The sequence below is a fragment of the Rhinolophus sinicus genome, chromosome 5, assembly GCF_057876585.1.
Source record: "Rhinolophus sinicus isolate RSI-liver-muscle chromosome 5, RSI-T2T, whole genome shotgun sequence".
In the NCBI taxonomy this organism is placed as follows: Eukaryota; Metazoa; Chordata; class Mammalia; order Chiroptera; family Rhinolophidae; genus Rhinolophus; species Rhinolophus sinicus.
Window position 1 is genome coordinate 90,394,847 of NC_142505.1, and position 139,026 is coordinate 90,533,872.

Genomic DNA, 139,026 nt, shown 5'->3' on the forward strand with positions numbered 1-139,026 from the left:
TAAAAAAAGATAAACGTTGTGAATCCAGAGGAAACTGAGAGTGATGGTCCCCCAGGGGGTTTATAAAGACTTCCTGGAGGAGGTAATGTTGCAACGAAGGTCAGTAGTACCTCCTATCCATTGCCCCCGTAGAAATTCTGCTTTGGTAAAAAGATGGAAAGATGGCAACCCTGGGCTGTCCCTCAGCTGCTGAGTCTCCCTGGGCAAGACGCTTAACTGCTCTGATTATCAATTTGCTCATCTGAAATATAAGGATAACCAAAGCTTTTTGCAAGGGTTGTCTTCAGTCTGTCCCTGAAGCCTCCTTTAAACCTCCTACAAGGAGACCTGGCTGGAAAGTATGTCCTTTCATCTCTTCATTTCCCGACAAACATTTATTGAGCCCTTGTTGCATGCCAGGCACTGAACTGGGAGACTGAAGTGAGCAAATGGGAAGAGGGACCCTGACCTGCCCTCATGGAACTTCCGCTCTCATGGATGACAGATGGTTAGTTAGGTCATTGTTACACTAAAGTTCAGCCAGGTGTAATTTGGGAACTGTAAAGTGCTGTCATGCCCCACAGCAGGTGGACCTGGCCTAACCCAGGCTTCTGAATGAGAGAGGTGTTAAGTTGTGAGCAGAAAGATGACTAGAATCTAGTAAGAGACTAAGAAGAAATTAAAATAATTACCTTAAGATGCGATCTGCTGTCAGTGAAAGGAACACCTCCTGAGATAGACTATAAAGGGCTGGCCCCAGTGAGGATGGAGGTGGGCTCTCCTCAGGCATCATAATCGTAGCTGCTATTTATCAAGCATGTTCTATGTGCCAGGCACCGTTGTAAGCACTTTCCTAGCAATGTCACATTTAATCCTCACAATTCATTTATAAATATGTATTCAGCACCTACTATGTGCCAGGTACTGCTTTCAGGAGCTTTATCTGCAAACAACATGAAGATCTCTGCCCTTGTGGAGTCTGCATTCCAGCAGAGGGGAGATAGACACACAATAAGGAAACACGACAACATGTTATTAGGTGACAATTGTTGTGAATTAAAAGAAGAAAAAGCAGATGAAGAGCCCAGGATGACAGGGAAGTTGCAGTGTTATTTAGGGTGTTTTGCAGAGGTTTCAATGAGGAGGTGAGATTAGAAAAAAGATGTGGAGGTGAGAAAGGAAGAACGCTGAACAAGGATTTATGGGAAGAACTTTCCAGGAAGAGGAAACAGCTGGAAGAAATACTCCGTAGCAGGAGCAGGTCTGGAATGTTCGAGGAACAGCAAGGAGACTGTGGCTGGAGTGGAGTGAGTAAGGGGGAGAGTAAGTAACAGGGGAGCAGAAATAAGGAGGGACCAAATCATGGGGGTGGGGGTGGGGGCTTGTGGCCTGGGTAAGACTTTGGCTCTTACTCTGAGGTATTTGGGGAGCTGTTGCAGTGTTGAACAGAGGAGGGACATGACATTTTTTGTCTCCTTTTTTGGGGTAAAATTCACATAACATAAAATCGAGCATTGTACAGTGAACAATTCAGAGGCATTTAGTACACTTATATTGTTGTGCTACCACCACCTCTATCTAGTTCCAATTTTTTTTTTTTTTTAAAGATTTTATTGGGGAAGGGGAACAGGACTTTATTGGGGAACAGTATGTACTTCCAGGACTTTTTTTCCAAGTCAAGTTGTTGTCCCTTCAGACTTAGTTGCAGGGAGCGCAGCCCACCATTCCTTGTGGGAGTTGAACAGGCAACCTTGTGGTTGAGAGGATGCGCTCCAACCAACTGAGCCATCCGGGAGCTCAGCGGCAGCTCAGCTCAAGGTGCCATGTTCAATCTTAGTTGCAGGGGATGCAGCCCACCATCCCTTGCGGGAGTTGAACCAGCAACCTTGTGGTTGAGAGCCCACTGGCCCATGTGGGAATCGAACCGGCAGCCTTCGGAGTTAGGAGCACAGAGCTCCAACCGCCTGAGCCACCAGGCCGGCCCACAAAATATTTTAATCACCCTAAAAGAAAATCCTATACCCATTAAGTCACTTTCCATTCTTCCCTCCCCCTCAGGCCCTGGCAACGACTAGTCTGCGTTCGTCCTCAAATGGATTCACCTATTCTGAATATGTCATATAAATGGAATCGTAGGATATGTGGTCTTTTGTGTCCGGCTGTGCTCGTTTAGCATTTTATATCAGTCAGGGTTCTCCAGAGAGACAGAACCAATAGGACATATAGAAACAGGTATATATAAAAGGAGAGTTGTTATAAGAATTGGTTCACGCAGTTATGGAGGCTGAGAAGTCCTACAATCTGCTGTCTGCAAGCTGGACAATCAGGAAAGCCTGTGGTGTAATTCAGTCCAAGTCTGAAGGCTGGAGAACCAGGAGTATGTGGGGGTGGTTGGGAGGGGGGTGTAAGTCCCAGAGTTTGAGGCCTGAGAACCTGGAGCTCCGAGGTCTAAAGTGCAGGAAAAGGTGGCTGTCCCAGTTCAAGAAGAGAAAGAGAGAGGATTTGCCCTTCCTTCTCCTTTTGCTTCATTTGGGCCCTCAGTGAATTAGGTGATGAGGGCAGGTGTCTTTACTCAGTCTGCTGAATCAAATGCTGATCTCTTAGCTAACAGAGACACCCAGAAATAATGTTTTACTAGCTCCCTGAGCATCCTTTTGCCAAGTCAAGTTGACACATAAAATTAACCATCACAATAACATTTTTCAAGTTCATCCATGTTGTAGCATGTGTCAGTACTTCATTCCTTTCATGGCTGAATAATATGCCATTGTATGGATGGACCACATTTTCCTTATCCGTTCTTCAGCTGATGGACATTTGGGTTGTTTCTTCTTTTCAGCCATTGTGGACAGTGCTGCTAGAAACACATGTGTACAAATATTTGTTCGAGTCCTCGTTTTCCAGTTCTTTTGTGTATTTACTGACGAGTGGAGTTGCTAGTTCATATGCTAATTCTGTATTTCACTTTTCGAGGAGCTGTTGGACTGTTTTCCACAACAGCTGCATCATTATCCCCTCATTTTAAAAAATTTATTAATTTTTTTTCAGTTCCTCTAGTCCTAGAGAATTCCCTCAGCTCCCAAAGAGCTCTCATGGTTCCCCAACCTTCTGTATGTGGCCTAACTATTTTGTTTGCTGTACAGAAGCTGTTCGATTGGCCCTCAGGTGTCTCAGGAGGAATTGCTCTAAATACAGGCGTACATTCGATGTGTTCTTGCGAGGGAGCAAGCTCAACGTCCACCTATCTAGGACCCACCTCCAGCTGCGCCATGTTGTATTCCCACCAGCAATGTACAAGGGTGCTCCACATCCTTGCCAAAACTTATTTTCTGTTCTTAATGCCATCCTAGTTGTTGTGACATGGTATGTCATTGTGATTTCGATTTGCATTTCTCCAATGACTAGGGATGTTGAACATCTTTTCATGGGCTTGTTTTGACCATTCATACATCTTCTTCAAAGAAGTGTCTATTCACGTCTTTTGTCCATTTTAAAATTGGGTTTTTGTGGCCATCAAGTCATTTTGTTGTTGAGTTCTAAGAGTTCTTTATGTATTCTGAAGGTGACATATTTCTTAAAGGGTCACTCAGCCCTCTGTGCTGAGAATGCTGAGTACTGCTGGGGCACAAGAGTAGAAGCAGGTCTGTTAGGAGGCTTTTGCAGTAATCTGGGCAACAGATGCTGCTGGCTCAGCCAGGGTGGTAGAAATGGAGGTGGCGAGAAGTGGTTACAGATTGGGTAGAGTTGAAGGTAGAGTTAACATGAGTTCCTGAAGGATTGATTATGAGGTGAGAAAAAAAAGAAAGGAGTCAACCATGACTTCAAGAATGGAGCTACGACCGTGAACTGAGACGAGCAAAATTGCAGGAGGAGCAATTTTAGAAGTGGAAGTAGGAAAAAGATCAGAGTTTGGTTTTTGACCAGTTTGTTTCATATTTCCAGGAGACATCCAAGAGGCAATGTCAGAGAGGAAGTTGGACAGACAAATCTGGAGTTCGGGAAAGAGATCAGGGCTAGAGATATGAACTTGGAAGTCATAGGCATATACATACCACTCAAGGCCCCGAGAAAGAGATGAGATTATCAAAGAAGAAGAGAACCAAGGGACACTCCTACATGAGCCACAGAGAAGAGAAAGATCCAGCAAAGGTGACTGGGAAAGAGCTTGCTGTGAGGTGGAAGGAAACCCAGGAGAGTGTGGTGTCTTGGAAACCAGGTGCAGGTGAGAAAAGTGCTTCAAGAAGGAGGGAGTTGTGCCACATGCTGCTCTGAGGTCCAGTAAAACAGGACCCAAGAATCATCATGGATTTAAGCAACCTAAAGGTCAGTGTTTCTCATGCTCTGAAGAGCGCACTTGGTGGAGCATTGGGGGTAAGGGCCTGATAGGAATGGGTTTAGGATAACAAGCTGCAACTAACTACTTCTCCCAGGAGTTTTGCTGCAAAGACCAGCAAAGAAATGGGGCAGTGTCTGGCAAGAGGATAAGGGTCGGGAGCAAGGTTTTGGATTGTTTGGCTTTTTAAGATTGGGGACATCACAGCATATTTGTGTGCTGATGGGAATGGTCAGATGAAGAGTAAAACATTGATGATGAAGAGTGGGGAGCGACATCTGGAGAGAGATTGGGATCTAGTGTGTAAGTGTAGGGGCTCGTAATGTCTTTATTTTCAGTGAAGTGAACTGATGTTCAGAGAAATAACCAGCCCAAGTGACTGAGGCAGGATTGAAAGACGGGTCCCCTTAACGGCTGAGCGCAGGGCCTTATTCCCTGAGCTGCAGGAAAAGGTTAACATACTGCTCATTCTCTTTGAGTTGATCAGCTCATTTTTGGGAACCAGTCCTAAGAAACTGATTTGAAATACAGAGAAATCTTTGAGGGCCAACGCTATTTTTAATCACAAAAAGGAAGCAACCTAAACATCCAGAGGCCATGCAATAGCAAGTAAGCATATGTCACATGGACTCACTGGCTGGTGGAAACAAAGCCTGGAAGGAGGCAAACAAGGGATGGAAACACACTAAAATGACTTCATGTTTTTGGTGCTGTCCCAAGACCCTTCCTCCATGGAGGGGCCCTTCCAAAAGTGTTTGTAAGAGAGACAATGTAATGTGGTGCTGCGGGCCAGAACAATGCACTGGAATTCCAGACTTCCTCACTTCCCTTCTCTGGGTTTTAGTTTCCCTGGTTTAAGAGAAGTCAAGATCTCCAGGCTGCCCTCTGGAGAAGCTGGAAATGGTCAGATACTACCCCCTGCTGGCAGGTCCCAGTTCTGCGACCTCCATCAGGATGAGAGGGTGCCCAGTGTGGGGCATTCCAGACACGGGTCTTATTTTAAGTTCACTAGAGGAAGGAACCCAAGGTGGTACTGTTCACATGACCACCAGGAAGACCCACTTCCTCCACAAAAACTCCCCTTAAGGCTTGTCTCAGTGTCTGGCTTTCATCCATAAGACTTAAGGATTGCTTCTCTATGGGAGAGAATAGAAGGAGTTTCTAACCACTTGCATGAAGCAGATTCTTTTCTGCAGTGTGAGGACACTGGCTTCTGGGCAGGCAGGTCACTAAGAAGGTGGGGAGATGGAGAAGCAGCGTACAAATGGAAGACAGGCTTAAAACTCACAAAATGAGTTTTCTCATGATTTTTGTTTGTCTCATTAGTGTCAAAGTAATAGGTACGCATTGTAGATAATAAAAGAGTTAAAAAATTTAAAGTCATAATCCTATAATCCAAAGATAGCCTGCATTAACACTATGTTAACATACCATTCTTTTTATTATATAACAACAATAATAACAGCAACGTTTATGGAGAACTTTGGTGCCACACGTACACTTTTCTTTGCAAAAAGTTGCAACTTATTGCAAATATTATTTTCTCTGTTATAAATCTTAATTGATTGTGAACATCTTTTACGTAATTAACTATTCTTCTTCAACACATTTTAAATAACTATCAAACTCCATTCTATGGCAATAGTATAATTTATCTAATTGCCTATTGTTGGACATTTAGATTGACTCTGATTTTTTTCAGCATGTCTTTGAGATTGTTTTCTAAACTTGAATTCCCATTTTAACAGCAGGTATAGATCTTCAGAAGGCTTCTTGGATATGAGAACATACTATGGACTTTCCAGGCAGCTCATCACCTCACAGCGAAGTCCAGCCAAGAGATCACCTGGCTTCCTAAGGGGGTAGTTAGTTATAGGAAGGCTGGAGTCACTGTGGCAAGGGCAGGCCTGAAAGCCCCATAGTTAGAAAAAGCTGCACAGTGCAGTGCTTTAGAGAATGGTTTTTACACTGAAAAGCAAAACGCCCTAGGGTTCTGGTTCCATCATGTTCTAGCTGAATGACCATTAACCTTTTTTTTATTTTCTGAGATTGTTTTCTTAGTTATAATACATGGGTATTATAAAAGGATCCACCTCAGATTGTTGTTGGAATTTGCTGACATGATATAAATCACTTAGCAGCAATTAGCACATGGTAATGAGACAATCAATATAAGCATTGCTACTACTATTATTTAAATGGATAGAGTCCTGGTCTATTCATAATAAGAGGTGGGAGCTAGTTCTGGCTGATCTATGCCCCCTGAATTTTGTTTTGTTCTTTCTGTACAATGGTAGAGCGAAGGGGATGGGAACAAATGATCTCTTAAGATTCCCTTTGTCCTTATATGTGAAGGCTCTGAGTCTCTAACATTCTAAGGTTCCATTTACTGTTGAAGAGTCTGTAAGTGCTTGTCTCAAGAGTCTATGAGATTAAGATTCTATAACTGAGATTCTCTTTTCTGGGATTCTAAGATCCCATGACTCACTCAAAATTCTATTGAAAGATTCCATTTGCATGGCAAGAAAGCTCTTCTAAACCTGGAAGAAGTTTGCCTGACTAGTTCTTACTATTTTTATGGACTTCTCCTTAAATAGCACTTCTTCAGAAATTCCTTCCTAATCCTTCCTCCAGTGCGCTTTTTACACCCCTCCCCATGTCTCTCTTAGGATCCCGTTCTTTCCTATCATAAAAGAATCTTAATTGGTAATCAGATATTTGTATGATTTGGTTAATGTCTGTCTTTATGTCTCCATTGCTTGGTAAAGTAGACGCTCAATAAATATTTGATGAATGATAAATAAATGAATGATTGAATTCTACAAGGCAAAGATTCTATGAGTATTTAGTCCCAAGGTCTACTATTCCAGACCCTCCCTCCCACTCGACTCCACCCGCACCCCAGCCATCCTGAGGGCTAACACCCAGGAAGGGAGTGAACTTTCCAATTCCTGGCCTGATTTTTTGCTCCATCCCCTTTGCTCCCCACCCCTCCATCATTTGCCTCTTTGGGAGCCCTTGGACTAGAGAGAAGGTTAGGCTGTGTCTCTGCTGTTGAAACCATCCTGGAGCAGTTCATTCATTCATCATCCAGCAAATGTTTGTCTAGGGTGCACAGAATGCCAGGCGCTGTGCTAGGGGACTGGGACAAAAGGTGAGCAAAGCAGATCTGGTCCCCGCTTCCACAGAGCTCACACCTTAGAAGACCAGAGATGGCTATTCATGACATAATCACACAAATTCTCATACAATGACAAACCATGAAAATGCTGCAGGATGGAGAAGGACAGGGTGCTCGGAGAGCAAGCAACAGCCCACAATCTAGACCCAGGACCTTGGGCTCGAGGCCACAATGGGGCATTCTCCAGGGCCCCGAACTGGTCCCTTCTGCCTATTATCTGGGACTCCTGGATACTTTCCTTGTGAAATTTCTTCCTGAGGAATGATCAGTGAGAACTTGGGTTCAAAGTAGTGATGTACCAACCTCCCTGCACGTCCCTTGAGAGTCCTGTACCCAACAGGCTGGAAGCTAAATCATCACCTTTCAGAGCCCTTCCCCTCCTTGCAGGATTCGGTCACTGAAAAGAGACTGATAAAACCCTGAGAGGCCAGAGCTCTAGGTGTCCAGCACCTTCCTTGAACAGATGGGGAAACTGAGGTCCAAAGAGACGAGGCTGCTCAAGGTCACACAATAAGTAGCAAAGCGAGAATGGGACCCCAGGCTCCCCATATTCCCGTTCTCTGCTGCTTCCCATGCCCCACACTACCTCCCTGCTTCCAAGAAGGACCACTGATGTACAGAGAAAGAATCCTGTTTCAACCTCAAGCCAGGAGTGCGTTCTACTAGCTAAAAACAACAGTTAGGATGCAGACAGAGCTCTGCAGGAGAGGAAGCGGCTTAAGGCTACATTTGGAGGGATTTGCTCTGTGGTGTTTACTTAGGGCACAAACATACATGAGTAAAAATACATCCAGTGACACGTCTGGGTTGAATACCATGCTTTCATTTAACAAACATTTTCTTCAAGGAACTGTAGCTATTTGAATCTGGAAAGGATAGTTCTTGCGCATTGCCGCTTTGTTTCCAACAGCAAAAACAAAAACAGTCTAAATTGAAACACGCCATAGTAGAATACTATGTAGCACTTTAAAAAGTGGAAAGGTAGGTCTACATAAGGGGCCAAGGAACACTGTTGAGTTAAAAAAAAAAAAGAAAAAACAAGTTAAAAATATGTACAGTGTAAAACCATCTTAAGCTTCATCTATAATTTCTTTGAGAATGAATTTTATTGACTTTAAAAATTTTGTTTAGAAAAAAATATTTTTTTTAGAAACACCATCCTTTAGAGCAAGGATTGACAATTTTTCTTCTGCAAAGGCCCAGACCGGAAATATTTTAGGCTCTGTGGGCCACATGTCACTGTCACAAGTACTCCATTCTGCTGTCACAGTGCGAAAGCAGCCCCTGAGAGTACGCACGAGAGTGTGTGGCCCTTTTCCAGTATAACTTATTTATGAATACTGAAATTTGAATTTCATATGATTTGCACGTGTCACCAATTTTTTTTAACCATTTAAAACTGTTAAGAACCATTCTTAGCTCACAGGATGTGCAAAAGCCAGCGGCCAGCAGATGTGGCCCCAGAGGCAGTGGCCACGCCCCCTTTAAGTCCAGTTCAAGCCCCACCTCCCTCCTGGCCACACTCACCTATTTTGTCCTCAGATATCCCTGTCCTTCAGCACCCCCCCCCCAACCCTCCTGTGACCTTCAGTCGCTTCCTCCACTGCCTCCCTGCTCTGCCTGTTTGCCCTTGGCGACCCTCCTCTCCTGGCTGCAGGACTGTTTTTTCCTGAGCAGGGTTCTGAATAGTTCCATTCACCTTGGCAGGGGAACCCAAAGAAAGGAATTTTGTTTGGAGTCCTGAAGAAGCCAGGGCTCAGGACTGTGATTTGCCTTTGAAATCAGGCCCCCTCCCCTCCCATTCCCAGGGGTCCCTCAGTCACTTCCCTGCTCACCCACTGCCGGCCCCAACAGTCTTCTTGAAGACCCTGTCGCCAGCCACATCAGCACTCAGCGTCGTAGGTCCAGGTGGCTCACCATGGACCCCAGAGCCCTCTGCTTCCTGTCCTGTTGCCTGCTCATCTGTGTGATTTCAGGTACGACCTCTCCTTCCATGGTGGCAACCCTTTTACTCCCCTGGGACCTTCTGAGGATGCCCCCTCCCCCCTGCCTTTCCCAGGAGTGCTCTGTTGACAGCATGGGGCAGGGGCGTGAGGGAGCACAGCAACGCTCGTACTCTCAGCTCAGCTCCTCTACTCACTGTCCGTAGTACCTTGGCTGGGTCCTGTCACCTCTGGCAGCTCAGTTTCCTCATCTGTACAATGACAAAGGTGAACTGCGTGATCTTCCAAGCCCTTTCCAGAACCAACAGGCCTCTCTGAGCTGGAAGGCAGAGGCTATCACTAAGTCTGGTAATGATTTAGATTCATGGGGTGGCTCACGCCTGGGGAACTCTGAATGCTGACAGAACAAAGCCTAGTTCCTCTACTCACTGGCAAGATTTAATAAAATAAAGTCTCTAAGACTCAGTTTATTCAGCAGTAAAGTGGCAATAACAGTAATCTCAAAATTATAGGGTGTTTTTGAGGATTAAATGACATCGTGTAGATATGTGCTTGGCCTGCAGCCTAGCATGTAAACACTCAATAAGTGGTAGCAATGTTATTTTAATTTTAAAGACCCTGATTATATCTGATCATACCAAGATAACGTAATTCTAAGAGTCTGAGTGTTTATTTCGAGGTTCTTTGACTCTAAGAGGCTATGATTTTGCTTACAAAGATCAACAGTTTGAGGGCTCCATCGGGCACAGCCTGAAAGATTTCTAGCCCAGAACCTGGTAGAAGATAGATCCTGGGGAAGGCTGATGCCCCCGGGAGACTCTCCCTCCATCTCTCTGCTTCCAGCTTCCCCAGGAGGAGCTTGGGACTGGAATAGTCTCTGCAAGAGAATGGCTGGGCTTGGAACAGGATTTAGATGCTATCACTCCAGACTTCCTCTTCCAGACCACTGTCTGGCCGTTGGCAATATTCCCACTTGATGCTGCTCTCAGATGCTATTTAGGGAGCCTCCGAGGATGGGAAGGTGGGGGCACCTCCCTGGTCAGACAGTAGCAGTTTAGCAGAGTTGATGGTGGAGATCGGAGGATTTACTTGTAGGGAGAAGAGCTGGAGGGTGGAGGTACTGGAGGTAATGTGACCTCAGACATTTAGGACCTGGGCCCTGAGAAGGAGCTTGGAGAGTCCTCTGGGACAGACACGGTAAGTAGTGATTGAAAAGCTGGATGGGTGGGTTTCAGGCCCCCACCCCCTTCCACCAAAACAACCCTATTATTACTTTCTATTGTTGACCTTTCAATATTTCCAGAGAGGGCTCTGTTATCTAGAATCTTTCTATTGATTGGTTTGTTTTGAAACTTGAAGAATCTCTGGTTTAGTCCAACCTTTCCATTTTACAGATGCAAAAACCGAGACCCAGAGACAGCAAGACGATCAATACACAGAGGTAGCACCAGACAGGAGCCCTCTAATTTGGTGGCTTTGGACAAAGTACATGACACTGAAGTTTCCTCATCTGTAAAATGGGCACGTTAGTGAAAGCTTCCTGGTAGGGCTTTGTGAGTGTTAGATGAGAGAATGCATGGCTAGCGCTCTGCACAGTGCCCGGGTACCCAATACGTTTTAGTTATGACTGTTATCATCATCAGCAGGCCCTGAAACCAAACTTGACACTTTCCTTAAGTTTACCTCGGTGACTGACCTGTTGGCTTAACAAACCCAGACGCTCCAAAGCTGTAGACATCCTGTTATGGCTCCTAGAAAACCCCTCCCTACACGGTCTGACAGCCCTCGGTCCTGGGAGGTGGAGCCTCTGCTACTGAAGATGTGTTTACAGCCACCCTGTCACCAGGGCTTGTGGTGGCCTCTGTCAGATCTGGCCAGGACAGCCCCAGCTCTGGGAGCCACTCTAATCCAGCCCTCCGTCAGATTTCAACTCCAGACCAAATAGGATTCCAGACCCCAAATGCAGAGACTTCCCCCAGCCAGCTGCTTTGACAATAGCCTCTCATTAGGGCAACCAAAGAACTAGCAGTCGGTCGTCCTGGCCCCTGTCTTCTCCTGCCCTCTGATTGGCTTGCTTCCGCTTCATGGAAAGGCTCCATGTAGGAATGTTTGGCTATTAAAACATTAGCTTTATATTTGGATTTTTAAAAACTCCACTATTTGTGGCAAGCAGAATAATATGCTCCCCAAAGTGTCCACGTTCTAGTCCCTAGAACCTCACATGGAGAAGAGCAGTTAAGGCTGCAGGTGAAATTAAGGTTGCTAATCTGCTGACTTTAAAACAGAGAGAGAATTCTGGATCATTCACTCAATGTAACGACAAACATCCTTAAAAGTAGAAGAGGGAGGCAGACAGGAGAACCAGAGAGAGAGAGAGACAGCTGTGTGGGGAAGACTTGGTCCGACGTTTTGGGCTTTCAAGATGGAGAAAAGGGGCCACAGCCAAGGAATATGGACAGTTTCTAAAAGCTGGGAAAGTCAAGGAAACAGATTTTTCAAGAACTCCCAGAGGGAATACAGCCCTGCTGGCACCTTGATTTTAGCCTCGGGAGACCCACGTCAGACTTCCAAGAAAATAAATTTGTGTTGTTTTCAGCCACGGAGTTTGTGGCAGTTTGTTATAGCAACAATAGAAATGAATACTTTTTTTTATGATGGCAGCTATTTATGAGCTTCTGTTCTATGCCAGGCACTATTATCTCATTTAGTATATATAACACAGGCATGCCTACCTGGGAGCTATTGCACATTCGGTTCTGGACCACTGTGATAAAAATGAGTATCACAACAGAGTGAGTTGTAATCCTTTTGGGGGTGGAGTTGTCATGCAGGGTGTCGTGCGGGGTGTCTGGTCCTGCTCCCTGCATAAGAATGCAGAATAAGGTAAGGCTAAAAAGGAACACCCACGGAGCCATAGCAGGGGAGTCATACCACTATATTCTCGCTGGCAGCTGGGTTGGAGACACAGGACACAGGATCCACACGACCTGCAACCTGCTGTCCGCTTCTCTGCCAAACAACCAACCCCACTTGCTAACTGCAATCCGTGCTTGCCAGCTCAGCCACCATCTTCTTGCTAGCCCCCATTTTCTGCTAGCGTAGGCATGGCAGTTATATTAGTGGCCAATGGCTAACCAGTAACAGCTGATGGCCAACTAGCCACAGCTGATGACCATCTACTACCCGAGCCAGCACCTTTCCACGTGAGGCCGAGAGCCTAGAAACTGCTCTCTGGGGCTCTGTCCCCACAGGAGGGTTTTGCCTTCAGTTTGTAAAACAACAAACCAAACCAAAACAAACCCGCAATGGCTGTGAAGCACAATAAAGGGAAGCACCATAAAATGAGGTGTGCCTGTAATCCTGCAAGGCAGGTGTTCTTGTTCCCATTTTCTAAATGAAGAGAATGTGGCTCAGAGGTCACACGGCTCCTTTGTAGCGGAGCCAAGAGGGAAAGCCCAGCACCTCTGGCTTGGAAGTCCCTGTCCCATCATCTGGCCCAGGTTTACCGTCCCTCCCCTGGAGTGGCCTAGATACCACCTTAGAGCATCTTTGCTTCTAGATGCCCGACTTGAGTGTTCCAGGTCACCGAGTTAATACGCTGAGCCCAGCTGTTCTCTCTGAGGCTTAGTTTCTCAACCTGTAAAAAGGGGTTAGAAATGCTCTCCAGATGCCTTTTTGGGCCTACAGCGAGAATGAAATTAGAATGTGTGTGGGTGGGGGGAAATCCTCTGAACTATTCATATTAAATGCTCTCCCCATGTAAGAAATTCAGAATAAACCTCCCCCAAACTACCAACACTTCTTAAAACCATGGCAACATCCTTTCCCTCCAAGGCCAGGCATGGCCCCCAGGATAGATGTCCCCACTAGGGACGCCAGGGAGACCTTTTACGTTGTTGTGGAATAATAGAAAAAAATATATATTGGTCCCTACCCCTGGTTCCTGGCACAGAGCTCCCCAAACCCTTCTCATTTCCTAAGTGATAAGAGCACTAGGAGCATCATTTGTTCCAATATTTGGTTTTTGACCGTGATTCCTGACACCCAGCTCCTAAATCCCTTGGAATTTTCTGGGTAATAGGGAGCATCTTTTTTCTAATGAGGCGACTCTGGGTGGGCTTCTTCATGGCTTCAGGATTGGGGCCGCTCACCAGGAAGACCAAGCCATGACCAGAAACTTGGAACTTTCAGCCCCACCCCCATCCTTTGGGAAGGGGACAGGGGGTCACGAGTGACCTAATAATTGGTCATGCCTGTGTGATGAAGCCACCATGGATATCCCCAAAGTATGGAATTTGGAGAGCCTCTGGGATGCTAAACACATAGATGTGCTGGAAGAGGGGTGCCCCGGAAAGAGCACAGATGCTCTGCACCCCTGCCCACATACCTGGTCCTGTGCACCTCTCCATCTGGATGTTCGTCTGCATCCTTTATCGTATCTTTTTTTATAATAAGCTGCTAAACATAAGTAAGTGTTTCCCTGAGTTCTGTGAACCATTCTAGTAAATTATCAAACCCCAGCGGGGGTCATGAGAGCCCCGATTTTATAGCTGGTTGGTCAGATGCACAGATGACAATCTGGGACTTGAGACTAGCATCAGAAATTGGGTGGAGGGGGCAGTCTTGTGGGACGGAGTGCTTAATCTGTGGCATCTGAGGCTCTCTCCAGGTAGATAGTGTCAGAATTGAGTTAAATTGTAGGACATCTAGTGGTGTCCTAAAGGATTGCTTGGTGTGGAAAAAACCCGCACACATCTGGTGTCAGAAGTGTTGTGAGTGAGATGGTAGTGTGAATAAAGGAAATGTACATAGGAGGAGTGTAGTTTTTTCTTAACAATTGTGAGAACCAGAGGATTCAGGTTTGAAAGTGGTGGTTTGGTCTTTTTATTTTGTTGTGTTTTGTTTTTGCCCATTGAGTACGGGTGTGTACTGGTGATGGTGGTCAGGGGCCATCAAAAAGGACAATTGCTGAACGCCACTGGGACCTTTTCTATTCCTGCTGCCCAAGTGCTGTTCCAGCCCCCTTGCACTGATTTGCCCCCGCCACTCCCACCAACAATGGGGAGGCCCAAGGCTTTTGTAACATGATGGTTTAAGAAGCTGTATCTGGGGGCCGGCCTGGTGGCTCTGGCGGTTGGAGCTCCGTGCTCCTAACTCCAAAGGCTACCGGTTCGATTCCCACATGGGCCAGTGGGCTCTCAACCACAAGGTTGCCGGTTCAACTCCTCGAGTCCCGCAAGGGATGGTGGGCTGTGCCCCCTGCAAATAGCAACGGCAACTGGACCTGGAGCTGAGCTGCGTCCTCCACAACTAAGATTGAAAGGACAACAACTTGACTTGGGAAAAAAAAGTTCTGGAAGTACACACTGTTCCCCAATAAAGTCCTGTTCCCCTTCCCCAATAAAATCTTTTTAAAAAAAAAAGAAAGAAAGAAGATGTATCTGATGTTGCATGTGAGATAGATTAGGGGCCAAAAGACGAGTTAGTTGGGAGCTCCATTGATAGTCTGGATGTGATCTGATCAGGGCTCGGACTGAAAGGTATTAGCAGTGGGGACAGAGAGAAAAGGATACATCTGGGAACTACTGGGAAGGAAAAGAAAGAGCCTCAGGACTTAGCACAAATTGTACAACGTTCTCTGCATGACCAGAAGAGTTGGACTGGGGTGGCAGGCAGGCATATGGAATGATTCCACTTCCTCTTCCACGAGGAAGAAAAATTAGATCAGCGGTAAAAGTTGAAGATAGTGGGTCAATATCTCCAAAGACTTTCTAGCAGTCAGAGCCATTTGGCACTGAGATACTCCACTGGTGGAATTATTATCGCTCTGGAGTCGGCCAACCTGGGTTTAAGTTCAAGGGGAAGGATACTCCTTAGCACTGCACCTTGGGAAAGAGCCTCTGTGAGCATCAAGGTCCTCGTCCATAAAAGGAGAACAATCCTTACTTAGTCATTAAGAGGATGAAATAAGAAAATATATGTAACGGGGCTAGTATTGTTCCACAAACACTGCAGGCTCCATCAGTGGTAGCTGTTGGTATTGTTAAATACTGAGCTCACGTCTCATCACTAGACCTATCTAAGTTCGTTTGGAGCATGCTTTAGAAGGTGTTGAAATATTGGCAGCAACTTGGATAATAAAATGTGTAAGTTCCCTTCCATAACCCATCAGTGGTTCCACTTCTAAAAAATTCATTCTAAGGAAGCAACTGATTAAACTTTCATGCACAAGATGATTAGTCAAAATAATTACTCAAAAATTATTTATTTTGACTAAGAATGTGAAAAACCCAAATACCCAACAGTGAAAAAATAAATCATGATACATTCCTACCATTGAATACCATGCAAGTCATTAAAAATGTTGGTGCACATGTGTTTGACATGGAATGATAACCACGACACATCACTGAGTGAAAATGCAGATGGTTAAAATATGTATCATATTGTTCCACTTTGTTTTTTAACAAAATAGGCATTTAAAATATTTTCATTAAAACAGTCTTGGGAAAATATGCTTCAAATATTGGTTATCTCTGGATGGTAAGTTTTGGGGCAAATTGAATCCTTTTTCTTGGTTTGTATTTTATCATTTTTCTCTAAAGAGTGACAATTACTTGTGTAATAGTAACAAGCATAAAAGGTCCTAACAGAGCTCTGAGGTTCTGTCAACTGCTGGGGTGAAGAAAGGACAGAATTCGAGGTGAATGGAGAAGGTTGGTGACCCCAGACCCATCCTGTCTTCCCTGCAGCTGAGATCCAGGAGCGTGGCAGAACTCTGAAGGAGCAGAAAAAAAGGGGCCTCAAAACAGCCAGACCTGGTGAGGTGAAGCCCTCAGGAGCCCCAGGCCAGAGAAAACCCAAATCAGACCGGAGCCAGAAGTCTCTGCAGAAGAAGATGCCTTTGGTGGTTGTCACCCCCAGCCCCCCGGCGTCCTCCATCCTGACCCAGGTGTTAGGGAGAGGCCACTTCCAGAAGGTGGGGGACTCTCTAAGCCTGCGTGCTGGCGAGACCCTGGAGCTGCGCTGTCTGGGGAAGGTGGTCCAATGGAAGGTGCCTGTGTACCTGGAAGAGGAGGGCGAGGGACGCCTGAGGTATGGGGTGGAGAACTCCTGGGACAGCCTGAATGGGTCCAGGGCTGGGGCAGCAGTTTATAAGCACTTTAACTGTTTTTATAGGGATTAAAATGGCCCAGAACCCACACTGGCCATCCTGTTACATACAACTACAGGCACCTAAAAGAAACAGCAGAATGGGCTCACAAGACCCATCAGATGCATAGTGGTTTTACAGAATGGGACACAAGGCTCCCCACAATCCTGAGATGTCTTTTCTGGGGGCAGCAAATAGTGCATATAGGAGGAAAGGTGGCAAAAGAGGATGACTATCCAACATGTTAGTGTGTGGATATCAGGCTGGAGGCCACCTTTCTGTCAGGGGAGCCAGAAATGAAGGCAAAGTTGGCCCCACAAGCATTGCCCACCAGAGTCCAGAAGAAAATCAGGCAGAGGTTGGGGTATAAAACTGGGTTCAGAAGATTTGTCTAGGTTCTCTCAATTCAGTCACTTAAAATGAGATTTCCTGGGACTGCCTCCTTTGGCAGGTAGAGGTGCTTAGAGGGCTTTGTTAGCCTGAACAAAGAGACACAAGGAAGGAGCCGAGAAGCACAAAGTTGTTTGGGGGACTCCACTCGCAATGTATGGACAAGGTCAATGGGAAGTAGATGGACCAACTAGAAGTTGCATGTGAGGCCAGTGGGATAGGCGAGCCCATCAGAAACTGTGGGTGGGGCCAATACAAATGCTGACAGCTCCCCTGGGCAAGCTGGGAAGACTGCTGGGTAGGTGGGGTGATGAAAGCTGATGAGGAGGTCGGTCAACTGACTAAATGCTGCCACTGTGTGTCTCAGGCCTTCCCCATCTCCTGTCCACCCCACCGACTGTCTTTCAGAATCAAGCACTTCAGCCAGCATAGTCGGCTACAGCTGGTGAACTCCACCGGCGCGGACACAGGGGAATACAGCTGCTGGGCTCAGCACTGCCAGGACGCCCAGTGCTCGGAAGGCGAGGACCGCCAGGGAAAGACCTTCATCTTCTTCACAGGTGCTCTGGAGTCAGGGTCTGGGAAAGTCTTCCAAACCTAAGTGTCTTTCCCCTTAGTCCCACTTGTAAAATGAGGGAATTGAGCTTGTGGTTCTCCAAGATCCTCCTTGTGACATTCTGGGATTCACTGAACTGAAAAGTCAGAGTCCAGTTTTGTTCAACAGAGGGAACAGATGACTCTTGTAGACTCAGCGGTGTCTCCCTTACCCAAATCCAACCCAGCAGTAGTGACGACCCAGTCTAGAGGTTCTTAGCCCTTTCCATTAGCCCCGCCTGTTAAAAACACAAATTCCTGGGCCCCAGGCCATTAAGTCTGGATGAAGTCTGGAACCCTGGAATGCCTACGAGTCCTGGCGATTTTATCTTCAGGAAGCTTTCCGAAGCAGCAGGCAGTGCTTCCCAATTCTGGTTGCCCATTAGGGTCACCTGTGGTGCTTTAACATTCCTGATACCTGTCCCCCTCCCCAAGTTCTGATTTACTTGGTCTGGGGGTGGAGCCCAGAAATTGGTTATTTTAAAAGCATCTCTGGTGGTTCTAATCTTCAGCCAAAGTTAACCATTGCATTTGCCTAACTCTAGATCCACTTCGTCTAACACAGAAGCCACTGAACCCATGTGGCTATTTACATCTAAATTAATTAAAATTAAACAAAGTTTGAAATTCAGTTCCTCAGTTGCACTAGCCACCTTTGAAGTGCCTGATAGCCACATGTAGCTAGTGGTTACATATGAGACAACACAGACACAGGACATGTCCATCATGACAGAACGTTCTATTGGACAGCACAGCTCTAGAAAGCTGGTCCCCAGGTAATTCCTACTCACTGTACCATTGTGCACTCAGGACGCTGACCTGAGACTGTTACTAATGGTACCTTGAACGAGTTTCACGAATGTTTGCCTCCCACAGGCCTTGTGCCTCATATCCAGTATCCCATTTGCTTCTTATCAGCTCTGCAAAGTAGGCCAGAATGGGATTATCGCTCCTATTTGACATATGAGAAGAACCAAAGCTCAGAGGAAATAAGTGATTTGCTTAAGATCCCACAGCTAGTGGGTGGCAGGATTGGGAATCAAACCAGAAACCATGACTTCTATTCAGTACTTCTCTAATACTTTTCACATAAAAAGACCTTTAGAGATCAAGCCTTCTAAACCCCCTCATTGTATATACGAAGACACCAAAGACCACAGAGGGAAAGAGATTTGTTTAAGATGCACAGCAAGCTCATGACCAAGCCCGAACTGGTCTTCAGCCTCCCAGATCAGGACCCCTTACCCGAGAGGAAAGAACATGGAGCATGGAGATGGGAAGGGAAAGTGGGATTTCAAATCCCCGTGATGGACCTCATGCTCATGGGTGGTGGTAGAGCATCAGGAAACAAATCTGTCCCAACCTCATTCTTTTCTCTCCCTCCTTCCTTCCCAGACCCAGAAGAACTCTTTGTCCCCACAGAGAATTATTATGAGGTGATACAGTTACGTAGCAATCAAGCAGTCCTGCTTCCCTGCCAGGTGACCAACCCCCTGGCCCAGGTGACGCTGCATCGGGAGTTCCCACCGGAAGAGGTCCCAGTGGATGGGACAGACATCTCCTTTGATGTGAAGAAGGGCTTCACCATCCACCGGCCCCGAGCTTCCTTGGCTGGTTCTCTCTTCTGCTTGGCCAGCCTCGGTGGCATGAGACAAATCTCTACCAAGTACATGCTGATCTACATCAACTGTGCGTGAGCCTAGGGCTCTGAGTGGGCAGGGCAGGGGAGGATATGGGGAGAGACACCTCCTTTGGGAACCTCAGGATTATGGAGCTCTAAATAACCACCTTTCAACAACACTTCTTATATTCAACCATCTTGTCCAGAGAGCCAGCCAAACAGCTATTGCGCTAGCTTGCATCAATTCGGCCTGTGTCTATCCACTCATTCTCAATCAAGCAACAGCTTTCCATCATCCGTCCTCCCTTAAATTAACCATTCCATTCACCTATCCTCCATCAGATCAACCGTTCCACTCATCGTCTATTAATTCATATACCCATTCACACATCCTCTATCAATTCAGTTGCCTCAACCCTTCATCCTCTATCAATCTAACCATGTCACCCATTCCATTCAATCGTTCTAACAATCAATTCAACATGTTTGTCCTCATTTCTCTCCCATCGTCTCCATGGCAGACCCATCTTCCTCCCCCAAACCCACCATCCAAGCTTCAGCAACTTCGGTCCAACTGGGAGAGAACTTCAATGTAACCTGCACAGTTCTGAGTGAGCCGGAGATTGCTGTGGACTTCCGTTGGGAATATCCAGGGCAGAAGGTAAGCAGAGGGGAAGAAGAGGCTATGAGCTTGTGTGTATGTGGTGGTGGTGTGTTGGGGTAGGGGCGTGGGAGGGAAGCATTAGGATGATGGCCAGGAGCCATCACCGTCAAGGGGATCCACTGCTTGACTAGAAATCTGATGAACCTGGACTAGTCCCAACTTTGACACTGCTTCTCGGAATGACCTTGGGCAAGTCACTTCCCTTTTCTGGGCCTCCGTTTCCTCATCTGTCAAACAGAGCTACTTCTCAGGTGACTGTATACAAATGTATAATTTGTTCCTTTGTTAATTTATCCAGTAATTCTTGAGCACCCACCACATGCCAGACACTGTAGTAGGTGCTGAGACTACAATGATGAGTCAATGAGAGAGATGGCTTCTGCTCTCTGCAAACTTAGTCTAAACGGGGAGGAGGAAGTGGGACATGAACAAACATGATCATCTAGAGAATACTGCATGCTACGAGGATACAGCAGGAATGTGATCAGGTGTACTTAAGATAGAGTGCTCAAGGTGTCTTCTCTGAAGTGACATGCAAGCTGAGACCAGACTGGTTCAAATCACCTGAAAATGGGGCTTGAATAAGTACTTAGTCCCTATGGCAGCGTGTGATGAGCGATGGACCAAAAGCGTTAGCAACTGTTTCCTGGGCAACTACAGCGGGTCCAGACCTTCACAAGGTGGTGCTGGAGACGTGAGGTGGGGGTGATGTTCTTTCCTCTCAAAGAACTTACCCTCATAACCCTCAAACATTAGGAGGAGGTTCTGTGTCAAATAGGCTACCAATCCTGATTACTGCAGGAATCCTTTTTTTTTTTTTCCTCTTTTGGGAATCAGATGTTCTAATAATGCTAAGAGGAGATTGATTTATTCTTAGCAGGCACATAAAATATCTAAATGTCTAAGGATTTTTTTTTTCTTCTTAAAACGACTTGGATTGGTTTCTGTGTTTTTAATTCTCATTCACCCCCCACTCCCCTTTGGAAACCATCAGCTTGTTCTCTGTATCTATGGGTGTGTTTTTGGTTTTTTTGTTCATTCATTTAATTAATTTATTTATTTTAGATTTCACATATAAGTGAGATCATACAGTATTTGTCTTTCTCTGTCTGACTTATTTCACTTAGCATAATACCCTCTAGGTCCATCCATATTGTTGTAAGATTTAATTTTTTTTATTGCTGAATAATATTCCATTGTACACACATCTTCTTTATCTATTCATCTATTGATGGATATCTACGTTGCTTCCATATCTTGGCTATTACTAGTAATGCTGCAATGAACATAGGGGTGCATACGTCTTTTCAAATGTGTTTTTGTTTCCTTTGGATAAATACCCAGAAATGGAATTGCCAGATCATATGGCAGCTCTATTTTTAATATTTTGAGAAATCTCCATACTGTTTTCCATAGTGGTTATGCTAATTTACAATCACACCAACAGTGTATGAGGGTTCCCTTTTCTCCACATCCTTGCCAACACTTGTTATTTGCTGATTTATTGATGATAGCCATTCTGACAAGTGTGAGGTGATATCTCATTGTGGTTTTAATTTGCATTTCTCTGATGATTAGTGATGTTGGACATCTTTTCATATGTCTGTTGGCCATTTGTATGTCCCCTCAGGAGAAATGTCTATTCAGATCCTCTACCCATTTTAAAATTGAATTGTTTGGGGTTTTTTAGTGTAAAGTTGTATGAGTTCTTAATATACTTTGGATATCAGCCCCTTATCATTTGCAAATATCTTCTCTCATTGTTAGTTACCTTTTTGTCTTTTTGTTTTGTTGATGGTTTCTTTTGCTGTGAAAAAGCTTTTTAGTTTGATGTAGTCTCATTCATTTAGTTCATTTACTTCCCTTGCCTTTGGGGTCAAGTTCACAGAAACCCCTCTGAGACTAAGGTCCATAAGTTTAGAGCCTATGTTTTCTTCTATTTTCTTGTTTCAGGTCTTATATTCAAGTCTTTAGTCCATTTGAGTTAATTTTTGTGTATTGTGTCAGATAGCTATCTAATTTCATTCTTTTGCATGTGACTTTCCAGTTTTCCCAACACCATTTTATTGAAGAGAATTTCCTTTCTCCATTGTGTTTTTGGCTCCTTTGTCGAAAATTACCTGCCTGTATATATGTGTGTTAATTTCTGGGTTCTCAAGTCTGTTCCATCGGTCTTTTTTTCTGCCAGTACCATATTGTTTTCATTATTAAAGATCTGTAGTATAGTTTGAAGTCAAGGGGTGTGATACCTCCAGCTTTGCTCTTTTATCTCAGGATTGCTTTGGCTATCTGGGGTGGTTTGTTATTCTATATAACTTTGAGGAATTTTTTGTTCTATTTTTGTGAAAAATTCCAAGGGAATTTTAATTTTCATTTTTCTATGTATCTTTTGATCTTTTTTTCTTCTTCTTGGACCCCATAGTTGTTCAGTAGCATGTTGTTTTATTGCTACATACGACCGAGTATTTATGGTTTTTCCGTCTTTGTTCTGTAGTTAATTTCCAGTGTCATACCATTTTGGTCAGAAAATATGCTTGGCATGATTTCAATCTTCTTAAATTTATTCAGATTAGTTTTGTGTGCCAATATATGGTCTATCCTTGAGAATGTTCCATGTACACTTGAGAATGTGTATTCTGTCATTTGGGGCTGGAAACTTCTATAAATATCAAATAATCTATTTGCTCTAATGTGTCATTTAAGTAAGACCAATATTTCCTTGACTTTATATCTGGATGATCTATACATTGTTGTCAGTTGGTTATTTAGGACCCCTACCGTAATTGTATTTTTGTCCATTTCTCCCTTTAGGTCTGTTAGTAATTTCTTTATATATTTTGGTGCTCCCAGGTTAGGTACATACATACTGATAAGCATATGTCTCTTGATGAATTGTCCCCTTTGTCATTATACAATGTCCATCTTTGTCTCTTGTTACCTTTTTTTTAATCATGAAACTTATTTTTTCTTACATAAGTATGGTTACATCTGATTTTCTATGGATGTCATTTGCTTGAAGTATCATCTTCCACCCCGTCACTTTGACCCTGTGTTTGTCTTTGGAGCTGATTCTCCTGCAGGCAACATAGTGTTGGATCTTGTTTTTTTAATTCAGCCCACTGCTTTGCGCTTTTTGATTGGTGAGTTAAGTCCATGTACATTTACGGTGATTGTGATATATGAGGACTTACTATAGCCATTTTATCTTTTGTTTTCTCAGTACTCTATATTGCCATTTTTTCTTTTCCCTTGTGATTCTGTCAGCTATTTTAGTTTGGTGGGTTTTTTTAATGATTTTTTCCCCTCCATTTCCTCTTTTTTTTATGTTTTGTGTTCTCAGGTCTGGATTTTGTTTTGTGGTTACCATTAGGTTTGTATAAAATGTCTCATGCATACAATAGTCCTTTATCTTCTGATGGCCTTTTATCTTAATTCACCTGTACACATTGTCCTTTTTCTTCTCCTCTTTTATAATTTTGTTGTCACAAGGTTATCCCTTTTTCTGTTGTGCTTTTATTACCAAATTGCAGTATGGTTATTTTTAATGCTGCCCCTTTCCCCTTTATCCTTTATGTCATAATTACGTGATTAATTTTGAAGTAAATTTGAAATTTCTTGCTTCTGGCTGCCTGACAGTTATCTTACTCAAAGTTTTGTATACTTTTGTCTTTTTGTTTCTGGTAGAGAGCTTCTTTCAACATTTCTTGTAATGCAGGGCTTGTGGTGGCAAATTCTTTCAGGTTTTGTTTGAGAAAGCCTTTATTTCTCCTTCATATGTAAAGGATAACTTTGCTGGATATAATCCTGGGCCGATGGCTCACATCTTTCAATATTTTGAATATTTTCTTCCACTTTCTCCTGTCTTGTAATGTTTCTATTGAGAAATGTGATGATAATCTGATGGGGTTTCCTTTGTAAGTTAGTCTTTTTCCCCGGCTGCCTTGAGAATTCTTTCTTTGTTATTGATTTTTAAAAGATTGAATAAAACGTATCATGGAGAAGGTCTTTTTGTGTTGATATAATAGGGGTCTTCTCTATTTTAAAGTCCAGTTATTTCCATAGGCTTGGGAAGTTCTCATCAATTGTTTCTTTGGGTAGGCTCTCTGTTCCCTTCTCCCTTTCTTCTCCTGCTGGTATATCTATTATCCCTAGGTTGCTCTTTCTAATGGAGTCAGATAGTTCTTATAGAGCTGTTTCCTTTTTTCTAAACTCTTAGTTCTCTCTCTTCTTCCTCCTGGGTTATTCCTAGATTTCCATCTTTGAGCTCACGAATTCTCTCTTCTATCTGATCTGCTCTATTTCCAATGCTCGCTAATTCATTCCTCATCTCATTTATTGAGTTCTTCAGCTCCAAAATCTGTTTGGTTCTTTTTTGCAGTTTTAGTCTCTTTGGTAAAGTACTCGTTTTGTTCATTAATTTTATTCCTGAGCTCATTTAACGGCTTTTCTGAGTTTCCTTGTATATCATTGAGTTTCCTCCTAACTGAAATCTTGAATTATCTGTCATTTAAATCACAGTCTTCTGTGACTTTGAGTTTGGGTTAAGGAGACGTTTTATTTTTTTTCTGTGCTCCAGAGGTACCTTGGTTGTTCATGCTATTTGATGGATTGTTTCTCTGCCTGCACATTTGAGGTAGTGAACTTTTATTGTTTAGATACTGTTTTGCTCTCAACAAATCAGCACATTGATAGGTCGTGTACTTTCTTTTGTTTTCCAGTAGATGGTGTTATACCACATAATTTTGTTTTCTGTTGTGGGCACCATTTGCATCTCTGGACTCATGGTGGGCTGGCATCACTTCAGTTGAGGAAAATACCACATACCTACTGGGATGGTGGGTGTCCCCTCTGTGACCAGCTTGCCTCGGTTATAGGGGATGACCACTGTGGTGGGGGAATGTCATGGGTGGTGGAGAACTGGTTTTGTGAGTTCCCAGGCCTACCTCCTTTTCACTAATGTCCACTAGCCCCACTGTTTTTGGAGGTGTCTCCACTGCCTCTACTGGGCTCTGCCGGGACAGACAGGGCAGGGGAGGTAAGTTTGCGATCTTGAGGCTCCACCTCCCTGCCAGCAATGGCTGTTGGCACCGCTGTGTTGTTCAAGCTTCCCAGCCACTTTTACCTGACCCTGCCACAATGGGGAAAAGGGGAGAGGCCTTTACCCAGAGGGAAACTTCTTATGACCTCTTACCCTTCAGGCCCTAGTGTGTAGGCTGAAGCCCAACTTCTCCACCATGATTGCTGGAGCCACAGTGGGTGCCAAATTGCATCTGTAGCCACCGTCTCTGTCTTTCCTCCATCCCACTTCCCCTACTTGTTTCTATACACCCACCTTCAGGTGTCCCAATGCGTGAATCTTTCAGGCATGTTTGTGTGTTGAGCAGGGAAGCCTTTGTTGAATCACGATTATGCAACTTGTAAATTTAAGGTGAGAAACAAAGGAGCCATGTCACTCCACCATGATGGAAACCTCACTTTAGGATTTCTTAAAAGGGCTTCCTGGAAGAGCTGGAATTTGACATGAGCCTTGGAGGGAGGGCTGGACCTGCAAAAACGTGATGAAAGTGAGCCCCCCAGAGACCTTAGGATGTGGAAATAGTGTGTGTGTGTGTGTGTGTGTGTGTGTATGTGTTTGTGTGATTCTCTCACTTGTCAAATGCGGAAGCTGAGACCCAACAAGGGGAAAATAACACTCATATGTTTGGGAGACAATGGTTTCACTGTGCCAGCACCTCCCCAACATGTTCTGTGGAATGGCAGATTACCAAAACATGCTCCCCAATAAAAAAAGTGTTCTTTGAAAAACACTGCCTCTTATAACCATAACCTGACTTGGAGATTCAAAACCCATCTGCACACATAACTGGCTCAGTGGTCTGAGTCTCCCCAACTTAACTTTGTTTGACTCAGTGTTTCACAGACAATTGTGATAATGGACCCCCCCACTTCCCACCCTTGGAGTAGGGAACACCCATTAGTGTCCCCTACAGAAACAGAGTGCCACAAAACCCACTCTGGGCGGTGCTGCTCTAGGCTATGTTACCTCCTGCATCTCCATGAGTAGGGGAGGAGACCCCAGCTTCTCTCCAGGGACTTGAGAAGCTTCACTTTTTCCACAAAGAACCTGGCCTTTGAGGTGCTCTGACATGGAGGTGTGATCTGCAGCAGGTCACTTCTCCTTTTCCTGAAAGATACATGGTGCCTCTTACCTATCGACTGGTGCCCAAGTCAGAGACAGCATCTGGGGCAGGTGATGGACAGTTATCTTTTGTCCCTGCAGCTGGGCCGACCCCCCTACATCAGTGAGTGGACCAACGTGGTACGCCAGAGGGGCCAGGTACAGCAGGAAGCAGGAAGCACCCTGTATGTGGCCGAGGCACGGGCTGGGGATGCTGGCGCCTACATCTGCCGGGTCACCAACCTTCAAGGCACTGGGACGGCCATCACCCGTGTCCGTGTGACCCGAAACCCTTGGGTTTCCCCTACCCCTTCCTAGCTCCCTTCCTGGCTGCAGGCATCTGGGTGTGGAAGAGTGGGCAGAAGCAGGAGAAGGTAACTGTGTGAATGTTGGTGTATTTCTATGCCATGGAGGTGCCCCCACAGGGCAGAAACAACCTTAGCCTTCACCTCTTACACTCTCTCATGTGTGCTTTCACCTCTCTCTTTAACTTCGCTGCCTCATTCCCATCCCTGATCTGTTCTGACAGCCAGTCTTCACTCCAACCTCAGGTGCTGAGACTGGGCAAAGCAAGGGCCAGTGGGGCACCAGTACCCAAGGAGGGACCCCAGAACCACTGTGAATCACTCAGGCCCCAGGACTTATTCCTCAAAGATGTCTGCCCTTAACAGAGGTTGTCATGAAGACCCATCTCCTCCTTCTCCCAGGAAAACACAGAGGCCAAGTAAAAACAATACCGTGCATTCTGTTTGGTTTCCATAGCTTGTCTGCCCCAGGATGAGACTTTGACCACAGTTTATCTCCTTTCATCCATCACAGGCTACACGAGGGAAACCCTGCTCCCCACAACTTGCCCCTTCCCCCACCCAGCCCCTCCCATGAAAACAATGCTTTCTAAAGGGCGTTCTGCAGCCCGAGGTGCTGGGTTTGGGGTAGAAACATGGTCAAAGAAGTTTAGGAAATGATGAGTACTTTGCTTCCTTCTTGGGAATCTGCAATGTATGTTAGCATATTAAAGGTTCTGAAAAGTCCTACAGTTTGCAGATCGTTTAATTTGATTGAACTTAGAGTTTCTCAAATTACTTGGCCACCGATTCTTTTCTTGGTTGTACCTATTAATGTCCAATGATCTCGTGTATCCCAGAGAGGCTTTGGGAAAAGATATGTGAAGAAGGATGTGTCTCATTCACTCCTGAACTGCCCTCAGTCTCCTGGACGACCTGTTTGCCCATGGCCAGAGAAGCAGCTCTGTGGTCCCCTAGCCCTGTTGAACTCCCAGAACAAGACATGGATGAAGAAGGCAGTCTGGGCCCATGGAAGAGACTGACTTTTCCTGTGTGCTGGCCCAGGGCTGGGGCTGGAGCTGGGGGCGCCAGAGGCAAGGCCTTTCAGCAACGTTGATCTCAGTCTGCTCTGCCACTGATACAGGGTAAGAACCTGCTTCAAGGATCTGATGCAGATCAGAGGAGGGAGGTGTCTGTGAAAGCATTTAATTAAAATGCTCTATGCAAGGGAAAGTTATTATAATAGCTTTCGGCCGACCGGAAGCTTCTTAAAAAGAATCTTCAATTCACAGATGTCAGGGCTGGACAGACCTGCTGAGGTGAGTTTCTCCAGCTACCCCTGTACTCTGATGGGGGAGCGCAGGGTCAGGTTCTAGGGGCCCCGGATCAGGGATGGCAGGAATGAAGGTGGAGAGCAGGAAGTGGGTTGGGGACCAGAGAGAGGAAGGAGGAGAAAGACTGTCACAAATGTGATCTTCCCAGAGCCTGGGGAGAAAGAAAAAGCACAAGACCCAGATGACAGATGAGGTCCCAGTCCTGGCTTTGAGAATCCTGCTCCCCACCTCGGTTTTCTCACCTGTTCAGGGATGAGGTTCTAGCTCTGGCTGTGCAGGGCATTCAGACTCACTAGGTGGCCCCGCGGCACTGAGACTGAGGGACCGGAGGTGAGGAGGGAGCTTTTCCTGGCCACGGAGGAGGAGCTCTGGCCATTACCCTTGGGCTGACCGGACTCTGGGCCAGGGAGCAGTGGCAGGCTGACGCCCTGCCTTGGCTGGGTTGGCCCCTGGCACTGCCAGCCCCAGTGGCCTCCAGTGACCCCCTCCCAGCTGCTCACCTTTCCCAGTTGATTCACAGGGTTTGGTCCACTTCCTTCCCTGTCCCCCAGCTCTGAGTCTGCCCTTCAGACAGTCCTAGAATGTGACACTATAGTAACTCAAGAGTCATTTGTTCAGTTCCCCCAACTGTTTAAGAGGACCAGTAAACTGAGGCTGAGAGAAGGCCAAAGCAGAAGTGGGATGTGTAGGAGGAAGTTGATGAGCTGGCAGCAAAGCTGACAAGTTAGGACCAGGAGGGTGTGTCCTCTTTGTCAGATGGCTGAAGTGGCACAGGCGCCCCCTGGGAAAAGCCTCAGATCTCCCCGATTTGAACAGAGAGAAGGGCAGGGAGGGAAGGACTCCTCTTGCTGCATTTCCTGGGCCAACTCAAGGGAAAGCACTCTTTGGGGCCTCCAAAGCCCCCTGGGTGATTCTACGCGGCCTAGGCCCCCAGGGCTCATGGGCACACACCCTGGCTCCCATCTCACTCCTGCCCTCGTGGCCTCCTGGGAGGAGAACGAGAGGCTCTTGCTGTCTTCTCTGGAAAGTCCTGGAGAGGGAGCTGTGACCACAGATGTCATGGCTGCTCAGGCCCTGAGCCTATGTGGCCAAGAAGGAGACCTCGGTGGGGGTGACGGAGGCCAGGGGGAAGGTGGAGGCGGCATCGGCCCCAAGCACCCGGTACAGCAGCTCCTCCTTCTCCTGCTGGAGCTGTCGCCTTAACTGCGACTCCTTCTCCAGGGCCTCGCGGGCGAGAAGCAGGTCGTCCGAGAGCTGCCTGTGGATGCAGAAAGAGGCCATGGTTGCCTCTCAGGGTCTCCAGGGACTGCAGAGACCACCCCCTTCCTCTAGGACAGCTTCCGCAGGTGGGCCGCCAGCCGGCTCCAGGGGCCCTACGGCCCCCTCTTGCCCCGTCGAAAGCAAGAAGTGATTCAATCTGTTGACCAAGAAGCATGGTCCTCATAGGGAGACAGCTCCGGGTTCAACCTGCCCTATCGCTTAGCCGTGTAACCTTGGACAAGTTGTTTACTCTCAGCAAATTTCAGTTTCCTCATTTGTAAAATGGAAATGAGAATGATAGGACCCAGCTCTTAAAGTAATTAGGAGATTTCGATGAGATCATATGTATTCAATCAATTGTGTCTGACACATATTAGCTCTCATTTACTAAGCGCTTAGAACTGGTTCATTCATTTATGCATATTCATTTATTCATTCATTCGGCCTCATGAGCTATATGTTTCCTGTTCCCCCTTCCCACATTGGGCTTTCCCATGGAGCTCACTCAGCCAGGATGGGGACAAACAGATACTAATCTGGGCCTTTGATTTAGGTTTCCAGGCAGAACTGGTCCCTAGGGATACCCAACTCCCAAGGAAAGAGGAGCCACATTCCCCAGACAGGTGTGGGCTGACCTGTCAATCCATCCCCCCAGGCTTTTCTGAGACTCAAAACTGGAGATTTTGACCAAAAGGGCAGGGACAGGAGGTGGGGGTGGGGGGTGGAAGGGGGCACGGGGAGAGCTACCTTGACACAACCATCTGCTTACGGCCTCGGACATGGAGGTCCTCATTCTCCTGTTGGAGGGTGGTGATTTTCTCCTCCAGCATCAGGTTTTTTTCTTTCTGTAACAAATCAGAATGAGCTCAGAAAGCCACCAAACTCACATGGTGTAACGCATGGCATCACCTCCCTCTTATCTGTGGTCACTGAAAACACTGACTCATTCTAGACCAAATGTTACATTTCACGGAGCAATACGATTACTTAAAAAAACAAAATTAAGGAGTGAACAGAGGGCTGCCAATTTTTAATTTTGCCACATGAGAACATTAAAAAAAGAATATAGCCACTGCCAACTAATATCTCCATTCGTTCAAAAGAGAAAGGATATTTTTGGTTCTCTAAAAGTCAAAAGGATACAACCCATAGAAATAAAATTGTGTCTGTTATGCTATGCCACAAAAATGGTTGAACAAAGTTTATAGGGAACATTTGAAATGGTTGAACATTTAAAATACAGGCTCACAGGACCAGGGAGACTTCTTTCAGAGCAACATAATCTCTGTTCAGACTCAACCCTCAGTTTCCAGGGCCTCCCTTCTCCTGGAGACAAAGCCACCGGTGTCCTCAATGCCCCCCACTCCCCAGGCCTGTCCTTGCTGCCTCTGGCCTCTCATATCTGTCTGATTTTTCAGCCTTGCTTGGCCGCTGCCTGATATGTGACATCTGCCAGCCCCTCCTAATTAGCCCGGCTACCTGCCCTGGTGTCACCCAAGTTCCAGCAACATGAGTAGCCAAGAAATTTGCAGGATCCAGATGACAAGGACCCACTGCTTGACCCAGATGGGCCACAGACCAACCTCAGCTGTCTCAACGGCCAGCATGGGTGGCAGGTCAAAGCTGGTGGGAGCCGCATCAATGCACCTACCCTCTGTACACGTTACAGAGGAAATGCCCAGAAAGCAGAAACCTGAGGCTGTACCCCCAGCCACGGCCCGCCACGTACCACTGTTTCCATGAGGATCAGCCGCTTGTCTAGCTCGTGAATACGCTCATTCTTCATCTCGATGACAAAGTGCAAGCTCTCCAGCTCCTGCTCCCAGAACTGACTGGGGCTCCCGTAATCCTAGATAGGGACACAGAGGGACGTCATCAGACCAGCAGGCAGACAGGTGCGGGTTACATCTCTCCTCCCCATTCTGCTTCCAACTTACTTTTGCATTTACAGAAGTCATCTCCCCTTCTTAGCCCCTGGAAAGTGTTTGTGTACTTATCTCATTCTATCCAAGTAACAGCCCTGAGGCATAACAGGTGAGGAAACCACGGCTCAGATGGGTTCAGTTGCTTGTGCTAAGTGGTAGGTTTGCTGTTTGTACCCAGTTCTCTCTCAGTTCAGAGCCTGAGCACGTTACTATCCCAGGTGCTTGTCTCTGAGCCTTACTTTCCCCCTCAGTGACATGAGGACCCTGTTTCTTCCAGTCCCTTGTGAAGGGAAGAGTGTCAGGTCTGAGCCCCATCCTTGAAGAGGGACTGGACATTCCGGCTGCCCAGACCCTGACCTCCCTGGAGATTCCAGGTGTACTGCCACCTGCCTGGATGTGCTTCTTATAGTCTCGGCTCAGAATGGATTCCTCTACTCTCTTCATCTTGGCCTGGAAGGCCTCCAGTTGTGAGGTCAGTCCATCAATGGTCTCCTAGAGAAGGGGGCAGAAAAGAGATGATCAAAGTCTGGTTCACAGAGGCTGTAGGTGGACTTCTCCACATCCCAGAGGGGGATCAATTTTGGGTTCTTCAGTCTGCTTTTGCTCTGACCTAACCAACAACGCAGGCTTCAGCCGGTGCTTGAAACATCCTAGCCCCACCCCTTGTTCTAAAGCCTTTAATGGCGATAGCCTTGGGGACGATGTCCTGGGATTCAAGGCTGCTGTTAGCTTGGCCTTCATAGTACATCCAAACCGGGCTCCAGACATTTTCCAGTCTCATCTCTCACTGCTCTCCTCTGCACAACTTCTCCTGCAGCCAAATATTACATCACTCCTCCAACTGCAACGTGCGTCCTTGTCTCCGTAGTTTCCCCGTAAGAATTTCCTCCACCCAAAACTTGCCCATTACCTTTAGGATAGAGTGAAACCCCTTAGTGTGGCTTACAGGCTTCCCACGTTATAGCTCTTGCCTGTCTCCCTCGCGTCAGCTCTCTCTCCCACTCCCACTCCATGCCCAGGCACTTTGGACTGCTTTCAGTTCCATGGGTAGGCTGTATGTTCCCGCTTTCCTCCATGCCTTTGAACACCCAGCTGTTTTTTTTTTTCCTCTTCTGCCTAAGGCACCCTTCCTACCCTTCTTTATCTGAAGAATTGAATTCCAATTCATCTTCAGGTTCTGGCTTAGATCTCACTGCCTTTGGGAAACCCCTGACCGGCCAAATTGGGTCAAATGCCTTTTTTCACACTTCTCTGTGTATCCACCCACCAGCCTATTCACACTGTGGCACCCAGCCCAGGAAGTCTCTAAGATCCTCCCAATAGTCCTTGGAAAACTGGATCAACCCTGATCTCACACCAAGTCCTCTTGAGTTAAGAGCCTGGTTGCCACATCGAGGGGCCTGCATACATGGTAGACAATCACCACCGTCCCTCACACCCAGGTAGGGGCCATCAGCTTTGGCTGCTTTGGGGCTCCATGCTGCTTTCCTACAGGTGCTCTCACAGGGACTGTCATGGCCCACCCTTCTCACCTGCAGGGCTGTCTTGGCCTCCTGGAAGGAATGGGTAAGGGCTTCTTTCTCTTGCTCGTACGAGGCCTGGAGGTCTGTAGGGAAAGGAGACCTCTGTGAGTTCAGACACCCAGACACTTCACCCTAAAGCCTTCTGGCAGACCCCACGAGGGCCAGAGAGCACAGGTAACCACCCGGGGCTCAAAGGGAGCAGGAGTCTGGGAATGCTCTTCTCCATCCTTCTAGCTTATGGGCTTGGCACTGTGCCAGAAATACAGTAGCTATTTAATAAAAGGTCATGGAAATGGAAACAAATTATATCCTGGGAGGAACTGTGAACCCTACCAGATTGTGGGTGCCATCCACACCTTACTGAGGCTAAGATCTAAAAAATCTTGCAGAAAGCGTGTTGCCCTTAAACCACAGCACGATGTGGAAAATGCGTAGGGCTGGTGTTTTGTAAGCTAGGTTAGCCAAGTCATGAAATCATGACATCATTAAATCATTTTGTGCCAAATCATGGCACAAAACTGAAGTACATTAGATTTGGGGCCTGGATGTCTACCTGGTCCTGATTCTGCTTCTATAAAACTGGGAAATGTTTAGGAGATCACTTGAAATATCCAGAAGTCCTGTCACCTCACAGACGTACTGTGAAATGGGTCAATAAGCCAGGCCTGCTTGTCTCTAAGGGGCAAGAAAAGGACAAGCAAGGGCTTCCCAGGCTGGGCAGCGCTCTGCAGAGCTGGACTTATATTTTTCATCCCACCTTCTCTACAAAGTTCCTTCTGGAAAATTCCAAACTTGTCTCAACTGAAAGAAGACAACAGAGAAATGACCAATCAGTGGTGGGATGGGAAATAGGACAGAGAGGAGAGAAAAGTTTAATACAGCCAAAGGACCAGGTATACAAGGGACCTGTGTCAGGGTGGCCAGTGACCCAGAGAAAAGAATGTTCAGTGATAGAAATGTGTTACAGCTGTAAAACATGGATAACGTCAGCTATTATAAAAATTTCAGCCTTAATTTTTTTTTTAAATTATGGGCTTAATTTGCCTAGTTAATTTGCCTATCAAAACAGGTCTGGTTCCACATAAGAAAGAGAAAGCACACTCCATCTAGTCTGTCCTACTGCATATAGCTATAAAACCTGGACAGAATAAATGGAGCAGCTATTTTCAGACTCTGAAAAGTAAATGGTAGCAGGCAGACTGGGCAAGAAGACCAGAATTTGAAGTACCACTGAACCAGGAGACTTAAACAAAACCCAGAATCTCATGTATTCAAATATTCAAAATAAAATTGCTCAGCATATGAATCCAAAATGGCTCAGTATGCAATTCCCGATACTCAGCATACAAAGTAGTGGGAAAATCTCAACTTGCCTGAGAAAAGAAATTCAACAGATGCCAACACTGAGATGCTACAGATACTGGAATTATTAACAGAGACTTGAAGGCAGCCATTATAAAAATGATCCATGAAGGAAGGGTGAACACTCTTGAAAAGAATGGAAAAATAGAAAGTCTTAGCAAATAAACAGGAGACATTAAGAATACCAGCATGGGCCAGGGAGCTGTGTCCTACACAACTTGACTGAGAAACAACGTCTTGAACCAGAGTGGGGGGGGGAGGCAGAAGAAAGGAGGTAAAAAAAAAAAAAAGAAATTATTCAAACTGAATGAAAAAGAGAAAATACCGGAAAAAAATGAACAGAGCCTCAGTGACCTTTAAGACAATCCCACAATGTATAACATTTGTGTCATCAGGGTCTCACTCAGAAAGAGAAGAGAAACAGTGCAGTGCAGAAAAACATTTGAAGAAAGAATTGTTCCCAAATCTGGCAAAACATAAACCTACTAAAATGCTCACTGAACTCCAAACAAGTAAACCCAAAGGAATCCACACCCAGACACGTCATTGTTAAAAATGAATGACAAAGACGAAATCTGGAATGGAACCAAAGAAAAATAGTGTATTACTTACTTAGAGGAAACAAGAGTTTGAATGACTGAATTTCTCATTCGAATCCTTGGTGACTAGAAGGAATAAGAATATTTTAAAACTGCTGAAATAAAAGGACTATAAATCCAGAATCTTATATCCAGTGAAAATATCCTTTAGGAAAGACAGTGAAATAAAGACCTTCTCAGATAAAGGAACACTAAAAGAATTTGTCACCAGGAGACCTGCTCTAAAAGAATTGCTCAAGGAAATTCTTCAGACAGAAGGTAATTGATACCAGATGTAAACTTGGAACTTCAGGAATACAGGAGGAGAAACAGAACTGGTAAATACCTAGGTGAACATAATAGACTAGTCTTCCCTTGAGCTCTTTGAAATATGACTGATGGTTAAAAGCAAAAATTATAACATTGGGTATTCAGTGGATGTAGATGTAAGACATAAGACAAGTACAAGAAAAAGGGGAGAGGACAGAGAGACCTACATGATGCTAAGGTTTCTACATTCTATTTGAAGTGGTAATATATTAATTTAAGAAGACTGTTACATATGTTGTCATTCTTAGAACAATGATTGGGGGTGGAGAGAGAGAGAGAATAGGTAACTTAAAAAGGAATGCTAAAAATGTTCAAATAGTCCAAAAGAAAGCAGAAAAGCAAAAATAGAGGATAAAAAACAGAACAGACAAAAAGCAAATACCAAAATGACAATCATATCAATAACAACATTAAATGATCTAAACACACCAAATAACAGACTATATATGAATGGACTAAAAAAACAAAAACAAAAACCAACCAAACAAACAAACAAAAAAACCCAACCAACTATGTGCTCTTTACAAGTAACCCACTTTAAATATGTGTCACTTAAAAGTACAAGGGTGGGAAAACAAAATTAATCAAAAGAAAGCTGTAGTGGCTATCTTATTTTCAGGTGAAGTACACTTAAGAATAAGGGAGATTATCAAGAATGAAATACATTACATAACAATAAAGGGGTCAATTCTCCAAGAAGATATCACAATCCTAAATGCTTGTACACCTGACAATGGTTCTTCAAAACATATGAAGCAAAAACTGATAGAACATAAAAAGGGGAAATAGACAAATGCACAATTATAGTTGGAAACTTCCACACTCCTCAGAATTCAATAGAAAAAATAAACAGAAAATCAGTAAGAATATAACAGAACTGAGTAAGATCATCAACCAACTTGATTTAACTGATTCACTTACAAAGTACTCAATCTAACAATAGCAGAATACACATTCTTTTCAAGTGCACATGAAACATTCACAAGATGGACCATGTCCTGAGTCATAAAACAAACCTTAACAAATTATGAAAGGAGCGAAATATAAACTATGTTCTCTGATCATAATGGAATCACACTGGAAATTAGTAACAAAAAGAGAGCTGGAAAATCTCCCGACATTTAGCAGGAAATATACTTCTAAATATTCAATGAGCCAGAAAGGAAGTCACGAGGAAAATTAGAAAATATTTTGAACTGGACAAAAATGAAAATACAAAATGCCAATTTGTGGAATGCAGATAATGCAATGCTTAGGGGGAAATTTATAGCACTAAGTGCTTATATTAGAAAAGGAGAAAGGTCTCAAATCCATAATCTAGGCTTCTGGTTTAAGAAATCAAAAAAAGAGCTAACTAAGCATAAAACAAGTAGGCAGAAGGAAGGAAATAAAAATAACAGAAATCAATGAGATTTAAAATGGGAAAAAAAATCAATAAAACCAAAAGCTGGTTCTTTGACAGGATTAATAAAATTGATAAACCTCAAGTAAGACTGACAACGAGAAACAGAGAACTCACAAATTACCAAAAAGGGGCTATCACTACAGGCACAGAAGATATTTAAAACAATATTAAAGGACTACTGCAAACAATTCTATGCATATAAACTTGACAACTTAGATAAAATGTACCAATTCCTGAACTACTACAAACTACCAACACTCGTGCAAGGTAAAATACATTACATGGACATTCCTATAACTATGAAAAATGTTGAATTTATAATTAAACACTTTCTGGAAAAGAAATAGTCAAGCACAGATGATTTCACTTGCAAATTCTATAACCGTGTTTCCCTGAAAATAAGACCTAGCCAGACCATCAGCTCTAATGAATCTTTTGGAGCAAAAATTAATATAAGACCCGGTCTTATTTTAATATAAGACCAGATCTATAACATAATATTAATATTATAATATAATAAATATAATATAATATAATATAATAAATATAATATAATATAATACCGGGTCTTATATTATTTTTTGCTCCAAAAGATGCATTAGAGCTGATGATGGTTCGGCTAGGTCTTATTTTTGGGGAAACACAGTAAACATTTAAAAATGATATAATACCAATCCTATACTCTTCCAGAAACAGAAGAGGGGAGGACATTTCCCAACTCATTTCATGAGGCAAACTGTACCCTGATACTAAACCAGACACAGGGTACAAGAAAACTATAGATCAACATCCCTCATAAAAATACACAAAAAAGTTCAGTAAAATATTAGCAAATCAAATTCAGCAATATATAAAAAAAGAATACTATACCATGAATAAGGGGGGCTTATGCCAGGAACGCAAAGCTAGAAATGCAATATTTGAAAATTCAAATCAATGTAATCCACCATATTAACAGCCTGAAGAAGAAAAACCTTACCATCATATGAATCATAGGTCTAAATGTAAAACCTAAAACTGTAAAATTTTTAGAAGACAGCATAGAAGAAGATGTGTTCCTGGGGTTCAGCAAAGAGCTTTTAGATATGACACCAAAAGCATAATCAATAAAAGAAAAAAATAATAAATTGGAATTTATCAAAATGAAAAGCTTTTCTTTATGAAGGACACTGTTAAGAGAATGAACAAACACCCAACAGACTAGAAGAAAATAATTGCAAATACAAAGGACTCGTATCAAAAAAAAAAAAAAAAAAGATCTCTCAAAACTCAACAGTAAGAGCAAATGAGATAATTAAAATGGACAAAATATTTGAAAGGATATTGGACCAGAGAATATACAGATAGCAAATAAGCACAAGAAAAGCTGTTTAACATAGTTATAATTGAAATGCAAATTTAACCCATGAGGAAATATCACTGCACACCTATTAGAACAACTAAAATTTAAAATATTGACAAGTGTTGGCAAGAAAGAATAGTGGAATTCATACGTTGCTGATGGGAATGTAAAATGATGGCCACTCAGGAACACAGTTAGCCATTTCTCGTAAAGCTAGACATACATTTATTACATGACCTATCAATCCCATGCCTATGGATTTACCTGAGAGACATAGAAACATGTCCACACAAAAACCTGTACACAAATGTTTAGAAGAGTTCTATTTATAACCATCTCAAATTGGAAATAACCCAGTGTCCCACAAGTGAATGAGTGAACAATGGATTACAACTCAGCAATGAAAAAGAATGGGCTAATGATACATGCAACAACTTGGATGGATCTCAAAAGCATCCTGATGAGTGAAAGAAGTCAATATAAAAAATGATATGGTTTTATTTTGTTTACATAACAGCCTCAAAAAGACACAACTATAGTGACGGAGCAAAGATCAGTGGTGCCGGGGGTTGGGGTAGGGGAGAATACAAGCACAAAAGGACAGCCTGAGAGAATATTTTGGGTGAGATGGAACTGTTCTTTTAATCAGATTATGGTGATGGCTACATGAATCTATACATGTGTTAAGATTTATGGAACTGTACACCAAAAAAAGTCAATTTTACTGTACTATATTTTTTAAAATAAAAAATAGTAAATGAAAGACAACAAAGGGTCATGAAATGTGAAAAACCACCACTAGCCTCTCCCAGTTATCTGTATACCTCCCCCCCAAAACAAAGAAAAGTCCACATATTTCCCCCATGCTACGCTTTTATTCATTCATTTCATACCTGCTTTCATAGCACCTAATATGTACCAAGCAATTTAAAAATAACTATGAAAGAATTCTGACTGATGGGAAGAACTCAAGACAGGCGGCCCCTTCTCCTGTGGGGTTTTATAATTGGAAAATTTTCTTATCAATATACTTATAATGCTAAAAAGAATATCAAAGCAGTGCTTGGAGAACAGAGTTGTTTCCCCACAATAGCTTTGAGAGATAGGGAAGGTAGATTTTAGAGACATAGAAACTGAACTGAGGTCAAATGACAGGCCCAGTTTCACAGGGTGTATCAGTATTAAAACACAACTCTTCAAATTCCCAAGGCAAGGGCTTTAATTTTATTTCAAAACATTTTGTGTTAATGTTGCGATATGTTTCAAGATTCTTAAACTTCTTCAGACCTCTGTTCTAGTTATTCCATTTCTGGGAATCGAAGGACATAATGTGAAATGTGGGCATATCTTTATGCAAAATATGTTTAATGCAGCGTTGTTTACCGTAGTTAAAATCTAGGTATCTAGACTCATGGGAAATAAGGAAACCCATGTATGCAATGGTCTAGCCTTTATAAACATTTTAGAAGCACATAATTACATGGAAACATGTTTGATACAATGTTAAATAAAAAGAACAGTATATAATTTTACCTATAAAATAATCATCACTGTGTTTTTAAAAGATAACTAATTCTGGGAAAAGGTCATGCAAATACTGATGATTAAAGGGAAAATTGGCATAACATTTTCTAGGTCGATTTTAATAGCATCAACAATATCTTGTATATCTTTCCAAAGAAGATACACAAATGGCCAACAAGCACATGAAAAGATGTTCAGCAAGATTAGCCATTAGGGACATGCAAATCAAAACCACGAGGAGATAGCCCTTCGTACCCACTAGGGTGGTGGTACTAATAGCAACAGCAACAAAGATAACAAGCGTTGGCAAGGATGTGGTTCACCTGGAAGCCTTGTGCGTTGCTGGTGGGAATGTAAAGTGGTGCACCCACTGTGGAAAATAGTTTGGTGGTTTCTCAAAAAGTTAAGCATAGAATAACCATATGACCCAGCAATTCTACTCCTGGGTGTGCACCCAGGGGAACTGAAAGCAGGTGTTCAGGCAGGTGCTTGTACCAGTGGCACTATTCACAGTGGCCAAAGGTTGGGGGCAGACCATACGTCCATCAGCTAATGAATGGAAAACCAAGTGTCGTGTGTCCATGCCAGTAATAATGGAATATTATTCAGCCATAAAAAGGAAGGGAGTAATTTTTAAAGTGGGGGGTGGGGAGGAATGAAATGCAAATGCTGCAGCATGAATGAGCCTGGAAACATCACACTGGGTGACGGAAGACAGAGTGAGGGCCACAGGTTGGGACGCCATTAGTGAGTGTACAGAATGGACAAAGCCATGAGACACAAAGCAGATAGGTGGTTGCCAGGGGCTGGGGGTTGGGAGGTATGGGGAGTGAGTGCTTGGTGAGTACAGGGGTTACTTTTGGGGTGATGACAATGTTAGAAGTGTTTAGTGGTGATGGTTGTAGGGCATCGTGAATGTACTAAATGCTACTAATGGCAAATCTTATGTGTATTTTACCAAAACACACACACACACACACACACACACACACACACACACACACACACACACAGATTCTATTAAGATGTTATTCTAATGATAAAATCATGAATGTGGCCAAGATTTTACAAAATGGAGTTCACTGTGTAAGTATCATTGCCATTGGAAAAAATGGCAAAAGTTTGAAATAACCTGAAAGCCTAACCAAAAGGGATCAGAAATAAACAAGGATACACATTGCAATGCTATGTTGTTACTAAAACTTGTATTACAGAAGTTTAGTGACAAATAGTTAATACAATTCAAAGTAAAAAAAAAAAAATCAATTTATCTCCTCCCCCACAAAGTATATGGGTGTGTATAGATGTGTATTCTAGGTTTATACAAACAAATAAACAACAACAACACAAAAAATGAAAGGGATCTATATCAAAGGGGTAACAGTGACTAGTTCTGGGTGGAATTACACACAATTTTAATTTTCTCAATAATAAAATAATACTAATAATTATTTGCTAAATATCTTGTAAAATAACAGGCACTCTTCTAAATCCTATCTATCTATCTATCTATCTATCTATCTATCTATCTATCTATCTATCTATCTATCTATCTATGTATCTATCTATCTATCTATCTATCTATCTATCTATCTATCTATCTATCTATCTATCTAAAAATTAAATTAAAGACCTTATGAACGAGGTTTAACTAACTGCGTCCAGGCTACACAGCTGGTAAGGGGTAGAGCTGGGATTTGAACCCAGGGCCTGTAGCTGCAGAGTCTGAGATGTTAAGCGCTATGTTATAAAACCTTTTTGTTTAATCCATAGATTCTAAATTTTCTATGATGACCACATTTGGTGAGATAGGAAGAAGAAAAGCTATCTGAAAAAAATTATCAACCGAACCGAAAATTGTAAGCGCTGTCATTATTGTGGAGAAGGAATATGGATATTACAAAGTTCTCCTATATGTCTAGGTTTTTCAAATTTCCTTTAAGGAATATGAATTGCTTTTAAAATGGAAAGAAAATAAAACCTCTCAACTAAGGTCAAACAAGGCATGGTGTCAGACTTTTAAAGCCGTGACCCAAAGGACAAGTCCAAGGACCCTACAGACTCCAGTCCTGAAGTCGCCAACAGCTTGTGGACCAAAGGCAAGAGGGAGGGGCCAGTGGGAGTCTGCCTGTGAACTTGGCAGGAGGCCCCAGAAGGAGGGCCTTTCCACGCTCTCCCTAGAGCAGCATCTCCGTCCTTACCTTTTAGGGCTGCCTCATGCTCTCCCTCCAGGACTCTTCGCTGCTCGTCCAGCTTCTCTCGAAGCTCTAGCTCCCTCTCCTTCTCCACCTGGGGGGGGGGGGGGAGGAGGTGCAGAGCAAGATGAGATTGAGGAGGCCCAGGTTCAGCAGAGCCTTACGTCCCCACATGCAGACCCCGGAGCTATGTGAAGCTCCACAGGTGATCAGAGTCCCACCCCCTCATCTGAGTGATGGAAATGACATGTGCCCAGAGAGGGCACAAGACCTCCAAGACACAGCACGCGTGGCCAACTTTGCCTTCTTTAGGGTTTGGGGGTGATGGTGGTCCCAGAGAATTATCTAGGTAGAAAGGGATTTAAGAGTCTTGTAATTCTTATGTCCCCTCAAGGCAGGAAGCCCTTCTACTGTGTTAGAGTGTTTCCCCATCTTTCTTTGCACATAATGAATATAATGAATTACATGCAAGCAGTTACAAATATTTGTTCAACAGATAAAGGACTTCCTTCTTGGGAAAAGTAGTAAGAGACACTTACCACAGCAATAAAACCAAAAGTTGGTCCTCACTTAGATTTTCAAGGTTTGCGGAGCAGGAGGCAAAGAGGGGGTTTGGGACTTACTTGTTGGATCCATTTCTTCTTGTCCTCTTCATGCTGCTGGAAAATTCTGGTTATATCCGTCTGGTGCTGCTCAGCTTCCTCAGATGCACAGAGCTGGGCAGTTGTGGCTACAGGTGAGAAACCAGAACGAACGAATGAGTGAATGAATCAATGAATGAATGAATGAAATCACACTGAGCAGAAGTGGGGTAATCACACCAGCAGAGAGCATGTGGGAGGCTGGGGCTGAGAGGTGAGAACCCTGATCTCCACTTCAGGAATGGTTTCGGTTGGGGATCAACCTCCAGAGGTAACCCCCAAGTCTCTCGGGCTTTGCAGGCCCTCCTTCAGTGCAGGAGCCAGGGGTCTCATTTGGCTCCCAAGGATCTATAGCCAAGCTGGTAACTCACAGGACAGATTCAGCCCATAAAGACATTCTATTTGCCCTACCTAATATCTAAATTAAAAAAAAAATAGTTGCTGATATTTAAGGACTGGGCAGCTTTTACTGAACACAGATCTCCTCCAGCTTTTCTTGAAGAAGCCACAGAAGTGACAGTGTACCCCTTGGTGCCAACCAGCAGCTGTGGCTGAGGAGCCACTGCCTCTGCTGTGGGCAGGATATGGCTCTACCCCCTCCCCCCCAACAGTCCTCACCTCTCCCTGTGGAGGTGTGTGTAAGAGGTCACTTCTTCATGTGCTTTACCTGCTGGGGAGTGTCTGAGTGTGCGAACCCTTGCTGTTAGCATTTCCCCAGCGGGAGGCAGAGAAGCTGCCATGAGCAGGAAGGAGACCAAACAGAAAGTCTAGCCCTACTTTGGGAAACTTCAAAACAGGCCTTGCCAATGCTTAGACTGTGGTAAGCAGTGACCTACCCCTCCGTGACTCAGTTACCCAATATGTGAAATCAGGACAATAATATCTTCTTCACAGGGCTATTGAGATGTTTAAGTTAAGAAAACAAGGGCACTAGAAGTAATAACAGCAGGTAAGGAATACTGAGAGCTTAGCATGCCCAGGATCGTGCCCAGCTCTGTCCCAAGTGCCTCACAGCGTTTACTTAATCCTCACGACCACCCAGTGGGGTGGATACCATGATTATCCCATTTCACAGATGAGGAAACTGAGGGACAGAGAAGTTATGCAACTTGCCCAAGATCTTCCAGTTCACGCCAGGGGAGAAGGGTTATGAGCCTACACAATCTGATGCGACAGCAAACTCTGTATCACCTTATTCTGCCCTCTTACGTACAGAAAGCAGTTAAGTGTCGTGCCAGGCCTTTGAAGACGCTCGATAAATGTCCTCTGTTGTTCAGTAAATGTTCTCTACATGTTCATCAGGGCTCATGACAAGCATCAGAGGCAAATACTATTCTTCATGTTAGTATTATAATTATAGACCTCCACAGGCAGGTCTGGCAAAGGGTGTGAAGAGAAATGTGGGGGTTGGGGCTGCTCAGCGAGAAGCCAACACAGTGGTCAGTCTGTCAGGATAGAGGAGGAGCGAGTCAGTGCCCTGGGTCCTGGTGGCTGGCAGAGGTCAAGATCAGAGAGCCTCGCATTCTCATAGATCATTTGGCTCAGGTCCCAAATGCTGGTCCACAGGACCAGTACTAGACTGGCCCCAGCTGGGGAGAGGCTTATGCAAAAGCTGTATCATCACTAACAATCCAGATTCTTTCATCCCATCCCCAGAGACTCTTGCTTCATTGGTCTATGGTGGGGCCCAGGATTTGTATCTTTGAAGTTAGAATGGAGAAGCTCCGAGTTCCGGTCCAACTGTTGATCTGGTACTTGAACGTCATCTAGAATATCCCTGACAGGCTGTAATTAAACACTTTCAGAGGTGGAGAGTTCATTCTATTACCAGGCAGCTCTGAAGGTTTTAAGCCAACCACCACACAAAAAAATCCTTTGAGACTGAACTAAATTCTGCCTGCCTGTTCCTGCTACCTTGAGGCCCTAGTTCTGACCTCTGGGTCACACTATACAAGGCTTATCTTTCTTCTTCATGAGGGCACTTTAGACACTTGGAGAGAAGTGCTGTTTTATGGCAACACCTTCTTTTCAGGTAAAACATCTTCTGTTCCTTTCAGAGCTGCTTACAGGACCTGGTTTTCAGATCCCTCATGAACCTGACCTTCCTTCACGGTATTCCTTCCAATTTTTCTGGATTCCTCTGAAAATGTACTTTCCAGAAATAAACTCAGCACTCCAAGGGTGGTATCAACAGCCCAGAACAGAGAAGCACAGGTCAGGACTATCACCTCCCTGATTTTAGGTATGATACTCCTATTAATGTAACCTATACAAAATCTCATGAGATAACTAAGTAGCTGTATCACCTTTGTTGGTTACAAAGTAGGAAACCTCATGGATGTCAGGGAAGGCATTTATGGGGCAGGCTACCCACCTGTGTCCCCATTGAGGGGACCTAGTTCCTGAGGCTCTGGTCTGGGTGGCTGACCTGGTTCTCGGCGTCTCTGGAAGAAATGACACAATAAAGAGGTGGAGGTAGCAGGTGGGAGGTCAATGTGAAGATGGATGCTACTACAGTAGGCGTCTTCCAAAGGCAAGACAGGACTTCTCGTTGTGCCAGACCCTGCCCTGCCCTAGTCCACTTAGGCTTCCTCCTTTCCCATCCCAAGGCAGCACCGCCTCTGCGGGGAAGGGCTTCCCAGATCAGGATTTCTCATCATGACCAGGGAAACCCTCAGCCAAGAGGCTAATGACCTCTCCTTAGATTCTTGTAGCTTGGCTCCTGTCACCAACCATGGGGTCGTCCCTGCCCATTTTTTCCTTCTCCCAAGACCTGGCCAGACCATCTGCTTTTACCCTCACCCCCAGTTATGGCCTTGAGGTGACCTAAAACGTCCCAACCTCCAGTTCCCCTTTTTTTCTCAGGGCCTGTAGCTACCACAATTTCCAGCCAAGTTCCCCTTAAAGTTATGGGGTGCTGGGGGAAGAGCCATCATTTTACCATGCTTATTCTCTTTTAGGGGGGGGGCTGCTTCCTCAACTGTAAGGAGGCAGAACTACTTACCTTGCCAGATGGGGGGAGACACCATAATCGGGATACTCTATGTTGTCTTATCTACACTATTTTAGCTAATCTTCAGAACGACCCTGGGAAATAGGAATATCCCCAACTTAAAGATGAGAAGATTGAGGCAGGTTAGGATTCGATCAAGGTAGATGAGGGGATAACTGACAGAGTCCAGTATTTGAGCCATACCTAGTGGGTGCATTAGTCAACATTGGCCAGTCAGTGTTGGTTGAATCTGAACAAAGGAGAGAACTGACGCAAAGGGATTTCTATATCACACAGCAGTGGCGGTGGCTGGCAGATTTTCAGTTTTCATAAATGAGTAATATTTTTTTAATAGGAGAGTTGATGTAGGTTGAAAAGTAAGGATGCTGAAAAAATGTATCTGCAGACTATCACTCTCATTTCATAATATAGAGGACATTTTAACCTTCCAAAATATTTAACCTTCCAAAATGTAGTAAGGAAAGCTCAAGACCAGTGCTTCCAGAAAAAGGAAATGACATCCTTACTCAACATTACACACACACTCACAACTTTAATTTTCTCTCTTCACCCCAGATAATTGAAATTTTGGCCAAGATCTGGCACTGACCACTGGTTCAGAATTTGGGGTGGAAAAAAAATTTAAACCCTTTTGAACACTTTCCAAGATGTTCTTACAAAAAAAAAAAAAAAGGAAAGAAAAAAAAAAAGATAGTCTAGATCCCATTTTGAGAAACACTTAAAAAAATAAGTCAGCCTATGAAAAGGCTATTTTTCAATTGTGAATTATCACTGTGAAAGAAAAACTTTAACAGATTTTTAAAATTTTCAGAATACAAATTATTAACAATTTCATGAACTTGAGAATAACTGAAATGCTGCTCGAAAGCATACTTTGGATGGGGAGCAAAGATAAGTCAAGGGAAGGCTTCTAGAACATTCTGCCCCACAGAGCCCAGCACAGCCTGGCACAGTGTGAGCCGCTGGCAAACTAAGTGAGGCACAGCACCTCCTCCAGGCCTTGGTGCCCGAAGTCTGCCCAGCGGCTGGGCGAGCCTGACCTCTGAGTCCTCCATCCACCTTGTGAAGACTCTGCCCTCCTCCCTTCCCAGGGCAGAGGGAGATACCTGGCCCAGGCACAAGCCAGGGAAACTGTCAACACAGGAATCTGGGGAAGTGACAGGAGCCAGCCTCTCCACCCTGGGCTGGAGGGAGGAGGGAGATAAACACAAATGTCTGTCTCATCCCAGTTCACACCACTGGTGACACTAATCTGGGCAACGTTTTCATGGGAGTGAGAATTCCTGAATTCCAGTCACGGGCTCTTCTGTGAACTTGGACAAATCCCTTCCCTCCACTGGGCTCCTGCTTCCTCCTTTGTGAAGAGGAGGCGAGGAGGTCTTCGTTTAAACTCGTGGCTCTCAGCATTAGAGACTGGAGCCCACTGATCAAGAACTCTGGGTCACCCGTATCTGCAGGCAAATCCTAAATCCGGCCTGTGTGACTGTATGACTGACCTCTCCAGGCCCGCGTTTTCCCCCCTGAGGTTGTTTGAAGGATTAGGTAATGCACCTGTAATGCCTGGCATATTCTAAGAGTTCAAACCCTGCATAAGTTTATTACTTTATGTTTGAAAAGCATGACAAGAACAAAGACTCCACAGTATTTTGGCGGATCTCTTAGGCTGTCATTGGCCTCAGGTTGCCTGAAATAAGATCGTAAAGTTCATGCAAAATTGTCTTCTCCCTAAGAACCATCATAGAAAGCTGAAAAGCTCCCCTCCACTCGCGGCTTCCAGATCACAGGCAGGATGTGACCTGTGCTTGAGGTCCTCGAGGCTGACAAAACCACCTCCAGGATCACCCCTTCAGATTGACATTCAAGGCTCGTCACAATCTGTCCTCAGTCTACCCTTTTCTTCCTCCCTCCCATTTTCTTTGTTCTAATTGAGGCAAAGTTGGTGTGTAACGTTATATAAATTGCAGGTGTACATCTTTAAAAGTTGATATTTGTATACACTACAAAGGGATGATCCCCGAAAGTCTAGTTTATATTTATCACCATACAGTTGACCCCCTTCGCCCATTTTGCCCCCCTCCAACCCTTTTCTCCTCTGGTAACCACCAATCGGCTCCCTTCATCCATGAGTTTGTTTTGTGTGGTTTGGTTTTTTAGATTCCACATATAAGTGAAATCATATGGTACTTGTCTTTCTCTGACTCATTTCACTTAGTATCATACTTTTAAGTCTATCCATGTTGCTGCAGATAGCTTTTCAAATTAGTGTTTTTGTACTCTTTGGATAAATACCCAGAAGCAGAACAGCTGGATCACTTGGTAGCTCTATTCTTAATTTTTTGAGGAACCTCCATACTGTTTTCCATCATGACAATCCCACAATTTACAATCCCACCAACAGTGTGTGAAGGTTCCCTTTTCTCCACATCCTCCTCAACACTTGTTATTTCTTATCTTTTTGATAATAGTCATTCTAACAGGTAGGAGGTAGTATCTCATGGTGGTTTTGACTTACATATCCCTAATAATTAGTGATGCTGAAAATCTTCTCAAGTGCTTGTTGGCCATCTATATGTCTTATTTGGAAAAAGGCCTATTCAAAGCCTCTGCTCACTTTTTAATCAGGTTGTTTTTTGTTGTTGAATTGTATGAGTCCTTTATATATTATGGAGCATATTTTCTCAATATTTAAGTATTCATAAACAACTTTTCCAATTATAGTAGTAGCAATATATATTTTTTGGAGTATTGCATATACTTCCTGATATCTCACTTTTTCAAATATGAGTATGTACTACATGGCATTAAATATTCTGTAAAAATATGGGTGGATTTAATCATTTAATTATCTACTCTTGAGTAGTTAGATTCTTTCCATGTTCTGATATCCAAATTATGCTTTTGTTCACATACTGATGTGTAAGATTTTTTTACACGTCTAAAATTACTGGCGCTACCTCCAGAAAGATTTTACCAATGAACTCAGCCAGTAACAGCACACAAGGCCAGTTTCATGGCAGCCTTGCCAACATGGATTAGTGTCACTTTTTTAAAAATGTTGACAAATTTGCTAGGTCCACACCAAACCCAAACACCCTATTGCACTCCCGGCTCCAGCACACGCACTCTGCATTGAAGACCTCCCCACACTGCTCAAGACCACCCCAGCATGACATACAAGCATACCTTGGAGATATTGCAGGTTGGGTTAAAAAGGCAACATCTGTGAAATATAAAATGGTGCAGCGCAATTAAAGGAGGTATGCTCTACAGGCAACAATTTTTCAGGCCCAGCTCAAATACCATTTCTCCTCAGTCTCTCCCCAGGGCTGAGTTAGCTCCTAATAGCTCTAGTTTCCAGGGCCTATTCACACATGTGAGGACCTACCTGTTACCTGTGTTTCACCTGCTAGATCAAGGGACTCCTTGAGGACAGGGACCATTTGTGAAATCCACTGTGGATTTGCCCCAGTGTCTGTTATGACGCCTGGAGCAGTATTTGTAGGAATGTGGACTACGGGCCTGCTGGATTAGAATACGGAGTGTTTGCTCACCTCAACTCTCCAGACTCTGTTCTAGACCTAGAGAATCTGAGGCTGACATGTGTGCTGGGAGGCTCCAACCTACAATCTGTGGGTGATTCTGATGCTCCTAATAGCCTAAGGACGCACTGCCCAGGACTGAGTAAGAATTGATAAGCAACCACGGCATGGAAAATCCCCAGGTCGCGCCCTGGCTGCTTCCTGCTCAGAGGTCACAGAGCAGAGCTCCCCCTGCATTGGAGAGGAAAGGAGCAGAGAGGGAGACCAGGAATTTCCCCTTCCAAAAGTAGAGCCAGGAGAGGCGGAGGACTGGGTGGGACATCCAGATTGAGCTCTGGAAGAGGGATAGCAGCTTCCTGAGACAATGAAAACTGGGAAGAAGAAAACGACAGAGGTGGCAGCTGGCAGCACAGGCAGGCAGTAGGGAGAACCCAGGCCTGGGGGAGAGGCCAGGAGACCCCGCTTCCACGTGACTGTGTGACTTTAGGGAAGTCCCTTCCCCACTCTGGACCTCGCTTTCTCTATCTATGATAGGTCAGCATTGGAACAGATGTTCTCCTCAGTCCTTCTGAACTCCAGGGCAGCCCTCCAGCTGAGAAGCCTGGAAACAGGATCCCTGTAACTTGGTAACATGTACAGTTCTGCGGCCCAGCTCCTTGTTGTCACGCAGCCGAGAGCCTGGTCTGAGTTCAACCTGAAGCAAACCTGGTCCGTAGGACGTGGCTGCCAAAATCAGATAGAGTTAAGGTAGAGTGGGAGGACAGTGCCCAGAGCTGTGGAGAAGCCAGACGAGCTCCGATTGGGCCTGCTGACACCCCCTAGAATATATTTGCATTTTGGAGGGTAAATTGACAAACTGGAATGTATCCAAAAGGAACTGACAGGATGTGGAAAGACTTAAAAACCAAATTATAGGAGGGGCTCTTCATGGAACAACAGTTGCTCAGACTCAAGAATAGGGAAGACAACCTGGCCACTGGCTTCAGATCTCTGCAGAACTGCAGAAGCTGCGAGTGTGTGGTCCACCGCCTTGGAGGGCAGGGTTGTGTTCAAGGACTAAAAGTTTCAAGAAGTTATGGCTCATCATGAAGAAGAATTTCAGAACTACCCAAACAGAGGTAGGCTGTGTTATTGGAGGGTGAGGTGTGGTGGTGGTAGTGAGCTCCTCATCACTGGTAGCATGCAAGAAGAAGCCAACTTCATTTTTCAGGTTGAACTGAGTGAGTTCAGAGGACCCTCAGCGCCAATGATATAAAATTCTGTAAGGTATTTCCTGATGTTCAGCAAGTAAAGACCTTTGATAAGCATGAAATGTTTAGCTAGTGCAGGGGGTATTAACAGCTTCAGAGAACTCTGTTGAGTATTATTCAGATTGCAGTACTTCAGGTGAATTTCCATAGTCCCATACTAAGGGCTATGGGGTAAACTCAACTTTCCTCAGACTCTGAGACTCGCCAGGGAAATGAGTAAGGTAGAAGCCACTCAGATAGGAGCTGCACAGCTCGTCCTTACTTTGGGAATCCTACCAGGATGGAAGCCAACAGCAGCCTGGAGGATGGCTGGGCTCCTGAAGACACTTGGTCTGACATCATGTTAGAGCCCAGCACTCCTTCCTTTTCGTAGGTCTTTAAGGCTTTGTGTCTGTCTGACTGAGCGCTTTATGTCCCCAGCATCCCTGCTTAGCTTGGAGAGTTTAGTAATCACAGGCCCTGGAGAGTTCACCTATCTCCTTCCCGGTCCCCATAAACCACAGCCCTGGCTTCCCTTGGCCACATAGCTCTGTCACACCACCTTGGCTGAGGAAGGCTTACTGGGGCGCAGAAGACAGGGTGAGAAGGGCCCCTGGAGACAGTTTATTCCAATCCCCACTTCCTATTTCCAGATGGAAAAACTGAAGCCCAGAGATGGGATTGGCAATAACTTGTCAGAGGCCACAAAGCAGGGGAGCAGAGCCCTAATGAGAATCCAGATTCAAGGCTGAGCCTGGAGTCCCTTCCGTTTCCTTAGTGTGTAGACCAGGCTGATCCAAGCAGCTTGATGTTTAGGGGACACGCGATTCTGAGCCTCAAGTCACTCAGGTCACACCCCTCTGTGGTATCAGAGCTGCCTTTCCGGTATCTGGACTCAGCGTGGGTGGGGCCCCTGGCACTATGTTTCGGGATCTGAATAACCACAGTCAGAGCCCATTGGCTGAGAGTGGAGGCAGGAAGGAGGTGGGGGGGAGGGGACGGAGTCCCCAGGGGCCCCCACCAGGGCCTCTAGTGGAGGAAAGGCAGGGCCTAAAAGTTCAGGGCTATTGAGAAACGTTAGCGTTCACACACAGATTACAGCAGCTCAGATGGAAGAACACCACAAACACAGTCCTCAGCTTCCCCATCTCTAAGATGGGCAGAAGTATATCACCGAAGTAAGGCCTGAATTTGGTTTCACTTTGGTACATTGCCAGGGACACTGAAGATTTAGTTCAACTCATTTGCATGACACATTGTGGTATCAGCATTACCCATTGCCTGCCTGGGGGATGGGCCAACGTGACTACACAACCGATAAAGGCAGGAGCTGCACTGGGGGCACCACCCATTGTCTGAACACCTGTAGTGTCCCCAGAGCACCGCAAATCAGGGGCGGATGTGGTCTGATTGCTCCTGTCTGACCTTCTGATGAAAGAGATCTCAGGGGAGGATGGAACCACTTCCCTCTCAAGCACCTGCTAAGCCAGATCATGCCACACAGTCAAGCAGCTCTCATGTGCTGTGCCCAGCCCCTCGTGCACAGGTGGAGGGGCTAAGGCCTAGAGAAAGGCTTTCCGACAGATCATAGTACTTCTCTTCCTCCCTGGAGCCCGCCTTTTCTTGTCCCCTATCGGCTTCCCAGGGTGTCTGCCAGTTCCGATCGCCTTTGCGGGTCAGGCGCTGACAAAGCACTCAGCTCTGCTTCTGACATTTGGGTCAGCCTGGCAGGCAGAAGGATTCTGAAGGAGCAGGACAGAAAATGGTGTCACTGGCCAGGGTGGGGGAAGAGACAGGCTGAGGGCACAGACGCACTGCCAAAAATCTACCTGTCTCCCAACCCAATGGCAAACTCTTTAATGCGAGTCCAGAGTTGAGGCCCCGGCTTGCCATTTGTTTGCTGTGTGACCTTGGAGGCATACCTTCCCTCTCTGGGCTTCTGTTTCCTCTTTTCTGTGGCGTGGAGTTGGGCAATGGGATAGGTCAGAGTCCTTCTGGTTTTGACATGCCATGAATGTAGAAGAAGGGGCAGAGTGAGGTCATCCTGACACCTCATCCTCTATCAGTCCTGTCATGCTCATTGGCTCTGGGCAGGGCAGGGCTGGTGGTTTGACACACTCGGCTGTCAGCACCTGCTAGAAGAGGGCTTCTCTGGAGGACAGGAAAGGAGGGCCCTTGTTTAGGAGGGCCTGGGTGGGGGTCCTGAGCCCTTCCCCCCACCCTGTCCTGCAGCAGCCCTGTGGGAGGCAGTAAAAGGGAAGGCCTGGAGCAGAGGATGACAGAGAGCTCAGTGGCCGTCTCCCAGGTTACCTGCTGCGTGCTCAGCACCTTCCAATTGCACTGCCAGCAGAGAGGCACCCATTAGTGAGGACGGATGATGGCACCAATAGGACGCTGAGGGCAGTGTCCTTTGCAACAGGGAAACACTGGTAACTAGCCTCACGTCCATGAAGGGACACTAGTTCAATACACTGAGCTGTATGACACTCTGTAATGTCACTCATATGCTTTAAAAAACATGAAGTAGATCTTTACATACAAAGATGGAAAGGGACTTGGTGGAATACCAGCATGCAAAATAAACTATTTCTATTGGCACAGGAAAACGTACCTGAAAACACACAAACAGATGGCAATCGTCATCTCTAGAGAAAGGACTAAAATTGTTGTGGTCAAGGAGGGGAAGCTTTAGTTTTACTCGAATTGGTAAAAATTTTAAAACAATAGTGTATTCAAGTTTTACTTGCATACAAAGAAATGAACAACAACAAGAAATAAAATGTATACCTCCCTTGGAAGCACAAAGCAGCCAAGCCAGTGATTTGACAGAAGGGAAATCAAGCCCAGGCAGAACACACCTACTTGAGATCACACAGCGAGTTAGTGAGAGGCAGATGTGGGACCCATCCCTGACGCCCAATCCAGTGCTCTTTCCGCTGCAGATGCTACAGCTGGTATCCAAAAGCAGCGGAGCCTTGTCCAAGCACCTCGTTTGCCATGCTCCCTACTCTTCTGCTAAAACCACAGTTCCAAAGGGGAGGTATTGGATTCTTGTGCCTATTTTGACTGGTGGCCCGGCGGGGGTGGAGTGTGAGAGGGTGGGGATTAATGAACCTTAAGATCCATGAGTGTCCTAGGGCCGCTGTAACAAATTACCACAAAGTTGGTGACTTAAAACAACAGAAATGTATTCTCTCACAGTTCTGGAAGCTAGAAGTCCAAAATCAAGGTATCCGCTGGGTTGGTTCCTTCTGGAGGTTCTGTGGGAGAATCTGGTCCAGGCCTCTCTCCTAGCTTCTGGTGGTACCCTGCTGTCCTTGGTGTTCCCTGGCTTGTAGATACACCACTCTACTCTCTGCTTCTGTCACCACATGGCTTTCTCCCTGGGCATCCATGTCCAAATTTCTCTCGTCTTATAAAGACACCAGTCATTGGATTAGGGTCCCCTGTAATCCAGTATGACCTCATCTTAACTGGATTATACCTGTGAAAACCTTATTTCAAATGTCACATTTATTGGTTCTGGATGTACATGAATTTTGCAGGGACTCTATTTAGCTCAGCATAGATACCTTTTCTGATGTCAGGGCTATTCCCTTAAGGAGGGGGCAGGGCTGCATGGGCAGGTGAGAGGTCTACAACGTTCATAGACTCTCAGTGAAAAAGAATTCCGCTGCTGGGGGGAAGGAATACGGGAAGTAGGTCAGGCTGTCCATCATTTATCTGGGGGAAGCACGGACGGGATGGATGTTTTATGTATTGTAAGGCGTTTGGCCTAGATGTTTTGGAAGATTCAGGTTAGACTATAAAGTGAGACAAGATGAATGATTTTTAAGGATTAAACTTCACCTGGCGAGAGAAGTACAATGGCTCGTCTTCAGGTAATAGACAGATTTAGATCAATTTATGCGAAAGATGGATGGATTTTCTCCCACTCCTTTGCTTCTCTCCGCCCATGGTGGGGTCATAAGAGCTCCCCCTGTCCTCACCTGACAGTCCTGCTCGCTGCCTGGCCCTTCCCCCGCAGGTTATCTGGGAAGGCTCACCATGCTCTGAGCATAGAGGACACAGAGAGGGCAAAGTGCAGGTCCTGGGGTGGAAACCCAAGTGCAGCCCAAGATGTCAGAGCCAGGACTCGGGCCAACTGTCAGACACTTCCTTTTATTGGGGCATCCCCTACATCTTCCAAGTTGATTTTTTGAACATGACCATTCATGAATGTTATACTGACACCTCTGAGACTGCCTTTTCCAGGCAGATTTCAGACTTTTGTTTACTAGCTGACCTGGGAATACTGAGATGTCAGGTGGCAGCTCTCCTACCAGGGGTGTCACCACCTTGACTTGCCTGCTTATCAGCAACTAACCTGAAGTTTCACCTTTTATGATTTTTTTTTTTTTTTACAACAAAAGACACCAGTGCTGACATGAAGCATGGACCCCAAACTCAACATCCAACGGAGGCTAAGATGAATCCTTAGGTGGCTAAGGGCATATCGGGTGCTCAGGGGGCCTACGCTAGCTGCCTGGGAATTCACCTACAAAGGGAAAGAACAGAATTAAAAATATGTACACGTGCAGTAAAGGTGTCACCAAAGGTTGTGTCCCCAAGGCAAGGGTGATGAGGAAATCTTTCTAATGGGTTTTAGGTCACAGTATACATACGTTCCTTTATAACGCAGAAATCTGGTTCAACCTCACAAGATTTCAGCATGCATGCATATGGAAGCCTGTGTTGGCTTTAGCTGGGATGATTTTGGCGGGTGAGGGTGGGTACTGTTTTCTGGGTTGGGCAAAAACCACTAGCTCAGAGGTCATATGCATCCAGCGTTCCCACAATGCTTGGTGCAGAGGGCTCAGGGCCCGGGAAAAGCAGCTTCCTTGCATACTCAGCAATCTGAGTTAAGAAGTCCGATTTGCCCTGTTCCTACTGAGCAGGTGCGGGGGCCCTGCCTCGCATACACCCCACTCCTCTAGCACGTGGTGCAGCCACACCCACTGCAAAACCCAGCCAAGATGCCGTCTCCCTCAGGAGGCCCTGCCTCATCCTCTCCGCTCCCCTCTGAACACAAAGCCATACTTTTCCGGGTTAGGATGAAACGCAAGGACAAGGAAGCTCATGAACCATGAGGGTAGGAGTGGGAAATGTAAACACTCAAGTGTCCGAACTGGTTAAATAAGCCACGGGATAGTGACAGCACGCTAGGTGGCCATGAAAAATCATGTTTCCATGGACTACTTAACATGAGGGAATGCCCCCCGTAAAATATTAAGTAACTGGACTATAACCACTTAAAATATATTCCCAATTTTATAAAAAATAGTCACCCTCATGTATATTATATAGTAGGACAAACAGTAGAAAGAATGACACTGAAACGTACACGGAGGTGATCTCATAATGGTGGGATTAAAAGCAATTTTTAAGTTTCTTCATACTTCTCCATATTTTAAAATTTTGTCTCAAATAGTATAATAATCAGAATAATTAGATTTCTTAAGTGGAATCCTAAATATTTGCTAGTCTTGGGGCGGCCGGTTAGCTCAGTTGGTTAGAGCGCGATGCTAGCAACACCAGCGTTGCCGGTTCAATCCCCACATGGGCCACTGTGAGCTGCGCCCTCCACAACCAGATTGAAACAACTACTTGACTTGGAGCAGATGGGTCCTGGAAAAATTCACTTAAGATAAATAAAAGTTTAAAAAACATATATATTTGCTAGCCTTAGACTTGCATCCCCTCCTCTATTCTTGCCAAAATGTCATCTGATCTCTGCTTGAACTCCTCCACAGATGGGGAACTCACTCCCCTTCTTCCTCATGAGAAGTAGAATGTGGTGACTGTTAGCGTCCCCTCACTGGCCACATTTCTGCCTCTGGAACAACAGAGAACAAGGCTGTTCCTCATGCCCCTTGACAATACTTCAGAGGTTCAAAGACGGTGGCCAGGCTCCAGGCTCCATCCTTCAACCCCAACAGCCTTCCAACGATGTTAATGTCCCCCTGGTTCCCACATTCCTGTTTGATTTCCTTGGGTATAATCCAGGCAGTGACATCCTTAAAGGATAACTATGTCTCCCTTATGATGTTACTCACATTCCTTATCAAGGGCATACCAACTGATAGTGTATCAGGGACTCTATTATATGCATTCTTTCATCTAACCTTTAGAATAACCCTATGACCCAGGAGCTAGTATCACACCTATCTTACAGATGAGGAAACTGAGGCATGGAGAAGCCAAGTCCTTCCACGTTCGCTTACTAGCTCTGTGATGGAGTCGGGACTGAAGCAGCACCTAGCCCAGAGCCTCATGTGCCAAGTTACCAGATGAATCTGTGAACCCATTTCTCAAACCCACGCCCTTAGTGTCTCTGGTTGTGTTTCAGAATTATTTACGCTCCTGCAGGCTCTTCATGCCACTCACTTCCGCATCTCTCCCTCTCTCTCACCTGGCCTACCACCTGGAAGTGATCGTAAAGGACTGACCCACTGAGAACCTGTTGCCTGAGGCCCAGCTTTGGGAGCAGAGCTGAGCCAGCTTCCCTGACACCCTGCTCAGGGCTGTGGAACTGTGGCCAGAGCTGAAGCCTGGGGAACTGGGGAGTGCAGACATTACACCAGGCACACACACAAGGGGTTGACCAGCAGGCCTGAGCTGCTCCTCCCACCACTGCCCAGAGGGGCTGGTAACCTGTAGGGGATGAGAGCCCCACATATTTCCATGTCACTCCTCCAGGCAAGTCCATGGAAAGCCTGTTTCCTTGACCCCTATTCTGTTTTGCCAGCCTTCTCCCAAGTCCTCCCAGGAAACATGGCCCCATCAGCAATGGCTTCTGCCAAGACAAGTTTAGGACCACACAATGCAGATGGTTCCTCAGTACCCACCCCCATTCTGCTAGGAATCCCCACTTGTTCATTCACTAGGGTTTCAACTTGTCCCAATAAAGCAGTGACTTAGCCTCTCGGTGGAGACTAGAACAGCTGGTCAGCCAAGGCTACCAGACACCGTCGACCATGGAACTCAGCAAACGCTCTGATCCTTGAACCTGGAGGGAGCTTGAGAAGTCCTAGGGGTCAAACCCCTGTCCCTAGCTAGGGTAGATCCCACGGAAAGCTCTGGCCTCATTCCTTGCTGCCTGCCACCTCCACTTTCCACAACGAGCCCCAATGTACTGAACTTTCACTGGATCAGCCCCTGCTCAGGCTGTTCTCTCAATCTTGACTGGGTAACTCCTACCAAATCTTCAGTCAAGGCATCCCCCCACCCAGTCCATAAAGCCCTCCTGTGTCTCCCAAGGCTGGATGAGCTACTCCTGTTGCACAGTGGCTAAGCCTTAGCCTGGCTCCTAGTTGGTTCTCATTCACTCACTCAAATGTTTACATAGCACCTGCTCTGTGCTCTACACCAGGCAGTGAGTGCGAGGTGGGGCGTTCCAAAAACCAGGCTCAGATGCACAGCTTTGCCACCAACTGACTCTAAACTCCTCCCTAAACCTCTGTCTCCTTACCTGTCAAGTGGGGAAGATGCTGCAGCTCAGCCTGGATTCCAGGGCTTTTGTGAGCTCAGCAGGATGTGAAAGTACTCTGTCAACTGCCACTCAGGTTGAGTCACTGTTGTTGTGGCCCCACCCCCTATAGTCTGAACTCATTTTTGCACATCCCATCCTTAGAGACACTTCTCCCCCAGGGGGCTGGTGGCCTGTTGGGCATGGGTTTGGGAGCTCCGGGGTTGGCACCTGTATGAAAAATTGGGTATAAACATGAAACAGGCATGAACTTTAAACAAAATTGAATTACAAGTCCTGCCACTGAGGGGCAGGGCTCTGGCATTGCTGGGGCAGGGAAGACATGCCAGCCTGCTCTGAAGCAACAGGGTGAAGGCTTTTATGCCAAAGGGCTTTGGAATCATAAAAAGGCCACCAGAAGTACAGGGTAGGGGTGGAGACAAAGAACACTGGACCAGGGGACTGCATACCGGGGTTCTGCTCTAAGTTGCTCTGTGATATCACTCAAGACCCTTTACTGCTCCAGGCTTTACCCTCCATTAGTACTCTGGGTGCTTCATCGCAGGTGGTACCCAAGGCCCTTGCCCACTCCGATAGTCTGTGCCGACTTTACTTGCCCTTCAGTTTGGGGTGGAGGTCCAGTTCAGGCTGTGCCAGGGACAGAGAGGGACAGCTGGTAAGGTTCTTAGAAGGGCCAGCAGGCACCGGAATCCATGCTCACCATGGTTTCCTCTCCACCTGTGCAATGTCAGGCCTAGCACAGGGCCCTGCCTTCTCCAGGCTCCTCCCACCATTGCGTGATGTACTTCACCGTTGGCCCACTTTGCAGGCTGCAAGGTTGACCCAGGTGCAGAGAACACAGACTCCCAGACTGTTAGAAATCGTCCTGCTCACCCCACTCCCTCTCTAGATCTAGGGAGAAACTGAGGCCCAGAGAGTGGTTGAGGGCTTGTTTGGGATCACACAGCATGTCTGTGGCAGAGCCAGGATCTAAGCCCAGGATTGATGTCCACCTATCACCAGCTTTGTTACAAGTCTCAAGCCAGGCTCAGGTTTATCTGTTTGTCTGCCCATCACCCCGTCTGCCAGTCCTCTGCTTCCGCTGATGGAGGCAAGCCTCAGTTTCCCTTTTGGAGCCAGGGAAGACATGAGGGTTTCTGGGTCAGAGCTTGGTGAGGTTTTCTTAACTGGGAGTAAGGGAGGAGCAAGGAAAGCGCAGGAGACGCATTGTACTTGGGACCAAAACTCATCTTCCTGGGTGAAGTACAGGACAGGGAACGGGATCATCCAGGTTGGGGACAGGACTGAATACCCAATAGTCAGAAAAGCTTGTGCTTGGGCACGAGCAACGCAAGGGCAGAGAGAGACTCCAGTCCAATGAAACTATTCTCACAGTTCGAGCCAGGGAACTGACTATCAAGTTTATGGAAGCACCTATTCCCACCTGGCTGGAGGGCAGGCAATAGCAGGAAAAAGGGCCAGGATTTGAGGGTCCTCCCTTCCGCGGCTCTGTGCCTCAGGAGGTTGTCCTTCTTGGCTTGTCAGACCCCAAGGGGCAGCTGGTCCCACTGCAAGAAACCCGAGTAGTGTCTCCTGGGCCCTAACCCAGCTCGGAGGCCCCTTGCGGGAGGGACAGGAAAGGAGGAAGGGCAGCAGGCTGTAGCTCTCTCCTCCCTCTTCAGCCCCTCCCAGCTCCCCGAGAACAGCCCACATGCACCTACTCTGGAGACAGCGCTTCTCAAACTTTAAAGCTTATTGTAATCACCTGAGCATCTTAGTATTAAAAGACAGGTTCTGTTTCAGCAGGTCTGGGGCAAAGCCTGAGATTCTGTATTTCTAACAGGTCCCACGTGACGCGGATGCTGTGAATCCTTGGACCACTCTGCGAGTAGCGGGCCCTAGAGATGATCGTCCTTTGAATGGTGGGAAAGCCGAAGGGCCAGAGAGGTCAAGTCACTCGTCCATGGCCACACAGCGAGCAGCCCCAGACTGAAGGAAAAGGGCACCTGCCACTGGCAGTAGAGCTTTCCCCACTCTGGCAGCCGGAATTAGCTGCCCTTCCTGGGCCCAGGGGCTGTGTTTGTAAACTCCGCTGCCCCGCGCGGCTCATCCCGGGGCTAGGGAAAGAGCTCCGCCCGGCCGAGCCTTCCCCACCTCCCTCGGTGCCGGCCTCCCGCAGTTCTCCTCCTGGCATGCCCCGGCCGACCAGAGGGAGCCCGCGGTGCCGAGGGTGCCCTGCGGCGGAGCGGTTCCACACTTCCCTCCCCTCCCTAGGCAAACTTCTCCGCCAGCGCCCTTTACCTTTTTGGGGGGTTTGCAGCAGCTCAGTGTGCTGTGTCCGCAGCCCATCCTCCTCCGGGGGCTCCCGGACTTCTCCTCCCAACTCCGGGGCCCCCAGAGGACCCTGCCGTCGGGGCCCCGCTGCCCTCTCCGCGCCCGCCTGCCAGGGCTGCCGGCGAGACCCTGAAACTGAACCTGAAAGCGCAGACTTGAGCTGGAGCCCGGCGTCCGCGCGCCGTAAACACCCTAAGAGCAGGGCCTCAGCGAAGCCCGTTGGGTGCTGCCGCTCGAGGCAGGTGACCAGAATCTTTGTAAGTGATAGGAAACTCTGGCTAGGGCGGAAAAGATCCCGATGAGCAATGGATGCTTTTCCGGGCCCTCAGCAGAGCGAAAGCCAGGAAGAAGAAATTAAAACAGTTTTTAAAAAATTAAACACAACAGCTGCCATTTATTGAGGGCTGCTTCTGTCCCAGCTACTTTACACAGATTACTTCTGTTTCTTTCCATCTCCTTGCAACAGAGGTGTTATTGCCTCTGTTTTACAGGTGAGAAAAATGAGGCTCAGAGATGTGAGGTGACTTGCCTAAGCTCACATAGCTAGAAGGTACCAGAGTCCAGATAAAATCCAGTTTTAACTCCAGAATCTAAGCTTTAAAACACTTCTTTACAAATACGTAATAACACTAAGTTTAACTACAATGCATCCTTACTTCTGGGTCAATAGCTCTTTCCCACTCACAAGTATCTGTGCTATTCCACTCTATCCATCTTGGAAAGGTGTTATCCATCACAACAAACTAATGTGACAGATGCAGTGGGAATAAGGGACATAAAAAATGTCAGTGCCTGGGAAAAAGAACTTTTATCTACCCTCACTTTGCTACTAGGGGAAGTTTCTAGCAGTGGCAATGCAGGAAAAAGACAGCTAACTTTGATCATCAGTGTGCGTGCGTGCCTGTGAGTATATTAGGAAATGACTTATGCAAGGCCCAGAGACACTTGGAAAGGTGTGTTGATAAAAAGGACTTCCAGTCATGAATGGGGAAAGAATATGAGACCACAAAAGAACTTCCACAGAATGTAAGACCAATTGAACAAGTTCTAAAACAGGAAACTGAGGACACAGGTGATATTAGGATCTTGGAAGGAAGAATAAAATAGGACGGTGGGTCACAAAGTACGGTCCCAAACCAGCAGCAACAGCAACACCAGAGAACTGTGTTAGAAATACAAATTCTCAGGGCGGCCGGTTAGCTCAGTTTCTTAGAGCACGGTGCTCTTAACAACAAGGTTGCCTGTTCGATCCCCACATGGGTCACCGTGAGCTGCGCCCTTCTCAACTAGATTGAAACAACTACTTGACTTGGAGCTGATGGGTCCTGGAAAAACACACTTAAGATAAATAAAAGTTAAAAAAAAAAAGAACAAAGAAATACAAATTCAATTCTCAGACCCCACCCAGGCCTACAGATCCTACACTGTGGGACTGGGGCTCAGGAATTGATAGCGTCACAATCTGACCCATTGGTAAAGTTTGAGAACCACTGCTGTAGGACGGACTAAACAGATGATGGGGAAAGAGTGTCTACTTAAATTAACAATGTTTATTGAAAGAGCGCTTGTGCTTTAATAAAAACTGAAACAAACAAACAAGCAAAAAAATAAATCTAAACATCCAAGAAAAGAAGCTTGATTAAATAAATTATGAGCTATCCATAAAAATCGAATGTCATATAACCAGTAAAAGAGGATGAATGTTTTAAATGTTATAAAATGTAACAAAGTTGTTCTTGTGAAAAATATATTAATAGTGATTACCTCTGGATGGGTGAGATTTTGGATTTTTAAAAATTATTCTTCATTGTCTTATATTAAAAGTGAGTATATACTTATTACTATCATAATAAGAAAATTACTATTGTAATAAGATAAAAAATGTAATGTTTTTAAACCCTTATTTGAGACTAAGATTAGTTTTTGTACCATCAAGTCTTGGGCAAGTATGTGAAGTCCCAAAGAAATAAGGACTATGAATTAACTAAGTAGAAAATCCACAAAAATGGCCAAAATGTGCAAGGAAATCATAACCAGGAATGCCCTGTATGATCCTCAACCAATTGTTTCCCCGTTTAGAGACTTTCATATCTGAACATTGAAGCTGAACTTTCTAAAACTGATCTCAATTTGTAATGTCAACAGTTGAAATCAGTAACCTGGGCTGGTGGGTGGGAATTAGGAAGGCTTGTTCCTGGAGCCTCTGTTTTCAAGAGGTCTTGCCTCCAGGTTCTTTGAGCTTCATGGGAGGCCAGGCTCAGATTTCCCACTTTCATGCAACTTGGCTTTTTCATTATGTGCTTTGAAGTTCCTGCCGGAGAAAAAACTCTGAAGAGTTTTTGTTTTGTTTTTTGCTTTAGTAACTTGAATACATTGCTAATGAGATTTTTGGTGGTTGATGTACCAGTCAGGTTAGGTCAGGTTTTGCTGCAGCAATGAAAAAGCATACAAATCTCAGTGACTTAACACAAACGAAGCTAGGTTTTGCTCACACTACATGTCCAGCATGGGGTGAGGTGGGGTGGGGGCAGCAGTTTCTGCTTGACGGGGACATTCTATACCATCCTATGATGCAGCCATCTCAATGCCATGGCTCCAGGGTTTGCCAGGGCAAGAGAGGAGAATGTACCAAGAATGGTGCATGGACTCTTAAATGCTTCCACTCAGAAGTGACACCCATTAAGTCCACCCAAGCATTTCATTGGCCAAAGTAAGTCACATGGTCATGCCCAACTTCAAGGTATTGGGGAAGAGTAATGTGTGTCCAGAAGGAGAGGAGAACCTGAAATACTATTGAACAGCAGTAAAGTCTACCCATAGTTAGATATCAGAAGCAGGTACTATCATGTGCCCATTTCTTGGGCAAGGTCGGTGACTAACTCATCCTAGTTTACTCAGGATTTCCCCACTTTTAGCACCAACTAGCCTATGTCTCAGGAAACTCTCAGGTCCTAGGCACACAGGGATGTTTGGTCACTCTATGGACAAGATGTAGTGAAGGTACAAGAGAAGAAGACTAAGTTCTTGTCCTTGAATTAGTTACAATCTGTTTCTTTGTGTGTGTTTTTTTTACATTAGACCGATGCCTAGGAAAAGATGGGAAACAATGCAAAACAGGTTCTATAGCTAATGTCAAGTTGTATACCTCATGTGGAAATTATTAGCATTAAAAGGAGATCAGAGACTATGGTGGATGAGGACAGGGAAAGAGGACTTCCTGCAGGAATATTAAAGCCAAAGGACGTTCATGCCAAAGGGAATCCTAGAAACTCAGGTTAGGATGGGATCTGATGTTTTACTTCCGTTGCTTGCAACTCATGTCTCTTTTATAATTTTCCTTCTAGGTGTTTGTGCAGCCTATGTTTCAATACTTCCAGGGATGGTGAAATCACTACCTATCTTGCTATATCTAGGGGGAAGAGGAGAAGCAGGGAGGAGTAATTACAAGTTGGAGGAACAGCAAGAGTCAAGCCAGGGTTGAGTGTGGAGGTTGGGGAGACGGGGAATGAGGAATTAGTGTTGGTATCTAGATTGTGTATAAAGGGATAAAAGTTGAGGGCGGGGTGGGCTCACTGGGAAAAGATTGGAAAGAACAATACAGGCATTATCCTGAGCCTCTTTCATTAGAAAAGTACAATATACCCATATCTTAAAACTTTTGCGTAGAATTTCAGGCCGTTCAGGGCCCCCTTACAGCCCAGGCAGTGGGGCTGTGCGTGGATCCCAGGTTAGGAAACTCGCGGCTCAGTGGCTGCTAAACACCTTTCTAGCCCCAAAGCTTTTTCTATTTAGATTCTTCTGATTGAGCCCAACTGTTCCCTAAATATATGTTGCCTGCCCAGAGTGACTTTCTTCGCCATCCATCCCTGAGGGCTCTAATTCTACCTGTACATCAAGCAGCAGCTCAGATGCCCTCCTTCCAAAAGCCTCACAGCACCTGCTCTACAGTTCTCTTAGCACAGCTGGCAGTTTTCTTCTGAGTTACACTTGTTTGTGTGCTCTGTGTGTCCTCCCTAATGGGCTAAAGGTTACACAGTTCTGTCTCCTCCCTCCTCGCCCCACCCAGGACTTAGTAGATTGTGGCAAAGACTTCAGTCACCTTACTCAACTTTCATTCTTGCCTTTTCCTTGGTTACAGAATCCTGGTATTTTCTGGGACAGCAATGTGCTGAGCTAACAGGCAACTTATCTCAGCTTTCCTGGCATCTAGGGATGGCCAGCGATCGATCGTAAGGGGAAATTACTGGTTGGAGCTTCCAGGAAAACTATAGGGGAATGACTCAGCTGGGAGCAGGGACTCCCCTTTCCTTGTCCCCTCCCCCTCCTTTTCCTGCCTGGAATACAGACATGATGGCTGAATTCCAGCAGCCATTTTGTTACGCTGAGCAAAGAGATGGGAGTTGTCTCATCTCTGATGAATGTATGGAGCCCGACCCCCCAGCCTTGATCAGCTACTTCCTAACTTTTTCATGTGATAGAATAAACAACAAATTTGTTTAAGTGATTGCCATTGAGATTCTGTCACTACTAGCAGAATGCAATTTCTAACCAATACCTGGTCATTAGTTAAGGTTGTTATATTAAATTTAATTAGAATAGTTTGTCTCTCAGGGATACTGTGTGTACCCCAGTATCAGTTCTGGAGGTGAGAAATGAGGTTCTGCTGAGAAAGATACCTTGGATTTGCAAGACTCTTGATGGAAATGTTGCTTTGACAGCTTCCTCTTAGGATATAAACAAGAAAAGGAAATGAGAGGGAACCTAAAATTATTGAGTCCTTATATGTTCAGTGGAGTATTGCTCAAGGAGTGGGCAGACTCATTTGCTTCAGAATCATCTGGGCATTGTTGGTTAAAATGCAGTTTTCCTGGAGCCCTCTCTCCTTTGCAATGTATTGAATCAGGACCTGGAGGACTGAGTCAGGAATTTTCACACTAAAAGTTGAGCCTTATTGCTCTAGTGGTTGTGGTGGGTCATCTCACCAGGGAATCGAATTGCTACATTAATTGTACTGAATTGTGTTGAACTGAATTAATTGGGAGGTCCTTGGAACTTTCTTTACCAACAAGTGTTGATTTCTGTGAATTATCAGTGGTTGGTGCTGTCTCTGATCAGATGAGATCCTCCAGGAGCTTATATGATAAGGCCGAGGAGGAGGGGCACAGAATCTCACCCAGCGGTTTTCTCTAGGGAAAATTGCACATCACCTTTTTAGGTGGGCTCTAGGGCCTGGGGGCTACTAGTAATGAGCGAGAGTGGATATTTCTTTACAGTACTGGTTCTTAGAATGTGGTCCAGGGGTCAGCAGCACCAGTGTTTCTTGGGAAATTATTACAAATGCAAATTCTTGGGCCCTACCCCACACCCGCTGCATCAGAAACTGCTGGCTGTAGGGCCCAGGAATCAGTGTTTTATGAGTCCTCCAGGTAAGTCTGATGTGTGCTTATGTTTGAGTTGTTACAACCTTTCTGTCCTCCTCATGTCTGACAGCCATTTTTTTAATGGGCACAGAGATGAAGGATAGAGTGGGGTCTAAGGGCTCAGTGAATCTACAGGTGAGCCCCATTCGACATGTCCTCAGCTGGGCTGGGTGTCTGGTGTCTCGGCCACCCCTACCTGCGTCCTCCATGTGAAACACAGGGGACCGTTCCCCAGGCTCTGAGCCAGGCCCTGAGCCCTCTCACATCTAAGGACTAAGGGTGACTTTCTGGGTACAGTCCTCCGACGAGCAGCGTGTTGATTTAAATGTAATCAAATGAGCAGGACTCCAACAGCCGCTGAGGGCTTCCCAGGCTCAGATCAGAGATGGATATTCACTTGCCTAGCTGTACCTAAGTCAGTCATCTACTTGTCCCTTCCGACAGGCTGTCCCCTCCTGTCCCTTATCAGAGAACCATGTTTGCACCGTCTGCATGTTCCCACCTGACATCACGTTCTCAATTCCATTCAGTTCCAAACATATGTACTGTATATCCTTGCTCAGTTTGCAGCAGCTCACCTCATTCTTTGATTTGAGAAATGAATATTTTTCCATCTGTGTCACCTGCTATTGAATCACAATGCAAGCAACCCTTTTGCACCAGATAGCTGCCCTAACCCCTCCCTTCTGAAAAACCCACTGTTTCCCAGCCCTGAGGTCACCTTCTTCGGTCCACCCCACGCGAGCATCTTACCCACAGGAAACTGAAATGAGAGTCAGAAGGTGAGGACAGGGACTATTTTTTCCAAGACAAAAATTGGAAAAAATACTTTGGCAGAGAAATTTGTGACATTTATATTTTCTTTATTGACTTGACTTTATTCATTCATTTACTCTTTGCCAACATATTGGAATCCTGGGGCATCTAAATAGTTTACGGGGACACGGAGGTAGAATATTTGTCGATGGGAGTGGCCCAGAATATATGAGAGGTACGGCCGAGGTCCAAGGCTTAACACCTGAATGTCTACAGGGCTGAGCAGGTACATAAGTGAGGGGAGGGCCAGCATGAGATGGGGTGGGGTACAAACTGGGAACCACATACCCACCGAAAGGAGCACAGGTGGGCGGACGTTAGAGGGAAATAAAGGCCCAGGCTGGCTGAACCTTTCAGTTTTTCAAGAGAAACTAGAAATCTGTTTATTTTTTTAATGTAAAATAAATATCTTTCCCCTCCCTCCCTCCCCCCCCCCACACACATCATGCAAGCTAAACCAAATTTTTAATATTTGCTGGAGGTGACATTGCTTCTGGTTCAGGTCACCAAATAATGTAACAAGTGGTATGGAAAACTACCATAAAAGCAAAAGGAGTACCTAATTCTATCCGGGAAAAGAAAGGGAAGAGCAGGCTTCCCTGAGGAGGTGATGTTTGAGCTGGGTTGTGTAGATTAAGTAGGGGTTCTTCTCATCAAGAAAGTGGGGAAGTGTAACTATGGGAGGTGATGGATGTGCTAATGAACCTGACTGTGGTGATCGTTTTGCAATATATACATGTATAAAATTTAAAAAAAAAAGGGGGGGGAGAATACTCATGCCCAGTGCTGTGTGGGTTTCTGGGGGGCTCAGTGGCTCAGTGTGGCTGGAGTGCTGGGAAAACGGAGGGAATGAGGAAGAAACACATAGAGAGGGAGAGGTATTGCAGACCTGGCCAAGACCTTTCGACTTTATCCTGTGGGCAATGGAAGTGGCACTAATTGATTGAAGTTATACATGGTCACTCTGGGGAGCAGGTGGAGGGTGGACAGAAAGTGCTCTCCTGGAGCCGTCAAATATCTACTGAAATGGTTCCTGAGGGAACTGGTGCAGGTCCAAAGGTCAGTTTGGTCCAGAAAGACCAAAGGTCCAGCTCAGGCCCTGTCCTCACTGAGCTCCCAGCCTGATATAATATAGTAACTACGGTGAGTGTGAGGAGCTGCGAGATAGGCAGAGAGCAGTTTTCTCTCCTCTCAGCTTGGAAGGCGGCAGCTAGCAGCCGGCAGTGTTGTGGTTACCGGGGCCTTGGGTTACAACACATGTTTGTTTTTTAAAAACGTTGCAATACCTTTTAAATCAGGGCCCTGGACAGGATCCAAGGACAGTAGCAGGACCAGCCCCTGTGGCGCTTCTTAAAGAAGCAGCTGCAGAGGGAGGGAGCCTGGGGAACTCAGATTGCTGGGAGGGCCTGAGTTCAGGCGGGGCTTGGCAGGTGGGCAAGGCTGGAGGGAGATCAAATCTCCAGTTCACTCTATTACCCCTCTTCCTTCTTCAAGGCACTTTCGGATTCGGAGCCCTTGAAGGAGAGGCTCAGTCTTCTAAGTCTTGGAAAACTAGAAGCAGTGGGTAGAAGTTCCCAGGAATGTGGGGTCCATCTCCTTGGGAGGAAAGACCTGCCAACTGGTCCAAGATTCAGGGGCCCAGTTTGACAGGCAGTGAGTGTTTCATTGTGGGAGGTATGCAAGCAGAAGCTAATGTTGGCAAGGCATGTTGGAAAAACCATGCAAGGATCTGCTGGGGTAGGGGTCCTACGGGAACGGATGCTTAGATCCATTTTGATTGTGACTGGAAGGGGTCCTTGTCCCTTTCCAGAGACAGAAGTTAGTCCTCAAAGGAGTCAAGATTGGGATTCAAGAGACTTACACTCTGGAGCACGGTTGATGGGAATGTAAATGGAAAACAGTGTGGAGTTTCCTCAAAGACTTAAAAACCTGGTAATAGGACCCAGCAATCCCACTTCGAGGTGGATAGCTCAAAGAATTGCAATCAGGATCTTGAGGAGAGATTTGCACGCCTGTATTCATTGCTACGTTATTCACAAAAGACAAGACCTGGAAAGAACCCAAACCTCCACTGACAGATAAATGGATAAGGAAAAGGTGGCGTATACATACAGTGGAATATTATTCAGCCTTTAAAAAGAAGAAAATTCTGCCATTTGTGACAACATGGAGGACATTATACAAAGGGAAACCAACCAGCCACAGAAGGACAAATACTGCATGATTCCACTTATCTGCAGTATCTAAACTGGAGCAGAGAATAGAAAGCTGGTTCTAGAGCTCTGTGGTACCACCTAGAGCCTATAGTTAACAATACTTTCTTGTGCACGTCAGCCTTGGTTAAGAGAGTGGATCTCATGTTAAGTGTTCTTACCACAAAACAAACAAACAAACAAACAAACAAACAAACAAACAAAAACAAAAGAACCCAAAACAAAAGGGTACCAGGAAATTTTTGGAAGTCATAGGTATGACTATTACCTTGATTTTGGTGATGATTTCAGGGGTGTATGCGTATGTCCAAGACCACTGAATTGTATACATTAAATAGGCACAGTTTTTGTGCATCAATTACGCCTTGTTTTTTAAAAAAGATTTTCATTCGGATCCTTGGCTCGCTATTGATTTGTGTTTTGACCCTGGATAATTCATAGACATATGTTTCTCTGACCTCACACCCCCACCCTACTTTTCACCTAGTACCTGGCATGGAATAAGCGCTAGCAAAGATTTGTTGAACAAATGAATGAATGACTTGGATTGAGTCTGAAGTTGGATTGGGATCAGCGGGCTTCAGAGTTTACATAAACTTCCTAAAATTACGTTCATAATCGTGTGCATATAATTAGTTAATTTTTTTTCTGTGTGGAGGGTCTAGAGCTTTAATCACCATCACTGTAATTTATGGAGGATTAATTATGATATTCCAAGGTCATTACATACCTCATCACATTTAATCTTCAGGAACCATGAAAGAGATGGGATGGGCTACTAATTCCACTGTACTAAAGTGGAAACTCAGGTTTGGGAGTGTAAGGACTTGCTTAGGGTCACGTGCTGGATTTGAACCCGGGGAAGATTCATCAGACTCCACAACCTGAGTTCTAAACCACGACGATAAACTACTACAGCTTCTCAAAGAGATCTGTGACTCCAGGTGAAAAAGAAAACATTGCATGGCCCTAGAGTTTGATTTCTCTGCGGAACTGTGGGGAATGGGGAGAAATGGATGGAGGTGGAAGAGAAAGAAAGCCAGCCAGAGCCCACCCAGCAAAGGGTGCTATTTAGAGCCGCACGAGCCCCCAGAAAGGATGATGAAGGGGCGGGCTGGGAAGAGCAGTTGTAACAGAAGCCCGGGGAGGGGGAGGGGGAGGGGGCTATCTCCTCCCCCGCCCCTGCTGCCTCCAGCTCACCCTGTCGCCTGATGTCTAAATAAGGCTTAGAGGCACATTCTAAGCAGCTAAAAATAAACTCCGGCTCCCCCTCCTGCCCTTGGGTTCTGGCGACCTCCCCAGCCCGGTCAGGGCTCCCCTTGGCAGGACCTGCTCCCTGGGGCACGCCCTCGGAGCTATAGAATCAGGCCCCACTGGGGACCCCAGGGTTCTGGTGGGAGTGCCTCCTACTTCAAGAAGACCTAGACCAGGAGTCAGGACGCCCGGCTCCTACTCTTGGCCTTGCCCTAACAAACCTGGACAAATCCCTCTTTTCTCTGAACCTCAGTCTCTCAACATGTAAAATGCGGATGTTAGAATAATGATGTATAAACTCTGGCATTTTTGAATGAAGTGTGAATCCCACACTCTGGGATGGAACTTCAGAATTTGCCCACTGGGATTCTCTAGAGTACATCTGTCGGCAGACTTATTTTTAGCTCATGCAGTCTTTTATAACGATCTGAATTAGCTGCCCATCTTTAACGATTTAAAGAATTCACATAAAAGTCTGAATTTCCAATCTCTTTTGGAAAATCAGATCTGTCCACACCGGGCCATTGTGTCTGGTAACTTGAACCTGAATTGGGTAGCGGTCGCCCCCTGCCGGTATTATGAATATACTACAGGTGGCAGCCGACACCCTCACTCACGTTTCAGCCCAGTTCTGCAGGCAACAATGTGCAAGCAGAACGAACGAGTCAGCTAACAGAATGCTTTGTAAACTGCAAAGGGCCCCTTGAATAGGGTTTTGATGATGGTGCTGCCTAGCTGAAATCTGGCTAATGCATTCTTAGCCCCTGTCCTGGGATCCAGGTCCCCAGTTCTGAGAAGGGACAAGATCCTCATACCCTCACTCTCATCCACATCCTGGTTGGGAGTCATCAGACAATTAATGTTCTCTTAGGCGTTCTCTGGGCCTCCGGAGAAGTCAACGGGATTGTCCTTGGTTGGAAAATTACTAGCAGAAACAACCAGGATTTGTTGAATTGAAATAATCCTTGAGAGCTACTTTAGAGGCCAGCAGAGGGGGCGGGTTAGGGAAGGAAGTGGGAGTGAGAAGAGGTAAGAAAAGGCAGGCAGAGCTGTTCAAAGAACAGGATTCTGGTAAGCCTGCTTGGATTCACCCAGCGCCTCGAGGGCAGCTCAGTGGAGCTGGACACTTTACAGAATCAAAGATGCTGCATCTGGACTGACGCTCAGACATCATGGAATCCATCGCACCTCAACATGTGTTATAGGGTGTAGGGGCGGAAGAAATTTTCCTTTACCCTTCTAGGTTCTTTTGGCTGGTCTAATAATTAAATTGCCGTTAGACAGAATAAGAGAAAATAACCAAATTTAATTACATATATATGAGGAGAAAAGTCATTCACAGGACGATAAGAAGAGCAGCTGTTGAGTAATTAGGTGTTTGTCCTACCCTATAGATAGGTCATCAAAAGCTATTTCTGGTGGTAACTCTTATTATGGCCAAGGCCCCAAATTTAAATTCTTTAAGAGAGAGGTAAAAGTTTTTCATGAGCCCCCAGGGTCTTGATTGCCTTCAGCTCAAAATAATCCACATGTCAAAGTAACACTGAGCATCAAAGCTCTCTCTAGGCAAAGGCTCTAATAAGATGAAACTCTTTGGGAAATCAAAGTGATGCAAACTTGTGCAGAGGCCTCAGACTGAGGCTGGTGGGAGAGGCTGCTTCTGGGGCATCTTCCCTCAGCCTGTTTGTCTTGTTATACCAGTCCAACCCCTGTACCCCAGGGCACTGTCAGGTTCCACTGCTCTCAGGTTTCAGATGGGTGAGGTGCGAGGTGGGTGGTGCACCTGTTAGCTCTGCAGTCATGCTGGGGGATGTGGCCCTGAGCTGGGAGACTAGAAACCTGGGTCCTCATCTTACCTCTGCTGGGTGGCCTTGGGCTTCAGTTTCTTGCTCTCTAAAATGGGCTAATCAGAGGGGGTTGAAATAACTTTCAGTGTTCCTTCTAGTTTTATCCATATATACACATTCTCAAAGTTGAAAGAGACCTTGGGATCATCTCGTTTGATCTTAACTTCCTACAAATAGGGAAACTGAGGCCCAGTGAGGTTAAAGACATTGCCTAAAGTCAGAAATACCATGACCATTTAAACAAAAATTTGGGCTTTGTTAAAGAACAAAACTTTAGCAGAGTAAATTTGAATATCTAATTGGCATTATTAAGTGATTCATGAAAATGACAGCATTCAACCTAGTGCGTAGAAAGGTGCTTCCCAGGGATTGCACAAAATGGGAGGTTTTTATAGGCAAAAAGAGGGTGGGTCTAGGAAGTTAAAAGAGAGGATTATTTCAGGCAAGGCACCTTCCTTTAGGAGAATGCTGGGGGTCTTATCAGGCAAAAATACCTCTATACTATTGACTAGGAAATTCCAGGCTGATTAAAATTCCACTTTTGAAAGAGGCTGAAACTGCACTTAGGTTAGTTATGAAGTTTTGGTTTGGTGACATGGCAAAAGAGACTCCATTTTGACGTTTTTGTTTCTGTTTTTGTAAGAACTTTAATGGAAAACGATTCATTGTCTAGAGAATACTCTTCCATATATCTGCTTCTGATTCTGTGATGGATTCTGTGCCTTCTATTTCCTCTGAAGCAGATAATTCATAAGAATGAAAAATAGTATTTGCCTACACACATGTAAATTTTTGTCCTGTGGAGGTTAAATTGACTTCTCTCCCCCATTATGGAAAAGGCCAGTTTTGTCTCCATTTGCGCATTTATCAACACTACTGGTCTATAAACAGGTTTGTTCTTTGGAGTCTTCTTTACACTGATTGTATTATCTCCCATATTCCCTCATTGAAGGAGTTACATTAAATCTCTGATGTGTGCTCATTGTATATCTATGAGAGCTGTGAGTTTTGCCTTCTCTTAAAGAGAAAACCACAGACTCAAAATGGCGTCACTTGTGCTAAAGCCCATGATACCAAACCTAGATCTAATACCTGACCTAACTGTTGTTCAACCTTTCCTAGAAATACGGTCTTAATCAGTCTGAAATTTCCTGGTCAAGAACCAGCAATCTGTTGAGTGGGCCCTCTCCATTCCCCACAGAAAGAAGAGGCATTCTGCATGATAAAAACCTTGCCATTCCCTTCCCCCCAAAAGAAGATGTCTTGGTCTAAAAAATAACCCTTTAATGACTCCTTTGTCTTACGCTTTTTGCTATAAAAACCTATCATTTTGTACAACGCCGCAGAGAACCTTTCTCGTTGCTAGATGGGATGCTGCCCAATTTATGAACCGCTTAATAAAGTCATTAGATCGTCAAATTTACTTGGTTGTATTTTGTTTTTTAACACTTCATTTTGAAAATTCGCCTATAATAAAAAGAATAGCCAAGATTTAAAACCAGATGTCCAGACTATCTTTGGGTCGAAACCCCACAGAGATTAGGTAGTAACAAAGTGTTCTTATGTCTACACTGCATCACCTTTGAAGGGGTTCAGAACAGGTCTCCCCAAGATGTGTTATTTACATGTGGACTATTTTGAGCTGAAGGCAATTGAGACCCTGTGGGCTCACAAGAAACTTTTACCTCTCCCCTAAAGAATTTAAATTTGGAGCCTTGCCCATAATAAGCATTATCACCTGAAATAACTTTCTATGACCTATCTATAGGACAGGGCAAACTCTTATTGAACATCTGCTCTTCTAATCTTGAGAATGATCTTCCTTCCCCCCAGAACCCCAGAACACCTGACCTTATCCTGAGCTCAGAATGTCATATTTTCCTCATATTCTTATCTGTCTCTGAACCTCTCATGTATGTGAGGTCTCTGACTCTTTCATGTATGCAGGGTATGTGTGCACCTATTGCATGCTTTATATCACTGGATGTCAACCTTGGCTACACATTTTAAGAAACTGGGATTAAAAAAAACCCAAAACAACCAGTGTTTGGGTCTCACCTCCAGTGATTTAGATGTAATTGGTCTGAAGTATGGCCTGGGTATTGGGATTTTTAAAAGCTCCCCAGAGGACTGCCGTGTGTAGCTCTGCCTAGGAACCATGGCCTGATGGTCTTGACCATGTTTAAATTTCACATTGGCTCCTATCCCAAAGGTTTCTCATTTCACCCAAGGATGGTTAAAATCCACCTTCTAAAACAGTTCTTATCAGACTCAAGAAAACAACCCACTGTAATTTGAATGAGCTTAACCCGATTTCTTGTTTTCCGGTATTATTACTCCTGGATAATATCTTGTTTGTTTCTTTAGTTGCTGATTACTCTTCTTAAATAGACACTAGTCTTTGTGGGGTGCCGGATGGGGATAGGGCCTTTATCTTGTTCAACTATTGATTCTATAACTATTTGTTCAATGAGTAAACAGCTTGGTACTGGGAGGTAGTTGTATTATTATTATTATTATTATTATTATTATCCCTTGTTTGGCAAACGAGGAAACTGAGGCCAGAGGGGTTAAGGCCCCTGCCCAGGCTCTCAGAGGATGCAAGTCTGGGGCTGCCTGGCATGGAACAAGTACTCTGAACAAACCACTCACTGTCCTGTTCTCCCTTTCCTCTTGGTTATGATGTTGGTTTCAGGTCACTCTCTGTGGCCTTCCAGAATTTCCTCCAAAGCCCTTCAGCTGGAGATGTCAGATACTCTCATCTCCAAGAAACGTGCCCAACTCACAGAGAGGTCCTCCAAATTTGCTTGGGTAGTAAAAGGAGCATTAATCTTTTACTGCCCAGGATCACGTGTGAAGGAGTGTGCCTGAGGCTGACAGAATGGAGTATTTAGGAGTTGGGGGGGAGGGGGCTAATGGGATAGAGGGGCCTTGGCAGGTGCAAAGATGGAGAAAGAATGATGCTGGGAGGAAGGCTGTGCAGTCTCCTTCCTGTTTCCCAATGAGGCTCCAGGGCATACCAGGGTCAGCATCCGGTTCCCCCACTCACCACCCACGCATCCCCCAAGGAGCACAGCCACTTGGACACCACTCATACTGCAGTGGGATTAGCTTCAGGAGAAGTGAGTTCTAGAACATTCCACTTCTGCTGTGTGACATTGGGCAAGTCCTCTTCCTTGTGTGGCCTCAAATTGCACTTGCGTGTAACGAAGAGGTTGTGCTAGTAGGTGAGAGAGGGAAGAGCTTATCGGAGTGGGAGGCAGATGTGCAATTTTAAAAGCATATTAAAAGAACAGGTAAAGTCTGGAGCTTAGTGAACAGTAATGTACCAATGCCAGTTTCTTAGGTTTTATAAAAATACTCTATCTTACTGTTCACAATGAGAGAAACTGAGAGATAGCTCTGTACTATTTCTGCAACTTTTCTGCCAGTCTGAAATTAATTCCAAAATTTAAAAAAATATATATTTTAAAAAGATGATTAGGTTAAGTTTCAAATTCTACTCAGACATTCAACAAAGATTGATTGTTACATGTCAGGCACTGGGTACACATTAGTGACCAAAAGTCACGGTCCCATCCCTTGTGGGGTTTACAACCTGGTGATAATTTGGCAGGAATAATATCCCGATTGCTTCTTTAAAGCAAACCTCAACTACAAAATACAGTAAACGAAATCTTGTCTGATGAGGTTTATAAGCAGAATCCTGCCTCTCTCACTGCCTTGGACTTTGGCAAAGCTCACTTCACCGTGTATAGGTTCCCTCAGAGGTAAGATGGGGCAAAAATTGGTTCCCTCAAAAGTGCTCGACAGTGCTTAGCCCGCATTAAAACACACACTAAATGTGATTTTCATTAGGATTAGAAGAATTATTTAAAAACATAGTGATTCGCAACACCAGTATGGAGACGCAAAATATCGACAGGAAGAGTGACATTTCTGTCAAGGACTCGGATGTGAAAACAGAAATGTCCTTCCAGCGGTGACCATCACAGCGTGAGTTCATAAACGACAACTCCGCCCCTCTCTCGTGCTCCGGCCCCGCCTCTCCCTCGCGTTCCGGCCCCGCCCCTCTCTCGCGTTCCGGCCCCGCCCCTCTCTCGCGTTCCGGCCCCGCCCCTCTCTCGCGCTCCGGCCCCGCCCCTCCCTCGCGTTCCGGCCCCGCCCCTCTCTCGCGCACCGGCCCCGCCCCTCCCTCGCGTTCCGGCCCCGCCCCTCTCTCGCGTTCTGGCCCCGCCCCTCTCTCGCGCTCCGGCCCCGCCCCTCCCTCGCGCTCAGTTCCTCCCCTCCCTCCCGGCCACCTTCTTTAGCCCTCAGCCCGGCTCCTTTTCTCTCCCCTCTCAGCCTTCGACCCCAGAACGTGGGGGTTTGACGCCCACGCTGGTGGGAGGGGCTTACAGAAGAGAGATCTATAGCGATTCTCGGCTTTGAAATCCCAGATCCCGACGCGGCGGGGCGAATCTGATAGTGGCCGAGCTCAGCCTTGTATAACAATGCACAGCTTTACACAACCAACGCAGACAGGCTTTTAAAGGCGCCGCTGCTGGCCCCTGACTTTGTCATTATCTTCGCGCAGACCTACCTTCTGCAGTGATGCCCCTGATGCGGGCTCCGCTCCTGATCGCCCTAGGCTTGCTTCTGGCTGGCCCTGAGGCCTTTGCGAAGGTCTTACTGGACCAGGTAAGTGCCGCTCTGTCAGGAGGCTGCTTCCAGCATCTTGGCCCAGCTGAGGGCGTGCGGGTCATGATGGGATATGAGGGGTGGCTTCTCCGGTCTCTAGAATTCCTTCTCTGCAGCAGCAGCGCCTCCCAAGTCACTAACTTGGGACTCTCAGTGGGTCTTTTCCTTTCTCCCGGTTGTTTCTCCATGTAGGGGAGGAAGAAGCTTTCCTCTGCCTTCTAGGTGCTGTCAGTTGGCCTAATAATCAAATTGACATGATGGACAAGAGAAAATAACAAAATGTAGTTACATAAGTATGTAGGAAATGTGCCAAAGTGGCACATCTTGGGGAAGTCTATTCTGAATCCCTTCGCCCCTCTGTACAGTGAGGGTGGTCTATAAGACCTTATTCGGCTCCAGACTTGTTTGGAAGGTTTAACCTCACTCATGTACTCTCCTGCCCTCTTTCCAAACGTCTGCGTGAAATTTTGCAGAATTGGAAGACTAAGGCACTGTTTACCTGCCCACCACTTCCACCCCTTGCAAAGGCCTGGCACCCATCCCTTCTCTGTACTTCTCCGTGGCTTGGCCTGTCCTGATGGGTGGGTGGGTTTGAAAGGCCATCCAAGCCAGAAGGTCCAGACTTGTTCCTCTGGTGACAGAGATCCAGCCCTGCTCCTGGTCGTGAGCCATGGAGAGGCTCTGGCCTCCAAGCTTGCCCGTTTACTTCTCACTCAGCAAGCTCCAGAGCCTTGGGACAGGGAAGTTCTGTCATTCAGAGACCAACCACCTTGGAAATATTTGTCTGTGAGGAACAGTGTGGTATCAAGGGAACTGGAATAGGACAGAGCTGGGAGGCTTGGCTGCTGATCCCGTCTCTGTCTCTAATCCATGGGCATGGCCTGTGGGTTCCCTGAATCCTAGTCTCTTCATCTATAAAATGGGCATGATGTAGCCAACCTGCATTTCTTGTGGGTTGTGGGTGAAGGGAAACGCTTTCATGGATGGGAAAGCTCTAAAATCTTAAACAAAGTGTGACATTAGCCAGTGGGCTCAGCCTTACCCTGCCTTTGGGACAAGGAGTCTGTTTTATCTATTGAATGAAGAAGCCAGGGCCTTTGGCTTTATTTTTCCAGAGGATTCAATTTGTCCCTGAGTGTGGGTTGAGAATGTTTCTCTTGTCTCCAGGTGTGACCACTATGAGGTGGAGTTCGGCTAAGACTCAAGCTTGCCCTACAGCCCCATTCTCCTTCCTATATGTCTTGGCTATGGATGCCATTCCAGACCATTCCAGAGGGTCTTAGGTTGGCAGCTTTGGAGAGGCCTTGAGATATCATAGAGTTCCCCCACTTCACTCAGGCCCATAGTGGAGGACAGGGTACTCACCCAAAATTACACAGCAAGTGGCAGTTTCGATCCTTCTCTGTTAGCATCCAGCTCTTCTCTGTATTCATGTGGTTCAAAGCCCTGTCCCTGAGATCATGGGCCAGAGGAAGGCTTTGGGGTGAAGGGGGTGTTTGAGCATCCAGAACCCTGAGTTCCAGTTCCTCTTCTTGTATTAACCAGTTTCAGGATGCCGGGCTGTGGTAAGGATTAGAGAATGGGGGAGAATGTCTAACCTTGTGCTGGACATACAGACTCTGAGACAGTATCATGACTGCCATGTATTGTGTACATCCTATGTGCTATGTGTTAGGTCATGTGCCTTTTTCCTAATAAACTTTCTTGGAGAAGTAATTTTAGATTTACAGAGAAGTTACACTGATAGTACCGAGATCCCATATACGCCTCACCCAATGTCCTCGAAAGTTAACATCTTATGTACCAGGTGCACATGTCAAAACTGGAAAACCAGCATTGGTACATTACCATTAATGCGACACTAGACTTTAGGGATTTGACCAGTTTTTCCAGGAATGGCCTCTTTCTGTTTCAGGATCCAATCCAGGTATCACATTGCATTTGTTGTCATTGTCTCCCCAGTCTCCTCTGGTCTGTGACAGTTTTTCAGGTGAATGTTTTCATGGGCTTGACAGTTTATAGGAGTTGTGACCTATACTTTCCGTATACTGTTTCCCCGAAAATCAGACCTAGCCAGATCATCAGCTCTAATGTGTCTTTTGGAGCAAAAATTAATATAAGACCCGGTCTTATTTTAATATAATATAAGACCGGGTCTTATGTAATGTAATATAGTATAGTATAGTATAGTATAGTATAGTATAGTATAGTATAATATAATACAATACAATACAATACAATACAATACAATACAATACAATACAATACAATACAATACAATACAATATAACATAATACAATACCGGGTCTAATATAATATAATATAATATAATATAATATAATATAATATAATATAATACCGGGTCTTATATTAATTTTTGCTCCAAAAGAGGCATTAGAGCTGATGGTCTGGCTAGGTCTTCTTTTTGAGGAAACATGGTACAAACTTCTCCCTCACACAGTAGCCCTGTGAGAAGATAAAATTATGCTCATTTGATAGACGAGTAAACTGAACTTCAAAGCGGTTTACTTAGCCATGGTCTCAGCTAGTGAGATCAGCTGAGGTCTGATTTGAACCCAGGTCTGTGATTTGTACCCATATTTCTGGCTCCAGAACTGTGCCTTTCCCCTCTGCACTATGTTGCCCGATGTTGCCATTTCTTGCATGTTGGGATAGCAAGTATCTGGTGCCAGGCTTGGTCCTTAGCAGACATTGCTAATCTATACCTCCTTTTCCGGGTGCAGAATTGATTGCCACAGAAGCCTCTGGTCATGCATTGGGAAACAACCTGTTACGTCTCCCCCAGGGCCTGGGGGGAGGGGGAGCTTTGGAGAGGGGAGGGGATTCTTCAGTTCCAACAGGGCACTCTGGATGCTTCCTCCAGCCTGGAATCATTCCTCAGTATGAATGAGGCTCCCTTAGAATCTGTGAAGGTAGCCCCCCAAAATGGCTAGTCCTCCGACCTACCCTCCAGCCCACCTCTTAATTCCAGGCACTCTTATTTGATGGTCGCCTCCTCATTGGTCTCCCCACTTCTACCTGTTCTGCTCCAAGCTGTTCTCAGCCATAAACCAGAGTGTGGCACTCTCCTGCAATGGGGTTCCATTGCACTTACAGAAAATCCAGCCTCCTGACAAGGCCCTGCATGAAGTGACCTTGCCACCCCTCCAAGCTCATCTGGGCAGCTTGTCCACTGCATCTAACACACTGGCCTTGTAGTGCCAGAGCAGCTAAGCTGCTTCCTACCACACGGCCTTTGTGTGTGTTCCCTCCTTCTCGTGGTACTTACAGGGCTGACTCCTCATCCTGCAGGAGTCAGCTTAAGTATCACTTCCTCACCATCCTATTTAATACTGGACTTCTGTGTTACTCTCAGTCTTCCTTTTTGTTTCCCTATGGCACTTAGAAATCATAGTGGGTGATATGTATTTACATGAGACTGTAAGCACCTCAAGACAGGGCAGGAACATTTCTAACTGTTTTCCACTGTTAACACAGCACTTATCCCAGGGCCTGTGATCATTGCTCCATAAATATTTGTGGAATGAATGTTAAAGGATGCATTTATTGACTCCTGTGTAAGGGGCCCTAGGGAATATAGGGATGAATTGGACCCTGTCCTGCCTTTCTTAGTCATGGCACAATGTTTCATTCCAAGGGACAGAAACTCATTCCAAGAAGCTCAGGTAAAGGTAAGTTTTTTCCAGGTACACAGGAATCTCACGGAACTGGTGACAAGAAGTGGAGGATGGGATGTCTGATGGCTGTTCATTTAGTGAGTCAGCCCATGCTTTGGGCCTGGCATTGTGTTGAGCTTTCCATTCATGCTGTCACCCTCACAACCGCCCTGAGAGGCAAGGATAAAAGCCTTCATTTACAAGTTGTGGCAATTGGGGCTCCAAAGAGTAAACTGTCCTATATAATCACATGATGTGGTGGCTGGGCTATGATTTCAACCCACGTCTGTTGACTAAAGCCTTGATGACACCGTATCTCATGCCAAAGCCATGCCCTTCACTGCCTATTTAGATAGGGTAGGGAGGGGGGGAGGTGACTCCATCTGTTCTTTTTTCCATAGCCTAGCAGAGCCCTTAGTTCTTTTCCCTTTGTCTTGGTCATGGGTCTAGGAGTTCTAGCCCCATCCCAAAGCTATGACCCAATGACAATGCAAACCCCAATGTCCCCTGAGTGGTTTTGCCTCTATCTCAATTCCCAAATCAGAGGCAGAGAGAATCTGTCAGCTAAGCAGCTTGGGTTAGGTGTTCCCTTTTGGCCTAGTTGGCTGTGGGTGTGTTGATGCATGATCCCTGTGACCAGCTTGGGAGTGTGGGACTGGTAGGTTTTCCTTTTAAGTTGGGATGTGCATGGTGGCTGTGCTGTGTCTCACAGGTGGCCTTAGGGGGCTGGGAAAGGTGTGAGCGGGTGGGCAGTCTGCACAGTATAGGAAGTTTGATCACAGACAAGCAGACAGGGTCTCGTGGGAGCATGGAGTCAGTGGTCATGTGTAGCTGGACAAGATGGTGGAATCAGGAGACCTCGGGGTGAGAAGTGACTCAGCAGAGGGGAGGAGGGTGGCTCAGGTGGGGACAGGGCACGAGCAATGGGATGGGAGGAAGAAAGCACTAGTTAGGATTGGGCAAGTTCATTCAGTGGGGGTGGTTTATCAACAAGTGGCTCACCGGGGATCTTTTTGTGTGTGTGCTAGTCCCTTGGGTTAATTGTCCACCCCTTGAGGGTGGGGTTTTGCATGTTATGTTTCCCACTGTGTTTTGTGTTTCCTGTTGTTCCTGGCTCTGAATTGGGGTGGAAGGAGTGGGGTGTGTGATGGGAATAAGGTCCTGGGCATGGCTGCAAAGGGGAATCCTCCAGGAGTTTCCCTCTAAGGAAATCCCAAGACTGACTGGAGAGGGGAGGGGAGCAGGGAGGCAGGAGATCGGGAAAGCTCCCACCAGAGGCAGACATGGTCAGTCTCCTGTCTGCAAGCTCAAGGTCCGGTATATTGTGCTTTATAGTTCAGCACACTTTTGGGAGATTATGTCTTTTGAGTCTTTTACTGTAGTCCTGCCTATGAAATGAGTAAGACAGTGTTTTATCTCAGGTTTACAGATGAAGCTCAGAGAGGGTAGGTACCTCGCCCAACCTCACACTGTCTCTGTTGATTCTTTTGATGTGTGAGAGTTCCTTTGGTCAACTTTTCTCTTTTCTCGCTGCCATGATTATCCGTTGCCACTTCAGTTCAGTAGCTTTTCCTGGGAGAACTGCGATGAGGGCAAGGACCCTGTGCTGATCAAAAGCCTGACTGTGGAGCCGCACCCCATTGTACAGCCTGGAAATGTGACTATCAGTGTTGAGACGCAGTCGAGCATCCCCGTCAGTGCTCCTCTGAAGGTGAGTCCGGGGTGGGTGGCACTGGTGAGGGGCCGGAGGGAAGGAGCCCTGGGCCAGCTGGCAGAGGCCCTGAGGGACGTACGCTCAGGGAACTGTAAAGAACTGGCATCTCAGAGCAGCAAAGGAGGGATGGGTTGGTAGAAGGGTCCTCAGGTTCAAATGGATCACAGTGTCATAGGATTGGAAGGAATCTGATGTCAGCCCAACAACTTCTTACTGAGGACGCAAATGACTGATCTCCTCGCCCCTGGCAGGGAGTGCTCCAGACTCCCGAACAGGATGCTCACTGTTGTCTGACAGCTCCGCTCAGGCAATTTGGTTTTGGTAGCATTGACATTATTCATTATAAAACAGACATATCAATCAGCAAGAGATAGGTAGTCAACTTTAGAAAATGCAAAAATGGTCAAAATGAGGGGAAAAATAAAAGAAATTAACCTGAAGTCTCACTCCCTAGTGATAAGGACTAAGCACTTTGAAGATTTTGAAATGCTAGTGTTTGGAATGTTCCCCCATCCCAAGCGCACGTAACATACATATTCATTTTTAATGGATATACGTGAAAATAATCATATGTGTAAATGGACTCCTGTAAACTAACTCCTCACGACATAGTCATTGCTAGCTATTTATATAACCAATGGGTATTGACTCCCTAAAGAATTCTAAGACTGTGGTTCTGTGAAGGGGAGAAACAAATCACATTTGATTATTAATGTCTGCCAAGGGTACAGGAAAGGACAAAATTGGACACGTGCCACAGTATTGCCATTTTTGGATCAGAATATCTCCAAGACCCTAACCAATTAAAAATTCTGTGGTTGAAATAAAATTCTGACCTTTTAAAGAGGCAGAGGAGCTGGTATGTTTGCCTTGGAATTTACACTTTCTCAAATTCTTTCTCACCAGATGGAAGTAACTATGCAGAAAGAAATGGCTGGCTTCTGGGTCAAAGTCCCGTGTATGGAACAATTTGGTAGCTGTACCTATGAAGATATGTGCAATGTATTTGACACTTACGTTCCCCCTGGAGAATCCTGCCCAGAGCCCCTGCACTCCTATGGCCTTCCCTGCCACTGTCCCTTCAAAGAAGTAAGTGCTTAGGAAAGGAGAGCATTATCCTCCATGGCTGGAGTAAAGGCATGGGGTTTAGAGGGAAGGTCCTTGGGTTTTCCTCCTGCATATCTGGATGTCTATGGAAGGATGTAAATTGGTGTGATCTATGCTGAATTGCTTAGCCTTGGGGGGGGGCTCAGTTTATTCATCTGTGAAATGGGAGGCTTGAACTTCGATGTGACCTTCAGTGCCCTTTAGCTATAACATTCCATGCTCTACAGTGCTATGGCAATCTCTAATGTCCTGTGGCCCTTAGGCGAATGGGAGGAGGGTCCCATCAGTAGACTCCCACTGACCTGTGATCCACTGGCTTTCCCACAGGGCACATACTCCCTGCCCAAGAGTGTTATCACCCTGCCCCCGCTGGACCTGCCCGGCTGGGTCAGTACCGGAAACTACCGCATCCAGAACATCCTAAGCAGCGGCGAGAAACGTCTGGGCTGTTTCAAGATCGATGTCTCTCTAGCAAAAAATGCGCCACCAGCTACAGCAGAATGAAGCGGTGTGAGGAAGGCATCCCTCTTCCTCTGTCTTGCATTTGCCAAGGCCAAATTCTGATTCCCTGTCCCCCTTCAGGCCCCTTTCTACTGTGATGCCCCTACCCTTGCTGAAAATCTTTTTGTGCCACCTCCATTTGAGGTGTGGGCAAGCAGCCCTAACCTAAGGGAGCACGAGCTTGGCGGTTCTCGATAGCCCTGGACATCTGCTGGGCCGGCCGCTTCATTTTCCTCCTCACCCCCAGGGCTTTCTTTCTAACCGCTTAACTCATTTTCCGTACCGTCAGGGGTAGGACCTACATGTACTGTGAGCCCAAGTTCAGGTTGACTCCGTCTTGCTCTCCTGAAGTAACTTTATGATTTTTTCATTAAATTTTTTTTCTTTTTAACAAAAAAACAGTGTATTAACAGTTTTCATTTTATTCCAACCCTGTCTTACAATGAAGGGCCTGACATAGTCTGTTCTAAGTCTATTCCTCCATTAACGTCTATGATTACTTTAGTATTCTTTTCTAGATTTGCCCAGTTAACAGTGGTGCATAGTGTATCTTCCTGGAGAGGCAGGGCACGTGGTGGTGGTGGTGGTGGGGGTGGGGGCTTCACTGGGAGAGAGATTTAAGAATGTTCTCTGTGTTTAAGACAGTTTACAAACGCAAGTGCCTGCCTGTAGGGCCAAGCACGAGACATTAACGAGCAGCAAGGACCACAAGGAACGCATGTGTCTTCCCTTTTCCCTTTTCATAACTGCACATATGCACTGATATGAGGCAGCCGGTGCCCAGTCTCGATTTGGGGATGTAATTAGGGATGATGGGGATGGGGGTGAGTTGGAACGGGCACATGCTGTTTGTAGGGGCCACTGCTGTCTAGATATAGCCAGTTAGTGCCACATGAGAATGTTGTGGGCCCAGTTTGCCAAGTATTCTTGTTTTTTTTTTTCCTTAGAGAAGCTGGAATCCAGAGTTTTATATGAAATCTTACAATGTTTAAATATTGGCAAGTAATTTTTTAAAAAACTGTGTGGGCCAAAGGGGCCACATAGACTTGTCAGTGGGGAAATTTGGCTCAGGGTGGCCAGTCTGCGACCTCTAATGTAAGAATGTGCATGCTTTGTTTTTTCAGTCTCAGGACAATTCCTCTGGCACCGTATGTCCTTCCACAGAGCCACATCTGTAGTGTCAGACCCCCGGAGCAGGCCCTGCCAGTGCTGGGGAAGACAGAGATGGCCTCTCAGAGCTGTGAGTGCTGTCAGGCTCACTGTGGCACATGCTCAGCACTGGACCCGCCAGCAGCTGCTCTGCAGCGGGATCGCTGCCCGGGTTTGTCCATTGTCCTGTCCTCGGTGACAACTTACTGACCCACCCACCAGCTCTGAGTTCTGGGCTCATTCAAAGCCTGGAATGGCAATATAGTCATGTGCCACTTAATGACGGGGATACGTTCTGAGAAATGTGTCGTTAGGCAATTTTGTCATTGTGCAAACATCACCGAGGGCACTTACACAAACCTAGATGGGCTAGCCTCCTGCACACCTAGGCTGTGTGGTACAGCCTGTTGCTCCTCGGCTACAAACCTGTAGAGCACGTTACTGTACTGAATACTGCAGGCAGTTGTAACACAGTGGTAGTATTTCTAAACACAGAAGAGATACAGTAAAAATACTCACATGCTTATGATGATGTGTTGCACATTCTGATGGTTATGCTGTTACTAGGCAACAGGCATTTCAGCTCCATTATACTCTTATGGGACCTCCTTCATACGAGGTCTGACCTTCATACCTGGTCCATCGTTATACAGCGCGTGACTAAATCTTTTTAACTTGCTGAGAATTCTTCCTTTGCCTTGGCTGTGTATTTTTTTCTTATTGATCACATCTCAGGATTTCAGGAGCTTTTATGGTGGGCTGTTCCTGTTGGAAGGCTTTGCTGCAGTCGTGCAGATGAGCCGAGGCGATGCCAGGGACTGACCCTTGTGTCTGCTCACGAGCTGCTTGTTATCGCTGATTCATTCAGCCTCATCACCATCCAACTTGGTTCACTCCTTTGCTTTCCCATCACAGTGTGACCTCTCCAGCTTTTGTTCCCTTCCTGGATTTTCAGCCTTGTTCTCACAGTCATTTTTTAGTTCACATCCTTGAATGTAATCTCTGGCTCACTCAATCTTTTTATGCCATGCCATGCTCTTGGGTCAGATGCTCTTCTGGGTCTCAGTGGGGAAGGTGGTGAGAGATCTCAAATCACAGGGCAAAGTAGACTTTTTAATAAATGGTGCTGAGTCAACTGGCAAGTCATTTGGAAAAAGTTGAAATTAGATCCACACTTCACACCATATGCAAAAATAAACTCCAAATGGGTCCATGGTCTAAATGTAAAAAAAAAAATAAAAATCCATACAAATGCCAAAACATAGAGGAAAAATCCAGAGGTAATAAAAGATTGATACAGGGTGGCCGGTTGGCTCAGTTGGTTAGAGTGCTAACACCATGGTTGCCAGTTCGATCCCCACATGGGCCAGTGAACTGCACCCTCCACAACTAGATGGAAAACAACGATTTGACTTGGAGCTGATGGGACCTGGAAAAACACACTGTTTCCCAATATTCCCCAATAAAATCTTTTAAAAAACTGATACATTTGACTACATGAAAATAAAATGCTTGTCAAGAAGAAAATATTTGCAGCATATCTCAGACAAAGGGTTAATATTCCTATGTTCAAACTCACCCATGTTGAGAGAAATGTAAATAAAAGCAATACTGAGATAACATCACCTCTAAGATTGGTAAAAAATAAAAAGTACAACACTGCATTGTGCTAGGCAAGCCTGTAGGGAAACAGGCACTCTCACATATGGCTGGTGGGAATGCAAACTGGTACAACCCTTCCTGAGGGGATTTGTCAGTACCTAACAAAACTTCAAAAGTGCCTACGCTTTGACCCAATCGTTCCACTACTGGAAATTTCCTTTGAAGTTACATCTCCAACAATATAAAAATACACGTACACAAGCTCATTCATTGCTGCATTGTGATTGAGAATTGGAAACAACATACATGTCCATATATAAGACAATGACTGCATAAACCATGGCATATCCATGTAGAGTATTAGTGTGTTTCCCCGAAAATAAGACCTAGCCAAACAATCAGCTCTAATGTGTCTTTTGGAGCAAAAATTAATATAAGACCTACTCTTATTTTACTATAACGTAAGACCAGGTCTTATAATATAATATAATACAATACAATATAATATAATGTAATATAATATAATACCAGGTCTTAATTTTTGCTCCAAAAGATGCATTAGAGCTGATTGTCTAGCTAGGTCTTATTTTTAGGGAAACGTTATTTGACTGTAAAAAATAAATAAATAAGGAAGACCTCTGAATCGATATAGTTATTTCCAGGATATATTGTTAAGTGCAAAAATGTGTAATGTGCTATTTTTGATGCAAGAAAGAAAATGGGTATAAGAAAATATATATGTAGCTGCTCATTTGTACAAAATAAAGATGAACCAGAAACGAATGAGATTAGTTATTTACAGAGGGAGGAAGCAACATAACGGAAAGAAGGGGCAAGTGATAACAGGATATGAAGAATGAAGGGGTGAGACTCTTCCGAGTATTTCTTTTTGTATAACTCTGACTCTTAGACCCATAGTAATGTTCCTCATATCCAAAACGATTCAAGTCAACCAGGAGATGAGGGGAATTGAATAGGGAATACAAACAGTAACAAAAAACTAATTGTGTTTCCAATGAGTAATAAATACAGCACATTGAAGGGGATGGAGAAGAAACTAAGTTACAGTATTTTGATGGGATACTATAAAGCTAAAGACTAAAGGAACTGCACACAAATACACTGTGCTTTTGGTATTTGTATCTAAGAAGCCTTTGCCTAACCTGAGCTCACAAAAACTCTCCACTATGTTTTCTTCTAAAAGCTTTATGGTTTTAGGTTTTTCATGTAGATCTAAGATCCATTTTGAGTTGATTTTTTAATATGATGTAAAGTATGGATCTGATTTATTTATTTTTCATATGGATATCAAACTTTTGCAGGATCATTTCTTGAAAAGGTGATCTTTTCTCTATTACTTTGCCACTGCACCTTTGCCAAAAGTCAGTTGCCCACAAATGGGTAGTTTATTTCTGGTCCACTGATTTACTTGTTTATCTTGGCACCAACACCATATAGTTTTAATTACTATAGCTTTGTTATAATTCTTGAAATCAAACAGTGTTAGCCATCCAACTTTGTTCTTTTTCAAAGATAGTTTGGCTATTTTAAGTCCTTTGCATTTCTATATGAATTTGAGAATCAGCTGATTATGTGTGTGTGTGTGTGTGTGTGTGTGTGTGTGTGTGTGTGTGTGTGTATCAGCTGAATTTGGCAAGAATTGACATTGACATCTTAACCATAATGAGTCTTTTGAGCCATGAACAAGGAGTACCTCTCCATCTTCAGAGGTCTTAATTCCTCTTAGCAATATATTACAGTCTTTAGAGAGCAGGTGTTGCATAGCTTTCACCAGATTTATCCCGAATTATTGCATATTTTTGATGCTATTGTAAGTGCAATTTCTGATTGTTCTCAGCTAGTATAGAGAAATACAATTGGATTTAGTATATTGACCTTGTATCCTGAAGCTTTGTAAATTCAATTAGTAGTATCTTTCTAGATTCCATTGGGTTTCCTACATTGAAAATCATTTCATAGTCATATGAAGAGAGTTTTACTTCTTCATTTCCAGTCTAGATGCCTTTTCTTTTTCTTGCCTAATTTCACTGTGTAGACATCTGGTAGAATACTGGAAGCGGTGAGACTGGGCATCTGTTTTGTTTCTGCTATTACAGGGAAAACATTCAGTATTTCCCCATCAAGTATGATGTTAGCGGTAGGTTTTTCATAGATGCCCTTTATTCTTATTGTGGAAGTTCCCTTCTAGTCCTATTGCTGGGAGCTTTATATTAGGAATAGGCATTGGATTTTGACAGATTCTTTTCTGTGTCTATTGAGATGATCATACATATTTTTTAGCTTGTTACTATGGAAAATTACATTGATTTTCAAATATTAAACCAACCCTGTATTCCTGGGATAAATACCACTTGGTCATGATGTATTCTCTTTTTAATATACTATTGAATTTGGTTTGCTGCCATTTTCTTTAGAATTTTTACATCTACGTTCATGAAGGATTTGGGTCTGCAGCTTTATTTTCTTGTAATGTTTTTGTCTAGTTTTGGTTCACGCAGTGTTTTTAAGCCGTTTTCTTCCACTGATAAACCACAAATACAATTGCATATCAGGAGGTACATTTTTGCAATGTCTGGGGGCATCATAGCGTTTTTTTTCTGGATGAGTCATAATTTAACCTAATGTTGGATGTTTGTTTCCAACTTCTTACTATGATAAACAATACAAATTCTCTTTTGGCATACATTTTTGTAAACACAAAAGATTCTTAGGATAAATTGCCAGAAGTGAAATTAGTGGGTCAGAGGGCCACACATTTTAAGGCTTATGTATTATAAAATTGTCCTTCAGAAAAGCCTTAACCATGTATACTCTCATCTGCAGAGTGTAAGATTGTCTGTTTTTCAAAACCCTTCCCCAAACTAAGTATTATTTTTTTAAAGTAGGTCAGTAGTCCTTGCACATGATGACATCTTTTTTGACCATACAAACTTCTCAGCCCCTTCAGTCTAAATCAGCTCTCTAAGTGGCCTTTGATATCAGAGAAGGAAAATAGATAGATAGATAGATAGATAGATAGATAGATAGATAGATAGATAGATACATAGATACATAGATACATAGATAGATAGATAGAGATGATTGATGATAGATGGATGATAGATGATATATAGATAGTTAGCTAGCTAGATAGATAGATAAATGATGCCTTCTAGCTACGGAAGTCGCCATAATGATGAAAGATCACTAAGAGATTTGTTTTTATTCCTTAGCCTACTTCTGTTATGTCCATATCTCCAAGGCAACAGGGTAACTTGCTGATGGAAAACACTTCAGTTTTCACATATGTGGTTAAGGATGAATTTCCTTTTTATTAATTTGTTTTGTAAGGAGGGCACAGCTCACAGGGGCCCATGCAGGGATCGAACCAGCAACCTTGGTGTTATCAGCACCAGGCTCTAACCAACTGAGCTAACCGGCCACCCTCTCCTTTTCCTTTTTTATTTACTTTCAGAATGTAATAGCTGGAAGAGCCCTTAATGACCAATTAGTCCAATTCTTCATTTCATAAATGAGGAAACTAAACAGAGAGAGGGAGGAACTTGGCCAAGGTCCCATAGGAAATCAACTGCAGAGCCAAATGGTTGGACAGAATTACTGCTAAATTCTACCTCTGTTCTGTCTGTGACTCTTCCACTTAGGAGAATATCTAAATAGAAAACCCGCTTCCCCAATATACACTTTTCTAAATCGGATCCTTTAAGGGCAGCTACTGCCAAATAGAGAAAACAATTGCTTTTGCATTTACATTTATGCTTCGTCTCTGTTTCCAGGGATATCACAGGCGAATGACATCCCTCTTCCCATTAAATGAGGCTGATAATATGAATGGTGAAATGTGGTTTTGGTTTGGAGGTACAAAAAAACCTCCAAAAAAAAAAATCCAAAACCAAAAAAAGGCACCACCTGAGAGGTATCAGCACTGACGTATGTCATCTACATTTTTCTTGGAAAGATAAAGAAGTCACTACTTAATATATAGAGATGTTGGGGTTTGATTAATGTATATAACATCCACAGGAAAAATCAAATTGGGGATGGGAGGAAGGGAGAACTATTAGAATAAAAATAGATAATTATGCCTGGATACCTGTGGAGTTGGCTAGGGAATGGCTCATGAGTTGGATCAACTCATAGAGGGCTTGGTGTGCTCCAAATACACACCCTGAAAAGCCCAGGATGCTGATCGTGATGTCCTTTGCAATGGTGACACAACTCATGTCTTCAGGGTGAAAGGTGGTGAGCTCCAGGAGGGGCGGGATAATGAGGCCCAGGGCACTGCTGCTCACGGAGCCCAGCAGGGAAAGGACCAGGAGCAGGCGGGGGATGAGGATGGCCGAGACGCCTGCGGAGAGAAGAAATTTACAGTCACTGAAGGTATCGCAAGAAGGGAGCTCAGAAGTAAACCATTTTTTTGGAGCCTTATAACTCCACAGATGCCTGACAAGCCATTTTGGAGAGGTGGGAAAGGAGCCCACTGAGGACTTGAGCAGGAGGTCAGGTACTGTGGCGCTGGACTCCCACCTGTTTTAGCCACCAGCATAGATGCTCTCCTTGTATGTTCATCGAGTGGGTTTTTCACATATCATATTTGCTGGAAAGGCCCCTCTAACTACCTCTCTATTAGAACCTCATTGTAGAGATGGGGAACTCTAGAGCACCAGAGGGAACTGGACATGCTCAAGGTCACACAGGACTGAGATAAGAATCCACTGGGATGCTCTTTCCACTCCACTATGCTGACTCCCATTTATGTGAAAGAATTTCATACACCACAGGTACTTAACCAATGCTTGCCTCTTACTCAGACACTGAATCTATGGTGAATTCGTACTAATCTAAATATATAATATGGCCGCTGTCTAGAAGCAAGGATGGATTAAAAAATGAGAGCTGGCTCGCTGTGGTCAGAACCTCAGCCACTTGTTTTCTTATTCTTAGAAGGATATGGATAATTAAGGAGGACATCAAACACAAAGACAGCATTAGGCTACTCACTCCCCATCTCTTCTCTTTTACAAACCCTCAAATCTTCATCTTTTATACATCTGAATGTATATCATGGATTTCCCAGGGGAATCCAATTTTGATAATGTTTGAATGAACAAATATACAACTTATGTGATTCAACATTAGACAACCATGTGATTTTCCTATGAACAAATTAGGGAAAACCTGTTCTGGAAAGCACCCTTACTAGTACGCTGGATCTTTCTGAAATTGCGCCAGCACCTCCAATCAGAGAATGAGAGAGACTCATAGACTCTCATGGTTGAGAATCCATCATCCTTCTGATGGGATGGTCCATCCCATCCACAGCATCCCTGCATCAGATGTTTAATAAATTCCTTCCAGGAGGAGGTAAAGAGAAAAATCAGTGTCTGTGCTCCAGGAGAGCTCACAGTGACGGGGTAGAGAAGACACGTTCCAGGAAGCTCTAATACAAGGGAGACTGGAGGGCACGAGAAGGGTCCGACCTGGTCATGCCAACCCACTGCTCAGAACCCTTCCATGGCTCCCCATGGCCTGATCGCCTTAGCGTTAAGACCCCTTAGGATTTGGGCCCTGCCAAATCCTCTGGCTTCATGTTTTATCATGCCCCACTGCTTTTAGTTCTCCAAAGAGGCCAGATGTAAATACCTGCCTCAGATCTGCGTAGAGCCTGCTCCCGACACATGGTACACTCTTCACTCCTCCATCTACCTTCTGTTTATCTTTTAGGTCTTCACTGAAATATCATTTCACTGGAGAGGCCTCCCTGACCTGACCCAGGTAGGCTAAGTTAGAGGACCTTGTTCTATGCTCCTAGGGTATCCTCTTCTTAGGATCTTAACCATCAGATGGTACATCTTTATGTACCATCTTCATGTTCATCACAATGGGCTGTAATTAATTTCTTGCATCTATTTCCCATAAGGGCAGGAACCACGTCTTCGTTATTCATTATTGTGTCCTAGCACAAGGTCAAGTGCATCAGAGGTACTCAACAAACGATGGCTGGATGAATGAAGGGTAACGGAATGGGCAGATGAATAAGGAAGCAGGAAGTGTTCACGCAGCACCTACCAGAGGCTGGACATGTAATTCGATCTGCGGTCTCTAGCAATGCCTTCCCTGATCCTGGAGGCCCGAACTACTCAGTTTTTTTGTCTTCAACTTACAGTCTATCTATTAGGAAGGATCACAAAACAATATAGTCACAGGTTCTTTATGTCTTGGTACAGACTGGGAACTCTGTAACACTTGAAGCCAAACAGTTGTGCTATTTCCGCTTACAGGACTCCACTTATGCAAAATGTAACATCTTATAGCATGCTCTTCTGTGGGACTGCTCCAAGAGTTACAGTTTCTCCTGACCCCGAACTGAGACTGGATTCCCTCAACTTTCAACTCTGACTGGTGGAGGCTTTAGGACTCAATTTGCTTTCTCTTTCACAATAATCCAACAGGTGGTGGAGGACAGATATAGAATTTCCCCAAGCCCTCGCTTCTCCAGGTAAAACATCCCTAATTGTTTCCCTCATTCCTCATGGGACACCTTTTCTGATCTTCTTTCTCTGGACAGGCTTCCGAGAAAGAATTCCCCAACCCCGTTCATGATGTTTCCCAACCATCTACTATAGCGCCTAATGTAGAATGAATGAGTGAATAAATAAACAGACGGAAGCATGAGGGAAGGAAGAAAAGGAGGGAGGGTGAAAGGGAGAAGGTGCACCCCCAAAAATGATCTTCTCCAAGACCTTAACAAATCAGCCCCTTGGGGTTTTTCCCGACAGTTAAACAATGCTCTATGACCGGCACCTTGACCTTGACTTATGATAGGAAGGAATATGGCTCAATGGAAAATACAGACTTTGGTGCTACACAACCTACATTCACGTCCCAGCTCCGTCACTGAGCAGCCATATGATTTGAGCATGTTACCTCATTTCTCTGGGCCACAGTTTCCTCACTTGGTCCTATTACATTGCTGGGCTGTCATGAGTATCAGACAGGGTCAGTACTGAGCCTGGCACACAGGAGACATACAGAAATGTGATTGAATGAATGCTACTTCTTTCTCCCATAAAGCAGCCAATGTATACTTCCTATGTGTCAGCAGTAGAGACGGCTGTAACACTTACTATGTGGGAGGTCCGTTAAGTGCTTTTTTTCAGGTGGAAAGCTGGGGTTCAGGGAGGTAAAGTATGTTGCCCAAGCTCATAAAGAAGGTAATGGCAGAGCCAGTGATGGTGGGTTGACGCCAATGTGGCTCCCAGCCACAGCTTTGGGCAAAGAGCGCCATTTGATCCCACTCACAGGTCGCACAAAGGTGGTGCGGATAGACCGGTTTGCAAACAGTGCCCAGCACTCTGACACCTGGGGGATGACGCAAGGGCTCATGATGGCAGCTGGGATGTGGAACTGGAGGGCGTAGGTGAAGAAGATGACAGTAGAGTATATCAACTTGACCGACTGGTACAGCCTGCGGACAGATGGATAGGACGGGAAATGTGACAGAGCCTTGCAGGGCTCACTCACTGTTCAGAAGCTGGTACTTGTCACTGAGTTACAGAACTAGCTAACTTCCATGGATGGAGGCCTGAGCCGCCATCACAGCCACATGGGAGATTCTGAGTTAACAAGTCTGTGGCTCAGAAACATGTGCCTTTTTTCTTTTAGTTTTTAAAAGGTGTATCTGTGCATAGGGTAACATTCACAGTGTTAAAGACATACAGTGAAAAGTCTTCTTCCTACTGCTGATTCCCAGTCTCCAGTTCTTCTTTCCATAGGCAATCCCTCTAACAGCTTTCTTGTAGCCCCTCCTGAAACAATCAGTGGATATACAAGCTTATACAGAATGTAGGGATGGACATGGATGGACACACACACACACACACACACACGGTAGCATCCTCTACACACTGCTGAGCTCCATTTTTGTTCATTAACTATTTCTTGGAGGTTTGTTCCCTATCTGTACACATAGACCTTGCTCTTCTATTTAACAGCTGCTTGGTAGTCCAATTGCATGGATATACTAGTCACCAATTAATGGATATTTAGATTATTCCCAGTCTTTTGCTAGATGGAAAAATTCTGGGTAAAAGTGTATGTGATTTAAAACTGCGATTGTGTCGTTGCAGCACATTGGAGGGCCCGTTTCCCACGTCCTTGCCAAAGCAGGTGTGAACACAGGCTGCTCTTTGCCATTGGGTTTTTAAACATTGGCATGTCTGTTATTGTGAGGGAGACAGAGAGCATCTTTGCAAATATATAAAATGTCATTTTGGGGTTTTCCTGTGAACTGTGTGCTCATGGCCATGTTTTTCTTGGGTTGTTGGTCTTTTTCTTATTGGGAAGGGATATCTGTTTATCCTCTGGAGAATCTCATGACTGGCCAAGTTCGGAGCAGGTGGGAAGTCCTCCTAGCCCCAGATGCCCACATTTTCCAGCTGAGGCCCCTGGAAGAAAAGTGTCCTGTCTGAAGTAGCTAGTTGCAGCTCAAATTGCCCAGAAAAGAACAGCCTATTAAGATGATATCTGACTTGTGGAAAATAAGTTTCAACTTCTAAGAAATTCCACATTTATTATCTCCCATCTAGTCATTAGCACAACATAGTAAGAGGGTGGGGCTGGTGATATTTTTCTCATTTTGCAGTTTTGGCCTCGTGGAAAATAAATGCCCCCCATCCTACTTATTTCACGAGGCCCAGGCTGTGGAGACAGGTAACCACGATAATAGCGAACCTTCAATGAGTGTTTACTATGTGCCAGACACTTTTCTAAGCATCTTATGTATATTAAACCAATTAATCTTCACAATCACTCCCTGAGATAGCATAGAAGTCATCTGGGCTGTTCAACCAATGTTTCCAGTTCTTCCAGGGACATGGTGGAATTTCACTTCCCTGCCCCTTATAGTGAGATGTGGCCATGTAGTTTGCTTTGACTGATAAATTGTGAACAGAAGAAATGTATACGTTAGCAGCTTCAAGGTAGATGGCATGATTTATGTGCTCCCTGCATGGCAACCAGAAACGTTTCAGGGAGCGGCTGTTCCATCAGTCTGGGTCCTGGACCGGGGAAGGTGTACAGCTGAGCCCCAGCCATCCCATAATGGACATGGAGCATGAGCAAATTTTTAAGCCTTTGTGTGTAGTCAGCCATTGACATTTGGGAGTTGTTTTTTCCTGGAATATAGTCTATCGTGCCTGATACAAATAGGCCTTAGTATTACCTTCATTTTACAGAGGATGGAAATGAGGTCTGCAAAATTGGGTAGCTTGTCCAAGGTCACATGAGAAGCAAGATGCACATCTCTGGATGCACAGCTCACTACTCCGCTTTAGAACCTGTGCTCCATGCACTGCTTTGTCACACTATGTGCCCAATACCGCCAGAATAATAACAATGGCTAACACTCAAGGAATACTATGTGCCAGCCCCCAAGATGTTTGCTGGATGAATGAATGAATGAACAAATAAATGATTGAATACAAGCACTCCAGATCAAATTTCACTAAGGAAATAGCCATGACAGCGTAGGTCCATTTCTGGAATTGGGGGCCCAGGTAGTGGTCCATCTGCAGGACCCTGAATCATTACTCAGGAGTTATACTTCTTATTGTTGCTGTTTCTGTTTCTCAAACACTCCAGATCACTCCTGTTTTAGGGCCTTTGAATCACAGAATCAGACAGATTCAGTTTCCAGTTTCGGCGTCTCACAAACAATGTGAGCTGGGACACTTATCTCTCTCACAATTATCAAATTCCTCATCTTTTAAATGGAATTGATATTTATCATGCAAACTCATAGGGCTGTTGTGAGAATTAAATGAGATCATGCAAGTGCCCGGATTATCCAATTGACCTGTAATTATAATCCAAATATTAGCAGTTGCTACTTGTTGCCAACGATAACCCAAGGGAATGCCACCTTTTCTTGCTGAGTCTTAGATCCCAGAGCTCTCCCCTCCCTACCCCAGGTAGGCAGGGACGTACCAGCAATTGGGCAAGTTGAGCGTGGTGCTGGCCTGGGTGTTCGACCCAAACTTCATGTCCCCGAGTGTCCCCATGCAGACCTAGAGGATGATGACAAGGGACATCCCCAAGTACAGAACCAAAGAAAACTGCTGTGGATGCTTCATCTGGTGTCTGAGAGGCAGAACCTGGAGGTAAAGGGAGGTTGTGAAAGAAAAGGTGGAAAGAGATGTTGGAACCTTGTGAAAGGGGCAGCTTCCCCACCAGCACAGACATCGTTCTCCAGGTGGCCCGGGGTCAGGAAGGGGCTTCTCCACATGGCCATACCCCCTTTCGTTTTCCTCCACGCTTCCTATTGCCAGGAGTGCCCTCCTCCTTCTGGGCTGATGAGTAAATTCACACTCAGTCTTCAAAGTTTAGTAGTGCATGGGGCAGTGGGCGCCCTGTGCATGGGTCCTGACTTTCCTTTCCACCAGGAGGAAGTCATATTCTACATTTTATAAATACGATTATTTAGTCATCGGGGACAACGCCTGGCTTCCCCAGAAAGCTCTAAGGACCACGCACTCAGACCTCACATTAAGCTTACCATACTGACACCTTCAAACGTGAAGACGGCGGTACCGAAGAAGAGCAAGAAAGTCTCCCAGCTTGCCATCAAAGGTAGGCTGCTGGGATCTGGAATCCCCTGAAAGGAAGGAGAAGGGCATCAGCTCTGCCATGGCGTAGAAATCATCCCAAATCTTTGCCTGGTGGAAGGAGCCCGTGTTAGGAGCCCGTGTTAGGAGCACCTATGAGATATCTAGAGCTTGGTCAACCTTCTCATCTTTTAAAAAGTTATTTATTTTTATTGTGGTAAAATACACATAGCATAAAGTTGACAATTTTTAACCATTTTTAAGTGTACAGTTCAGTGGCATTAAGTACATTCAAATTGTTGTGCCACCATCACCACTATCTATTTCCAGAACCTCTGCTTCACCCCACAATGAAACTTGGTGCCCATTAAATAATAACTCCCCATTATCCAGCTCCCTGGTCACCCCTGCTCTATTGTCTCTATGAATTTGACTATTCTAGGTACCTCATGGGAGTGGAATCATATTTGTCTTTTTGCGACTGGTTGTTTCACTGAGCATGTTGTCTTTGACCTCGATCCGTGTTGTAGCACGCGTCAGAATTTCATTCCTTACGTAGGGAGAGTGGAACCCAGGAAGGAGAGAGGAATTGCCTGAGGCCACTCTCTAAGTTAGTGGGGCAGCCCAGATAAGAATCCAGGTCTTCTGTTTTCCAGTTCTCCAGCCTTTTTCCCATCACTTCTCTCAAGAGCTGTGCAGTCTACTAACGGGTACAGCAGCTATCACGGATCTAATAAGAGCAATCGACTCTTAGGGTGGGCAGAACAATGACTCCCCACAGATGTCCACGTCCTTATCCCCAGAACCTGTGAATATATGTTGTGTTACATATGGCAAGGGAGAATGAAGTGTTCAGACTGAATTAAGGTTACTAATCAGCCGAACTTAAAATAAGGAGATTATCCTGCATTACCTGGGTGGGCCCAATATAATCAAAAGTGTCTTCAAAAGAGAAGAGGGAGTCGGAAGAGAACCAGAGAGAGATGGTAGCACGAGAAAGCCTGGGCCTGACATTGCTGGCTTTGAAGATGAGCTAAGGCATATGGGTGGGGAAGCCTCTAGGAGCTGCAAAAGACAAGAAAACAGATTCTCCCCACAAGAGTCCAGAAAAAATACAGCCCTGCAGACAGCTTGATTTTTAGTCCAGTGAGACCTCCGGAATTGTAAGATAGATGTATGTTTTTTTGATTTAGTTTACCACTAAATCTGTGGTAATTTGTTATAGCAGCAACAGGAAACTAATACAACCACAATGACTTTCACATTCGAAGAAATGAAACCATAGTGGTAGAATTTCAGGATCTGTGATGATAGCATAGCACGAGCTTGTGAGGCAAACAGAGTAGAATTAATAGAAAAATTACTTTCTGTTTATCACTTTCCTCGTTTGTGAACTGAGGATAAAGGTACTACTTCCAAAATAGTATTATTGTGAAGGTTCAATGAATTAATATATGTAAAGAACTTGGAACCAAGGTAAGTCAAATTCCCTTATCATCCCTGTATCCCGTATCCACCTCCCACTGTTATAATTTTTGTTGGTTATTTGATCCAGGTTTATCTCCCCAAGTGAATATAACCTCCATGAAAGTGGACACCCTGTCAGTTTTATGTCCCATTGAATCCCCAGCCCTTTGCACAATGCCTGGGTCACAGAAGGTCCTCAGTAACTGTTTGTCAAATGACTCATTGTTATGCAGTGTGACAATGACAATGATGATGATGATGATGATTACAACTAGCTTTTCTATCTTGTGGGACAGGAATGTCCACAGATGTTACCTTAGCAGGGGCTGCTCCGAGCAGTGGGCCACCTTCCTCACCTTCACCTGCCCATAATGATAATAACCCTCCCCAGGGTCCCAGAAGCCCCAGACACTGACCCCTTTCTCTGGTGGTATCAGGCACAGACCTGCACGACATGCTCAAAGGTGAGAGCCACACTCCCCAACATGGTGATGTTGGGCAGTGCTGAGAAGATGGACAGCACCTTGAGGTTCTGGATGAACGCTGACAGGATCAGGAAGGGCAGGATGGACAGCATGTAGAAGTAATTGTCCAGGATGGAGGTCAGCACCGGGATCTTCCTGGGTGGCAGGTGTTGGCGGTCACGTGGGCTTTTTCCACCATCTGAGGCAGAGTGTAATGAAGGGCGGTACAGTTAGGCTTGCCCAGATTAAACACAGGATACCCAGTTAAGTTTCCATTTCACATAATTAAAAGATGACTGTTTAGGAAAAGTATGTCCCAAATAGTACACAGGACACACGCATAGTCATAAAAAACAAAAATTGCTGCTTATCTGAAATTCCAACTTAACTGGATGTCATATATTTTTATTTGCCAAATCTGGTACCCCTAGCTGTAGCGCCCAGGACAGTGACAACCAGAAACTCTTAGAATCATAAAATCTTAAGGTCGAAGGGTCCTTTTGTCAATCTAGCCCAACCTCGTCTTCCCTACCAAATGGTTTTCTTTCAATCAAAATTTCCAATTTTGAAAAACACTGAACTTTAGAATCTAAGTATAGACCCAGAGTTGATTACACAAGGATATCTTCTTCCTTACAGAAAAGGAAGAAATGGGCCACTGCAAGTTACCCATTATTACTGCCCCATGATCTCATCTGATAATCAGAGTGGCTGCTCATCGGGAGATCAGTGACCTACTGGGAGTCCCAGGTGAGGAGCTGCCACAGGTATCTTGGCAGCCACGTGCTGAATCACTACCTTCTGAGGGACTCCACTGAGAAGGCTGTAAAGGTAGGTTCTTGATGGAATCTCTGTTCCACCACTACCTCTGTCATTGTCCTCGGACACATGATTTTATCTTTATGAGCCTTGGTCACCTCCTAGTCCCAGGATAATAAAGACCCACCCTGCCTACCTCTCACAAGGTTGAGAGGATCGGAGGGGCTAAGACATCGAAACACATTTTGTGCACCATACACTTTTTTCTCAAGCAAGGGAACAACCTTAATGTTCCTCATGAGGGGGAGGATTAAATAAATCCTCCACACTGGTATAAATCCACACTGGGGAACACCATAAGCCTTAACAAATAATGAGGGAGCGCTCTCTGTCCCAGTGTGGGAAGAAATTTGACACGTTGTTAGAAGACAGAGCAGATTTCCGAAAACTATTCTAATGAATGTACAAGAAAATACAAAACCATATGTGTATTTCCATTCACACACATATATTTATATCTACTGACATGCAGAGAAACACAAGTCTAGAGGAACACTGACTAACTAGATAGTGGGAATTACTTCTTGGATAAAGAGAGGGAAGGGGACGGAGCTATCGGAGGAGATACTCATATTGTTTGATAGTTTGCAATAAGAATATATTCATTTAAAACCTGGGTAACTAGAAATAAAGGAAAAACAGGGGGATTCCTGTTGGCTGCAGCAGTTGTTGTTGTTACTGCTACTGTGACACCTATGACCACTACCTTCTCTACCCCGAGTGGGTCCTCAGCCAGGCGTCTGGGCAGGCTTCCAGGCCGTACAGCATGGCCTCTTCGTAGTTCACAACGTCTTTTGCAGTCTAGAGAAAGGACAAGAAAAGCATACTTTAAAATATTCCTGTTCAAGTTACAGTTTGCTCCTGAAGTGAGTAATTTATATATTTGTGTGTTAACATGGAGCATTCTGGTAATTTTCTAGCAAGGACATTACTGAAATATTTTAGAACAGTACACTTTTAGAACTTTCAGGGAACTTTCAGGGGTCTGCTCTCTCTCTCTCTCTCTCTCTCTCTCTCTCTCTCTCTCTCTCTCTCTCTCTCTCTAGTAGTAGTAGTTTTTTTAAACAAATATTTAAGTGGACTTTAAAAAGGTAAATAGTAGCTGTGAATTGATTAGGTCTGCAAGCCAGGAAAGAGGGGGTGTGAGAAGTATGAGGTGTACACACCAGGTCATGGGGGTGAGGAAGTAAGGGAAGAGGGATGTGGGTCTGGCCAAGCCATGATTCTGTCTTTTCTGGGCTTATATTCTCTCCTTCCCACAGCTGAAGGTATTGGGACATTTCAGAAACCTGTCCTGGACCAGATACCATGCAAAGGTGATACGTAGGCTCTTACTCAGCAGCCCTGTAGGATGTGCCACCCGAGTTCCTACCTCTTGAACCTCTTCCCTACCTAGGGGACCCTTCCTGAGGGTGGGGAAGGCCCCGCTGAGCAAGTGGGAGCAGCAGCAAGATACAGAGGGCTCCATTCCCGAGGTTAATTGCACGCCTGAGGGGAGTAGCTGGGAGAGGGACAAGTCCCCAGATGTGTCAGGGTTTAGATCCCAACATGCCCGCTCAGATCGCTGGGAGACCTTGAGCAAACCTTTTTAGATTTTCGGGCCTCTGTGTTTTTGATATACAGTCTGGGTTTTGGGGAGGAAACAGTGAGAGATGGATGTGGAGATATGCTGGGAAGGTGGCATGACCCTTCTATTTTGATTATTACTCGTTTGCTTGGCATTTCAAATACAAAGGAGGTCACGTTGCATAGGAGTGGCAAATATGTTAGTGTGAGGGTTACAAATTCAAAAGCTATGGGGACCAGACAGGTATCAAGAATATCGTGAGATGGGCTGGGTTAAGACGGAATGGAGAAGAGTGGAGACGGCTGCCAATACTCTGGTAATCACGCTGCCCTAAGATGGGGTGACTGGGACTTGGCTCCAGCTGAATGGTGAGTAATGAAGCCCCAGAGGTTCCAGATTGCCTCACTGGCAAGAAGGTGGAGATCTTTTTTTTTTTAAATGAAATCTCCACATTTTTAGACATAGGCTAAAACAAAACAAAGCAAAAACTGTGGAAGTCCCCCAAAACATATCTAAAGGCCATAGTTAGCTCTTCGGTCATAAATCTGTAAAGTCTGTACTACAAATAAATGAAAAACAAGTCATCCAAAAAAAAAAAAAGTCAGGAAAAGCCTACTTGGTGCTATAATTGTCCCAGCAGGCTTGAGGGAAGAAAAGATTTGCAAAACGGTTAGAGTGGGGTCAGACAGGTCTTGGAATACCTGCTCTACCACTTCCTAGCTGTGTGACCCTGAGCAAGGCATTTAACTCATCTAAGTCTCAGTTTACTCACCTGTAAAAGGGGAATAATAATAATGCCATAAACGTTTACTGTAAGGAATAAATGAAAGAAGGCTTGCAACACCTTCACCACGTACCTGGCACAGTGTAATTGTGCAATAAATTTAATTGCTGAATGAGTAAGTGCTCTTAAAAGTGTTTTGTGAGCTGGAAAGTGCCCTCCACAAATTAGGTAAGACGGATACATGTTCCAGACACACCTATTAGGGGTTAATCATTTGGTTTTATGAGGAGTTTTATTTAATATCTCTACTTGGACTGTTGAGGGCTTTCTGCACCTCTGCAAGGACCCGTTTGGACGTGCAGGACTCGGGAGCTGCGAAGAGAGAGCCACCAGGTAGTGAGAAAACAGGAATTACCAACCACCATGCATTGCTAGTTAATAAATAGGAAACTCTCAGCATTGTTGATTTTCATTGTCTTTTCTTTGCATTGAAGTTTCAAAAATATAAGCAATGAGTAGCACGTGTTCTTCCTCAATGACTGAAGTCATTGCTGTATTTTTTACTTTTAATAAATTGTCCCCAAAAGGGTTTACTTGGAACAAATTACCCTTACAAGGTAATTTGGAGATGGGGGAGGGTGAGGGTGGGGAGATTAAGAGGAAAGACATCCCTAAGTATCTCGCCTATACACAGTGGTTTATGGAGTATGTTTGCGTGTTTTATCAGTTTGATCTTTCTAGGCTCAAGGAGTGCAGAAACTTGACAAAGTTATCCAGCGAGTTAGCAACACAGTGGGCCTGGACCAAGGAGTTTCCAGGTGGGGTGCTTATCACCCCCTCCGCCGCCTCTGTAGAATCTAGAGCAGCAGGGGTGGTGGCCTGAAAAAGTGGCCAGTTAATTGGGTCAGTCGTTAAAGGAAAACTCAACACACCCTCAACTGGGGCTTGGCATCGGGGTGAGAGAGAAGCAGGACTCTCACCTCTGACTGAGGTGATGAGCACAGTTCAGCAGGGTGACCCTGCAGGGCACAGTGAGGACTCCAGTGGCCAGCAGGCTGATAGGACCCACCGCAGGGCAGAGGAGAGGTGGGGACGGTGAGCCACCAGCTGATGGTGCCCACACCCGGCCCTCTCCCAGCCTGGGTGCTGGGGCCCCACTTGTAATACAGTTGCCTCTGGGATGAAAGCCCGTGCCTGACTGTCCTTACGCCACCAGATGGCCTGGCTTGAAGGCCCTTCTTAGCATTGCTGCAAAGTGACTGCCCAGTCTCTGCTAGGATACTTCCAGTGACAGAGCACTCACTCCCTCCCCAGGCAGCCCATGCCTTTCCTCATCTACCTGGAGTCCTGCCTTCCAGATCCCTCGTCCCTTTTTCATACCCCAGTCCTCCCCTCCCCCAAGATACCTGAACACCAAGGCTCCTCTTAGAACATGGTTCTCTTCCTCTAGTACGGGGTTGTCAAAAGGGGCACTCGTAACATTCTGAGCCAGAGGCTTCTTAGTTGTGGGGGCTCTCCTGTGTGTTTTAGGATGTTTAGCAGCTTCCCTTGGCGTCCACTCACCAGGTGTCCCCCTGTTCAACTTGTGACAACCAAGAATGTCAATGTCATTGAGGGTGTGTGTGAAAAATTGTCCTCAGTGGCAAATCACTGCTCTAGTATATCTAATTTTTCAATATCCCTTTTATTTTTTTAAATAAAAATGATACCGTATGTATTTCAGGCATACAACATTACGACTTGGTATACATATACATAGTGAAAGGATTACTATAGTCGAGCTAATGAACATATCTTTTCCTCACATAGTTTTCCTTTCTTTTGTACGGGTGAAGAGATTAAAAAGAAGGGCTCATTATTAATCATAATCGCCCAGATGTGATCCGGAGGGCACAGAGTAAAGAGGGACTCTCTTTACCTCCTCTGTTCTGAATACTCATGCCTTTAGTGATGTGACCGGAGATAATATTTTCTCTCACATAGAAATAAATGAGAGATCCAGAGCACTACTAGATTCCACTTGAATGTAGCCTCCATACAGCAGAGACTTTTTAAAAATCTTATTTACTTCTATATCTCCAGGGCTTAAAAATGCACATAATAGGTGCAGAATTTATATTTCTCAAATGAATCATAGTCAGAGGTTCTGGTGGAAGATGGAGGGGAAAGAAATCACCTACAGACTCTTTGGAAGCAAAAAATCAAAGAATAAAAGAGTTATCTTAAACAGCAACAACTATACTGGCAAAGATAATTTGGCTGAGGGCGACATGGTAATAATACTCTTCAGAAGTTCTAGAACCCTGAAGATTCCATAGAAGAGAGGCCCATCTCTAGGTTAGAACTACAAATTGGAAGTCACATCAGGAGAAGCCAGGGTCTCGATGTGCCTTCTTTAGACATGGGGGCCACTTACTAGGCCTGGAGAGGAGAAATTCACGGAAATCATATGTTTGGCATCAATTCAATTCAATACATGTGAACTGGGACTTCCTGTGTGCCAGTCTCTACAGCAGGTATTGTGGGACGGTGTAAAGGTAAATCACAGAGCTCCTGCCCTCAGAACTTTCAGGTAAGTGAGGAAGATAGGAATATTTAAAAATAGGCATCTCTCATCTTTGTAAGTGTGGTAAGAATTCCAGGTGAGGTAAATATAATTTCTAGAAAAACAGAAGGTGAAGGTGGCATTACTAGGAAACAGTCCCGTTTTACAGAGGGAGAAGGGAACTGCATAAGAAGAGACAGAGAGGGGGCAGCAGGGAGTGTGGGGGATTGGTAAAGCCCCGCGTTATCTTCATCTCCCAAGCCACTTTCTCACAATCAATAAATGGTTTGAAACAGGACCCACACACTCAAGCCCCTCCAGGGCCAGGCTGCTAATGTAAATGAGTGAAATGGGCTGGCTGTAATCCTAGGCAATGGGGAATGCTGTGGCCAAGCCACCTCTGTACCAGTTTGTGAGGATGGTGGGTCTTGAAGAATCAGGGCGCGGTGGGGGAATTGAAGGTGGCCAAAAGGTACAAACTTCTGCTTATGAGATAAATAGGTACTGGGGCTGTAATGTACAGCATGACGACTGTAGCTAACAACGCTACAGGGTATATTTAGAACTTGCAAAGAGTAGATCCTAAGAATTCTCAACGCAAGTAAAAAATACATACATTTTTTTATAACTATAGGAGGTGGATGTTAACTAAACTTATTATAGCCATCATTTTGCAATATATGTATATGAAGTCATTATGTGGTGCACTTTAAACGTACACAGAGCTGCAGTCAATTCTATCTCAATACAACTGGGAAAAGAATAATGCACTCTCCCCTCCAGGTTGGCTTCTGTGGACTGATGCCTGCAGGCACATTTCCCTTTGCAGAGGGTAACCCCAAATTGCCCATTGATAAACAATGCAAAGGCCTCAGGGACCCACCGCTTCATTCCCCCAAGTGGCTAACCCTAGTTCTCATCACCGGATCCCTCTTACCAAGCAGCAGCATTTTTGATGGGCAGCGGAAGCCCCGGGGGTCCTGGGCCAATGTTGCATTTCCATAAATGGATCAAGGTTTGCATCGTCCTGTGTGGGGATAGCAGGGAGACAAGAGGGCCTGTTAGTGGCAGGGAAGGGTGGCCCAAAGCTCAGCCTCCTTCCAGAATCTTCAGCACCCTCTGTTGGAAAGAGGGAAAACCCAGATGAAGTGGACTCTGGTTTAACTCTCAGTTCCCGGGATCTGTCCTGAACATCAGATCCAGAACTGGTGCTAGTTCAGGTGGCTCAACAAATATTTAACACACACACTGAGCTCTAAAGACTAACGTGGATAATTGCTGCAAACTGGGTAATTCCCTAGTACCAGTTTATTAATGAATGAATTCATTGAATGGTTTCTTTCATGATTTATTCAGATAATATTTATTAAGACCTACGAAATGCACGGTGTTGACATGAACAATCCAAAAATTAATAAAAATGTTCTCAACTTGCAGTCTTACTGTTGATACCAGGTCATTCCCTCCCGAGAAAAAACGATCTCCTACCCCAATGGAACCGGTATTTACTGGTTCTAGGTTATTTCTTCATCCATTTACTCAACCAGTATTCACTGTGAACTTATTCCATGCTATGCACTGGCTAAAATGCAGTAACACGGCTACTGTGCATGCAGAATACTTGCTATGTGCCTGGCAGTGTGCTGGGGGCTAGGTTTCAAAGGCCCTCCACACCTGTGCTGGCTCCGCCTACGTAGCTCCAACCCACTGCTGCTCCTGGTTTGAATAATAAATTACATGGTCACGCCAGAGACGCAGTTAATGTAAGTGCAAATGATGGAAGAAGGATGGAATAGGGGGAGCAGGAGCTTGCAGGCCACTGAAAGGCCTTTGGTTTTTACTCTGAGAGGTGAGAAATCATGGCGAGTTTTGAGCAGAGAAGTGACATGACGTGCATTTGAACAGGATATCTGTGGCTAATTTGTCGGGGGCAGGTTGAATGGGGGGTGAAGGTCAAAGCAGGGAGATAATTAGGAGGCAGCCACAATAAGCTAGGAGGCTAGTGCAATGACCCAGGTGACAGTCAACAGTGGTTTAGACCAGGGTGGCAGCTACAGAGATGGTGAGAAGTGACTGAAGTGTGGATATTTTAAAAGCTTAAGCCAAGAGGATGTGCTGATGGACTTGATGAGGGGTGTAAAGGGAACAGAGGGGCCAAAGATGGCTCCATTGTTTTTGGTAACAGGAAGGATGGGATTAGCATGAACTAAGTCTAGTCTTGAAGATGCTTTTGCACAGCAAACCCAGGCACACTGTACTCTGACTGTATGGTTATTTGGGCTGGTCTGGACAGATTACTTACGAAGATTACGGGGGGCCAAAGTGCTTCCCATGTCAACTCTAAGTAGTGCCCCCAAACCAACTCTATGAGCTTCTCCCTTCCCGAGTATCAAATGAGATCTCTCCTTCTTTGATGCCCTAAAGATTTTTTTCTCAAGTTGCAAATAATTTCCCGTCCCCATTGCATCTAATACTTCATTGTTTTAATACTTACTAGTGAATGCCTACTCTGTACTAGGCAGGCACTGCAAACTTAGCAGTGAACATTTAGTAGGAAGTAGGAAGATGACAATAAACAAATAAATAATAAGTTAGACAGTGATTGATAAGAAATGCTATGCTCATTTTAAAACAAAGCAAAACAAACACAAAACTACAAAAGTGAGAATCACCACCATCCAGACAGAACAGCTGTGAACATTATAATGTGATTCGTTGATGAGCACGTGAGCACTCACACACATTTTGCCACCAACCTGAGGTGTAACACAGCTTAAAAAAAACTGTTATAAAACACACATACAATTTACCATCCTAACCATTTCTAAGCGTGTAGTTCAGTAGCGTTAAATACATCCACAATGTTGTACAACCAATCTCCAGAACTCTTTTCATCGTGCAAAACTGAAACTCTATACCCATTAAACAATCCCCCTTTTCCCTCTCTCTAACCCGCTGCCCCTTTTCTACTTTATGTATTTGTGAATCTGACTACTAGGTACTTCATAAAACTGGAATCATGCATTATTTGTCTTTTTGTGACTGGCTTATTTCACTCAGCATAATGTCCTCAAGGTTATTCCATGCTACAGCATGTGTCAGACCTTCTCTTCTTTATAAGGCTGAGATATACTCCATTGTATGTAAATACCCAATTTTGTTTATCTATTCATCTGTCAATGGACATTTGGGTTGCTTCTACCTTTTAGTTATCATGAATCATGCTTCTGTGAATAAGGCTGTGGAAACATCTCTTTGAAATGATAATACAATTTTTTCACTTAATATATGCTATACTTATTTTCACTTCACCAAACATAAGAAACAATTTTTAATCATTGGAGAGCAGTTTATTTTTAAAGTGGGGTTTATTGAGGTGTAATTTACATCCAGAATAACTCACCCTTTTAAAGTATACAGTTCAACAAGTTTTGACAAATTAACACACAATCTGTGTAACATTTCCATCATTCCAAAAAGTTCCCTCGGGCCCCTTTGTAGTCAATCTTCTCCTCCAACATCCAGCCTCTGGCCACTGTTGATGTGTTCCATCCTTACAGTGTAGCCTCTTCCAGAATGTTACATAAATACAATCATGTAATATGTAAGCGTTTAAGTCTGGCATCTTTCACTCAGCATAGATCTTTCAAGATTCATCCATGTTGTTAAATGCATCGGTGTATTCCTTTTTATAGCTGAGTAGCATTCCGTTGTATGGACGTACCACAATGTGCTTCTTCATTCACCTGGTGATGAACATTAGGATTATTTGCAGTTTTGGGTGATTATGAGTAAAGCTGCGTGAAGCATTTATGTACAGGACTTTGGGTCAAATGTTTTTATTTACCTGGTGAGGATTTAGGAGTAGGATTGCTTGTGTATTTTTAAGTTTATAAGAAACTGCCTATTTTTCAATGTGGCCGCACTATTTTGCATTGCCACCAGCAATTTTTTGAGAGTTCCAGTTGCTTCCTTGCATAATTTTTTTTCTTTGTGCCTTTTTTCTTTTTTTTTTATTAGTTTCAGGTGCACAAGACAAAGTAATACTTAGACGTTTATCATTTATATCCCTCACACTGTGTGAACCTGCCTCCCCCCATCCACTATCCCTCTGACATCGCACAGAGCTATTCCATTTCCACTATCTCTATTCCTAATGCTGTACTCCGCTTCTTGTAAGTATATACATACATATATACACACACATATATATATATACATATATATATAATTATAGTTGGCATTCATTATTGTTCAGCTTCAGCTTCAGGTGTACAGTGCAGTGATCAGGCATCTACATCATCCCTGAGATGGTTTCCCAAATGGGACAAGTGTCCATCGGATACCCTACAAAATCTTTACAACATAATTGATTACATTCCCCAAATTAATTTTCAAAACCCCGTGACCATCTTGTGGTTACTGACTGTTTTCTAATCCCCTCACCTTCCCCCTTATCCCCAACCCCCTCCATCTAGCAACCCTCAGTTTTTCCTCTATGTCTCCAAAACTGTTTCTGATTAGTTCATTCACTTATTCTTTCCTTTAGATTCCACATATAAGTGAGATCATATGGTATTTGTCTTTCTCTGTCTGACTTATTTCACTTAACATAATGTTCTCTAGGTCCATCCATGTAGTGCAAATGGTAAGATTTCTTCTTTATGGCTGCGTAATACTCCATTGTATAAATGTACCACATTTTCTTAATCCAGTCATCTACCGATGGGCATTTCGGTTGTTTCCATGTTTTGGCTATTGTGTATAGTGCTGAAATAAACATAGGAGTGCATAAAGATTTTTGAATTGGAGTTTTAGATTTCTCCAGATAGATACCTAGGAGTGGAATTGCTGGATCATAAGGTAGTTCCATTTTCAGATTTTTGAGATACCTTCATACTGTTTTCCATAGTGGCTGCACCAATCTGCAATCCCACCAACAGTTGTGCATTTTTTAAAATAATAAAACCCTTACTTTTGGATATACAGGACCTGTCCAATTTTTCAGTTTTATAAACAATACTGTGATGAGCAGCCCTTATAAATCTGCCTTCAAACATTTATTTGATTGCTGCCTTAGGAGGAAGTTTTAGAAGTTGAATTGTTGGGTCAAACAATATTATTTTCCATTCGTATTGCCCTTCCAGAAAAGTTGTGCCAAATGTACTACCACCAAAAACACTGAGTGTCAAATTTTCTACACTCTGCCAACATCAGTTTTTATTAATCTTTAAAATGTTTAGCAATGTGATATAAGTAGAAAAGACTCATTGTTGCTTTAATTTCTAATTCTTTGGTTACTGCTGAGAATGAACTCCTTATATAATTTGGACATTTGTATTTATTCTCTTGTGAATTCCCTGCTTGTACTTTTGACTATTTTTCTATTAGGTTTTTAAAATTTTTTTTTAGGGGGGGCTATTATTAAGGAATTGGTGTGTATATGTCTGCATTTAGGTATTTACCCCTTCATATAGTCTGTAAATATTTATTCCAATTGAAAATCATTTACTTTCATCTATTTTTTTAATGCAAAATTTTAAATGTTTAAGAGTTAGATATCTCAATCTTCTTCACTTTTGTTTTTTATTTCATACCAAAGGGAGTTTACTATCTTGAGGTTTTAAAATATTTTAAATGTCTAATTTTAAATGGTTAATTAAAAATTAATATAACTAATTAAAATATTAATTCATTAATACTTAATTTTTTATTCTTAATAGAATCCTGGCTCTGCCATTTACTAGCTGTTTGGTTTGGCCAAGTCATTAACCTTTCTGTGCCTTATTTTCCTCATTTGTAAAATGGCTTTGGTGGTAATACCAATGTCAGAGGATTGTTAGGAAGAGTAAATGAGTAAATATGTACATAGGACTTACCGTGTTTCCCCCAAAATAAGACCTAACCGGAAAATAAGCCCTAGCATGATTTTTCAGGATGACATCCCCTGAACATAAGCCCTAATGTGTCTTTTGGAACAAAAACTAATATAAAACCCGGTCTTATTTTCAGGTAAACACGGTAGAACAGTGCTCAGCATCTGGTAAGCACCAAATAAGTGTATTATTATTGTTGTTAATTCATTTTCTAAATGGTGAACCAGTTTTTCCAGCACCATTTATTGAAAAATCCATCCTTTCCTCATTTTATTTGAAAGGTTTCCCTCATTAATATAATTTCTCTGTATACTTGGATTTGTTTTTCCACTGATTTGTCTTTTCTAATGGTAGTGCTAAATTGTTTTAATTATGTAATATACTTAATATCTGATAGGCAAAGGTCCACTCTCCATATCTTTATCATAATTTTCCTCCCCGCCCCCACATTAATTCTTGTAGAGTAAGAATTGCCAAATTCCTACCTGCCCATGTAAATCTAGTTGGGCAGTTTATTGAAATGAAGTTAAAATGATAGATTAAATTGGACAAAATGACCATATTTTCAATGAGTTCTCTCATCTAAAGTACACATTACACTGTTTATGCAAATCTTGATTTATGTTTCTCAGATTTTTATTTTCTTCACATAGATACAGCACACTTTAAAAATTCGTTCCTAGGTGCTTTTGTTTTCTACCGCTGGGTATGGGATTTCTGCCCCCTCCCCCTTTATTTTCTGGTTAGTATGTAGGAAAGATCATGATTTTGCTGATTTGCTTTTGTTACTGCCCACTTCACTGATTCCTGTTATGTCTAACAGCATGCAGTTGATTCTCCTGAACTTTACAGGTAATCATACTGCAAATATTTCTTCTTTCCAAAATGTATACCGTGTTTTTCTTGTTTGTTTGTTTTTTAATGTTAAGAAAGGAGTAAAGAGGGCCCGCCAGGTGGCTCAGGTGGTTGGAGCGCCTTGCTCCTAATCACCGGTTCGATTGCCACATAGGCCAGTGAGCTGCTCCCTCTACAGCGAAGATTGTGAACAACAGCTCTCCCTGGAGCTGGGCTGCCGTGAGCAGCCAGAGGTCGGTGTGAGCTGCCGTGGGCTGCCGCAGAAGGCTGAGTGCTGCCAGGAGCAGCTGGCAGTCGGCGAGAGCTGCCATGAGTGCTGTGATGACCGACTGATGACCGGCAACAGACTGCCTCAGCCAGAGGGAGCGCAAGGCTCATAACACCAGCATGAGCCAGGGAGCTGTGTCCTACACAACTAGACTGAGAAACAACGGATTGAACCGGAGTTTGGTTGGGGGGAGTGGAAGAAGGGGAAAAAAAAGAAAAAAGAAATAAAATGGAGTCACTATAGTCAAGCTGCTAAATTCCTAAAATAAAGTAGGCTGAAGCATAAGGAGACAATTCTATTCTTGCTTTAACGAGCCTGGCAACTTAAACTTTTGAACTTTACAGTCCTGCATCAATGCCTGGATATACATCAAACCTCCAGATAACTCTCTGATTATCCTCCGAAGGACTCACATATCCAGATCGCTTTATATCCATTATTCAAACCGCCAGATGTGACCAGACCTCCTGGCACCCATCTTTCAGACCACCTGGCATCCATTATCCAGACTGCCTGACATCTGACTGATAACTGTCCTGGACCAATCCTATGGCTAAGGATGCAGACCTGATTATTTTCAAGAATGCACTTTTTACTATAAGAACTCATAACTTTTCTTTCTTCAGAACATTTCTGGGGTTTTGCCTAGTTGTGTTTCTGTTTGCAAACCCTAAGCCCCTTAAATAAAAACCATTTATTTCTAGCAAAGCCTCTTCACTCTTTTTGGGTTCTTTCGATAGTGTTATAACATAGCGACATCAAACATCCTTTTCTAATTTCACACTTTTGCTGAAACAGCTTTTAGTGTTTCACTGTTAACTACGATGCGGCCTCTGAGATCACTTTCCTCCTCCTCCTCAGGTCATGTTAAGTTTCTTTTATTGTTATATTAAGAGTTTTCTTTTAAAATTAGAACTGGATCATGAAATTCTATGAATGCTTTTTTTCCCCAGAACCTACCGATGACCATTTTTCTTCCCTGATTTCAAACCTCATCTATGGTAATGGGTTTATTAATGTCAAATCATTTTTGCATTCATAGGGAAAGCTCCACGATGTTTTTTTTTTTTTTTAAGGAATATAGAATTAAATTTTTCAGAAGAGAAGGAAAGCTTTATTAACTACCCCTCTCCCCACCCGCGCCCCCAACAGTTAAGAAAACACTGGCTCGTCCGTCAGTAACCTTCAGGCTCCTGCTGAACCAATGCAATACAGGCACACCTCCTTTTGTAGCCCTTTGCTTCATAGCACTTCACAGGTGTTTCGTTTTTTTAAATTGAAGGCAAGACCCTCCACCAGCAAAAAGATTACGACTTGCTTTTTTGCAATACTTGCTTCCATGGTCTGGAACAGAAACTGCAACTATCTCCAGTTATGCCTGTAGTCATGGACTTGACTATCTGCCATTAGTAAGGGCCTCGCTCTGTAAACAGTCCCAGGAAGTGGAGAATAGGTAAAATCTTCAAAGGACGATGTAAAAGGATTTTGAAGGGATTAAGAAAAACTATCTCCCAACTTCGGTCCGGTGGCGTTTTATGGAACTTCACTCCTGACGTTCCCCACCTTCTCCTCGTGCCCCTTTAACTCCCCTCTACCCTCTCCATCGCCTCCCAAGCTCTCAGTTGCCGCCTCTGTTACCTGTTCACGCATTCTCGAGGCCTGGGAAATCCGTGTAGCGGAAGTGTGGCTGGCAAGGAAGCGCAGCGCACAGAAATTGCAAGCGCTCAATCGCAGCCTGGGGAGAAGCACGCTCCGCCCTCCACGTGGCCTCAAAGCCCGGTTCCTTTCCCCACCAGTGAGCCCCGCCCACTCCCTAGCTAGGTCCCGCCCCCTGGGCAAAGAGCCTTTAGCCCTCCGCGGGAGCCATAGTGGTTCAACTGGCGTGGCCTGAGTCTGGCGGCACGCTTGGGCCAAAGCAAGTCACAAGACTAAGACCACATTCAAGGGGTAGGTTTTTACCTCTTGATGGGAGAAGCTGAAAAGTCAGGTTGTCAAGAGGAATTTGTGGTTATTTTTTGCAGTCTACAAGAGCTTTGAATTGTGCTTGGCACACAGTAGGTAATCAAGAATGTTTGTTGTGGGCAGCTGGATCAATTCCCTTATGGGATGGTGGGCTGGGCCCCCTGCAACTAAGGATTGAAAATGGTGACTGGACTTGGAGCTGAGCTGCGCCCTCCACAACTAGATTGAAGAATAACTTGGAGCTGATGGGCGCTGGAGAAACACACTGTTCCCCAATATTCCCCAATAAAGTTTAAAAAAGAAAAAAAGAAAAAACAAAAAAGATTTCCATACAATTAACAAACAAACAAAAGAAAAAAAGAATGCTTGTAAGACTTAAGAGGTAAATAATACCAAATATTGTCACTGTCCACTGCCTCTCCCCTGCCATTGGCCCATCTACTTCCATGCCTCCTATCCACTGTTGGGAACTTTGAACTGAGCCACAACTTTATCCAGTGGTTTAGAAAGTTTATTGCCCTTGACTTACACATGATGGCTCTTCTCTGTCTGAGAGTTGCGGCTCAGTGGACCTCGTGGCCCTCCCCATCTTGATGCTGGAGCTGTGAGCACTTTGCTGGCTTACAGACTGTGTCCCCACTACTACTCTTTGCACTTTGCACAGATCCAGACAAAGGGAAATCCTTGGTCTAGCGAATCAGGGTCAGCCTTAGCTGGCCACACCTTCTGCCACTTGCTGCCACTTAGGTGTCCCCTGGTGGCTTCTTCTTGCATAGCTCCACTCAAGGTGTGAAATTCACCATGTGAATTGCCAAAAAGTTGGATGGAATAGAGAGCCTTCCATGGGAGAGCTCTCAATGTAGTGGGAAGCTAGAGATGGAAAGAAAAAGAATAAACAACAACAACAAATTTAATTACCATCTAGACCTTGTAGCTGGTGCATCTTTGCTTGTTTCACCATGACTTGGCCCAGAGAAAAGGTAAGGCGGCAAAATAAAGATTATATATATATATACAAGAGTTCCATATCATTAAAAGTCAGGTGAGGAGCAGTGCCATTCTCACCGAACAAAAATGGTGGAGTTGGAAAAGGTGGTGGGATGTCCTGGCTGGATCAGCTCGTCCAGGGCCTGATACGTCCCCACCACAAAGCCCACGAAGCCCAGGATGCTGATCAGGGCGTCCTTGGCGATGGTGAGGGGGCTCATGCCCTCCGAGTAGTAGGTGGTGATCTCCAGGAGGGGCGGGATGATGAGGGCCAGGGCACTGCTGCTCACGGAGCCCACTAGGGAGAGGACCAGGTCCAGGCGGGGGATGAGGATGGCCAACGCGCCTGTGGGAGACAATATGGGATAGAGCATCACAGGCTTAGCCAAGCTTTTAAAGTTTTTTAAAAAATTCTTAAAACATAAACCAGTTGTTTCTCATATATTCAGTTATATAAAGGAAAAGTCAAAGTCCTGTAATATCGCCAATCGTATTCACTAGAGGTTACACATTAAAAATTTGGTGTGTCTCCTTCCAATCATTTAAAAATATATATACATTCATACTGTTGTGAGGAAAAACGTTTCCTCTACTCACTCAGGTTCAGTGATGGGGGGGCTACAAATTTAACTGACAATAGACAGGTTAACAGGAGAAAAGACCAAGTTTATTTAGGGCTAGGGAGCCTTCAGCTGAATTGGCCCCTGGAACAGCCAAAGATAGGGGTTCATATCCCCATTTCATAAGGGGAAAGTGAGGGGCCAGAGCTTCTATGCAAGAAAAGTGGAAGGTATAAAAGATAAAGTTTATTTGAGTAATTACTCAGACTGCGATGATGGTTAGTCTCCTTTCTGGCTGAAAATCTGTCAGAGAGGGGATTTATATGGCTGTACTTTTCAGAAGGTCCTGCTTAATTCAGCAAAGGAAGTTTAGATAAAGTCCACCCCTATCCCCACCCTCTATGGCTGCTGTTTGTTCAAATGTTTTTAGCTTAAAATAATTTTTATGTCATTAAGGTGTATTTTCAATCCCTACATATTTCACAATTAAGCTCTTACTTAATAAATAACATTAAATAACAGTGCTGGGAACTGTCCCAGCTGTTTGGGATATAGCAATGTACAAAACAGACAAAAATTAAAAGAAAAAAAAAACAGCCCTGTCTTCATACAGCTAACATTTTAATAACTAACATGACTAAAAGCATCTCTTGCAAACAATGAATGCAAATTTATTTCTAGGAGAAAGGGGTCTTCAGTTAGAACAAGACTGCAGGGTCTCTTTAGAGGGGTCTTTTCCAGGTTTTACATACATGTCAGAAAACATCTAACAAAGAAACACTACAAGCTACAGATTTTGAAATTCTATTTTTTTTAAGTAGGCTATTTTACAGGCCTGGACTTTTATATTTTTTATTTTACTTGATGGAAAGTTTTCACCAAGAAAGTCCAGAAGCCTCCCCCAGGCTTCCTGTGGAGGAAGAGTGTGGTATAACAGAATGAAAACAGGTCTGGAAGACAGGATTCTGGTTTCTCCTTGTGTGGCCTGCCCCTTTCTCAGCTTGTTTCCTCATCTACAAAATGGGCATACATGATACCTATGCTTTTAGGTATTATGGTTCACACTGCAAATGGTATTCAACTTTTAAACAAGTTACTCGATGTGAAGCACTCAGAAAAGTTATTTACTCATATGTACTGACTGGGGCAATGCATGCAGAAGTCCTAGTTTTAGGCTTCAGGAGTTGTTATCTTCATATTTGAGACAAATTCTTTCATCTCTCTGGCGTCGCTAACATTCTGAATGGTAGTGTCCCTGCCTGCTGGGGCAAACTGGGAACAGATCACTTCAAAGGAAGAAAATCAGTACCCAGTGAATTATAAGGGCTGGTCTAGGTACAGCAAGAAGCATGAGGGAGGTTCTTAGAATCACAACTAAAAGGAGCCTTAGGGACAACTGGGCCATGTCACACTCAATGCAACAATCTTTATCATCTCCTCTGCCCCTGCTAAAATCCTTGCAGAAACAAGGCACCTGGGATCCTGGGGAGGGTTGCCAGGGGGTGAGTGGGTCCAGCTGAAGCCAAAGAGTGTAAGGGCATGCCCTGGGGCAAGGCTTTTTGGGTACTTCCAGTGGGGAATGTGACCCTAGGCGTCAGTCCCCCCACCCCAAAACATCAGAAATTTAGATGTGTATGTGAGCTGTCCCACATTTTTAATGTTGGCTCAAATTTATGCAACACTGTGAGCGTCAAACAACACACCTCTGCTGCCAGACGAGACTCACTGGCCTCCATTTTCAACCTCTGTCCTGGAGGGGAAAGGGGCTGGCTCTGGACTCTGAGGACTTGGACTCGCATCCCACCTCTGGCACTTCTTGGCCAATTACTTATCACTCCTTACGTCAATTTTCTCATTTGTAAAGTTGGGTTTGTCACAGTCCTACCTCATAAAAGTTCCTGCAGGACTGAATTAAATTCTATGAAGCATGGACGAAAAAGCTTAGCATAGCGGATGGCACACAGTAGGTGTTTATCAGTTCTTACTATGATTGTTGTTCCATAAGCCGTGTCACTCCCTCAGGCTGGACGGCAGTAAATCTAATCAGGTAGGTGTAAGAATTAGGTTCCCAGGTTTACATGAACAACTCCTTGCAGTCTTTTCCAGTCCCTGAAATACAGTCAGTGCTCTGTCACTGGCTGGTTATCCTGACTCTCCTTTACCATCTGGCTGATTTCTGAGAGCCCTCAGGAAAAGAGCAACATTTCGCTCTGCCTTCTACTCACATGTCAGGCAGACCATGGTGACGCGGATGGCCAAGTCCAGAAGCGGCGCCCAGCGCTTTGACACCTGGGAGACGGCTAACGGGATGACGATTTCTGCAGGGACATAGAACTGCAGGGCATAGGTGCCCAGGATGCCGGCAATATACAGGAGCTTGACTGACTGGTACAGCCTGCAGGACAAAACAGAGTGAGGCTTTCTATGGCCATAGGGCGCTGACACCAACTTCCTCAGAACATTACCCTCGGACCTTGGGACAGTCCTTCAGGCTGCAGTTTCCCTGTCTGAAAACGGTCATGAGGGGACTTCTAAGAGCCAAGAGGAAGCCACAGCAAAGCACACAGTGAAAATAGACTGAAGCGCCATGGATTCGAATGGCAACACGCTGAATAAAAAGAATCTTGAATGCGAGTATATATAACACCTTCACAAACCTCTGCCCCTTGATGCTCAGTTTAAGATTTTAGGACAGAGGCTCAGTCTGTGTACCTTGCCCAGGGAGAGACAAGCGCTAAGTGGTGAAGACTAAAAGCCTCTGGTTCCTGTGATCTCTGTCAGTCCTGAGGAATTCCCTGGATGCCCCCAATCTCTTGGAACATAACAGGTCCTCAAAAAATGCTTCTACAGGTTGTGAGAGCTACAGAATCCAAAAATCCTTTGGGGAAGAGGCAGTCTACAAATAGGGTTGTCTGGGGGCCTGGGGGTAAAAGGAGAGACAGGGTTACTTGCAGGCCTCAGACTCAAGGCAGAGAGAGGGTGGGACGGAAAATGTTGAGCTTTATCAGTCTTTTTTCCCTTATGGATATGTGACATTTATCCTTTAGTCCACTAATGTGGGAGATGCATCTTCCATGTTTAATAAACCTGTGTGCGCGCGTGTGTGTATGTCTGTGTCTGTGTTTAGGCCATTTCTTAAAAGGCTAACTCCCACATTTCTGTTTCTTGCTCACACTTGTCCTGATGCCTGGAACACTACTTTACTCCATTTCCATCTATCCAAACCCACCGATTTCTTGAAATTCCCATCTTTGGAGCAGGTACTACATGCCAGATGCTTTTAGACATGCCCAACTCAATCCTCACGAGAATTTGCTTTATAGATGAGGAAACCGAGGGTCAGAGAGCTTAAGTAGCTCATGCATGACCATAAACTAAGAGGCTGTGCAACTGGGGCCTGGACCCGGAGTGCCAGAGTTGTCCTTATTTGGACAGAGTTGTCTTGTTAGACAACAAGATTTTCTGTTATCCCATTCTGGTGTAATTTCTTTCCTTGGAAGTCCCCAAGGTCTCTTCGCTCCTCTAGAAGGCTTCTTCTTCTGTTCTGTTCTATCTGTGTATATACACTCTCTATCCCTCCCCCATTCCCACTGGATCATGAGCTGAGGAAGGTGGTGAAGCTCAAGTTCCTAGTCTACTTACATTAGTACCCTCCCCACCCCCATATGACAGGACTCACATCTGCATATAATTAGCATGCAGTAAATGCCTGATGAATGACATTGATCAATGTGGGAAAGAAGCCCCATTTAAGGCAAATTAAGCCTCCAAGTGACCGATAAAAAGGCAGGCAACCTGTAATTAATGCCTCAGTGTGGGACAAAATGCTGCACAATGCAGGATGGGTTCATGTGTTAATTCAAATACAGCACTGCTGAAGTGTGGCTCAGCTAACTGTCGCGAACTGCGTGCCTCTGAACAAAACAGTTTTACAGTGGTCTTCCCAAATTGGTTCTTGTTTTCCTACTTTTTCATCCTAGCTACTCTGACATGGGGCTGTATGTACCATTGGCTGTGGCAAGCACAGCCTTTGTAAATACAACTGGAAGTGTTGCCACCCACCGATTCCTCTCTTTGCCTCTTTCCCTCCCCCAGACACCTCCCTGCTCTCCTTACATGACCAAGGACTCTCACTTCTTCCCTCTCTAAATCTTGTCCTTTATACTGAGCTAACAAGGCCTTGCTCAACATGGACGGCTGTGGTCGAAGGCGGAGCTCCCTGGACAGAGAACCCAGAGCCCAAGTTTCCAGCAACAGCTCTACTCTTCCCCGGGGAAGCCCCCTAGACTTCAGTTCGCCATCTATGGGAGGGAAGAAGAAGGGACCCACACGTTCCCACCTGGCCCTGAGTCCCTACCCCCTAGGGGCCCATAAAGTTACCAGCAGTTGGGCAGGTTTAGGGTTATGCTGGCCTTGATGTCATTTTCAAACCGCAGGTAGCCCAGAACCCCAACGCCAATGTACAGGGCCGTGATGATGGACATTCCCAAGGTTAGGATGGCTGGGAAGCGGCGGGCATCCGTCATCTTGTTTTCCAGGGGCAGAACCTACAGAAATATCACAGTGTGAGAAGAAGGAGGAGAAAGAGGGACATGAACAGAAAGAAGGCGTGCCATTTCTGAGTAGCTACCCAAAAGAACTGGAAGCAGGAACTTGAACTAGTATTTGCACACCCATGTCCATAGCAGCATGACTCACAATAGCCAAAAAGCGGAAGCAACACAGGTGTCTGTTGATGGATGAAGGGATAAACAAAACGTGGTATATACACACAATGGAATATTCAGCCTTAAAGGAAGGAAATTCTGACACGTGCCACTACACAGGTGAACCTTGAGAACATAATGCTAAGTGAAATAAGCCAGTCACAGAAGGACAAATACTGCATGATTCCATTTATATGCGTACCTGGAGTAGTCAAATTCATAGTCAAAAAGTAGAATGATGGTTCCAGGGACTGGGGAGTAGGGGAATGAGGAGTTATTGTTTAATGGGCACCGAGTTTCACTTTTGTGAGGTGAAAGGAATTCTGGACACGGATGGCAGTGATGGCTGCACGATAATGGGAATGTATATCATGTCACTGAACTGTACACTTAAAAAGAAAAGGAAGGAAAGAGAGTCCGGAGTCACAAGATGAACCCTGGACCATTCAGAGTTGGAAGGGACCCTCAGGTTGTCCAAACCAAGGAGCGCAGCCCCGGGGGGCAGCCTGATCTGACCAGAGTAGTCCTTGAGACAATCGAATATGCCTGCTTTTAGGTACAACATTCTTCCCGCGTGTACCAGGCCCACCTCTCCCCTGCACTGACATACACCTGGCCTCTTCACCCACACGGCCTCCCAAAGGCATTTGAGCTCAAGACTTCCAATTTCAGTGCACTTGTCCCTCTCTGTACACATGGGGCGGCTGAGACTCAGGTTACACCGTGCGCTGGTGGCAGAGCTGGGATTAGAGCTTCCTGGTTCCCCAGTAGCACATTTCCCCACACACCCTGTTCTCAGGATCCTTCCTTCCCAGCTGCACCCCTGGCTCCAAGAGAATCCAGCCTGACACCAGCCTGCCTCTTGAGACTGCTGGGCATCCAAACGTCACTGCTGTCTTTGAACCAACACTGTGAAGCCCACAAGTCTATGAAGCTGGTACTTGTACAATTCTTATTTTACAGATGCTGAAAACAAGGCTGTGAAGATGAAGGAACTTGCCCTAAGTTATACAGCTTGACAGTGGCAGTCAGGCTGCTGACTATGGTTGCCCTCCAAAGGCCAAGCACTTGCTTCTCCCCAATCTTGCCTATTCTCCTACAGCATTGGGTATGTTTATCACTCAGTAGGAATTTAGCATCGATGCCCTTGTACTGTTAATGACTTTTTTGTCCTACAGTTATCTCCCCCCCACCCCACCCCCGCAATACAAATGGAAAACGCTTGAGGGGCAGGCTATGTAGGGGGTCCCTGCAGCGCCTTTCCACTTCCTTCTGGGTTAGGGGCAGGTTCCCAGTTGCAGCAGGTGCTCAGGAAAATGTCCTGGGGATTATGGGTAAAGCAGACAATCCACCCAGAGCTTTCCCACCCTCGAATACCTGTTTGCTGCATAAATCCTCCAGGCTAAAAATAATCTTTTTACAAGTCCAGATAATACTAACTAGCTAGCTTTCTCACTCTCTCTCTCTCTCCTCCCACAGTAGATAATTCTGTGGGAATTACCTATATTTCATATCTGCGGGAATTATTCTATAATTCATGGAACGTGGAAAGGAGCCTGGACTGGGAGTGAGGAGTGCTTGCTTTTAGCCAGAGCTGGAGCCATTCCCAGCTGGTGACCTCGCTCAAGTCTCCTTCCCTCCTTGGGGTTTGGGCTCCTCTTCTGTAAAACTGGAGACTGGGCTAGAAGATTTCTAAAGGTAATTTGAACTCTGATATTAATAATCATTAGCACATAGTTGGTGTTCAATAAATATTTATTGAACAGATTATCATTATTTAGTTGGGGAATTGGGGTTGAGAGAGTAGCCCACGGCCAAAGTAATACTGCAACCCATTCTGCCTCTAAAGTCCTTTATTCAACCCCTGTATTCTGCTGTTTGCCATGACTGTCCACAATTCTAATGATAGAGAGCTTCCAGTTCCATTAAGGGGGTGTAAGCATATTCCACCATCTCTTTCACTGATTAAAACTAAAAGCCCAGGGCACAATACATAAAGCAACTATCCATGGACTCTGGAAACTATAATATAATAGTCGGTAGATTGACCAAAACCAGTAAAAATGACCATACGGCAGTGAGTTTCCGCATTTTTTTTCTTTCCGTATCTCCCAGTTTAGACTCAAGGGAAACCCAAATCCTAGAACTATGCAGTGGATGCAGACAGAAAACACTCCAAGAGGAGCCCTCTTTCTGGCCAGAGGACGTAGAATAGGGACCCCTGTGGGACAGAGAGTAGGGAGCGAATTCCAGTGGTTTTTGTCTCCTTTTTCACTCTCCCAGCCACACTCCAAGGCGAGTCCTGCTCATAAAGCAGCATTCTGGTGACCAGTGACCGTGTGATGGTCACACAGGCACCGAAAAGCCTGAGACAAACTCCTCTCTGAGCAAAAGAACTAGGAAGAGGGGCTTTGGGACTCCACAGAGTGTGGGGGGACATCAGGTCTGGCTAATAATCTATGGGTCCAGTGCAAAAGGAAAATGCAGGGTCTCTTGGTCAAAAATGAAGATTGTCAAGGTGATGAGAGCAGAGCATTAAACCAAGTGTGGGATCCTTCCAAAGCCAGCGACCGCTCAGATTACTTGTCCACGAAGCCGGCCCTGGGACAAATCCCTATTATTTAAAAAAAAATTTTCCCCCTCTCTCTTTTCCAGAGTCTCGTAAAACAATATTCAAAATGTACAGGATACAATCTAAAATCACTCAACATATAAAGAACCAGAAAAATCTCAACAAGTCTCAAGAGAATAGATCCCAGATGCCAACCTTAAGATGACTCAAACGTTGGCACTATCAAAGATTTGAAAGCAGCTATTAGAACCATCCTCCACGAAGTAAGGGAGAACCTTATGGAATAACTGGAGAAATAGAAATTCTCAGCAAGGAACCAAATGAAAATTTTAGAACTGAAAAACCCTCACTTGACGGGCCCAACTTAGAGGACAGCACAGAGTCAATGATATTGAAAACAGAGCAATAGGAAGTATTGAATCTGAACCAAAAAGAGAAAAAATATTAAAAAACAACAACGAACAGAGCCTTAGAAACCCATGGGACATGTATCAAACAGTCTAACATTCATGTTGTTTGAGTTCCATAAAGAGAAGAGAAAGAGATTGGTGCAGAAAAAATTTTTTGGAGAAAAGAATGGTTGAAAATGTGCCAAATTAGGTGAAAGACCCACATTTACAGATTCAAGAATTTCAAACAGAAGAAACTCAAATAAAACTATGTCAGATATATGAGATAACTATTTTAATATAACTGCTGAAAATAAAATATTAAAATAAAGAATCTTGAAAGTACTAAGACGAAAAGAACACATAAAATATAGGGGAACAATGATTCAAATAGTTGCAGATTTCTCCTCAGAACCACTGAGGGCAAAAGGAAGGGATACCAGATTTTCAAAGTGCCACAGTCAAAACAAAACAAAGCAAAACAAAACAAAACTGTCAACATAGAATTCTGTATCGTGAAAAAAATATCCTTCAGAAATAAAGACATTCTAAGATGGAGAAAATGAAGGGACTTTGTCACTAGCAGAAAAGAAATGCTAACGAAGATTCTTCACACTGAAGGGAAATGATACAAGAGAGAAACTTGTAAATTCAAGAATAAAGAGCAACAGGAGTGGCCGGATGGCTCAGTTGGTGAGAGCGCGAGCTCTGAGCAACAGGGTTGCTGGTTCGATTCCCACATGGGCCAGTGAGCTACCCCTCTACAACTAGATTGAAGACAATGAGCTGAGCTGCCGGGGGACTGGCCGGATGGCTCAGTTGGTTAGAGCGCAAGCTCTCAACAACAAGGTTGCTGGTTCAAGTCCCACAAGGGATGCTGGGCTGCGCCCCCTGCAACTAAAGATTGAAAACGGCAACTGGAGTTGGAGCTGAGCTGCGCCCTCCACAATTAGATTGAAGGACAACGATTTGGAGCTGACGGGCCCTGGAGAAACACACTGTTCCCCAATAAAAACTTACAAAAAAACAAAATAAAGAACAATAGAAATGGTAATTATCTGGATAGACATAATAGACTATTTTTCTCCTGTTAAGTTTGTTATAAGTAAGTAAGGACTATGTATGACTGTTGAAAGCAAAAATTATAATATTGTCTGATGGTGTTTTAATGTATTGAGATGTAATACATATGGGCAATACAACATAAAGGGGGGAACGTCAAGGAACCTACAGTATATTCGAAATGATAAAATGTTAACTCTAAACTGTGCAAAGTTATCTATGTATATTATTGTCCTCAGAGCAACCACTAAAATATTACAGAGATATACTAGTCAAAAATCCAATAGGCAAATTCAAGTAGAGTACTAGAAAGTATTTAATCGAAAAGGAGACAAGAAAGGGAAATAAAGGAATAGCACAGGAAGAGTAAAACAGAAAACAAAGAAAACACTGACCTAATAACCATAATAATTACGTTAACTGCAAATGGTCTAACCACACCAATTACAAGACAAAGATGGCCTGATTGGATTAAAAAACAAGACTCAATTACTTCTGCCTGTGACCTAGCAAACAGCCTCCTAGAGAAATAAAAACTTCTCTAGGAGGCTTACAGCAGAATTATTCATAATTGTCAAAAACTAGAAGCAACCTAAACATCCTTTGGCAGATGAATTGATAAACAAATTATGATTTTGCCCCTACAGTGGATGCTCAGAGAGGAAGCAACAACGCATGCAACAGGATGGATCTTCAGAGCAGCTAAGTGAAAGAAGCTAATGTCAAAAGGTTACAGACTGTCTGATCCCGTTTATGACATTCTGGAAAAATAAGACAACAGAGACAGTGGTGGCCAGGGGTTAGTAGTACAGCACTATCCTTCCTCAAGTGTGGAAGTGGAGACTATGGAATAGTCCCTGGTAAGTATACAGTACTTTTCCAGTTTAAAACTTCTTTATGTTTCATCAAATCCTGTCATTTAAATTGTACACCTTCATTTGTCTTAATTTTAAAAGATTAGGTAACGCATGCTGATATGACGATAAATGTTTAATAGATGTACTGGGACTAGGCTAGAACTCTGTCTCCTGCCTGCCTCTCTGTTGTAACCTACTTTTCTCCTGCTGGTGATAACTGACCCAACTGAGGCCAGAGGTTACTTTCTCCCATGTGCACAGAATCCCAGAAACCCAGCGCTCCCAGCTCCTGCTCAGAAGGTCACCCAGAGCACCAGGGAAATTCTACCCCAATTCAAACCTTACCACGCCAATGCTTTCAAATGAAAAAACAGCTGTTCCAAAGAAGAGAGAGTAGGTCTTCCAACTTGCTATGAGTGGCAACCGGCTGGGGTCTGGAATTTCCTATAGGAGAGAGACATAGGGTGAGACATTAACTCTCAACGCATGTTTGGGCTCCTTTAAGAGGGGGGTATTCTGGAAGTGGGCCTGAATTTGAAAAAAACTGAGTGTCAAGAAAAGTTCAAAAGGCAGGAGGCAATAATCAAAGTTGATTTTTAACACTGCACTGTAACCAAGAGCCAGAGGGAAAAAACATCGAGGTATTGTCGAAGTATTGAAGGAACAGTATCTCACAACGGAGTTTGGTCTATCAGAATCCAACAAAAGAAAATCTTACACACCACAGGAAGTGCCAGCCTCAAGTGCCCAAAAATACTTCGTACAATGGTAATGTTAGAAATTACTGTGACTCCAGTTCAGTGATATCTAGGGAGCCTGAACGAATTAAGTTGGCAAGTTCCCTCTTCTTCAATGAGCTGTAAATTGAAGGGGAGGAAAGTAGAAGACATAAATGTTACGTACCCTGTGACCTAGATGTGAAAATCATTACAGAACCATTTCTTTAATTGGGCAACCTCTGGAATAGTCCGAAAATAAATCAAAGGTAGCTATCTCACTGGGAAATTCCATTCTGTAGAATTTATCAATATAAGACTTACGTATAGTTATCCGAAGATACTTGACTAATTTGCTATTTTTTTTTTTTTTTTTATTGGGGAAGGGGAACAGGACTTTATTGGGGAACAATGGTCAAATTGTTGTCCTTTCAATCTTAGTTGTGGAGGGTTCTGTTCAGCTTCAAGTTGTTGTTCTTGCAGTCTTAGTTGTGGAGGGCACAGCTCAGCTCCAGGTCCAGTTGCCGTTGCTAGTTGCAGGGGGCACAGCCCACCATCCCTTGCGGGAGTCGAACCGGCAACCTTGTGGTTGAGAGGACAGGCTCCAACCAACTGAGCCATCTGGGAGCTCAGCGGCAGCTCAGCTCAAGGTGCCGTGTTCAATTTTTTTTTAGTTGCAGGGGGCGCTGCCCACCATCCCTTGCGGGAGTCGAGGAATTGAACTGGCAACCTTGTGGTTGAGAGCCCGCGCTCCAACCAACAACTGAGCCATCCGGGAGGCAGCTCAGCTCAAGGTGCCATGTTCAATCTTAGTTGCAGGGGGCAGAGCCCACCATCCCTTGCGGGACTCGAGGAATTGAACTGGCAACCTTGTGGTTGAGAGCCCACTGGCCCATGTGGGAATCGAACCTGCAGCCTTCGGAGTTAGGAGCACGGAGCTCTAACCGCCTGAGCCACCGGGCCGGCCCCTAATTTGCTATTTTTATTAAGTCCAATGGACCATATAACTTTTTTTCCCTTGTGACTTCTCAAAAACATCCGGAAGATATTAGGTATGCCAAGGGGCTTCTGGGACTTAAATTTCTATGTAAGTAGTCTTGTCCGTTATACAAGAAAAATTAGAAAGGACAGAAAAGTAGGGAATTGAAGGAAAGATCAATATCCATAACTCAACCTCAAAGGTTATAATTTACATCATGACAGGTTGGCTTATGGTGTTTCAAGACTCTAGTGGTATCTCTGTGATAAAATATGAGGTGTTTTTTTCTCTTGACTGCCCTAGGGATAATTTTGGGTGCCTGAAATTGTTGCCTGGAAGACGTAAGACTACGGGTAATTGGATAAGAAGATGCTGCTTTTTATCTGCTTTCTGCTGCTATCCAACCATTACAGGAATGATTTATAGTTCACCAATTAAGATGTTTTCCTTGCAACGTCTTTTTGAAAAAGAAAAAGTCAGAATTTGACATGAAACGTTTAATGGAGAAGCAACATGAAAGAGGAGATATGCAGAAGAACGAGATTTCACAGGGACGTCTTTGTGGAAGAAATGCTACAGGGAGGTGGGTACAAGTCTGAAGAATGAGGTCAATCACCTACCCTCGGGGCGGGTGCCAGGTATCAATCTATTATTACTAAAAGGCTCTGCCCTCTGGAGGAGTCAGGTGTGTGGTGTGTACCAACCTGGGCAATGTACTGGGCGACGATGACCAGGCTGACCAGCATGCTGATGTTGGCCAACATGGAGAAGATGGACAGGACCCTCAGGTTCCGGATGAGGACCAGCAGCATCAGGAAGGGCAGGAAGGTGAGCATATAGAGTCTCGAGTCCATGGTGGGCGTCAGAATCACCGTCTCGTTGTTGTTGCAGTTGTTGGTGGTGCTATTCACAGCTTCCACTACCTGAGGAAGGAATAGGAAAAGCAAGCGGAAGAGCCAGTAAATCTCCTGGCCACGTGATTGGCTCAGTGCCTGGCCCACCATCCAGCTCCCTCACAGAGAGCTGGGATGCCTCACGTGAGTTGGGGTGCATTTCAGGACTTCGTATTGTAAATCGTCTGTACCATACTTCCTCAAAAGAGGCTGCACGAGTAACTTTTAACAAAACGTAAACTTCATAAAAAATCAATAACTGATGGACAGTGGCTGTTTGTCGGCTTTTGGCAACCCAGCATCCATTCCTCCTGACTTTGATCTAGTTTCGGTGACTTCTCTCCCTCCTCTGAACACAATCTTAGAGGACTGTAAGTCACACCTGTACGGCATTCACAATCCTCCCTGCAATCTGAAACTAAACAACTAGCAAAATAACACAAGGACAGAACAGAAAAGGGTAAAAATTAATTCTGACGAGGGATCCCTGAGGAGACTGCTCATCAGTTCTATCCACCTGCCGCTAACTGCCCTGGTTCCTGTTCTTTTCTGAGATTCCCCCCCCTCCTTTTTTTTAGCTTGCGATGTCATTTTGGAAGTTAGCCAATATTTTTCCACTAAACTGATTTTCTACGTAAGTTCCCCAGAATCTGATTCTTTTGCTTATAACAAAACAAAAACAAAACAAACAAAATATCCATCACTTATTGTTTCTTAATTAGACCAATACTCGTATTTTGAATGAGAGAACTCTTCCCTGTGAGTATTGGACCATTCATTCATTGCAGGACATTTAGCATCCCTAGATCCCACCAGATAAAAGCTATTAGCACCCCCCAATTATTGTGACAGGAAACACCCTCCTACACGTAGGACAAACAACCCCTGGAAGTCAGGGGCAAGGGAGGGATGGTACCACCCTCATTTAGAATCAGCATGACTTAACTGATAAAATCTTATTATGCAAGCAATACAACCCACTGCAGAACAATGAGACACTAGAGTTAGGCAAGAAGAAAATGTAAAACAATAATAATCTTAGTACCCATGGGTAACCATGGTAATGCAGCCATACTTTTTCTATACAACATCATAAATGACATGTATATAAGACTGCAATCATAGCACACACTCTTACTTTGAAATGTCCTTTTCATTGAACAATACGCCATAAATATTTAAATGAACCATTAAGTCTTGTTTTTTTCTGATTCCTCACTACAGCAGGAAAAATACTTGGAACACGAGCCAGGTATTCAAAGCCCTCCAGAAATGGGCCCAATTCAACCCTGAAGGTTCTTCCTCTCCCAAGACCCACACCTTCTTCTGCAACCTATTGTGGTGCATCTCCTGAGCAGGTCCCCTACATACATACCTGCCTCCAGGTGTCCACTACTCCGCTCTCCCACCTTGGCTTCCACCAACGTCCTTCAACACCCACATCAGATGCACCTCCCAAGGGAGGCTTCCCTTGCTCCAATGAGCTATCCTGCCCCCGTATATTTCTGCCCCTTAGTTCACAATTAAGTATCCTGACCTCAGGGTGTTGTTAGTGGTTTCCTGACCTGGCACCCAAGTATCATACGATATTTAACTTTTTATTATGTTTTACAACACATCCCACTTAGCCTGCAAACTCCTCCAGACAATGCTTGCCTTGTTTCTAGACAGATGATAAATAAAGTTCTGCTGATATCAGATTGATTTCCAAGTAGCAATCTGGCAATGTGTTTTAAAAGCTTTCAAAACAATCAAACTCTTTGACCCAGTAATTTTACTTTAAGAAATACATACTTAGGAAATACAAGGGTGTACTAAGACTTGTACAGATAATAGTTGAAAAACAGATTATAGTATAAAAATAAAGGGAAACAAAATATCCAACAATCGAAGACGAAGTCATGGTCAATCCAAACAATTTGCTGAACAATCTGAAGCCATTTGCTGAACAACGAGCAGAGGACGCCTCTTTTCCATGACTGTTTCACTCCCACCTTCCCTAGTAGACTCTACCTGTTTTAAATTATCGGCCAGAAACACAATGTACACACAGCAGAAGCCCAGCTGGGTAAATACAAGGAAGAAGCTCACCATCCGCCTGGAAGAGAGGAGAGAGAGAGAAAGAACACTTGTTATAAAAAAAAAGAGTTAGCTTGTCCTTTCCATTTCTGTCCCCAGGGGTTGGTGACTGTACCGGCACCCTTGGTCGTGCCACCACAATCAACAATGGGGCAGCAGTAAGAAATGAGGTTAATAATAGTTCTTTGAAAAATGTTTCTCAACCACCCTCACATTCCCAGCTCAGCAAGTGGTACAATTCTTCATGGTCAGGAATCTCTCCCCATACCTGGCTCTGCGGCATTTCTTATAACGGACACTAATGTGGGGCAGTGGGCACGATGTTTTTATTAGCTATCATTAACATTTTAAAGTTTTTCATTAACATTTAATACACCATATTAGTCACTGAAGGTACAGAGAGAAATAACACGTGGTCCCTTCCTCTAGTGGTTTAAAGACTAGTCAGCAAGATGGACCAAAACTAATATGGTGCTAAGGGCCATGGTAAAAAGGGCATTTTACCCAAATTATAGGGTGGGTAGCCTTCTTAGAAAAACCAATATCTGAGGGGAGGCCCTTGGGAAAGGGAAGAAAGAGTGATAAAAGAAGAAGAGGAGAAGAGAAAGAGGTAAGCAAAGAGCGTTTCAGCAGCGGGGTTGGGCAGATTTCTCCAACTACCATGTGAACACATTGGAGGGTAAGACTATGGATGGGAAGACTGGATAGAAGACTCTTACAATAATGGAGGTGAAAGATGGCAGTAGCCTGGACAAAGACGGGGCCATTAGGATGAGAGAATTAAAGCATTTGAAGAGCTACTAGGAAGCTAGAATTTACAGAACATGGCTGACCACCTACATCTGGGGGAAAGGGAAAGGAAATGATCTAAGGTGATGGACAGGTTTTTAACTGAGACCAAAAAAAATGAACTGGGAAACTCAGAAGGAGGAACAGGTTTTAGGGGAAGGGGAAGAAACGACATACTCAGTATCTGAAGTCTTGAGCTTGAGGTTCCTACAGGAGACATTCAGGAGACAATTATATGTTAAGGTCGGGAACTGCTGATTTGTCGGTAATGGATAAAGCCTTGAGAAAGAAGGTCCGTGTTGAAGAGTGAGAAAAGGAGAAGGCAGCGTTTCACTCTTAGAGAACACCAACATTTAAAGGAAAGATAGAAACAGAGAAGCCTACAACAAATGCAAAGGAATGACCGAAGAGGTAGGCAGGAAACTAAGACCAAAAAGGGTTTAATAGAATCCAAGTGAAGAAAGAATGTTTGAAGAAGAGAATAGTCGATTGTACCCAGGGCTGCTCAGCGGTTCTCTTGGGCAAAGAAGGTGAAACAGGGAGGTCTTTTAGGACATTGGCGGAAAGAACTTCTGTAGAAGTGTAAGAACAAAAAAGCCGGGTGCCCCATGAAAGAGGTGTGAACGGGATATTCGGAAGTAAAGTCAGAGGACGGACTGTTCTTCCATGAAGCTAGTGTGTCCGCCCTGTGTCGACAGTGCCCATTTTGTTCATCACTGCAGACCCACTGCCTAAAGCACTTCTGGACACGTTGCCGGGATTTGGTAGTTACCTGTTGAATAACCAGATGTTGAATATGAGATAGGATGGTGGCTAGAGGATGGTGTAAGGTCCCAGAAGCTTTATTATTTTCTTTTTCTTAAGATGGAGATATGTGAACACATTTAAGTGTTGAAAGGAAGAGCCCAGAGTTCAAAAAAAAAGTTCAAGTTATAGGAGAGGAGATGATTAATGGAACCAGTTCCCTAAAAAGGCAGGAAAGGCTACTTTATATGCCCAACAATGAGTAGAAGGATTTCAGGGGTTGTGACAGGCAAAAAAAACCCCACAAAAAACAAAAAACAAAACAAAACAAAACAAAAAAAAAACCAACCCTCCTTCAGTGAAACAATTGGGAAAATTCGGGTTATGACTCATGTGCTCGGCAGACTACATTACATGGGCAGGGCGCCCCTCAGGTGCTGCAGTGGTTTGGGGTATCACAGCTCGAGAGACTTTGGCAATCTAGAAAAGAGTGCTCAGGAAAGAGTAGACACATGGGGTGGGGACAGGTCTGTAACCAAAGACAAAAGAGTAGATTTAGTCCTAAGTACCAGAGGACAGAGGGGGTTCACTTGTTCTGTGTCATCCCTGAAAGCTAAAAGGTGGGAGTCGTACAAAACAAGACTTCAGCTCACAAAGGGTCATTAATATATTGGTCTTTTTCTCTCTTTTCATCTCACTATAAACTCGCTCCCTAAGAGACCTCTTCTGCCCCCCGGCTTCATGGCTGATGACTTCAGTTTGGTATCTCCTGCAGGAAGATAAGTTCAAACACGTACAAACAACTACCGACTTGACATCTCCATTTGACTATCTCTCAGACACCTCAAACACAACTTGTCCAAAACAGAAGGCACCAGAAATCTAAGTCAACCTTGGCCTTTTCCTTTTCCCATAATCCCAGGATCCAAATCATGACCAAATTCACTTTTTTCCATCCCCACTGCCACCAGCTTGGTCCTAGCCTTCATTGCCACTTCACTGGACATTGTCAATAGCATTCTCATGGGTCAGACTAATCTATTCTTGCTCCTTTACAATCTGTTCTCCTTACAGAAGCCACACAGATCTTTAAACAATGCAAATATGATTACTTCCTTGATGAAGTTTCCAATGGCTTCCTGGTTGCTTTTAAGAGAAGAACAGAACCTTCCAGGCGGTCAAAAGGTACATCTTGATCAGCCCCTGGATCCTTCTTTAACTTCATCTCCCTGACTCTCTGCCCTCAAGCTCCCTGGTCTTTCTATACCTTGAAACTGCCATATACTCCTTTCTGCTTCAGGACCTTCAAACCTTGCTCTTCCTTCTTCCTAGAAGGCCATCCATCCAGGCTCCTGCCCACTTTCTCGTAGTAATTCCTCATCCTTAAGAACCCCTTCCTTCAGAACTCACCTCTGCTGTTCCATCCTGGGAAGCCCGCCCAAACCTATACACGTCTCCTTACCTGTTTGGCAGCAACTAGTACTTCTTTCCTTCATTGTACATATCCCAGTGGTTATTAAGTAACAGTGTTTTTAACTGTCTAATGTCTGTCTTTCCCACGGGACTTGGACTAGGCCTTTGTTCTGTGAGGGCAAAGACTTGTTTGCCTTGTTCTTCACGGTATTTCCAGGGCCTGGGACGTAGTAGCAACATAATAAATGTGGTTTAATAAAAAAGTGAATAATATTCAAACTGCATAGCAAAGGAATGAGCACCCTGTCACTGGAGGTATACAAGTAGGGGGCTAGATCAGGAAGGTTGCCAATGAACCCCTTCCATATGGGAAATGCAACATTCTGGGCTACATGAGCCAGCTTTCCAGGGAAGAAAGCATCCATGATAGCCGCACTGTCTCCTCCTATATCCCACCCCACTTCTGGCAAAGCAAGAACAAGGTACCTTCCCCAGTGGGCGTGTTCCCGGAGCCAGGCACTGGGGCTGGCTTCTAGTCCATGCATCACCGTGTCCCCATAGTCCAGAAAGGGCTTGTTAAACCTGCAGGAGAAAGTACACACACACAGTCACCAAGAGGCAGTTTAAACTAGAATCCTATACTGAAAAGTCAGGAGGTACACAGGAAGACACTCCGCTAGAGTGGAAAGAACACTGGGGCAGCAACCAAAGCTCTAGTTCAGACTGTGACCCCTGACGGTATTTCCTCGGTGGCTTGTTTTCCTTACCTGTCAAGTGGTTACTACATAACAGGGGTGATAATACACACTCTGCACGGGTACAGTAGTTTTCCTACCCATGATCCCACTGGATCCTCATGACAATTCCCTGAGGCAGGGTTACGCATGGACTGTTTATGCCCAATTCACAGAGGAGCCCAGCAGATACGCAACACGGCCTGACTGCGAGCACCTAATAAGTCATGTGGCAGAGCCTCACCTGACGTCCCCACCCCGAATGCTTTTCTCTTTTTCTTGACCTTGTTAAGGAGGAAATTAAGAAATCAACTTGTTATGTGCAAGATGTTTCTGGGATGCCCCTGAGGACCGAGGACCAAAGGAAAGGACAGGAGGACACGTTTTTCCTCACCTGTGGCAGAAACGCTGGGCACACCTGACCAGGATGTGCATACAGTGGCAGGCGATGAAGCCTAGTGCCAGCAGACTCAGTGGGCCCATCTGCAGGAAGGGGGCGCCAGGCACAGGGAAGAGAGGAGAGAATGAATCTGGGGAGGGATGTGGCAGTGCGGATCTCATTCAGGACTCAAAGAACTTTCTAGCACACTGGTTTGCAAGCCCATTTGAGCAGCAACAGCTATTTTTCCAAATATAATCTCACGCGGTACTCCAGTGAAACGCATAAAACAATGACAGTGGGGTGTTGTGGTGGGAGTAGGGGACCCAGAACTCTGCCCTTGCGTGGCCCCTGAGGCATCCTCCCTGGGAACAACTGCTCTGCAGAGCGAACTGGAAAGTCAAAGTCCAACCCCTGCATTCTCCAAGGGAGGAAACTGAGGACCAGAGACTGGACAAATGACATGCAAAGGCCCCTCAACGTCCACGGCAGAGCCGGACCTCAAACCCAGGCTACGTGTCTAGACTCCAAGTCCGGCCCAAGCTGCCTCCCAGAAACAGTGCTCATGGCGAGCCGTTATAAACGCTGAGAGCCTCTCTTCTCGGCTCCCTGCGCCACCCGCTCATACTGGCCCCCATGGCAGCTCCTCACCAGGATGCCTGCGTTCTTCACCGCCAGCGGCAGTCCCAGCACCCCTGTGCCCATGTTGCCTTTCACCAGGTGAACCAACGTCTGGAACGCTCTAAAGGAGAGAAAAAAGACATGAGGACGTGGGTGTGTGTGTGACCGGGTAGGCAGCAGGAGGAGAAATTCAGCCCCGGTTAGGAAGCCCCATGCTGCAGCTCCCACCTGGGTCAAGGCCCCTGGCAGCGGCCCAGCAGGACTCCAGACTCACACATCCCTCTAAATCAGGGACGTGCTGTCAAAAGTCAGAGAAGGGGGGAACCCATTCTGTTTGTCACCAATACCTTACTGGCCCAACAGGACTCCAGATTTTCCTACACCCCTAAGGGATGTATTTACTCATCCCACCAAATCAAGGGGATGTGTTTACCCATGCCCCTTAATCAAAGAAATGTATTACTAAATGCCAGAGGACTAGGCACCTCAGGAGGAGAAAGAGAGATAAGAGAAGGGAGACGGGGAGGCAATTCTAGCCATACTCATAGAAATAAAAGCCTTCACACAATGGGAGGCGAGGCTGCTTCCCTCCCTTGGGTCAGCCCGCTCCGTATCTGGGAGTGCACTTTCTTTTACTAATGAACTTCTGCTGTTCATGCTGCACACATTTCCATCTCTTGATTGATTTCATTCCTTCAAGAGGAAGACGGGCCAGCCCGGTGGCTCAGGTGGTTGGAGCGCCAGGCTTCTAATGCTGAGGTCGCCGGTTCGATTCCCACATGGGCCAGTGAGCTGCACCTTCTACAGCTAAGATTGTGAACAATAGCTGTCCCTGGAGCTGGGCTGCCGTGAGCAGCCAGAGGTCAGCGCGAGCTGCCGTGTGCTGCTGAGTGGCTGGCTGACGACGGTTGACAGACTGCCTCAGCCAGGGAGAGCACAAGGCTCATAATACCAGCATGAGCCAGGGAGCTGTGTCCTACACAACTAGACTGAGAAACAATGGCTTGAAACGGAGTGGGGGCGGGGGGGGACGGGGAGCGGAAGAAGGGGAAAGAAAAAAGAAGAGGAAGAGCTGAGATATTCAAACGTCCAACAGTCATAGCACGCCACCACTTGAGTTTTAAGGTGGCTAGGTGGGCTCCAGGGCATCTCTCAGTCCCCGTGGCCCTGGCACATCTGGGTCTGTGGCAGGGTAACCAACCATTCTGGTTTGTCCAGAACTGTCCTGGTTTTAGCAACTAATACTCAATCTATGCCACTATAATAACACTTAACTATACAACTGACACTATGCTAAGTACTTACATGTATGATCTCATTTAATCCTCTCATCAAGGCTAGGAAGTAGACGAGGAAACTGAGGATAGAGGTTTTTTTAATGACTTGTCCAAGGATATACGGGGGAGCCAGGATTGAACCTAGGACTGCTTCAGAGTCCCTGTTCTTCACCCCACTTCTACTGGGCTGCCTCCCAGAAATGGGCCCAGACAAATGAATAAAGGGACACCCCATTTCATCACCAAGGAAACTGAGGCTCAGGAGTGGGCAGCGAACAGCCCAAGGTCATAAAACTAGTAGCAGAGGGAGGACTGAACTCAGAGAAAAGGGAAAAGGGCAGGCAGCAAAGAGAAATCATTGTGACTTCTGAATAAACAGGTCAGATGACTTGGATCCCCAGATGCTGAGTGTTGAGACAGGGTCATTTGGGAATTGGGCTTCTGAAGGATTTTTTCTTTCCCCCCTCAGGCTGGGACATCAAGCTGAGGACTGGCATGACTCCTCCCACCCCAACAAAAACAAAAACAAACACTCAGAGCCTTTCTTTAAGATAAATGTGAAGGTTGTTCAGAGGAAGAGGTTATACCTCCAATGATCCAGTTCCAGGGAGGTACCCTCTCTGTTGATGAATCACAAAACAACCTATTTTTACACCTGTGTACCTGCAACGGGCTAAACCAAGGTGAGAATTGGATTTCCATCTACAACTTTGGAAACCTTGGAAATCCCTCACGAGAGCCTTCCAGAAAGGAGACTTCTTGTGAAGAGCAGCAGAGGCATTCCGGAAGGAGCCTGGATTAAAACTCAACGCCACTACTTAACAAGCTGTGTCATCTTGGGCAAGGTGTCGACTCTGCTAAGTCTTTGTAACTGTGAGGAGGCATGACCTTCTGAAATGACTGCCCCAAACACCCTCACTCTATGTTAGTCGTAACTCCTCTAGCTTCTTGATCTGCCCATTGATTTGTTAAGGGTTAAAGAGAACAACTGGGGGAGAAGGCGGGTGGAGAGTCTGCATGCCTTTCTCCCTGTGGGTGTCAACACTGCTGACAGAGCACAGTGCCCTGTGGCCCTCCAATGATGTGCTTGTTGTGTAACTAGCAAAGGGTCAACGGGTCGCTCTGGAGATTTCTAACTAAAGGACTTAGGAAATTAGAATTTAACTTTGGGCCACTCAGCCAACTTCAAAACAGAGTGTGGTGAGTTGTGCAAAACACTGGGCTGGGAGGCAGGAAACCTGGGTTTTAGCCCTAATTCCTTTGGTGACTTTGGAACGGCTCCGATTCACAACAGCCAACACTTCTGGACACTGCACTTGGGAGCTTTACGGGCAATTCGCCGGTGCAGCCCTTCTGGGAGGAGCAAACTGTCATGTCACAGAGGAGAAACTGGGGCACAGAGTTCTGTCGCTTATTCCAAGTGGGAAATGGAACTCGGGTCAGCTGACCCCCACAGGTACCATGCTTAGGGGGCCTGTCTTGCTAATTCCCTCCAAGTAGATGGGCCCTCTAGTGCTCACTTGTTTTATCTCTTTGATTCTGAAGTAGCTGAAATGGACACCAAACCATATGTCAATTCAGGACACGAGAGCTAGTTGGTTCCCCCAAGGCCTCTGATTGAGAGATACCCCAACTCAGCAGTGGATGGTCCCAAGGCCTAGCAAGCTCACCCTCAGGGCAGGCATTCTTAGCAACCCCCGGACTAGCCCTGGGGCAACGTCTCGGGGCCAGTCATTGAGTCCATCCCTAAATTGCCCTGCAGGGTGGCAGTGAAAATGGGCTTTGCTTGCCCCTCATAGCAACATTTCCCTCCTTCTGCATTCCTCCCACCCTTTCAGATTTAATTCCTACAGGTAGCCTCCGGCTACCAATTTATCCCTGTTGTGCCAAAGGGAAAACTGAGGCTTAAAGAAGGGAAGGAACAGAGCCACAGCTCGAATGCACATGTTCTTTCTACTACACCACTGATGTCAGAACTTCCTGCTTCCAGTAGCAGAACTCCCCACCACGGTGCCACCCCACCCATTTGTCCTAAGTGAACTCGCCACTCTGCTTGAGTGGTGGAGGCGAGGGAGCAGGAGCCTTGTAGCTTGGCTTCCCGCCTAAACTTGCAGCAGACCCCTCCTTGACATGCTTTGAAAGCCTCATGAGTGATCTCTCTCTCTCTCTCCAACTCCAAAACACACCCCAGGGAGGTGGAAGAAACTAGACTCTTCCACATACTGTGCTTTGGATGTCATCTCTGCAATTCTCACCTGAAGCGGAGGCCCGGGGAACTGCAGGAGAGGCAGGTCGCATCTCCTCCAAGCAGTTGGGGATTCGGCCCTTCTTCCCAACGTTATCAGAATTGGCCAGGAGTAAAACTGACTTCAGGACCAGCACTGGATTCCAGCCCCCACCCCGTCATGCCAATGACCCAGTGTGTGGCCTGGGTAACTGGGCCTCAGTTTCCCTACCTGTGGAAGCTAGTTCACATGTGGAGGCTAGTTCACTATATTCTAAGGGCTGTCTGACAGACTCCACTCCTGCCCCTTTAAACGCTCATCTTGACTCAGCCTACAACTGCCCCTTTTCCAACCTTGGTTTCCCCATCTGCACAGTGGGTTGGGGGTCAGACTTACCCCCTCAGCACCCCCGCTGACCCCAGGGTTTTGCCAATGCAAGCTTCCAGGCTGCAATGCAGACATGAGGATGGCAGGCAAGAACACTCACGTTATGCCCTTGGTCTTCTGCAAGTTGGGCAACTCCGAAGGGCTTCCATTCCAGACACTGGAGTCCTTGCTCTGCGGCTTCTTGGCACTTTCGGGAGGTGACCTGAGGTCCAGTTTGAGGTCAACAGCTCCCTGGGGACCCCCAGCACTCTTTGTCCCGGGCATGACTGCTTGAGAAGGAGAAGGCTCTGGGTGGTAAGGAGGTAGGTCTGCGTTTGAAGGAGGCAAGCAAGAAGGTGTCTGCCAGTCAGGTGAAAATCCCAACTCAGTGGCTGGTGCCTGGTCAGCAGGCTCCAGCCAAACTGGAGTGAGGCCCCACCCACCTCCCCCGGAGGGTGCTGCTCCAGGCAAGCAGTTGTGGTAGGGGAGCCATAGGGGGGAGGAGAAGAGGGGAGGGGTTTGGGAGGGAGTCACCCACCCTTACCTAACTAACAATAGCAATGATAGTGATCATTTCAATAACGGATATTTGTTAAGCACTTCATGAAGGGACAGATACTCTTCTAAGTGCTTTACCTGTATGTCCTCATTTAATCCTATCAATGAAGTAATGAGATCAAGCTCTGAACTAAAGGAACCTACCTAGAGAGCGACCGAATAGGGACCAGAAGCCACCTCCTCATGCTTTTTAACTAGTACCCTATTTTCACCTCCATGAGAATACTGACCCATTCCCACCTCCCTGCTCATCCCAGGTCAGGGGCCCCACTTCCCACTGGCTGCAGCTCTACTGTAAGGTGTCCTTTTGGGTGCTCCCCTTTTTTGGAAAATTGTTGGAAAAAAAGAAGCAATCACTCACTCACCTCTAACTGCTTCTTAGCTTTTGTGAGGCTCCATCCAGGGAGAGAGTAGTGGAAATTCTTTTGGAAAAGGGGAGAGGCAGAAATTGTACAACCCTCAGTCAAATTTCACTGGGCAGGACACTGGGCCAGGAGAGGGTGTGATTTGCCTAAGGTCACCCTTCCTTCAGGAGAGAACACTGCTGCTAAAAAAGACCCTGGGGGTTTCTCTCTGTTCCATTCTCTGTCATCATCTCTGCTTCAGTGACAGATGAATAGGCCAAAATTTCCTCCTCCCTCCAAATTACAGCATTTTACTCAAGCCTTCCCACTCCCTCCACCATGATCTCATGTGCCAAGGGCCTTACTTAAGTATCTCAAAGCTAACTGGTAGCATCCCAGACAGATTTGCCCGGGCCCCTCCCTTCCATGGGACCCTTTCCAAGGTCCTGTATGTAATTTTGAATTTGTAATTTTGTGTTATTTTCCTTAAAGAGGTCCTCTCTACCCCTTACCGGTACCCTATGCCCCCTCCCCAGGGGTATAAGCTTCAGGCTCCACAAAGCCTGGCTACTTCTCAGGGTAGCATTGCTATTTTGTTTTTACAGATAATGGAAATTGAGGCTGAGACGTAAAGAATAGCTTGCTCAAGGTCACGGCTTATCCTGGGCAGAGGCAGATCTTTCCATCTCTGAAGCCCGCAGCCTAAACCATTCGTTTTGAATCCTTGCCCCACCCTTCAAGTTTCTTGCCCGGAATCAACAGAAACACTTGCTGTGGTTTGAGAAATGCCCTCTAGTCATTTGACTGGCACCACTACGTGGCAGTATTCCTGGTCTGTGGGGCAGCGGGCGGCATCCTGTGGCCGGTTTATTCACAGCACCGAAATCCCATAATTTGATTTTAAGCTCAGAGCTCATCCCACCAACAGACTTGTTCCTGCTCAGGCAACAAGATTGGTAAAGGAGATTGTCAAGGAGCTCGAGATGTTTATCTATGAGGCTAGTTCATGCTTTTCTTTCCAGGTTGTGAGAAGAACCCTGAGTTAACCTTCAAACTTTTGGGAAAGGGGGCTGCTGGTATATGGGAATTTGGCTGGGGCCCTCCCTTTCCATTCTCAGCTAAAAGAAACTTGCGGGGCACTGCCTGCAGACCCCCAACTTGCTGCACACCTGTCAGCAGGAAAGAGGGGTTCTTCCAGGACGGTGGCCTCCAAAAGAAGCCCTTCGAAACACTGGCCCAGGCATCTGTAGCTCTGGGTTCCACTG

At 45.0% G+C, this 139,026-nt stretch overlaps 5 protein-coding genes across 8 annotated transcripts; 2 read left to right on the forward strand and 3 right to left on the reverse strand.

Moving 5' to 3' along the window:
• The first annotated feature begins 9,067 nt into the window (after positions 1–9,067).
• Positions 9,068–28,431, forward strand: LOC109448756 (platelet-derived growth factor receptor-like protein). The gene is made up of 6 exons (XM_019734388.3): positions 9,068–9,469; positions 16,189–16,531; positions 17,388–17,539; positions 18,969–19,262; positions 19,716–19,855; positions 26,139–28,431. Exons 1-6 carry the CDS (start codon positions 9,412–9,414, stop codon positions 26,352–26,354), a joined length of 1,203 nt encoding a protein of 400 aa, XP_019589947.2. The 5' UTR covers positions 9,068–9,411; the 3' UTR covers positions 26,355–28,431.
• Positions 27,071–59,521, reverse strand: CCDC69 (coiled-coil domain containing 69). Its single transcript, XM_074313805.2, has 9 exons — positions 59,329–59,521; positions 44,114–44,183; positions 41,722–41,828; positions 41,105–41,192; positions 32,372–32,445; positions 31,230–31,331; positions 30,644–30,763; positions 29,662–29,759; positions 27,071–28,912 (listed from the first exon to the last, which is right to left on the reverse strand). The coding sequence occupies exons 1-9, from the start codon at positions 59,374–59,376 to the stop codon at positions 28,735–28,737; spliced, it is 885 nt and encodes a 294-aa protein (XP_074169906.2). The 5' UTR covers positions 59,377–59,521; the 3' UTR covers positions 27,071–28,734.
• A 15,657-nt stretch (positions 59,522–75,178) lies between these two features.
• On the forward strand, positions 75,179–82,990 carry GM2A (ganglioside GM2 activator). Its single transcript, XM_019734419.3, has 4 exons — positions 75,179–75,591; positions 80,828–80,980; positions 81,890–82,072; positions 82,418–82,990. Exons 1-4 carry the CDS (start codon positions 75,505–75,507, stop codon positions 82,592–82,594), a joined length of 600 nt encoding a protein of 199 aa, XP_019589978.3. The 5' UTR covers positions 75,179–75,504; the 3' UTR covers positions 82,595–82,990.
• Positions 82,991–88,681: 5,691 nt separating this feature from the next.
• Positions 88,682–98,094, reverse strand: LOC109448714 (proton-coupled amino acid transporter 3). The gene is given in 8 exon segments (XM_088798888.1): positions 88,682–89,708; positions 90,808–90,840; positions 91,549–91,577; positions 92,715–92,828; positions 95,348–95,514; positions 95,916–96,014; positions 97,877–98,043; positions 98,046–98,094. Coding segments are annotated over 8 exon segments (927 nt in total). The 3' UTR covers positions 88,682–89,439.
• An 8,923-nt stretch (positions 98,095–107,017) lies between these two features.
• On the reverse strand, positions 107,018–137,800 carry LOC109448769 (proton-coupled amino acid transporter 2). Of its 4 annotated transcripts, XM_088798742.1 has the most exons (12): positions 137,783–137,800; positions 136,981–137,167; positions 133,022–133,112; positions 132,386–132,474; positions 131,744–131,839; positions 128,246–128,330; positions 126,044–126,262; positions 123,990–124,088; positions 118,439–118,605; positions 116,284–116,453; positions 113,577–113,844; positions 113,001–113,381 (listed from the first exon to the last, which is right to left on the reverse strand). In XM_088798742.1, the coding sequence occupies exons 2-12, from the start codon at positions 137,142–137,144 to the stop codon at positions 113,366–113,368; spliced, it is 1,464 nt and encodes a 487-aa protein (XP_088654868.1). In that variant the 5' UTR covers positions 137,145–137,167; positions 137,783–137,800; the 3' UTR covers positions 113,001–113,365. The 4 variants fall into 4 exon arrangements, with proteins under 4 accessions (XP_019589984.3, XP_088654868.1, XP_019589979.3 ...); XM_019734425.3 differs by lacking the exons at positions 113,001–113,381; positions 137,783–137,800 and adding an exon at positions 107,018–107,296 and having other exon boundaries at positions 136,981–137,261; XM_019734420.3 differs by lacking the exon at positions 137,783–137,800 and having other exon boundaries at positions 136,981–137,261.
• Between the last annotated feature and the right edge of the window lie 1,226 nt (positions 137,801–139,026).

What these genes read in the sequence shown, in the direction of transcription:
- CCDC69 (XM_074313805.2), bottom strand. Translation starts at nt 59,376, where the DNA reads ATGGGCTGCGGACACAGCACACTGAGCTGCTGCAAACCCCCCAAAAAG. An exon ending in AGGCCAAGACAGCCCTGCAG is followed by an intron (nt 31,332 to 32,371) that starts GTGAGAAGGGTG and finishes CCCCTTCTCTAG; the next exon opens with GAGACCATTGATGGACTGAC. An exon ending in TGATCCTCATGGAAACAGTG is followed by an intron (nt 29,760 to 30,643) that starts GTACGTGGCGGG and finishes GATTTGTTACAG; the next exon opens with AAAGAAAAAAACCTGATGCT.
- GM2A (XM_019734419.3), top strand. Translation starts at nt 75,505, where the DNA reads ATGCCCCTGATGCGGGCTCCGCTCCTGATCGCCCTAGGCTTGCTTCTG. An exon ending in CGAAGGTCTTACTGGACCAG is followed by an intron (nt 75,592 to 80,827) that starts GTAAGTGCCGCT and finishes TTGCCACTTCAG; the next exon opens with TTCAGTAGCTTTTCCTGGGA. An exon ending in GCCACTGTCCCTTCAAAGAA is followed by an intron (nt 82,073 to 82,417) that starts GTAAGTGCTTAG and finishes GCTTTCCCACAG; the next exon opens with GGCACATACTCCCTGCCCAA.
- LOC109448756 (XM_019734388.3), top strand. Translation starts at nt 9,412, where the DNA reads ATGGACCCCAGAGCCCTCTGCTTCCTGTCCTGTTGCCTGCTCATCTGT. An exon ending in GCTCATCTGTGTGATTTCAG is followed by an intron (nt 9,470 to 16,188) that starts GTACGACCTCTC and finishes TCTTCCCTGCAG; the next exon opens with CTGAGATCCAGGAGCGTGGC. An exon ending in GACCTTCATCTTCTTCACAG is followed by an intron (nt 17,540 to 18,968) that starts GTGCTCTGGAGT and finishes CTTCCTTCCCAG; the next exon opens with ACCCAGAAGAACTCTTTGTC.
- LOC109448769 (XM_088798742.1), bottom strand. Translation starts at nt 137,144, where the DNA reads ATGCCCGGGACAAAGAGTGCTGGGGGTCCCCAGGGAGCTGTTGACCTC. An exon ending in TGGCCGATAATTTAAAACAG is followed by an intron (nt 126,263 to 128,245) that starts GTAGAGTCTACT and finishes TTCCTTCCTCAG; the next exon opens with GTAGTGGAAGCTGTGAATAG. An exon ending in CATTTGAAAGCATTGGCGTG is followed by an intron (nt 118,606 to 123,989) that starts GTAAGGTTTGAA and finishes ATATTTCTGTAG; the next exon opens with GTTCTGCCCCTGGAAAACAA.